Source organism: Vipera ursinii, assembly GCF_947247035.1.
Source record: "Vipera ursinii genome assembly, chromosome: 1".
In the NCBI taxonomy this organism is placed as follows: Eukaryota; Metazoa; Chordata; class Lepidosauria; order Squamata; family Viperidae; genus Vipera; species Vipera ursinii.
Window position 1 is genome coordinate 304,032,668 of NC_139512.1, and position 144,179 is coordinate 304,176,846.

Below are 144,179 nucleotides of genomic sequence, written 5' to 3' on the forward strand. Positions count from 1 at the left end.
TCCCACCGGCGTGTGCTGCCTTTCCCTCTTAGACTTCAGCTCTCATTCAGTGAAGCAGGATCCCACCTTCATCGCCACTGTTAAATAGCGGGTTCTTTGACGCAGGAATGAAGACACAAAACGGAGTACAGGGTAACTCATCGTTTATTTCATGCTGTGACTGTACTGGAGGAAATGGCTGCAACCAGCTGCAATATATAGTCTAGCCCCTAGGCGGGAGTCAATAGGTTTGAATCAACCATTGCCGCCTGGAGATAGCCAATTGCAGCACAGGAGACTTGTAATCTGGGTTGCTGGAGAACCGTTAGCTGCTCCAGCAACCCACATAATATTCCCTCAAAAAGCCCAGTACATAACATGTACCACGTGGGTTTTAAATGCTGGAAGGTTGCTTAAGCAAGTAGCTGGCTAATGGCTCCCAGCTCCTCAGACAACCCATCTCTGGAGCTGCCATTGGCTACCACCTAGAGGCCAGTGTATAAATAGCTGCATCTCAGCCTTGTTTTCTCAGTTCAGTTCTTGTTCTACAGTAAAAGCATGTTCCTGTGTGAACTCATTCGCCTCATCTCTTCATTCGAGCAAAGGACCCAGTACACAGCGGCCTTTTTCTTTAATGCACTGGAATTCCAGAAGTGCAAAATATAAATAACATTAGCATTCCTCCATTTTTAAATCATCAAATCAAGCATTTAATTTTTTTCATGGTCAGCTAAGGCTGGTTAACATGTTAAAGAATTGCCCTGCAACCCGATGGAAACTCTTCCCCAGAGTTCCCTGTTCTCTTCCTCATCCTCACAGAGGCAAACAAGAACTATTTTCAACCCAGTAATGTTCATTTGTCCTGCCCCCAAAAGCCTGTTTTTGTGCTAAAAGAGTTTTTAGAGCAGGAATGAAATGCAGATTTTTTAAATGGCATTTTGCATGTAACTGAAGTGTATGTATGTGCTGTATACTGGCTTAACTTGTAATTTGCTTGTGTTTGCCATACTGTGCTGTGCATGTATTTATTCAACAGCAGCCTTGTTTTTTACAGGGTTTGGTCCTTATGGGTGTGTGCTTTACACTTGACTTATTTTAGAAAAGCTAAGTAGGACCTGCCCAAAATACTAATTAGTATTTAAATTGGAGATTTCCCCCCCCCCCAAGATCCTAGAACTATAGGGTATACCAGGGGTAGGCAACCTCGGCTTTTATGACTCATGGACTTCAACTCCCAGAATTCCTGAGTCAGCATAGCTGACTCAGGAATTCTGGGAGTTGAAGTCCATGAGTCATAAAAGAACCGAGGTTGCCTACCCCTGGGCTATACTGATAATTTTTTAAAAAAAATCCAAGATTTTAATGGCAAATCATTTCCGAGTTGCTCCCTTCCGCCCCCCGCCCCCCCAAAATCAAACAACGCACACGCCTATGTTGAGGCCAAGAGCTTTATTCCAGTGAGACCTTACAGATGTATCCAAACCATTCAGACGTTTCTGATTCCCAAGAAATCAGCGCGCGTTCCTAGCAGCCGGGGAACTCCAGGGGGCTCTGCAAACACATTCCAAGCAAGGCCCGGAGCAGAGGAAAGCCCCCTGAGCACGTGATCCCCGACCGCGTGGTTTTCTCTCAGGCGCCAGGGTTTCCCGTCCCCCTCGCTAGAATCTTGGCTCTTCAGACGAATCCATCGCCCCGGGCTGGCTTCGAAGTGCTCCACAGCGAGGCGAGGCGAGGCGAGGCGAGGCGAGGCTAATCAATCGCTGAAGCTGAGGCGCTTGGACTGGGCTGGATCACGCACTCTGCGTTCGGCGCATTCTTGGCGCCGCCACCGTCGTTGCAACCGCAGAGAGCAGAAATTTGCCGCCTCCTTCTCGAGACTCGGCGGGCAGCTTTCCCTGGGGGCGTCCTGGTAGAGAGGGGTGGCCATGGCGGAGCCCGCGGAGAAGCTTTACCGGGCCGAGTACGCCAAGAGCGGGCGGGCTTCCTGCAAGAAATGCAAGGAAAACATCGCCAAGGACTCGCTCCGCCTGGCCATCATGGTGCAGGTACTCGCGAGGACGGACGCTGCTTCCCCTCTAAGCCTTCAGAGTCTTAAGCCAAGCTCTGCAAGGCTTTCACCCTAGGCCACCCAGGCCCGGGAGCGCCACGTTGCCTGCGGGCAATAATCGTCTTTGTGGTCGCCCCCTCGGTCCATCTGTTTACCCTCTCGCCGCTGCTGCCTTTGCGTCTGATCCACGGAATCGGTTCGATTCCGCTTTTGCTACGTGCCACCGGTGGGTCCCTTGACCGGCTGAAAGATGCGGAGCGCAGCGCAGGAGGAACCGCCCTTTCCGTGCATAGCTTCGTTTCTTGTAAGGATCTTTCAGAGGTGCCAGTTCCAAATAATTTGTCTGGCAGAGCTACCATCTGCCCGCCTTAAGCTGCATGCCTCTTATCTTTTCACTTTGGAGGAAGTTCTTGGGGTTTTGCGTCTGAGTGGGCAAATTTGAGATGACAGTAGTTCGTTCGTCCGTTCCCACGTTGTCCATTACGGCCATTAGGTTCAGCTGCTCGTCCTGCAGTGGGCGGTGGATATCACCCTTTTTTCCCCGCTGGTGGCTGTTCTTCATGTGAGAAATCACAACCAGGTCCAATACCCTGTTTGTTTAGCCAAGCAATACTGCATTCTTCCATTTCTTGGTACTGTTTTTGGCAATAAACTCGTGGATTTTATTCCATTCGACATAATAATGAAACAATGTAATTGGTAATCCTGACAATTTATAACTCGCTAAAGACGGCTTGATTGCAATAGGCTGAAATCAAATAAATGAGATAATAATGATAGTACATGGTGTAATGTCTTAAAATCTCTTGTTGTGGAATGTGTATTGTTTTCCATTCTCTGAGGAGCATGCAAAAGCATTTTGTTCATAACTTCTTACCTAGAAAAGTAGGTCAGGCAGAGAGCAAGCAGCTTTTTAGATGTAATACTGGTAGCAGCGGAACAGGAAGATGATTTAAGTTTCTTATTCTTGGCGTGTAGATAAACTTTGCTACAGAAAACTACTGCTGGATGTAGTTGTGCATGCTGAGTTATTCTATGGGCCCTACCCTCTCAAATACAACCAAAAAACCCTGCCCCAAAATGGAACACCTATTCACTGTTTAATGACATTCCATATTGAAGACTGCATTATGAAAGAAACTGAAATTTGGTAGCAATGGAAGTTCTTTAAAATGGGGGGAAATGGTGATCATGGAACCATTTTGTTGGATTACTTGTACATTTGCCTACTAACTTGTATTATTTATTACAGTACTATTTAATAGATTTTTGTTTAGTGAAGTCTTCAGTCATGTAAATCTGTTAGCAACAACTGCAGGACAAATTCATCTTATTTTTAGCTACCATTCTGCCTTTCATTGATTCATTGTTATGAAATGTCTTCACAACTTGCTTTATCCATTTTTATTTTTAATAAAATGCTTTTGAAAGAGAAAATTGCGACTGCCAAATTAGATTAGGCTTTGATATACTGATATTTATGATTCACAGGCTTCTTCCCCTAAATGCCTTGTACTCTTAATCCGGAAGTTCAGCCTCAAACATCTTTATTGCAATTCAGTGATCCATACACAATAAGATGTAAAAGTACCGGTATATAAAAACAAATATATCAGGTATACACTATTCGATGGTGTGTCCTAACCCTGACCTAGGGAAAGTGAGAGATGTCATATATTTATTTGGCTCTGGGAACTTTGGGATCCAGGTTCTATTGTTATCAAGGTTCCTATTGACCTCCAGTTGATACTGCATGTGCTTCATCCGCTGAAGGAATATATGACTGGTCTAACTGTAATCCAAAGACAGGAGCTATTCCATTGAAAGGCCATAAGAAGCTAGTTTGGATTCTGTAAGATCACTCCAACTTTATTGTTGTTGTTAATAATAATAATAATGTTGGAAGGTCATGCAATGGTTGGGAAGAGATTGGTTAGGAAAAATGAGATTTTTAATCAGTAGCTAATTGTAGCCTAAAATTTTAAACAAGCACTTTAGTTCTGTGTAGGCAGTGTTGCATCTACAAAGTCTTATTAAAGCTGGGGCAGAAGGAAGCAAAAGGAATAGAGGAATTGCAGTTACTTCTGGACATTGTGGAAATCTGAAAAGCAAACCTATTGATAATAACTGCATGTGAGAAGTTATAGAAAAGGAAACAGTACTCATAGATGGGCATAAGTTGTTTATTTATAAAATGTATTATCCATCCATCTTGCCACGCAGTAACTCTGGGTGGCTCACAATATTAAAAAATAAAACTCTAAAATTTATGATAATATAGATGCAATACTATAAAATCATGAGGGGTCCTTGATGCTCTCTGAGCTTGCTTGTTTTCTTGCAGATGTTTTATTACTCAAACTAGGTAACATCATCAATGCTAGTAAGGAGTGCTGTTTGCTGTCAGTCTCTTACCTGTCAGTGTTGGTGTGGGTAGTCTTAAAGATTCTTTGATTAGGCTGTTTGCTGTTGGCTTCTTTGGCAGTTTTCTTGATTGAGGTATTCACTTGATTGGTCTGTTAACCTTGGAGTTAATCTATGCTCATCTGGGTGCTGATTGCATCTGGGTGCTGATTGCTGGTGGAGAGGTGCTTGGATCTTTTTGTTCCTTTTTGGGCTGGGTGATAATCCCTTTTGCATAGTCTATAGGTGTTAATGTCTATGTGTCTATTGATGGCTGATTCGTCAGAGTGCCAGGCTTCTAGAAGTTCACTGGCATTTTTGGACTTGGCTAGGATGGTCGCATTTTCCCAATTGAAAGTATAGTTAAATCTGTCTATATGTTGTGAAATTAAAGAATTTTCATCATGTCTTTGACTGCTAGTTGGTGTTTGTTGATGCATTCTGCCAGTCTTCTGCCTGTTTGTCCTACATAGTGGTAGTTGTAGTTTTTACATTGTATGTTGTAGATGACTTCTGTTTTTTCTTCTGCGGTTATTAGGTCTTTTGGTCTGCTTAGGATGTTTTGAAGGGCTTTAGTTGGCTTGTGTGCTATGCTGATTCCATGTGATTGTAGTAGTCTGTTGATGATTTCTGGGATATTCTTGATATATGGCAGTGTAATTCTTTTTAGGGTTTGTGTTGGTTGTGTTTTATTGTGTTGAGTGGTCAGGGACTTTTTGATAAAGTTGCGTGGATATCCATTTTATTGGAATATCTTGTATAGATGCTCTGCTTTCCTTTTCTGCTGTTCCAGGTTGCTGCAGTGTGTATGGGCTTGTCTAAATAAAGTCCTCACACAGCTTCTCTTGTGGGAGGTTGGGTTGTTACTTTGGTAGTGGAGCACCTGGTTAGTATGTGTGTTTTTTTCTGTAGACTTGTGTTTTTAGTTTGCCATTGTGGTCTCTGCTGATCAGGATGTCCAGGAAGGGTAGCAAGTTGCTGTTTTCTTCTTCTCTAGTAAACTGGATTCCTTTAAAAATCTTTTTGATGGTTCTCTGAATATTGTCTAATTGGTTTTTTTTATTATGCTAAAGGTGTCATTTACGTATCTGATCCATATTTTCCGTTGTTTTTGTGGAAGTGCTATGGCCTCTAGATGTTGCATGACGACCTCCGCTCTAAGTCCTGAAAGGGGAAATCCCATAGGTGTCCCTTTAATTTGTCAGTAAACATATTCATCAAATTGGAAGTATGTAGTTAAGCAGAGGTTTATGAGATCCATAATCCTGGCTGTTTTGATTCATTCTTTTCAGTCCCCTATGTTTGATGGCAAAGTACCTCACTGGCACCACTATTCTTGTTTCTGGAAACGAACTCAGCTGCTCTCCCACGCTGATCTGGATGGCTTCTCAGAACTGCGTTGGGAAGACCAGGAAAAAATAAAAAAACACATAGAAAGTGGAGGAGCTGCAGCAGGTAAGATACTCCTCACTAGTGATAAAAAGAGAAATAGTTATTAGGTGAACCACTAACTTGAGCAGGTTAAGAAGCCTGTCATATCTATGTTGGGAACAGACTTTTATCAGTGGAGAAATGTTAGAAGGTCTCCAAAATATAATTGCTTAAGAAATTATTTGGAAGCAATTCAGTGAATTACTATTGCTGTCGCCCTCCAGGATCATTGTTGCATGTTCTAGAAAACATTAATTGCAACCAAGGATTTCTCTTTCGTAGACTGGTTCTCAGAAACTCTTAATGTTTATTACTGAGCAAAAGTAACTGATTTATTTATCTTATTTCTGTTGTCCCAGGGGATTCATTAAAGCAGAAATTATTCCTTTCTCTTTTTTTAGGCAAAGGTGGTGGCCAAGAGGAAGGTGGCAAACGTGAAAAAAGTTTACATGATTTTGCAGCAGAATATGCAAAGTCCAATAGAAGTACTTGCAAAGATTGTGAACGAAAGATAGAAAAGGTAGACGTATGTACAGCTCTGTGTGTAAAGATGTAGACATTCACACAAAGATACACAAACACTGTTTTTAATGGCAGAAATGTTTTCTACAGCAGGGGTCCCACCCCCAGACCATCGTCCACTACAGTGCTGTGAGCTGTTCAAAACCAGGGCACCCGAAGTGTTTAGAATGGGGACTCATTCCATTTTTATTTCAGAAACAAAGTTCCTATTAATGTGTCTTTTGGAAACGCTGACTTTAACTTTCAGAAACAGCGAAGAAAACCCAAAATGCATTATTCTGAATTGAAATATTAAAGTCCTGTCTTGTAACCTTAGCAGGCAATTGCCTAGTTTTGTTTGTTTGTGAGTTTGTTCCTAATTTCTCTTTCTCTTTACCCAGGGTCAGATCAGAATCTCAAAGAAAATGGTGCTCGCTGAAAAGCCACAGCTGGGGATGATAGACAATTGGTACCATCTTGAATGTTTCAGTAGCCGCAGAACAAATCTGGGTTTTCTTCCTACTTTTAATGCCTCTCAGATCCAGGGCTTTGAGCTCCTGAAGGCAGAAGACAAAGAAACTCTAAAGAAGCAGCTACCATCTGTCAAGAATGAAGGGTATGTAGACGATGCCGAAAAAGGTGCATGCCATGCTGCTGAGCCCTGATTTTAATCGTTTTATGACAGATTCTTCTAAAACACCAGTGTGGCTGGTCTTTTCTTACGTTGGCTATGGAAGATCTCCAGTTGTGACCTATTGTGGAGGGGATAGCTGCAGATTAGCTAGTAAATGCATTAAGCTTTTAAAGATGTTACGCTTTCAAAGATGAAGATATTTTCTAATGTTTTTGCAAGAGGATTTTTTAAAAATAATCTTCGACAAGCCTACTTAACACACTATTTGTATATGTTGCTTTCTACAAGATGGTAGGAAATAACAACTTTCTCAATTACTAAACCACAGCAGCATCATTACAGTGGCTTCTGAAGCCATAGGTAAGGAGTTTGTGGGCCACAAGTTGCTTATTCCATCTTACTGCTTGAAACATGAGAATATTTGTTTGTTAAATTTATATGCTGCCCATCTCGCTACCCAAAGTGACTCTAAATGCAGAAGCACGGTTTCTTTGGTGTAAATAATCTATACCCTTTTGCCTAGATAGCTGATGTAGATATTTATTTGTTTTCTGTTTAGCTTAAATTCTTCTTATTTTTTTTCCTTCTCTTTCTCATTTTTTACTATTCTAAACAACCAGGTCATATTGTACCTGGGTATACCCTGGAGGTTTGTCCATAATCAGCAGGAAGTGCAAAACATTGAGGCTAGGTTGCTAAAGAGGACAAAAATGGGTCACATCTATTCTGAAGATATTGCACCAGATGCCAGTTTGTGCAAAGTTCTTAGAATGACATACAAAATGTATATATTTTAGGACCTAGGTACATGATGGAGCATTTGAATTTGCTTGTCACCCAGGATCTTGTGAGGGTGCTGTATAATGCAGCAACATAAGAGGGGGCATTCCTCATACATAGTTGTGGAATTCAGTCTCAGTTTGGGTATGGTTGGCACTGAATTTTACTAACTTTCAGCATAACTATAGGACAGACCTGTTTATCTGGACTTTTTAAATCTCTGTTGCTATCCGTCTATTCCATTTGTTGTTAATGTATTAATATTGTTTTATGATACAACAGCTTTCAAATTATTTTTACCTTATTTCCAATTGTCCATTTATCTGTGCTTTGGGATATGTTTTCATAAAATGCTCTATGTAACTTTTTTTAAGCAAAAAAATCAGCCAGTCTTCTATAGCTGCATGAGAAGTAGGAGTTACAATCGATTACAGTGTTTGACTGTCTTTTTAACAAAGTTCCCAGATCCTTTTGGATTTTCCCCATCTACATGCTATATTCTTTTTTGCCTTCTATTTCTATTCCTCCTGTTTTTAAGGAGACTGCAATAGAAAGCGAATTCCTTAATTCTAACCCTAACTCCTCAGTGAATGCGCTGGGATCATGCCCAAATTTAAGAGACAGAAGATTATTTACCAATTTTTACAGAGAATTGAAAAGTGAAAATAATGGCACAGAGCAAAAAGTAGAATGAAGAAGATTCTGAAATAGGTTACTAAGTGAATGTTTTTCTTAGGACCATTTAATTCCAAATCCCCCTACTATCAAATTTCCCATTTTGCTTTTTTCAAAATGACTTCATGCAGTAGATTTAACAGCAGTTGTTTGAGTTATTTCAGGGTTGCTGCTATAAAAATAAAATGTTAACACAAATACACAGACATACACCAACACACACACAGACACACCAAATAAGTGTCAAGAGATATAGTCTTTCTGACGGGAACAGTAAAAGAAGGAAGCATTTTAACGTAGCAAATGCCCTATACATTATCATTCTCAAAACTTCCTTCTTAAGAACCTAATACTGTGTTTCCCTAAAAAGCCGCAGTATGAGTCGTAATATAAACCTCACCCCCAAAATAAGCCCCAGTTAAGATCATCAGTCAGAAGGAAAAATTTAGTACAGTATTTCCCCGAAAATAACCCCTAATGCGTCTTTTGGAGCAAAAATTAATAAAAGAGCCTTATTTTCGGGGAAGCACGGTAGTAATTCCAATGCCTCAATTCTTGCTTCTTGCAAACATAAAAATTTTCTGAAAGCTCAAATGACTACTTTCAGAATATAAACCTGAAATTATTGTGAATCACATAATTCTGTCAAGTCTAAGTCCACTGCTTACTCTGAAGGATCATTGTCTATTCAAAACTCAAAGCTCCACAGAAAGTTGCATTACCTGACAAATGTACCCAATGGTTATATAGTTTTAGTGAAAGTTGACTGATGATCAGTCATTATTTCACGTAAGGATGGATTTCCCATTAATGATTTCAGGAAAAAACAAAGAAATATGGATTTAGAACCCAAAAAAGCATCAAAGTTATTATCTGTAACCACAGGTTATTATCACTTCAATACTAGTTAAAATGTTGATTGTTTTAGATGCAAAATCTGGACCCAGACTCAAATCTAGATCTCGTTAGTTTTTTTGTAAAATTAAAAACTTATGTTTTCAGTATCGACAGTATCGACTCTAAACATTTTGATCAGGATGGAAATTTGCTACTGTAACAGTTGAAACACTGGAAGATAGATGCCACTTTCTGGACCACGTTTTCACTACTTTTACACAAGGGATGTTGCCTAACAGAAGAAGAAAAAGTGTAAAAAAAATTCCCTTATTAGAAATGAAACATGGTGGTTACTTTGTGCTTAGCTGAATTTCTTAACCTTTTAAACCCATAAAACATTGTTTTACAAACCACAGTGTGGTTTAATTTGCTGAGGCCTCTTTCCTTTTGCTGGTGTTCAGGGTTGCTGCAGTGCATTGGTACCAGTCAACCTTTCTGTGTAATCTCTATTCTTTAGTGAAATGCTAATACTTGTATTGAACATAAGCTGAGAGCCAATGTAGTGTAGGTTCTGGTTCAGAATTGGGAAAAGCGAGAAGAAGGGATACATCATCTTAAGCTTCTAAAAGAAAGGTAGGTAGGAGTCTTTGTGTTATGCATATTTTTGTGTGTGTGTGTGTGTATACTATATAAACTCACTGTATACACTTGCTCAATTGTATACCGAATTAATCTTATCCATCTTAAAAGAAATTGGGGAAATTCCTTTAAATAACTCTCCTTAGCAGACTGTATGTATTATTTCTTTTCAGAAAGAGAAAGGGAGATGAGGTGGATGCAAATGTGATCTCAAAAAAGAGATCCAAGAAGGAGAAAGAAAAATCATTGAAACAGGAAAAGCTGTTAAAGGTTTGTTTTGCTATGACTAATTAGTTTCATTTAAAGTATCTTTTGATGAGGTTGAATACCCTAAGACGGGTAGGCAACCTCGGCTCTTTTATGACTCATGGACTTCTGGGAGTTGAAGTCCATGAGTCATAAAAGAGCTGAGGTTGCCTACCCCTGCCCTAAGAGTAAAATCGACTGCTATGTTCTGCATTGTCACTGATCTGAATATGGTTTAACCCTGAAGGATGCTTGAAGTAAGTGGAATGTGATACTGAAGGAGCTGACAGTGTTGCCAACTTTTATTTAGAACTAGTCTCATATTTTGGTAGCTTGACTTAACTGCAAGTCATGTCTCAATGAGAAGATGCTAGCCTGAAATATCCTGGTTATTCTAAGTATCTAGGAGTAATCTCTTACATCTTGTTTCTTGAACCATCATCCAAATAATATTTCATGTAGAAATACAAACAACGGCACAATCTGACCGATTGCAAATAAGATCTTTCACTAGGTCTTATCTCGCGGCGATGAGGACAGCGAAGTCTAATTACTTCGCCGCCCTCATCACGTCCGCAGATAATCGCCCGGCCGCCCTGTTTAGGGTAACTCGTTCCCTCCTTTCTCAGGAGGTGATGGAGGAGCTCTTGCAGGGGCAGGCCGAAGAAGTTAGCCAGCATCTGGCAGACAAAATTGCTCAGATTCGGACCGGTTTAGACTCTGACTGGGCAGAGTTTGATGGGGAAGAATTGAGCGGTCTTGAGAGTATTATCTGGACTGAGTTTGATCCTGTGACTCCCGAGGAAGTGGACAGGATTATGGGGAGGCTGAGCTCTACCACCTGTTTATTGGACCCGTGCCCTTCCTGGCTGGTTTATTCAGCTTGGGAGGAGACACGAGGCTGGTTCCAGGCAGTGATATCTGCTTCTTTGAGTGAGGGTGTCCTTCCCACCGCTTTGAAGGAAGCGGTGGTGAGACCCCTTCTCAAGAAGCCTGCCCTGGATCCAGCTATTTTGAATAACTATCGTACGGTCTCCAACCTTCACTTTTTAGCGAAGGTTGTTGAGAATGTGGTGGCGCATCAGCTTCCTCTGTTCCTGGAGGAAACTGATTATCTTGACCCGTACCAATCGGGTTTCAGGCCCGGGTACAGCACGGAGACGGCATTGGTCGCGCTGATGAATGATCTCTGGTGGGCTCGGGACAGGGGTTGTTCCTCTATCCTAGTCTTATTAGATCTCTCAGCAGCTTTTGATACCATCGACCATGGTATCCTGCTGTGACGTCTCAGGGGGTTGGGAGTGGGGGGCACTCTTTTACAGTGGTTCTCCTCCTACCTCTTGGGCCGTTCGCAGTCGGTGTTGACGGGAGGGCAGAGGTCTGCCCCGAGGTCTCTCGTTTGTGGAGTTCCTCAGGGGTCGGTCCTCTCTCCCCTCCTGTTCAATATCTATATGAAGCCACTGGGTGAGATCATCCGTGGTTTTGGGGTGGGGTATCATCAGTACGCCGATGATACCCAACTTTTTCTTTCCACCCCAAAGCAACTCAGTGATGCCCTCGACATGATGTCCCGTTGCGTGGAGGCGGTTCGGGTTTGAATGGGGAGAAACAGGCTCCGACTCAATCCTGCCAAGATTGAGTGGCTGTGCGTACAGGCATCTCGAGTGAATCATTCTATTCCATCTTTAATGATGGGGGGTGAGGTGTTACCCCCCGTCGATAGGGCTCGCAACTTGGGTGTCCTCCTGGACTCGCGGCTCAGTTTTGAAGATCATATAGGAGCCGTGACCAGGGGGGCTTTTGCCCAGGTTCGCCTGGTGCACCAGTTGTGGCCCTATCTGGACCGAGATGCCTTGCGCACAGTCACTCATGCGCTCGTGACCTCCCGGTTAGACTACTGCAATGCTCTCTACATGGGGCTGCCCTTGAGGACCACTCAGAGGCTTCAGCTGGTGCAGAATGCAGCTGCGCGAGTTGTGATGGGAGCTTCTCGATACTCCCATGTAACACCTCTGCTCCGCGAGCTGCATTGGCTTCCGGTTGCCCTCTGGGTGAGATTCAAGGTGCTGGTGATGACCTATAAAGCCCTAAATGGCTTGGGTCCAGGATATCTGAGGGAACACCTGCTGCTGGCATCAAGTTCCCTTCGTCCAGTGCGCTCCCACAGGGAGGGCCTTCTCAGGGTGCTGCCGGCAAAGGATTGCCGGCGGGCGACACCCAGGGGGAGGGCCTTCTCTGTGGGCGCGCCTGCCCTTTGGAACCAGCTACCCGTAGAGCTCAGGACTGCCCCTGATTTTCGTTCGTTCCGCCGGGACCTGAAGATCTGGCTCTTTGAGCTTTCCGGCCAGGACTGAGAATTTTTAATTTTTAACTTATTGTAATTGGGTTTTTAATCAGAGTTATAGGGGTTTTAGATTTTCAGTCAAGGATAATTGAATCTATTTTAATTGTTATTAACTTTTGTATTGTAATATTGTTTTAATTGCCTTGTGAACCGCCCTGGGTCCTACGGGAGAAGGGCAGTATATAAGTTCAATAAATAAATAAATAAAAATAAATAAATAAATTATATAAACTTAGTCTGCTCTATAAACCTGTTACTCATGCCTCTTACTATTCTTAGTAGAATGGTGTTGGAAAGAGCTTAAATGTGATAGTTTGCACATTTTTTTACTTACAGGATCAGACAGAACTGATTTGGAATATGAAAGATGAGTTGAAGACAGCCTGTTCTACCAATGACTTAAAGGAGCTGCTGATAGCCAACAAGCAAGAAGTTCCTTCTGGGGAAGCTGCTGTGAGTTGAGCTCCATTTTATTTGACATATTGTGTGGAAGTGAGGGAAGTGAAAGAAGAAGAATATTTTGTATTTATCTATTTGAGCATGCATATACAAAGACACTGAGCTTTTTCTAAACATTACTGCTCATGCAAATTTAATTGAAGTGAGATGAATGTCTGCAGCACCCAAAGATCTACATGGATCTAAACTTGTCTCCGTCAAAAGATGCTTAAAAATATTTTGGCCTAGCCTTTGGCCTAGGGTGGGTAGCAAACCTCTCATAGGACTATGTTATATCCCCTTAGCTTGTTATCCTCTTCTGTTGATTTGGCTATTTTATTCTATTTTGAATATGCATCATTCATCTTCCTTTGTTTTAGTGTTGCACGCTGCCCATCTTGGTTATGGAGTCGGGTGGTGGCCTTATATACATTTCATTAATAAGATAAAAGCACTCAGGTAGACATGGCTTTGGCATATTAACACAAGTGGTATTTAACATTCACTCATTCAGCAATTATTCAAAGTTATAGCAGCACTGAATGAGAATGACTGATAATGGGCCCTCATAGTTGCAGCTGTCACAGCATCCTCATGGTTACCTGATTGCCTTTTGGGACCTTCACTGCCAGCTTCTGACAAGCAAAGTCAGTAGGAAAGCTGGCAGGAATTGCAAATGGCAATCATGTGATTGTGAGATGTTGCAACTCCACAGGATTCACCTAATAATGGCAACAAGGGCTGCCAGAACTGCTGTCCTGAGTCAGCATGGTCACATGATATTGTACCCAAGCATCACTTACCAATTTTGTTCCTAGCGTCAGTTACCATTGGTAAGTAAGGACTACTTATAATGAAATTTAACTTTCTAGGGTGGCTTTAATGGTTTTGATAAAAGGGTATGGAATTAGGAAGCAAGGGTGCCATCTAAAGGCAGTCTGTTGCCAATATAGGTAGTTCTTATCCTACAATTAATGACTGTTCAAAGTTATGACTTGACACTCTAAAGAATTTCTAATTATTGTAAAATGTTATGTTCCATCGCCCTTAGCAGCCTGTTTGCACTTGGGAACAGTTGCCAAGATCATCATGATGACTTTGTTTGCATCAAGGTGTTCGCTGATTTGTTGTTGATTATCTTTTCCAGAATCTTCCCAGGTATTGAGGTCAGGCTGATAGGTCTGTAGTTTCCTGGATCTATTTTTTTCCCTTTTTTGAATATGGGAACTACATCAGCTCTCTTCCAGTCCTCTGGTAGTTCCCCAGTGCTCCAGGATCTTTGAAAAATATAGTTCAGTGGTTCTGAGATCACGTCTGCCAGTTCCTTGAGAACTTTGGGGTGTAATCCATTTGGTCCTGGTGATTTGAACATGTCTAGGCTGGACAGGTGTTCACTTACCATTTTTTTTGCCTATCTTAACTTGCGTTTCTATTCTGTTTTTTATGGCACTGGTTTGGGTAGGTTGGACTGTTTTTTCCCTTTGTGTAAAGACAGATGCAAAAAACGAATTAAATAGTTCTGCTTTCTCCCTATTGCTTGTCACCTTCTTGCCACTTTCCCCCACTAATGGACCAATCATTTCCTTAACTTTTTTCTTGTTTTTTATATGTTGAAAGAAGCATTTTTTGTTATTTTTGACTTTGGTTGCAAGCCTTAGTTTATTTTGAGCCTTAGCTTTCCTCACTTCATCTTTGCAGGCACGGGCTATTTGCTGATATTCTGACATAGTTATGTGCCCCTCTTTCCAATTCTTATACTTGTCCTTTTTATCTTTCAATTTATCAGAGAGTTCTTTATGCAGCCATGCTGGTTTCTTTTGAGAGCTGTTATTTTTCTTCTTTGTTGGTATTGTACTAGACTGGGCCTTTATTATCTCACTTTTCAAAATTTCCCAAGCTTCTTGAGTTGTTTTCCCCTTTAGGATTCTCATCCATGGAATTCTTCCCATGGTCTCTCTAAGTTTATTGAAATTAGCTCTTTTAAAGTCCAAGACTCTAGTTTGGCTGTGTTCTATTGCTTGTGTCTCCAGAATGTTGAATTCCAATATTGCATGATCACTTCCCCCCAAAGTTCCTGTGGCTTCGACATTTTCTATCGTTTCATCTCTGTTTGTGAGAATTAAATCCAATATGGCTAATCCCCTAGTTCCCTTCTCTACTTTTTGGGAGACAAAGTTGTCTGCTAGGTTTGTCAGGAATCTCTTTGATCTTCCACTTGGTGCAGAGTTTGTCTCCCAGTTGATATCAGGGTAATTAAAATCCCCCATTACTATTGTGATGTGCTTCTTACATACCTTAGTTAGCTGACTAGCAAAAAGTTCATCTATTTCCTCTGTTTGGTTGGGCGGCCTATAGTATACACCTATGGCAATGTCATTTCCCCCCCTTTTATATTGACCCAAATGCATTCAGGTTTACAGTTTTCGTCATTGTTGTGCTCTATTTCTGTAGAGATAAAGTTATTTCTTATATAGAGAGCAACTCCACCTCCTCTTTTGTTTAGTCTGTTTCTTTTAAATAGTTTAAATCCCTCTAGCTATGTGTTCCATTTGTAGTTTTCATCCCACCATGTTTCCGTAATGGCAACAATATCATATCCACCCTCATTTACCTGAATTTCTAGTTCACCCTGCTCACTGTTCATACTCTGTTCATTAGTGTATAGACATTTGAGTCCTTTATGACTGACCCTATGTTTACTTGCTGCATAACTTGTGTGGTGCCTGGCTTCCCCTATTTTCTTAGATTGCCGGGACAGTGATGTTCTGTATCAACTCACTGTCCCCATTGTTTAGTTTAAATGTTCCTCCAGAAAAGCTGTGATTTTATTGCCAAGTAAGTCAGTCCCTTTCTTGGATGGATGGAGACCATCTCTTTTATACATTTTTTCATTGGACCAGCTACAGACATCGTGACTAATATAACCAAAGCCTTCTCCTTTACACCACTCCTTTAGCCACATATTAAATTCTGCTATACGCTGGCCTTTTCCATTTTGCTACCTGTAAGTATATCTTAAATAATTGTGGGAAAGACCTGGTATCAGAAATAGAGTAGAATTAAAGAGTCAGAAAGGGTTATGAAACAGTTCAATGCTTCTGCTAAGTTCTTATAATATGGAAGGTCCTGATGCAATTGAGAATAATGCTGCATTTTGTCATATAGTTCTGATGATAAACAGATTAGGGGTAGTATTAGCATGTGACCCTTGAGGCTCAGACAATCTCAATGTATACATGGTTGTACTTTGACAATTAAAAAGGTTCATTTCTGTGACCATAGATTGCTGTAACCTGAAGCACAGGTTCGTGCTCTTTGTGAGCAGTGACTGTCAGAATTATACCAAAGGCCAGTTTAATTCAGATTCTGTTCTAGCACTAGTTAGTGCAATGCCTGTAAGAAACACACAAGCAAACCATTGTGTAGTATCCTTGCCCTTATATTTTCCAACAAACAATATTGAGATGCATAGAGCCTTCGGTATTGGGAAGAACACATAAGCTATTTATGCCATTCCCCCATTAATAGATGTAATTCCTTCATAAAGTTGTTGAAGTGAGTGGCACTTTGTGGTTCAGGATTTTGTTGTTACTGATGCATAAAAGAAAAAAAAACTTTTGTATTTTTTCTTTGCCATAAATATCTCACCATTTGGCTTAATTTGAGTGACTTAGGATCTAGAATTATGAAAAGAGAAAAACAGTTATAAGGCAATTATTTCAGCAGCCTCCCCAAATTTTAATTTTTGTTACTTTTCCTGCACTTTAAAATAACCGCAGCAATTTTCCAAAACCATTTTTTTCCATAGAGTAGCCAGAATTGAACAATGTATCTCAAGTGTGCATCTTCATAGATGTGCTGACAGTTTTATATTGGGTTCTTTTCTTAAGATGTGCATCTTTCATAGGGATTGTGTGCATGAAATGTGTGCATTTTTCATAGGGATTCTTTTATGCCTATGTTGATAGAGGTTATAGTGCTATACTTGTAATGCAACACTTGCAGAAGCCACCAAAGTGAGTCAGCTGCTTTACTTCTGTATATTTTAACTCTAAAAGATAGTTTTGTACATCATCTTGCTAAAGCAAGCTGGGAGAAACTTCAGTTTGACATCTAAATGAGCCTCTCACTTTTCTTCGCCCAGTTCCAGGGCTGTCCTTCCTAGTCAGAAGAGAAACTAAGACTCAATAAGGTAAGGGACTCCTGGGAACCGTTCTGTAGTTTATTGCTGGCTTCTTGGCCACTGCAACTTTTCAGTGAGTAGAGGTTGGATGAAGAGGAGGGACTCCTATAATTTTAGGAGAGAGCTCTGTTTGAAATTTGTTTGACATCCTATACTCCAAATAAGGCTTCTGTGGCACTGGACACGACTCATTTCCTGTACTTTTATTATTATTTTTTCATTGCTTCAGATCTTGGACCGTGTTGCAGATGGGATGGCTTTTGGAGCTCTGCTTCCCTGTGAAGAGTGCAAAGGGCAGTTTGTGTTCAAGAGCAATGCGTATTACTGCACAGGGTATATCACAGGTTGGACCAAATGTGTTTCCAAGACACAAACACCCAGCAGGAAAGAATGGAAAATCCCAAAGGTAGGTTGTGAGTCCTGCTAACCCCCTTGCTGTTATCATGTTGTATAAGGGAGAAAACACATTCATTCTGAGAAACATCACTCTTCTGTTCTGTTTTTTTTTTCCGTTTCTCGCTCTGAAGTCCTTCTGCCAAAACTCTGGGACACTTACTCTCTCTCAGCCCTTTCTCCTTTTCTAAAGAAAAGGTGGATATGGACCTGGAAAGATTAGGCCACCTCTTCTCACTCTCTCGCACGCTCCTACCCCCAGTTACAGCAAGAAAGGGAAGTCAAGGAAGTGAAGGCAGCTTTTGCACATTTATCACCCAAGGTTGCCTTCCATTGTTGACAAAGAACATGGCTTGCTAAGTCTGAGCCTAATGTGATGAGCCTAACCCAGGGGTAGGCAGCCTTGGCTCTTTTATGACTCATGGACTTCAACTCCCAGAATTCCGCTGGCTCAGGAATTCTGGGAGTTGAAGTCCATGAGTCATAAAAGAGCCAAGGTTGCCTACCCCTGGCCTACCCTTCCTCAAATTTAATGAACAAATAAAATGATTTTGCCTCTGAACTCTAGCCAAGAAGCTGTTGGTTAAAGAGGATTGGTGGGGGATAAAGTCATACGATGAGATTGTTGGAGAACTGTCCGTGTGCCCTGCAAATGAAGTGTACTATGCAGTATTGCTTAATTGGTTTACGGGCCTTGTTTAGTTTGTGACTTAATACTCTTGAGATCTGTCAGTTGGTATCACTCTAATAGATGTAAATTTAAAACGAAAGATTTGAGATGCATATTATTAATACCTATGGAAGCAGCAACTTCGCCAAAATCAGTGACCTCCAGATTTATTGGACCACAGCTTTCATCATTCCTAGCAACCATTTTTGCAGCGCTCATAACATCCCCAGATTGCTTCATGATTTGGGGCATGTTTTTTTCACTTGCCTCCCCCTTTCCCAAAATAAAAGGCAAAATAATAATAATAACAACAACAACAACAACAATAAAAATGTTGGAAGGGATCTTGGAGGTCATCTAGTCCAACCCCCTGCTCAGGCAGGAAACCCTATACCATTTCAGACATGCCTCATGCTGTGAAAGTAAAGCACTGTTTTAACATTGCTGCCCTTGAAGTTTGTTCTGTCTTCTTTTAAAGCACAGTCTGTAACTGGTTGAAAGCTGCCTACTATCAATTTAGAGATCCTCCAACTAGGGATATATTCAAAATAGTGAAATGGTGAAGCAGAATCATAGTTTCAGATAGGAAGAGTAGTTATGTATGCCCTCTTTACACTGATATAAAATAATACATTGCTACTACTGGGTGTTTTAGTTCAGAATGGCTGGAACCCAAGTGTTTTCCATCCCTAATGTAAAAGAATAAAACTTACAAGAGACAATCATTTGATAAAACAATATAGCTTCAGGATATTGAAACCAAGGCCAACTTGGCAATGGATAGAGTTTGGATAATCTCACTCCACTTTAATTTTTTATTAATTGCACAAAACTGGGAGTTGGGGCAGGCAATTAGTTCTCCCCAGCTGCTTTTTTTAAAAAAAAAACCACTTACACTTTCAAGTCTACAGGATCATTTTTGATTCCGTACCACCCTCCACTGCTGGAAACATAAGGGCCATATTTTCTAGAAAAGAGGATGAAGAGAAAAGAAGGGGACTCCTCCTCTCTCTTCGTTGTGATTTGCATTTATCTCAGTCTAGTTTGTTCCTGTGAGAGATGTTTAATATAAGGTGAGCCATTGCAAGGTTATTGTTGCTTCTTTTTTAGAATTTTATTTGAAATATTAAACTAGAGATGCAATTGAAATTATTCAGAGATTTGTAAATTGCAATTTATGGTTTGCCCTTTCTGATGCGAATAGAGTTTGTGAACAATAAACCTTACCTGAATTTGCCTGCCTATTTTTTTTTCCCATTGCATTAGCTTAAGAGAGCTCTTTTCTTATTACTGTTTTTAAATTTTTTATCCTTCCGCACAACAGAAACTCCGGGAGATCCCTTACCTAAAGAAATTCAAATTTAAAAAGCAAGACAGAGCATTCTTGCCAGAGGCTGCTTCTACAAATCCTGTACCTCCTTCGGCAGTTTCTGATCCTATTACAGAGAATTCGGCTGCACCAGCAGGTATGTTATCTGGAGGCCATTGTGGGAAATTGTTTTGATTAAAAAACATGAGATGTTAGTTTTCGTTAAAAGATCGTTATTCCCACAGGGGAGAAAAAGTTTACCTACTGAAAAATGCTATTTACCATTAGAATGAATAAATTATAATTTAATTTTCTTTATCCTTTTGCTATGTTATACTATGCATACTTTTGTATAGTATACTAAATATGCTTCTCTTTATTTTAGATCTGCCTATCCCTAACAAGTGACTCTGGGCAGCGTACAACAAAGCTAAAAGAAATAGTACTTAAAGTCGTTATCATTAAAAACACTGCGTATCGTAATTATATCCTGGAGATCACATATTAATTTCCAAACACGTTCTCCAAATCTTTTTAAACACAAAGAAGTTTGCTTCTTAAAGGTGCTTTTTCACGAGCCAACTGGACTTTCTTGGGGTTTTTTGTTTTTTTTGGAAGACGTTTCGCTTCTCATCCAAGAAGCAAAACGTCTTCAGAGAAAAACAAGAAAATCCAGTTGCCTCGTGAAAAAACACCTTTGGGATAACTATTACCTGGATGGCTGAGAATCTCCATAGACAAAGACGTTTACTGTCTTTTCTACAACAGCCACGTTTTTGTTCCAAAATATATTTTTAGTAGAATGGTACTTTCAGACAAACACTTCATGCATGAAATTATTCCTTAGTGTTCTCCACAGATGGCAAGTCACAGGTATGCTAATCCATAAAATCTTTAGACTTTTAGTAAGATGGGGATGGTGGGATTTGTAATTTAAAAGTTTGTTGAAGGTGACCATTTGTGAAAAGCAATTTGAAGTGGAAAAAAACAAACTTGCATTATCTGATGTTTGCCTTTCCCCACTTTTGTAGTTTTAACCCTTTGCAGTACTGAATTAGCTGCTTATTTGTAAACATTTTCACTGTTGTATACTTTTCTGTAACTGTGATACGAAGGACTTTGAAGGATGAACCAATCCATTTTCTATGCTTTAACTAACTCAGTAGAAACCTATCTCTTCCTCCCACCCTCTTCCACAAAAAGCATTTGATGTGTTCAAACGTCAGGGTAGCTGAGGTACGTATGAATGCTAGAGCTAAGATAACATTCTCAGGAAAGGAAAGATACAGGCATAGAGTCAGTCCACCCTTGTGAAAAAAGCAATGAGTCAAAAAGATTCTGAGCAAGGTGGAGAGAAATAAAAGAAGAAAGTCAGAAAGTGATTCAGTGGCATTCTTGTCCTGGATAAGAAAAATTGGGAAGCTGCAATTACAGGTTGTCTTGAAGAGAGACAAGAGAGTCATCCTAAATAAAGTTGATGTTTGGCAATTGCATGAATAGCGGATTCTGTTGGAAGAAAATGGAAGGCTTTTTCTGACAATGTCTGGTGTGGCTTATTATGGTATAACAACTGAATTACTCATTTTCTCTTGAAGGAAGACATTGAACATCTCCCCCCCCCCAGCTTTCCATCAAACACTAAGAATAAAATCCCATCTATTATGCATAAAAATGTATTTAAATTGCACTGTCATATTCATGGAGTCAAAAAAAATCTCATCACACTATGCAATGGAAAAAATGACACTGGCTCAAGAATTTAAAGTGACACATTAAAAAGTCAGCATAGTGTGTAAGGTAAAGGTGTAAAGTTTTATATCTTCACATTTCCTTCTTTCTTTGAATAATATATTCATATGCTTTGTGGTTTCACTTGACCAGATAAACCATTAAACAACATGAAGATATTAGTCCTTGGAAAATTGTCAAAGACCAAGGATGAAATTAAATCTGCTGTTGAAGAACTCGGGGGAAAGGTGACAGCGACTGTGAATAAAGCTGACTTGTGCATCAGCTCTCAAAGTGAGTAGATGGTGGTATCATTAGGAAGCAGGGGCAGGCCTAAAAGAGAAGTATATTGTATTCAATTTAGCAGCTATACAAGGAACTCGGGGCACTGAAGCCATTCATCAGTGTCTTAAATATAATCTGGTTATGACTGCTTTAACTTGATACAATTACAGCATACCTTAGTTTGCTTCTATGTCTGTTGTTTAATCAAAATATTTCTGCCCCTATAAATACTCTTACTAATAATCTTTTTAACTATCTTGGTTTAGTCTTTTGTTTTTACTTCATTTTTGTTAGCTTACTGCTTCTTTACTTCATTCTCCTTTTTCAGTTGTAAAGCTCTGTAGTGGTTCAAGGCCGGGCTTGTAGGGTAAAAGATTGGAGGTCTCCTCTGAAAATGCCCACCTTCTTGCTGTAGTGTAGCAAGCTGATAGTCCTTTTGGTATTAATCTCAATATAATTTGATATTAATAAGAACAAAGGAAATACAGAAATCCTTTTGTAACTTTGAGTCAGTGGAAAAAAATTAAAGGATAAAACGTGGAACTGTAAAACTACAAAACTTAAGTTTTTAGAAAGAGGAGAGATTAAGGAGATCTCTGTGGTTTAAGTATTGGTAAGTATTAACTCTCCTGCCTGACAAAGGATGTTGATTTCATGCACAAGAAATAGCTGTTCTGTGAATGCCAGCTTGTATCACAGCAAACATTTACATTTATTTATTTATTTTATTTATTTATTTTTGGGACTTATATGCCACCCTATCTCCCGAAGGACTCAGGGCGGCTAACAACAATAAAAACAACAATACAAAAGTTTAAAAAAAATTAAATAAACAGCCCCAAAATAAATTAACTAAACAATTACATATTAAAACATTTTAAAAACCCGTCGTCAATCCAGGTCAGCCTGATGGAAAAGGAAAGTTTTGAGGTCGCGGCGAAAGGACCGGAGATCCGGGGCCATCCGGAGCTCAAAGGGGAGTTGGTTCCACAGGGCTGGCGCTCCCACAGAGAAGGCCCTCCCCTTGGGAGGTCGCCAGCCGACATTGTCTAGCCGACGGCACCCTGAGGAGGCCCTCTCTGTGTGAGCGCACTGGGCGATGGGAAGTCGTCCCCGGCAACAGACGGTCCTGCAAATATCTCGGGCCTAGGCCATGTAGGGCTTTAAAGGTAAGTACCAGCACCTTAAATCTCACCCGGAAGACAACCGGTAACCAATGCAGCTCACGCAGGAGGGGTGTAATATGGGAGTATCGGGATGCTCCCATCACAACCCGCGCGGCCACATTCTGCACCAGCTGGAGCCTCCGGGTGGTCTTCAAGGGCAGCCCCATGTAGAGAGCATTGCAGTAATCTATCCGAGAGGTAACGAGTGCATGAGTGACCGTACGTAGGGCATCTTGGTCCAGATAGGGGCGCACCAGGCAAACCTGGGCAAATGCCCCCCTGGCCACGACTCCAATATGATCTTCAAAACTGAGTCGTGAGTCCAGGAAGATGCCTAAATTGCGTGCCCTATCAACGGGAGGCAACACCTCTCCTCCCATCACCAAAGATGGAACCTCTTGGACAAGTCGAGATGCCGGTACGTAAAGCCATTCAGTCTTGGCCGGGTTGAGCTGGATCCTGTTCTTCCCCATCCAAATCCGTACCACTTCCAGGCAAAGGGGCATCACATCGAGGGCATCACTGGGTTGGTTCGGGGTGGAGATAAGAAGCTGGGTATCATCAGCATATTGATGATACCTCACCCCGAAACCACGAATGATCTCACCCAGCGGCTTCATATAGATGTTGAACAGGAGGGGCGAGAGTACCGACCCCTGAGGCACCCCACAACTAAGGGGCCTAGGGGTTATTATTTATTTATTTATTAATTTAATTTATATACCGCCCTTCTCCCAGGGGACTCAGGGCGGTGAACAGGGCAATACATAAAAACTAGGTACCTCTGCCCTCCTGCCAACACCGTCTGCGAACGGCCCGAGAGGTAGGAGGAGAACCACTGCCAGGAGCCAGCCTCGTGTAACCTCCCGAGCCGCATAAACCAGCCAGGAGGGACACGGGTCCAACAAACACGTGGCGGCACTTAATTTCCCCATGATCCTGTCTACTTCATCCGGAATCACAGGATCAAACTCTTCCCAAATATCGGCCAAACCCATCGTTTCCCCTTCGTCAGATTCCTTTTTAAAAATTGAGTTTGGGACTAATACATGAAATAAAGTACTTTTTTAGACAGTTTGTGAGTGTCCTCTAAGTGCTACCAGCCAACTATACAGTATCATCCTCCAGGAAATCTAATCTACTCTTACGTAGTTTTAAATTTACCCTCTAAACTCACAATATATGACAATTTCAGTTTAGTAGAGAAATTTTTCCTTGTGCATCTGTTCCCATAAGTCTAAACACTTGAATATTGATGTTATTCTTATGGCTACACACCTAATAAATTTGTTACCTGAACATAGGATTTAATAAAATTCTGGAGATATTATAGCATTAGAAGCTCTGAGTTCATACTTAATACAGTTAATACAGTGTATGATCATGGTAATTGACCTCAGTGTCAGGTATCTGTGTGAGGGTAGAGGGCTGTATTAGAAAAATAAAAGGTAGGGCTGCTACAACTGAGCAGATGAAGCTCTATCCTTTGGGAACACAATATTAGATTAACAAAAGGGGAGTGTGGTCCAGCAGAGCCCCTGAATTCTTCTCATCAAGTACCCTTTGGGTAGCTTTGTAGGTGCTTCTCACATGAAAACAGACATCTGCAAGTTTCTGTACCTTGCAAGTCAGTGTGTTTTGCTGCTCCAGTTAAAGAAGGATAACATACTATGCCTTGACTTTTCTATTCTCTCTCCCTCCCCCATCTCTCAAATGCAAATCTTACAGAGGAAGTTGACAAAATGAACAAAAAAATGGAAGAAGTAAAGAAAGCCCACTTGTGTGTGGTGTCGGAGGACTTCCTTCAGGATATAAAAAGCTCCAGCAAGGGTTTTCAGGAGCTAAAGTCACTTCATGCGGTGTCTCCCTGGGGTGCAGAAGTAAAGCAGGAACACAAAGAAGTGCCTGTGAGTGGAAAATCCAGCGGACACCCAAACGTGAAAAATTCTGGGAAGAACAAGGAAGAACAAGGTAAAAGCCTAAATAGTAAAGGTAAAGGTTCCCCCGCACATGCGTGCTAGTCGTTTCCAACTCTAGGGGCTGGTGCTCATCTCCGTTTCAAAGCCGAAGAGCCAGCGCTTGTCCGAGGACGTCTCCATGGTCATGTGGCCGACATGACTAGACACCAAAGGCGCACGGAGCGCTGTTACCTTCCCACCGTAGTGGTCCCTATTTTTCTACTTGTATTTTTACGTGCTTTCGAACTGCTAGGTTGGCAGAAGCTGGGACGAGTAACAGGCGCTCACTCTGTTACGCGGCACTCGGGATTCGACCCGCCAAACTGCCGACCTTCTGATCGACAAGCTCAGCGTCCTAACCCACTGAGCCACCACGCCCCTTCAAAAGCCTAAATAGTAGATGTTATTTTCACCTAAGGCTGCTATTTTCTTACTAAGAACACTTATTAACATTTAGAATAGGATCCTTAATGGCCATTTCAGGATTTGTCCTAAATAGAGGCTATTCAAGAATGAAAGGTACATTTTTGTTAAAAAAAAAAAAAAAGAAAATATTAGAAAAGCTGCCCAACAACATCAGTTGGGACTGCCAGAATTGCCATTGCTAAGTGAAATGGTCATGTGACTTCGCATATTACTTCGCACAACAACTTAGTGTTAGGAATTGTAATCCCAATTGCTGTCATGAAACAAGGACTACCTGTAAACAATTGCTGCATCCTTGTTTTGTTACAAACAGAAACCCATAGTTCTATTTATAGTATTTGGTTGAGGGACCTAAGTGTTTTAGAATTCTTCCTTTATAATCTCAGGAAAACATAAAGGCACCATTGACAAAACTACATATATCCAAAAAAAAGAGTTGTATGCCTTCTCTGTCTCAAATAAAATTTTTAGGTAACCTATTTATTTGGATTTTAAAGGCTAGGTTCTAAAGATTTCTGTAAACTAGGTGATTGGATTTAGCAGGGATTAAACAAAATACAAATGTTTCTTTTGATTTATAAACTTTATAATCTGCATTGTGTTCAGTTCTGTTTTTCTCAATTGTAGTCTGAACTGCAAGGTATTACAACTAACTTTACAAATTTTATTGAGCATCATTATTGTTCGTGTTAACTGTTGTTATTCCTACATATTGTCCTGCTTTTTCATTGGTTAAAATACTCCCAAAGGCAAATAAAAATCATTTAAAAATTAAACCAATGTTAAAATAATTTAAAGAAAACAAAAATGTTTAGTAAAAATATATTAAAACCCTACAAAGCTTAAAAATAATCCCAGAGACAATTAAAAATATTATTCAACTACTAAATTACATTATCAAGTTATTAGAAATATAGAGACTGCCATAAAGTTAGCAGAATAACTCAACAAATGATCAGTTTGCATTACAGGTTGAGTTCTTGCAAGGCATAAGGAGCATTTTATAATCGCCTAATTATACTTTTTAAATTGTTGAATGAATTCTATCTACAGAGAGAAAAATAATTACTGTTCTGTTTCCCATCATCATTTTCTAGGAACAAGTAAGTCTGAGAAGAAAATGAAGTTAACAGTTAAAGGAGGGGCTGCTGTCGACCCTGATTCAGGTATTTTCATAAATAATAATTCTAAAATAATTCTAAAACTTCTAAAAATAAAAACTTACTTTGGGCAGCCAGGGAATATTCTTACACCCTTGCTTTCATTTACTGGTCTGGTTTTCTAAAGTATTTCTAATGCATGAATGGCATGAATGTCTCTATCTTATTGATACCACAATTTACCCAACGTACGTGTGGTTATACTTTATGATGAGTTAAACAATAATAGTAAGACTTCTGATTTTTTCACCTAGCCTCTTTTGTGTGATGTTTCCTAGTGCAAAGCAAGGAAGTTGGCACTCTGGGAGCTGAGACAAGGCTTTTGTGTTAGTCATTCAGGATAGGACTCTCTGAGCATGGTTACTTGGAAAAATAAGCCCATAAATCAGTTACGGGCATTTACAATTGTCCTTTGAATCATCTTTGTGCCAGGAAAAATCAAAACTCCACCTTTTTCAATCTTATGCTCAATTTAATAATCCGAATAGAACAAAATGTGTTTCAGAATAGACAGAATTAACATTTATTATATATGTAAATAGGTCTGGAAGATTCTGCGCATGTTTTTGAAAAAAGTGGTAAAATCTTCAGTGCCACTTTAGGTCTGGTTGATATTGTCCAAGGAACAAATTCTTACTACAAACTTCAGCTGCTAGAGGATGACCGAGAGACCAGGTGAGAGTTCTCCTTTTCTAACCAGGTACCACATTGCAAATTTCTCCTTAGTTTGGTTCAGGTAATAATAACTGATGCTGTTTTATTTGTTTCTCATAAGGATTGTTTGATTCAGATAATCACTTGTTGCCCCTAAACAGGCTATATAAGAATCCAATACTAAAACAATTTGTACCCCTACATAAAACCAATCTTCAGGCTGCAGTTCTCTGGGAATGACTTCAGCTGAACCTGGTTCTGTTCGTTTGTTTTTTTAATTTTGCTTTAGTTAAAACTCAACTATATAGTAGCCTACAATGCAAATATATAAGGCAATTTTATCCAGAACATGTTTACACAACTACAGATGAGAAACAAGCAGAGGGAAGCTAAATAAAGCATTGCTTTATGTATTGATTTTGCCTTCCTTTTGTCCCTCATATGGAATTCCAAAGTTAGTTCACAAGTTAAAAAGCATACCACTTAAATGAAATAAGATTAAGAAAATCACAGCCAACTTAAACGTATCTTAATGGAAGCAGAAAATACCTAATTTATATTAGCTTTGAGATATATCACAGAAAAAACCTCTAGTGTTCTTACTACACAGCAGTTTAGTTAATTTCCCTTTTATTCAAGTTCACATTTCTTATACATGTTCAGAAGTTCAGAATTTATATTTCAAAGAAACACTTTTACTTTAGAAATCTTTCCCAGGTTTATCTAATTTGGGGGGTGGGTAAATATTATGGATTTATAGTTAAAAGCAAAAGATGGTTAAACTAGTCAAGGGTTTCTCATGACCTAATCAGCCATCCCAGAGGAGCTTCTTAATTATTGCAGTGGAGTAGTTTAGTCAGCTGAGGATTTTTAAATAACAAATCACCAGTCTTGTAGGTGATTCAAATAATGGCATAATCTTTTGCAAGTGCGCACACACACACACGCACACACACGGGACTAATTCTCACTTTGAATTAGCATATGGAGTTCTAAGTAAGCAGATAAGGTATTTTCTGCTCTCTTGGGGGGGACTCAGTGGGGTTGGATGTCATTAACTGGGGCAATACTAATTGTTGCTGCCAATTCTAGATGACAGGTATCTTATTAGTAAACAGCCTGATCTTAAGGAATTTGGGGGGGTTGAGGGGTCCACCTTTCTGTAATCATGACATCCTTAGTCAGACTGCAGCCTGAAGGTTGCCAAGGATAATAATAGAATAATAATAACTTTTATTGTCACTTTGAATGTACACTAATCGGCATACATTAAAATGACATTTTGTTGCATTAAGCTCTCAAAGGATCATATGCTTTTCACTTCATCCTGGCCGTTACAAGAAAAGGATGTTAGGTTTTCTATTTTTTATTATAGTCTGGTAAAAAAAGGTTAGTTACAGAGAATTAGGCAGCTCTGTGGTTTAATGCCAGCCTAGTTTCAAAACTAGTATCAACAGTTATTGTAGTTGATGGCATAAAAGACCTTTGAGAGATCCAATACACCAGAAACTTCATGTCTGTTTATGCCTTCTATATTTATTCTTCTCAATAATCACAACCATGGTCCCCCTCCCAAGCTCAGAGAAGCTTCTCAGCAACATGAGAAGGAATAAAGCGGCCATACACATTTTCACCTAGTTACATGCTATTCCCCTTTCAGAACAATTGCATATTGATTTCCAGCTGAATTAGACTAGGTTCACTGTTAACACTTGTGCTCCTGCAAACGTTTGTTGTAAAAAAGATGTTTTATTTTATATTTGATATTTTAAAACTCAGATTTGCTTATATTCAACCTACTGAAGATGTGTAAACTCAAGTTAATGTTTAAATGATGCCGAATTAGTTAATGTCCCTGGGGAGGGAGAGGGGCTATCCCCTATATATATAAATGTCTTCTTTGTAGATTGAATTAACATTTAGGCAGAGCTTTCCCACCAGTTGTCCTTGTTTCCCAAGAAAGTCTACTGTTACCAAATGCAGCACAGGAGGCTGTTCTATGCTAATATTTAACTGATGTCACCCTTCTTTTGCATTTTATTATCAAATTATGTAATAAGGAATACCGTTAAGTGTACTGGCACATGTGCTACAAAGAGCTAGGTTTTATATCTTTTCTCTTAGAACAGCTTGCTAGATTATTTCATATTTTTCTTTAACTTATTTTTGTGTTTAGGTACTGGGTTTTTCGCTCATGGGGTCGTGTTGGAACCTCAATTGGAAGTAACAAACTAGAGAAGATGCCTTCTAAAGAAGAAGCCATTGAACATTTCCTAGATCTATATGAAGAGAAAACAGGCAATTCCTGGCATTCCAAAAATTTCACTAAATATCCCAAAAAATTCTACCCTTTGGAGATAGACTATGGGCAGGTAACTTTTTTCAAAAAGATACACTCTACTTTGTCAAGATTGCACATAACAGAACATGCTTTAGAGTAATCAGGAAAAACGTCAGTGTCAGGCAAAGATTTCACTATAGTGAACACTTGCTAGCTCCATTCATTCATTCATTCATTCATTCATTCATTCATTCATTCATTCAGAGTTATATTTAGGATTGGTATGAAATGAAAAGGTGGTTTGACTGGGACAAACCTAACATTATTTACTGCAACATTGTGTAGCCAACTATTCAATACCTGAAACCAGTCACCTGCTGCTTATTCAAACCTTGCTTAAGTAAATTAAGTTCTGACTTAACAATCAGTGGAACAGCTTACCTCTAGAAATTATGAGTGTTCCATCACTGGGGTTTTCAAGAAGAAACTGGGTAGCTATTTGTCTGGAGTAGCATGAGGTGTCTTGCTTAAGTTGGGGGTGGACTAGTCACTAGGAAGACCTCCAAGGTCCCTTCCAATCCTATTGTTCTATGTTCCAAACTGGTGTTTTGCATCATATCCTGCCTTTTATTATTTTCACAAATAATTCAAGGCAGCAAACAATATCTAACACATTTTCCTCTTATTTTCTCCACAACAACAGCCTATGAGGCGAGAGGCTGAAAGAGAGTGATTGGCACAAGGCCACCCAGCTGACTTTCATGGCTAAGGCAGGACTTGAACGCACTGTCTCTTGCTTATTAGCCTCAATCCTTGCATATGAAAGTGTTTAGCTTTAAAGAGGTGCCATCTTTCCCCCCCCCAAAAAAAAGTGATTTTGTTGATTCTGTAATATTTGATAGTGTTTAATCTTCCTTCCCATAGTCTTGCAATGTGGATCTGCTGAAGACCAGTAATACATTAAAAGATTGGCCTACAGTTTTTAACCTTTACCCCTTTTAAAAAAGCAAGACTATTCTGTCACCTAGGTCCTTCAGATATTTTTAGTTAGGATTCCTTCAGTCCTCTTGGCCATGCTGGCTGGGATTGCTTAGAGTCATCCAAAACTGACAGCATGAGAGGTTGCTTATCTTTGAACTAGATCCTCTTAAAGTCCAGTAAAGGACTAGATAATGGACAACGCCAAGAAGTCCCATGAGTGATATAGACTATTTAGTGCTGGATTATCTTCCAGCCATCATCATCCCAAATGATCAGAGTTGGTATTGTCGAAGTCAGCGGCTCCCAACCTTTTCTATACCCTGCACCCCTAGAATGCTTCTGATATATTCTCGCACCCCTTACAAAAGTTCAAAATAACGGTAACAAATTATAGACTATAATTTTGAAAACCCAAGTTTGCACCCCCTGGAATATCATCTCGCACCCCCGGTTGGGAACCCCTGACCTAAGTACTAGAATCTCTAAAGTTAGAAATCAGTTTTTATTTCTTTGAGGGCTGGAGGAGGGGAATGCAAACAACGTGCTCAATTTGTTGTTTCTCTTGTAGCTGTGGATATAAAATGTCTAGATTTTTGAAAATTCTAGTAGGTATGGGTAGCAATACTTTAGAATAAGGGTCTTCAAACTTGGCCCTTTTATGACTTGTGGACTTCAACTCCCAGAGTTCCTAAGCCAGGCACGCTTGCTGAGGAATTCTGGGAGTTGAAGTCTACAAGTCATAAAAGGGCCAGGTTTGAAGACCCTTGCTTTAGAAGATCAATTGAGTAGTTTAATTTGTGCATGTATGTTGCTCTAACAAAAGTTCCTTCCATTCAACTCCCAACCCTCTCCCAATAGGATGAAGAAGCGGTCAAGAAACTGACAGTGAGCGCAGGAACCAAGTCAAAGCTTCCTAAGGCTGTCCAAGATCTTATTAAGATGATTTTTGATGTAGAAAGTATGAAGAAAGCCATGGTGGAGTTTGAGGTTATTATTCATCCTTTGCTTAACTATTTGGTGTTATTAGTTTGATACTCTCAGAATGATTTGGAAAAAGGCAATATTCCTTTGATTCCAGAAGTAATTTGCGGTCTTCAAGAATAGTAACCATCAACAAAGTTAGGTAGTTCCCTTTTAAATTTACCTAACCTTTCCACACCTGGTAGCAACCAAGTCCAGACTTTAATTATGTATTTTGTAAAGAAGTAGTTCATTCATTCTTTATCTCTCAAGAATGTCACAATGGCTTTTCTTTGGCAGAAGAAAGGTGTGTCTTAATGTATATTTTTTTAACCTGTTTCCCATTATGTGAACATAATCTGGAAATAAGTGCGGATAAACCATTTATCTCATTTTTTAAACTTACAGTATTTTATTTAACTGGGCTGATCTAAAGAGAACAATTTTTAAACTAAATTATTTCAAACAAATTGATAGGCTGAAGTAAAGTTGCATCCTACACTTTCTTTGTATTTCTATTCTTTGGGCTAAGAATTTTGCTATTTCTTCCATATTCTTTTTTGCCACCAGTCTTCCAATATTTTCCCATGATGAAGTTCTACTTTAATGGGAACCATTTATTTTCTTGTTAGATTGATCTCCAAAAGATGCCTTTGGGGAAGTTAAGCGAGAGGCAGATCCAGAGCGCATACTCCATTCTGAATGAAGTGCAGCAGGTAAGTAAAAAAGAACAATTCCTTTTTCAACTATTTAAAGCAATATTCCTTTGATTACAGAAGTAATTTGTGGTCTTCAAGAATAGTAACCATCAACAAAGTTAGGTAGTTCCCTTTTAAATTTACCTAACCTTTCCACACCTGGTAGCAACCAAGTCCAGACTTTAATTATGTATTTTGTAAAGAAGTAGTTCATTGATTCATTCAAATTCCTTAGCTGTCCAACTCAAACCAAGTAACGCTGGGTGGCTTTTGTTACGTCTGAGTCTTTTCACTTCTATTTTCAGTGCATGACCTAGAATTCTAATATATAAAATGGGGAAAAAATATCCTTCTGTCTTTAACTTAAAAATATGTCTGATTTTAGATCTCAATTGTTTAGTCCTTCCTTGTACAGGAACCGCTCTAATCTGTTAATCATTTTGGTAGGCTTTTTCTGCAATCCCTTTAAAGAAATGGGTAGATTTTTGTTTTAATGGAAGAACTTTTTTTTGTTTTAGTGGAAAGCAAGTACAGGACCATGTGGGCATGTCTTTAAAAGGTACACAGGAAAGCTAATTGGAAAGTTAAGAGAACAGGACAAGGAAAAAGAGGAGAGAAGCAGGGTAATTAAAACAAAAGTTTAGGAAAGATAATAGTAACACTCAGGAAGAGTTTTGTTGATGTACTTAAAACCTGAAACAGCATGGACCCTGTTCTAGCTCTATTATTGCAGTGTTTGCTTTTGTTAACATTTAACATCCTGGATGCTCACCTGCCGTTCCATGATGTCATATTTTAGTTGTCTTGCTATTGATGATGATTGGGAAGGCACCATACTGGGAAAAGTTAGAGAAGCATTTCAAAATGGTGCCTTTAACTAATGTTTAAGTTTAAACTAACGTTTTATTAAGGCAAGTAACTCAAATACAGTATATACATTTGTTGCTGCTGAAGATTATTATAGTTTCATTTCTTTTTCTCTTCATGTAGGCAGTTTCTGATGGTGGCACAGATTCACAGATACTGGATCTCTCCAATCGCTTCTACACTCTAATTCCCCATGACTTCGGGATGAAGAAGCCTCCACTTCTAAACAACCTTGACTACATTAAGGTACTTAGATACAGAACTCTGCATTTAACTCTGGCACTTAAATACAGAAATAATGTAAATCATATTTTAATAGATGTAATTTTAAGGCAGTTATATCAGGCTAACAGTAAACTTTCTAATCTAGTTTGAATGGTTGATACACTGTTGGACATGGCCAGAATTTCCAGGTTCAGGACATGTCTCGCCTATAATATTTCTTAGGTAATCTTGTGGCCAATCACTTTCAGTTTAATTAAATACTGTATTACTTCATGCTTAAAAGGAGGGGGCATTTGGGGTGGTTAAAAGAATCAAATCCATCATCCTTCAGTTCCTTACATAAAGTGTAACACAAAAAATAGGGGAATTTTCATTTTTGTCAGAAGAGATAACTATTCCTATTTTTTGGAAAATAGCAATTAGAGAATCCTAAGCTCTCTCTTAGGATAATAAACACAAAGACTATGAAATGCATGTATTGTTATGAATAATTGCATCTTTCATTTATCAAGACTAAAGTGGAAATGCTGGATAATCTGCTTGACATAGAAGTCGCTTATAGCCTTCTAAGAAGTGGCGGTCAGGATGGGGATAAGGATCCAATAGATGTGAACTATGAGAAGCTCAAAACCAATATCCAGGTAAAAATGGCAGGGATGTATGTTATCCTCTTTTGACTCCATATTTTACAATTTTTCAAGTTTAATTTAGGTGAGTAGATACAAACAGTGGTGGGATTCAGCCGGTTCGCACCACTTCGGCAGAACCAGTAGCTAATTTTTTGTTGCCCAGGCCCAGAATGGACGTCCGGAAGCGGCATACACACAGAGAACCAGTTGTTCACATATATGAATCCCACCACTGGATACAAGATACACATTTTGGTGCTTCAGTGATAACTGCTTGTCTATAGCAATTAGGTTTTGATGTCTAGAAGCTCATATACATTTGGGTGTTTTTTTTTCTTTTAATGTACAAGAGAAAGAAAAAGGCTCTAAAACATAAAAAAGAGAACAAAACAGGGAAATACATACGAAACACATATTACATGTATATGTTGCAATGCCCAGATTTTAAAAATATATAATGACTCATTTTCAGTATTCAACTTGACCACACACACAACAGATTATTGATCTATCTTTTCTTTATGTTGATATAAAATCCATTCATAGAGGAGAATAGACATGTATCATCAATCCCTTTAAAGTATAGTATTTTCTTTCAAATTACCAATATTAGGTTGTAAATTAGAATTGTCCTTGGAAATTGCCATGTCTATAAATATGATTGATAAATATATAATATTCAGTAATCTGTAAAAATAATCTATTATTATCTTTCCAAATATAGCAACATTTTAAGAGTACTGCTAACAAAATTGCTCCAAAATTATGTAAGCAGAAGATGTGGAAATTGAATAAATTTGCTATCAGCCATTTTAATGAGTTCAAATTGTACCTGCAGTACTACAGAAACTTTAGAAGAGTGATTGAGCAAAAGCTTACAAAGGTTTTGGTTTTTATTGTTCATGAGCTTCGAAAAGCTTTGTGTGCCATTCTCAAGCAGGGATTGTAACCCAGTATCATTTTCTCATAGGAATAAGGATCAAGTATAAGCTTCTCTTCCAACACAACCCAAATACATATTGCGTTATTTAATGTAAAAATAGCAACTGATTTTTTTTATTAAAGTCCCTGCCAAAATACCACTTTAAAATTATGGCTGTAAAGATTTGAAAATAGTTACTTAAATTCAAACATTTCATTTCATTTATCATTCATTGATCAATCTTAAAATCTGTACAATTAAAGCCCTCTTTTTTTAATAAAGCAATTTTGAGGGGGGGGGAAACCTGTCAAAGGGACTGTCTTACTATCTTAAGATACTAATTTTAATTTATTCTTTCCATTGATTCAGAGACATTTTCACTATAATGTTTGGTGTTTTCCCAACAACTGTCTTGACATGACTTTTAGGTTGGGGATTGTACTTTTGCTATCACCCAGACTTGATTAGATAACAACATAAAAGGAAGAGAGCTTAGACATCAGCCTACTCTTCCTTCTCCCAAGTTGCAGCTTCCCATCATATTTCCTCTTGCCTCTTACCCGTGTAGTGTTTGCTCCCAGGTGTAAATTCTCCATAGTTCCATCATCTCAAGCACCTCTGACACCAATATGGTGACCCCTTTAGCAATACTTCTGCCTCAGGACAGTATTTCTTTTAGCCCAGGGAATGTCTAAAGGTCCCAGTTGGTCAGTTCTTTTCCTATCTCACCCTGCAAGGACAATTGGCAAACCGGATACTATCTTCAGCAGCTTCTCTCTCATATTATGATGCTTTAAAAAAATTAATGACATTCAAGTTTCTTAGATCAGTGAGATCAGGATTGCAGGAGTAGATTGCGTACATCATTTTAATGGCCAAATATTTACAGCTTCCTCTTTTTTACATTATTAAATTTATAACAGTCAATTTCTTGTCAACTTCTTGACAGGTGGTAGATAAAGATTCAGAAGAAGCCAAGATTATAAAACAATATGTTAAGAACACTCATGCAAGTACCCACAATGCATATGATTTGAAAGTTATGGAGGTGAGTTCATGGTTGGAGATAAGGTGTTTTAATTGTGGAATTGGTCTATATTTAACTTGACTTTCCTGTATGTGTCGCCGAAGTATCTAAATACTGTAATATTGCTAAATGATATTTTTGTGGAACTATAATCAAGGCTCTTGATTATCTCACTTCTGTTAACTTAATCTGTTCTCATTTAGTCTTGTAAGTTGGAGTTAATACAAAATGTTTATGGAGCAGACATTGTAAGCTCCTCCTCAAATGTGAGGCTTGTGGGCATGGAAAGGAAGTCATAAAATGAATGTTTTTCCATGCTATAGATCAGGTCCCCAAACCCTGTACATTACTTTTTCAATAGAAGTTTTCTTAAATGAGGTATCTGGATTTAAGTTTGACACATGGTGTATGTTACTATGAGACTTGTCAAGGATTAGCTTTACAAAATAAAGATACAAAAAAGAATATACAGTACCTAAGAATTCAGGGTGGTTTTCCACATATTGAATTATTTTTCAGTGTACTCTGCTCTATCAGTCATCGTATCTTTTTCTTCCTCTGTCCCAGATTTTCAAGATTGAACGTGAAGGAGAACATCAACGTTATGAGCCATTCCGAGACCTACATAATCGCCAATTGCTCTGGCATGGTTCTCGCACTACCAATTTTGCTGGTATCTTGTCACAGGGTCTCCGAATAGCTCCACCTGAAGCCCCGGTGGTTCGTATTATAATAATTTTCTAATGTAGAGTTAGTGACCCTCAGATGCTGAACTCCCAGCAGGCTTCAGTCAACAATGGTATGAAGGATGCTTGGAGTTAAAATTCAGCAATCTGAGACACGTCATTCTTAGAGGATCTAATAATACATTCTGTGCCAATAATCTTGCAGTTTTGGGGATGGAATTGAATGCTGTTTTAGTGGAGTTTCCGTTTCAGTTAGCTTGACTTTCTTCTGTGTTCTCTCTGGAGAGGACATAGAGGGAAATTACAGTCACAATTCTAGATGATGTTCTATACATCTAAATTAATCGCTGCATTTTTGTAGAATTGCAGACAGAGTAAAAGTCATCTCTCCACCTCTTAGCAATTAGACAATAATCTCGTAACAAATTATTTTATGCTGTCTAACCATGCACGGCAGAAATACAGTTTATTTAACCTAGTATATCGAGATGCAGGCCCAGAGCTGAAGGTGAAAATAAATAAATAAAATACAGATTTGCTGTCTGTTCTAATCTGAGAGGGGAAAAATACCTTGTCCTCCAGTGTGAAAATTTATCAAACTACCATTCCTTCCCAAGAAAAAGAAAACACATCTGAAGATCAGGAAAAAAATGTTTCTTTTTGTTGTTTTATATCACAGCCATATATTTAGAGACGAAATTTTCTCTAGACAGGGAGTTGCAATCCCTTTCTTTCACATAAGGACTTCTCTGGTCAAATGACTTTTGGGAAGCTCAGCATAACTTCATTTTTCTTTTAGACTGGCTATATGTTTGGCAAAGGTATCTACTTCGCAGATATGGTGTCCAAAAGTGCGAACTATTGTCACACCTCTCAAATTGATCCTATTGGCCTAATCATGCTGGGAGAAGTTGCTCTTGGAAACATGTGAGTGATATCTTCTTACAGTGATAGCATGTAGAGCAGACATGTCAAACACAGGGCCCGGGGGCCAGATCCGGCCCGTGAAGTGGTTTCATGCGGCTCGCAAAGCCATCCTGGAAACAGTGAGGGAACGGCCCCCACTGCCTTGGCCCTGGCCCAGAGATCCACCTCCTGCCAGAGACCCTCAGATATGTCCCATTCCTGCCCAGGCCCCCATAGGCACCCTTGATGCAAACGATGTAGAGCTGGCCAGGCCCACCCAGTAGGCCATACGCACTTTAGCCATGCCCACCCAGTAGGCCACACCCACCCAGGCCACACCCACCCGGCCCCCCGAGGGCAACCGCAATGTTGATGCGGCCCTCAATGAAATTGAGTTTGACATCCCTGATGTAGAGTATCAATTTAGATTTGAAAAGGTGTTTACTCTAAACAAAAATGTTCTTTCTGTGTCTCACAGCAAATGAGAAGCTATAGGAATTTGTACTGAAATATCTTACTCTGTTTTACTGGGGGGGGAATATAAAGGAGGAGGCATTTTTTAAAAATTTGTGAAATATTGTTTCTTAAATGGTCATCCTCTCTGCTTGATAGGCTTGAATTGAAAAATGCTTCCCATATAACCAAGCTACCAAAAGGCAAACACAGTGTGAAAGGTAAGTGCCTGCTGGAAATGGTGTTGCTAACTTCAAGAACTTGGCCCAGATTTTTTTTTATCAGGACACTGGAAAAATGCTTTACTGTTCAGTAATCTCTATAATCAGATTAATGTAATGTTAAGATGTCACCATCACCCTTCAAAAGGCATTCAGATGATAATTTTAGTTGAACCAAACTGATGAAATGACAGAAATTGAAAAATAGTATTAATCTATCACAGCTTGTGTAGCATGGATGCTATATATTTTAGGCAGAAAAATAAAATGAGTTGATCCAAGGTAAGGCTAGATTCCAATAAATAATAGAACTTCATTAAGATTGCTATACTAAACTTGCTAAGAAGCAAGTCCTCTAGTTTGCAAAACTACTTTAAAAAAAAAGATAGAATTGCACTGTCCATTTAAAAATATTTCTTTTTCCTAATCTGTCCTAAATAACTCGTGCTAAGTGAAGATAATCTTAAAACCGATCTATACCCATCAGCTTGCATTATAAGTGAATAGTTCCTCTCCAAATGTACAAGGCATCTTTGCCCAACCTGATGTCCTTCTGCAATGTCAGATTGAAGAAGATGGGAGCTTACAGGCCCAACTCATTTGCAAGTCATCAAGCTGGAAAAAGGGACAGATGGAAATCTTGGCCATTTATACACAATTTATTTATTTATTTATTTAATTAGTTTTCTATACCACCCTATTCCTGAAGGACTCAGGGCGGTTTACAGGGCAATATTTAAAAGCCAATATAAATTAAGATAAAAATAGAATTAAAAGAATTAAATTAATAATAGCCCAACAATAAAACAATGTTAAAACTTAAAACTAAAAAACCCCTCAGTCCAGGCCAGATAGATCGAAAAGCCAGGTTTTCAGGTCCCGGCGAAACAAGCGCAGGTCGGGGGCAGTCCGGAGTTCCACAGGTAAATCATTCCAAAGGGCAGGCACTTACCTAGGAAGTGCAAATAGAATTTTACAAAGGCTTGGATATATTGGCTGAATTGATTAGATTTCAAAATTGTGAGCAAAACTACAGAGCCTTTTCCAAGGCATTTAAATATACTATAAAGTGGTTGACCAGATATATCTTTGCAGTTCATAAGCAGGAGGTGAGATTGATAGCACTTCTGCTTCCTAACAGTTTATTTTTAAAACACTAGTTTTGATGCTACAGATAGTATGATACCATCAAGATAGTATGAGACCTGTAAACCTTAATCTTCTATGTACAATATTTGCCTAAGCCTTCTTTAAAACCATCTGCATTTGTCACCATCGGTATTTTATGGGAACAAATTCCATAGTTTAGCTATGTGATATTTTATCAATCCTTAAACTCCCCGTTTTTAACTTCACTTGTTAGCCCCTAAATTCTAATGTTGGGTATAGGAAGGGAAAAGTCTGTTCATATTTCTATATTATGAATAATTGCATATAAATGTATGATATCTCTATTTGTCACCTTTTAGGGGAACTATTCTATCCCCATAATTATTTTGCATGCTATATATTAACTGATCTCGTAATTCAGATCTGATGAGTTCCACTGTTTTTCAATATACATGTGAATGCATTAGATTTAATTACATATGTTTGTTTCCTATTTAGGTTTGGGCAAAACAGCCCCAGATCCCTCAGCCACTGTTTCTCTTGAAGGTGCAGATGTTCCTTTAGGAAAAGGAATTGCTTCTGGAATTAGCAATACTAGTCTTATGTATAATGAGTATCCTTTGATCAATATTAGAATAGAATATAAATAGCCATTGGGGTGACTGAAAGTGGTTGCTTCCAGGCAGGTGAATACTGTCAGCCTTAATGAATTTGGACTCTGGGCATTAGTATGTAACTTACTTCTGCAGTTCTAGAATAAATATCCTTGACAATTAGAAGAAACTGAAAAAAATGTAGGCTCTGCTGAAGTTTTAAAACCTGTACTTTTTATTTATTTATCCATGTATGCGCATGCTCCTTATTGCTAAAATTCTAAATATCTTAAGATATAAGTATCTTATATCTAAAAGCAATGAAAACTTATCAAAACATGATAAAACAGAACGATGCCGTAGGTCATGCAGTCAAAGGAAATTAATACTGTTCTCTCTTATTAGTTGCCTTCAGTTAAGTGGCATATGAGCTCACTAAGCAAGTTCTGGATTTGAGTGTACTCCACGCTTCTCAAGTGGTAACTGGAGGACAGGAGAGAGCCTTTTTTCCAGTTGGTACGATTCTGGTTCTGGAGGACAGAGGAATTTTTGCTGTTCTTGTACCTTGATACTCTCAAGTTGACCACTGCATCATGCCACATAGAATTACGTTTAGTGGTAATTCAGAGGCCATACTTTGGTTTAAAATACAGTATCAGTTAGGAACTTTAGCAAGTGCTTTATTAAGACTATCATGCCGCTAATTTGTCAGTATGCTGCCTTTCAGAAACATAGGGCTAAAATCCTAGAATTCCCATCCATCTGAAGACATTTTAGAAATTGAGAGGGCTTGGAGGGATGGCCTTTATGTCTTCCTATTTTATTTGGCAATACAGAAGAACACAGCAAAAATGACTTGTTTTTTTCCTTCATTCGTTCATTTCTTCAGATACATTGTCTATGATATTGCTCAGGTAAAACTGAAGTATCTGCTGAAATTAAAGTTCAACTATAAGTATACAACTCTTTGGTGAAGATCAGCTTCTTGGAATTAATAATACAAATGTTTTTGAACCCCTCCTTTATTTTATCTTTTTGATAAATATGCAAGATTAGATGAAAAATGTTATGAGCAATATTTGTGCTTCCTCCCCACCTTTTCTTCTCCTTCTGCCACTGGGCTTATTCTAGTTTGGACATACTGTACATCTTTAACTAACAACAACCCCCACTCCCCCAAAAGGGAGGGGAAGTCAATAACCCTTGAATTAAACTTTTAGTAAAAGAGACAAGGAAGACAAATTTAGAATCATTTACACACTGCTTTTCTTCTTTTTCAAATCTTCCTTAATTTGTATTCTGAATAAATGTTAATGTGTTTATTTTGAAGTAAAAATAAAAGCTACTTTCATACTAATGTTTTCTTGTATGCAAAATACAGTACTTCTGTATAAGGGTAAGAAGTCAAGTGTAATGTTTATGGAACCAATCCTAACCTATTGCTTAGTAAACAACTGTGTTAGATGATTGTGTATAGAAGGAGCAGCAATCTTTTTGGAGTTGGCAACTTTGCTTTTATGCTGCATGCTGGGAAAAGTGAGTGTGCTCAGGCATGTGTGGAATCTAGCATGTTTCAAAAAAAGTGCTACAGACCTAGCACAAGCATAGCACCTCTCTACCATTCATTAAAATAATTGTCTTATTGCAGGCTTTTGTGTGACCCTGAAAAAAAGATGATAGTATCACCAAAACTACATTAACTTTAATGTTTTGACTCTGCCATAATGCTTTCACGCTTGTGCAGAAGCCTAAATTAGAAGAGCTGTTTTATGAATGATAGCTGTGGTTGTTTGCATGAGGTTTGAAGTATTTTTCAAATTATTTTTGAAAGATGCAAAGCCCTAATATGCATATCCCCCTCATGTACTCATAGATGCCATTCATTCTTACATATGTACACCTCCTTCCTTTCCCGTTATCTTTAGCAGACTTGTTGATGAGGAGGAAGAAATAATTTTCATTTCTACACCCACAACTTAGCAATCTGTTTCTCTATTGCTATATTTCTTCATTAAAAAACAAGTACTTTGCATGCTGCATCATGTGAGGAGTAAGGCACCTACTGTACTGCTTTGCACACTACTACCATTCTCTGACATTGGGTTGCATGTTTCTTACAGATCATGCCCAGCTGCAATATCAAACTCCAGAATAATTATGTTGCCCTTTTATTTATTTAACAAATAATTATAGCTGCCCAGCTCTCACAGATTGCGTAATGTACATTAAAAATTCACAATTTAACCATGGTGGCAACAGAATCAATCAAGACACATGATTCATTCCAAATGGGGTCCCCAAGCCCACAGGCACAACCATATCTTCAAGATCTTGCAGAAAAACAGTGTGTGGGCCAATCTTATCTCTGGGGTAATGATGTGCCAAAGCGAGAGAACTACCATAGAGAAAACCCTTTTCCTAAGTACCACCAAATGTACTTGCTCGATAGTTGGACCTGCAAAATACTCTGCCTTCCTGCTCTGGTGGGCTGGGTAGATATTGGGAGAGGCGGTCTGTCAAATAACCTGGCCCCAAGTTGTAGGCTTGTAAAACAATTGTAGGCATGTGTTACAGCCATAGATACAGATGTTTTGGTTCCTTCCAGTCTTTGTGCACAATTTTACCTTGCATTAAGTTTTATAATAACACACAGAGTTGGACCTGTTTTTACTATGGCTTTGCATCCCAAACATGATATTTAGTCACCAACTGTCAAAAGGAAGTACACTTAATGGCTAGTCAGAGTGAATGGCAAATCAATGATAACACTGAAGAAGCTGATACTTCTTTGCCAAACCCATGTAGCCACATAATGCCCACACATCATTTTAATTCACTACAAGAAAGTAATTCCTCATGTTCGACCTTGCTTTTTTCCATTTTATGGCTCAACTGCAGCTTTGTCTTGTAACAATCAGAATAGAAATGAAATGAACTTTGCTGCAAAGGTAAACTGCACACTAAATAAAATAATAAATGGTGAACTAGTTGTACACATGTGAAAGTTTTAACTAACTTGAATTTTCAGACCTCTATGCTTTGAAATAAAAATAAAAGATCAATATCTCTGTGCAATAGAAAGGCAGTTATGTACTGTAATAGATTATTTAGGACCAGTTATGTCCTAAAATTTCTGCTCTAAGAACCACCTTTTTATCTATGATCTGTATAAAACATGTAAGTATTTTTCTTATACATGATTTATTCTGGTAACGTGTACTTAATTTTGTCACTTCACATGATTAACAGACAAAACAGGACCTAATAGGAAGAGAAGTATATAGAGATTAATGCTCAGCTATCTATAAATGTTATAAGGCAAGGATTCCAGGATCTTACTTAGATTGCCCAGGCATTATTATACACAGGGCTTTTTTTCTCATAGAACGCTCAGAACGGCGTTCCGGAACCTTTTTTTGGATGGAACCTTGTAGGGTAGGCAAGGCGGGTTGTATGACACGTGTGAGTTCCGGCACCTTTTTCTTTCACAAAAAAAGCACTAATTATACATATAGTTTAAAAGGGTAATTGGGATGTAAATTGCAAATTACTTTTGAGCAGGGGGTCCTCTGGAAGATCATAGTGCGATCCTGACATGGATGATTACATTTTATTGATCTTGAACAGAAGAGTTCACTGTGTGTAGCTACATTTCCAATTGTTTGTTGGGATATATAGCTAAGCAGTTACACCTCAGCAGCTGGCATAGCTAGGAGGTTTCACCCTGATTAGATGTTGACAGACAAGGGAATCTTTGAAAAGTCCCAGAAGATGGCAAACTTTCTGGTAATGCTGACAGAAAAGACCATATGGGTTGTTAATTATTAAATTTATATCTTGGCTTTCCTCTAAACATTCAAGGAAGCACATTCTTTCCATTTTTTCTTCCTATTTGAGGATTTATTTTTTTAAAATACAGATTTTTTTTCAACTGTCCTTGTAGAAATATGTGGGAGATAAATCTTTTTATAGCTTCATAGGACAAAAAGAGTTGTCTGTGGTCAGAAGTTAACCCGTGGCAACAAAAAATCTGCACCTCTTTGGAAAGATAATTGGCTTCATGCTGCATTTGCCAAATGGTAATTTCTTGCAAGTCCATGCAAAATCCATATTAATCTAGCTTCAATAATGAGAATGAGAATGTAGGCATTGCTATCAGTAGCTCTGAATTATAATCAGTATTCATGACACCCAAATAAACCTCAGAAAGATTGCTTAATGTCTGTATACATCCTATCCTTTAAAACAGGCATGTCAAACTTGTGACGTTGCACGACTTTTTTCCCATTGCCAGCAATGGGGTGGGCGCGGTTTCAGTATGATGGGCCGGCAGTTTGCCTGCTTTTAAATCAATTTATGCTCTTTAAATACAAGAAAGATAATTTAGGACATTTTCATTTATAGAGGACAACATGGATGGCCATAGCACTTAAGACTTATATACCGCTTCACAGTGTTTTACAGCCCTCTCTAAGCAGTTTACAGAGCCAGCATATTGCCCCCAACAATCTGGGTCCTCATTTTACCAATCTCAGAAGGATGGAAGGCTGAGTCAACTTTGAGCCAGTGAGAATCAAACTGCCAGAAGTCAGCAGAAGTAGCCTGCAGTACTGCATTCTAACCATCGCGCCACAAGCCAAGCTTGAGGTGACAGGTTTGTCAACAATAACTCCTAGTTTGGGAATAGCTGCAATTGGCACATAAAGTGAAGCTGTGCAGGTCCTTTTGACCACATCTTTACCTGTTCCTCCTAAAAGAGCTATGAATCCAGGAAAAAATCCAGATTGCAGAACTGATTTACATGCAGGAGTGCAACTCCATCCAAGGGATGATTTTCCCCAGTAGCTTCATGTAGATCAGGGGTGTCAAACTGCCAGCCCGCCACATCATGGGTAAATAGTTCCGATATGTCGTGCGACATCACGTGACATTGCGAGTTTGACACATCTGATGTAGATGTTGAACAGCAGAGGAGAGACCCCAAGACATCCTACACTACACAGCCTGAGAGCAGTGGCGTAGCGTGGGGGGTGCAGGGGGGGCCGGCCGTACCGGGCGCAACATCTAGGGGGGCGCGCTCGGCGACGAATTCCTAATTTGCATTTAGAGGTGCAGATTGGCACACGCAACTTTCCTTTTCAATCTGGATCCTAGTTTTTGGTCTTGGGGCTTTGCATGAAGGGTGACGGTCCTTTGCTGTTTCCGCTTGGAGCACTTTAGCATTGCTCGGCGGCGCCCCAGTCGCCCCCTCCCCGCAGCGCTTCAGCGGAGGAGTTAAGCGCAGAGTTTTTGCACCTAGAGAGGAGAAGGGGGCTGGGAATCCAGCTTCCTGCCCCTCCATCTCCCCTTCCTGGTCTCTCGACGCCTCTTACGCCAGGGCTGCAGAGGTTCCCCTGGTGGGGGAGGGGCGCCAGGTGGGCAAGGAGGCTCCGAGAGGGGGAGGGCAATCAGGAGGGGGGAATCCCCGGGGGGGGAAAGGGGAGGAGGGATTCCTGTGGCGGGGGAGGGGCGCCAGGTGGGCAAGGATGCCGCGAGAGGGGGAGGGAATAGGAGGGGCGGGAAGGGGAGGAGGGATTCCTGGGAGAGCCAGGTGGGTTTCCCCCAGTTGCGCCCCCTCCCCTTCCGAGTCTCCGCCTTTCCTCGCGAGTTTTTCTGCTCCGTGGGAAGCGCTGCGCCTTCGCTTCTCCTCCTCCTGGGTTGCGGCTTCCACGAACGGCTCTCCGATCCCCTTCAGATCCTTCCCCCAAGACCCCCTCCTGCCCCGCAGCCCCACCTCTTGGCGCAGCCCGGCTCCCCGCCTGGGAGATCCTGGTGTTTCCCGGAAGGTTGGGCACCCCCGTTCCCATGTTCGGAGGAAATAAAATAATTTTAGGTCAAGTGACAGGTCTGGGAGCTCTAATTGCCTCCACTTCTCTGAGATCGTTCTCAAAACAACTCAAATGCAACTGATTGATGTTGAAAGGACAGTGGGAGATCCAGGGAAGAAAGGAGGAATTTGTTTTATGACTTTTACAAGCAAAATGTTAGAACTGGATTTCCCACTTCTGTACCCACATGGCTTTTCAGTACCGTATTCTCTTGGAGGAAAAAATAAACCCAGGAGTTTCTCTTGTTGACTATCAGAGTGGGGCAGTTGACAGATACAGAAATGAGCAGGCAGTGTAACTTACTGTAAATAAGAAGCTGTTTGAGGCTTTATAGAAGTAAAATAGAATATAGATTATTAACAAAGTGCTTTGACATTTTAACTTTGCTGTTGGTTCACCTGTTAACTACTTTGCCTCTCTATCTACCAAGTAGATTAAGGTCAAATTGGTTGTAAATAGAAGTAGAACTTCATAAATTTTGGGCCTACTTCGTAAGGGAAGGAAAGTAATATTGCTCCAATATATTTATGAATGTTCAAGTGGAGGGGAATAATATATGTAAATCTGGTTTTGTCTTATTGATGCACATATTTTCCTTCTATTTGAATGTTCTGTATATCCTCCGCTGCGCCGCCCGCCTCCTGGCACGGCCTCGGGTCCCGGCGCTTCTGCCGCACGTGAGGGAGGGGATGCCGGACCTTCCCCCTTTTCCCGGGGGAGGCGTGGGTGGGGGGTGCGGCGGACGCCCAGGATGCGGGGCTCCCTGCGGCAGACTTGAGTGCTAAAATCCAAGGGTTAGGGGGCGCAAATTACTTGCCTTGCCCCGGGTGCTGACAACCCACGCTACGCCACTGCCTGAGAGCTTGACCTCTTCACCGACTGGAACTGCCCATTCAGGAGAAAAGCGCACACTTCCAATATTTGCAGGTATCCCAAGTTATTATGGTCACTCTCACTACTATATCTCAACCCAAGGTCAACAAAAATCAATGCAGTCTTAAGTCCTATAACCAGGCCTAAAGCTAGACAAAAAAGAATTGAGATAATATGCTTTTCATGATGTCTTCTTCACTTGCTCTCCTGTCATTTCTTCAGCAACCTTCCATAAGGGGAAGTTGGAAAAAAAATGTAATTAAGACAACTAGGATGAATGATTGAGGAGGGGGCACACAACATGTCCTTTCAAAGTAGGTGGCATTATCTCCTCTCACAAAGTCATATTAACCGCCATCTGCATCCAGCCTCCTCTCATGCTGGCAGCTTTTGCTAGCCAAATGGAGTAGGAATCTAATCAACATGTTGGGGAGTTTACATATCCTAGAACCCCATCTACTTCCTTGGGATCAACAAGTTCACACATATTCCAGATCCTTCCCAGATGATATTCTATCTTATCAATACAATTTGTCCAGTAGCCAGTGCCAGGTTACACCATATAACCCAAAGGGGTATGTGAAATATACAGGGCTTTTTTTCTCATAGAACGCTCAGAATGGAATTCCGGCACCTTTTTTGGATGGAACCTTGTAGGGTAGGCAAGGCAGGTTGTATGACAGGTGTGAGTTCCGGCACCTTTTTCTTTTACAAAAAAAGCACTGGAAATATATGAATTTATGTGACACAATGTCCTACATATGTTCTTGCACATAGCTGTAATTGAAACAGTAAGATCAGTGATTTTTATATTTCAATCTGTAGTGATTTTTAATCTGATTATGGCCAGATCTCATCTAAAAATCATGATATAATATATAATATATAGTGTATAGTGTTTAAATATGTGTTGTTACACTTGAGAGCAAGCAACTAAATTTCATTTTTAATGTGTGCCATTGTGCCTACAGTAAAAAAATGACAATAAAGATTATCTAATCTAATAAAAGCATTTTTATCACTTATAAAAATCATACAAAATCCAAATGCCCCAATTTTATTGCTAATTAGACCTGTGCCATATCTAGCAATGTTGAGTGACACCAAGACATTGCAATTGTCATAAATATGAATCAATTGCCAAGTGTCTGATTTTTGATCATGTTGCCTTGGTGATGCTGCAACAGTCAGAAGCTTGAAAACCAGTCATAAGTAACTTTTTAGTGCCATTTTAACTTTGAACAGTCACTAAACAAACTGTTGTAAATCGAGGACTGCCTGTACAATCTGCTGTCCAGAATACAGAATAACAGAGTTGGAAGGGGCCCTAGAGGTCTTCTAGTCCAACCCACTGCCTGAGCAGGAGACCCCGTACCATGCCAGACAAATTAAGTGTCCAATCTCTTAAAAACCTCCTGTGATGGAGCACCCACCGATGAAGCCAGCGACCAGATGCGGCCACTGCATGCCGCCGTCCATTTTTCCCCAACTCGTTTCCTCGCCTTATGGCAAAATAACAGTCAAACTGTCCTGAAACTGTAACAACTTTTTTCGCCGAGCCCGAAGAGCAGCACGAGACAGTCGAGTTCCCGCCTGGTTCTTCGTAGAGCCCGGGCAAATCGAGCGACTCGCTCACGTCCCGCCTTCTCCCACCAGTCAGGCAAGCGAGAGAGAGGACTCCGTCTCCTCCCCCACAATGCACCGCGACAGGCAGCCTTTGAAAAAGCGGCGCGGCTCCTTCAAGATGGCGGAGTTGGATCAGCTGCCTGACGAGAGTGAGTAGCGATCGCTGCCCCTCGCTCTGCCCCCTCCGCCAGTCCTTCCGGCTCACCTACTCCTGAAATACAGGTTCTAGCTACCGGACCCTTCGTCTGCTCCCTGGTCCTGAGTCATAGTCTGGGTCTTGCTCCTGCGCCGGTGCTTGCGACTTCTTTTGTTGCTCCTGCTGCTGCTGCTGCTGTAGTAGTAGCAGTAGTAGTAGTAGTTAGGAGCCAGAGCTGCGCGGGGCCGGCGTCACAATCTTCTCTCTCGGTGCCTGGCCCAGCTGTTTCCTGACGACCTCCCCTCTGGCCTCTCTCGAGTTTGGAAGGGGGGTTGAGGGGGAGAGGCCAACCGAGCAGGGCCGGAAGCCGCTATTATATAAGCTGCCCTTCTCCTGGTGGGACTGAGCCGCACCCAGAACCCCGAGACTTGGAGCAGGCCGAAACCGGGATTGGCTCCGTCCTTCGCAGGGAAGAATGCACGCTTTTACAAATCGAGCAGAGAAGCCTTGTGTAGGGCAGTGAGAGGCATTACGCCTCTCTGGGGTAGGCAGGGACAGCGAGTACAGCTTCATCCCTTAAACAAAGTAAGGGTGATATTTGTCTTACTTACTGTGAGCATCCTTCTAAGTAGTTGTCATGACTTTAGCCTCCAGTATGCTTGGAGATATTTGTCTGTTTGACTTTTACTCTGAGGAGAAGTGCGCTGGTTCGTAGGAAACTGTAGCGTATTAAGTACCAGTTTATGCCTACCTCTTCTCTTGTATATACCAATCTTCTATATATCAAAATGATAGTGTTGTTTATATAGGTGAGAAATCTTTTAATGGTCTGTAAATAGAAAAGCAAGTCACACGTAGTCCTGTTTCGATGGTTGTCTAGATTTGTTGTTAATTGCGAGGTCATGTCCAACCCATCGTGACCCCAAGGACAACGTTCCTCCAGGCCTTCCTGTCCTCTACCATCTTCTGGAGTCCATTTAAGCTCATGCCTACTGCTTCAGTGACTCCATCCAGCCACCTCATTCTCTGTCGTCCCCTTCTTCTATTGCCCTCAATCTTTCCCAGCATTAGGCTCTTCTCCAGTGAGTCCTTCCTTCTCATTAGGTGGCCAAAGTATTTGAGTTTCAACTTCAAGTTCTGGCCTTCTAAAGAGCAGTCAGGGTTGATCTCCTCTAGGACTGATCAGTTTGATCTCCTTGCAGTCCAAGGGACTCACAGGAGTCTTCTCCAGCACCATAGCTCAAAGGCCTCAATTCTTTGGTGCTCAGCCTTTCTTATGGTCCAGGTTGTCTACATACTATATATTTAAACAATTTGTGTATTATATCTGGGAAATTATGCTACTATATTGTGAGTGGCCCCATATGTATGGTGAAATTAGTAGACTAGCAAAATTATTGAAAGCAAAGTCAAATGTTTTAAACTGAAAATCGAAGGTACACCTCTGAAAGTACTGACTGAACAATTGGGGATAGAGCAGCAATGAACAAATATCAGATATGAAGAACTAATTTTGTTTTATATAGAATCCTGACATTCAACTGTCAGACCTTGTTGGAAATCATTTCCCGGAATTAAATTAAAATCAGGACTTGAATGCATGGCGTACTTCTTCCTTATATAAATATAAATCTGCATCACTCCATGCTTCTTATATTCAGCGCTGTAATTTAAGAAGATTGAATTCTTCATTACTAGTATTGCAGAAGAAATTCTGATCCCCTGCAAATCACTTCAATATAGACTGCTTAAGTGAAATGCTGAGAGCATGACTATCACATTTTGTTGATACTTCGATGTACTAGAAACATTCTTCTACATGGGGAATAAATTATGTTTTAGATAAGATTAAGTTTTATTCACATCTAAATTATTATTGTAATCTCATGCCATTCCAAATATACCACCTAAGGCACATAACCTTAGGTTTCTGTAAATATTGCTGGAGTTTAGCTTTCATAAGCTCCAGACAAAATTGACAGCCAGAATCTAACATCTGGTTAGAAAAGCCTGTTTCTGATATTGATTTAATTCAAATGCTGAGGTTTTCTAGTTCAGAAGTTTAATTTGTAGGCTGGGATTCATGTGATTATATATTTCTTATACAAGAGGTCACAGCTGTGGAAAAACTAGATATTAGAGTCTACTTTAAGTTCTACATCTGGCTATGAAGATTCTCAGAGGACAGAGATTTAGAATAATATTTGAGGAATTTCTGATTCTACCAAGCAAGCCTTTTTAGAGCTGTCACCTGCATAAATACATGCCCATATACTGAGAAGACAGTTTAAATTAACATGCATATAATTAAAGTTCATTTTTAGAAAATTAGATACCGTAATTCTCAAACAATCTGCTATCTAAATTCCCCAATTTAAAGTAAAATCCTAAATATATTTTTGAGGAAAACAAGTTGAAGTACGTTGGATGCCAGAATAGGGCTGCAAAGCATAGTACTGTATAGACTGTATTAGACATGTTTATCAATTTCTTATTGCTGAGTAAATAAGCCTTATGATTAGCCAATCTGGTTGAGAAAACTTGCATTGCTTTATGACATAGAGAAACATCTTATTAGCTTAATACAACAATGTATGAATTGGTGATTATAAAATAGAAATAACTTATAATAAATACATTATTTGTTGGTATGGAATCATTTGGCAGTATGAACATGGCAGGTTATTAATTTAACAAATTTCTCCAATCTATAGAACATTCTATTAAGGTTAGCCACCTGAAGAAATAATTTCAGGTTTAGCATTGTAACTGTCCATGTTTGTAAGTTTCTGGAATGCATCTGACAGAATACTGGACTAGATAGGACAGTGGCTTGATTCAACAGACTGTTGCATCTTCCTACATCTTATCTTTGCTGTTATTGAGCTAAAACTCTGTTGGTGAAGATATAATCCTTCATCAAAGGAGAATTATTAAAATATATTAAAATAAACTTCCTCTTCTTAAAGAAAAACCTGATCTGGTGCATAGATATATAAACCCAACAATTGTAGGTTATATTATTTCATCTTGAACTATTTCAGTTCCTTAATGTAAAATTTTATAAGCCATGTGTAAGATTTACTATTTCAGTGTGATCTACACACTCAAATAATATAACAGTATTATAGTAAAACTAAAGAGATACTAAAGCATCTTCTGTAATGTTGAATAAACAATATACATTCAAACTCCACTGAAAGTTTCCTTTGTGGTCATCCTCTGTTATACCTTGTATGAAATTGCAATAAATGTATGGTAATAAAACAGATTATCCATTGATGACTTTGATCCTGATTTGCAGGGAAGTAAAATTTATGGTGTGACCATTTGAATGTAACAAGTTTATTATAATTTGAGAAATAAGCAAGCACAAAGCCCTATAGCATCAAACTGTGATTTAATATACATTAATTTATACTACTATGCTGCTGGTGTTTTGTTTTACATTTTAATTTTGTTTTACATTTTAATGTTGCTTTTTTGCAACATTAAAATATTTTTTATAAAGCTGTAGATTTCCAGAGTTATATTTATTTGTATACAATACGAGTCTGTAAATGTTCTAAAATCAGTTTACATCTATATATATATGACTTAAATGCTGTCTTTTTAACATCAAAATACGAAGTCAATATATTAACAGTGAGTACAGAAAAGTGGAATAGCAAATCTACCATTTCATCCTTAATTTTGCTGTGCCATGCTGACTAAGCAGAAGTTGTGTAAATTTGGGGAAATGATAAATTAGCAGTGCTAACTTCAGTGCTAGCCTACTTGAAAGGCTTGGATTGGATCCATCTAGAATAATATAATGTCTTTGAACCTGTTCTCAACTAATGAATTTAAAGACTGAGCTCTTAAATTTGTCAGATGTAAATGCAGCAAGACTAATAACTTTATTATTAGAAATAACATGACTTTATTGAGTTTTGTTATTTGTTTCAGGTTCATCAGCAAAAGCCTTGGTTAGTTTGAAAGGTAGGACAACCAGATTATTTCTTCATATACAGTGTTCGTGAATTTTACAAAATTCTTGTTTAAGGAGTATTATGACTGAATGTATACATTGCACAAGCTGCAGTATTTTTAACCATAGTTTGTTGGACAAGATACAGTAGCTTTGTTCACATAGCATCAATCATAAAACCATAATTTGCAAGTGAAGTGCCTGGGTTTATGCATCATAGTGAGCCCAAGCAAGTCATGATTTAATGAGTTGTATGAACCCATTTTATAAGTTGCCTACTCATTTGTAGCAGCAATTGGTTAGCCTTGTACAAAGCAAAATTGGCACCAACTAGTATTTGAATGAGAGAGAAGTTGTAGGATAAATGTGCATAAAGTGACTATATATAAATATGGAGTCAAGTGATTATATTTATTGAATCAAGCTCAACTCAAAACGTTTAACTTCAGATGACATCAGATTAGCTGGAATGTATTTACAGAGGATGGCATTTGTGGAGAAATTGAGTATGTGCATCTGTGTGTAAGCATGTGTGTAATGAACTTCAATTTATTATGCTGTGTTTATTTTATTTTTGTATATGCTGCTTTTCTGTTAAACATCCAGTGATCAAGCAGACATATTCAGTATTTCTGTGAAAACAGCCAATAAATAATAAACGAAGGCAAATAAATTAATGGGTAAAACAACAATAGTTAAAATTTTCATTCTGGAAAGTTTTGTGGAACAACTATGCAAGAAAAATATGAAATGAATTTATCTGAATAATAAATATGTATTTATTCTGCAATACATTTCTAGATAGTTTTCCTGTATAGAAATAAGAATGTGAAGATAAATAAATTGAGAAGAGTTTCCAATTTTGCTTTCATAGGCATGAAATGGAAAATTTGGGGTCCATTTAAATATCAAAATTATTTTTTCTTTGAATATTGTATCTTAAGAAATTTGAAACTTTAACTCAATATTTTTTTAAATTCTGCATTAAAAATCAAATGTATCATTTTAAACTCTACTTTAAAAAGTACTGTAATCCATCATTTTGAAATGAATATTATATTTTTCCCCTAAAATGCTCAGGATTCCCCCTCAGACTGGAAAGAGAAAACATTTAAACACACACACACACACACACACACACACCTCTTCCTTTTTGGGGTAAGCAATATTATGCCACATCCTAAAAAAGTAAGCCAAAGTAATGCAAGGCATGAGGTAAGAAAAGAATTTCATTAACTCCTCCAGCTGATTTTCTGGATTTTTTCCGTTGTCATATTTAGTATATTTTATGAGTCATTCCTTTTATTTGATCAAACCATCTCAGCATGCTTCTTTTGTACTGATTTGTATTCAACCCACTATTCATTCTTGATACTATTTAGTATCTTAGTATTTTATTCTCATTGCATTCAGCTTTTATATTTCTTCTGGCATACCGAACTCTCTTTCCTATATAATAAAGTACACAGCTAACATGCATAGCTGTTTTCACTTCTTTCAACAAACATTCATTCTTTGTACAGACTACATACTGCTCACAACCATTCTATCAACATTTGTATATTATAAATTTTTCCATCCACTTTCCCATATTTTACAAAAGCAAAATACATAATCCTATGTTGTTTTCAATATTTATAAAAAACATTTATGTAAACACTATTTCTCTGCTATGGCCTTTGAAAAATTAATTTTTATAATCCTATAAAAATTATATGACTATAATTGATTTGTTGTATCATACAACCTAATACTGCTTAGAGAATGCTGTAAAGCACTATGAAGCAGTATTTAAATCTAAGTGTGATTGCTATTTGTGCTACAATCATTTGGGTCCTTGACCAACAATACAGCATTACATGGATATAAAACTGAATACGCATTCACATCCCAGATAAATACACTTCTAATTTCAACACAAATGTTCCATATTCATTCATAATTACATTAAGCATGAGTAAACATGAGACATCTCTTCCTTACCCCCATCCAATGTTGAGCCATTTATTAAGCATTCAGTTCTCACATACAGTCTATTTCTATCATGTAACATTTTTGTGCATTCAGTAATTAACATTCAAGTCTGTATTCACACAAAAATTCCACAAATCAAGGTATTCACTTTATCATACACTTCCTATGAATCAACTAGTATATAATATTCTTTTGTATATGTTTTTAATGAGCTGAAGAAGAACGAATCAAGTCTGTACATCTCCTGCCAAACAGAAAGCACAGTGCACGTTCCAGATTTTGTTCATTATCATCTAACATTCCCTTTCAATCAGAATTCTGCCAAAACCTTCCAGATACAATTAACTGAATAGTCCATGTACAATACAGGTAGTCCTCAACTTACAACAGTTCATTTACGGTAGTGACCATTCAAAGCTACAATGGCACTGGAAAAGTGACTTATGATCATATTTCACACTTAAGACAGTTGTAGCATCTCCTTGGACATATGATCAAAATTCAGACGCTTGGCGATTGACTCATATTTATAACAATTACAGTGTCCTGGGGTCATGTGATCACCTTAAACGAGTCACACAGTCACTTCTCAAGCATTTAAATTTATTTCTCTAGTACATCATCAACGCCTAGCTTTACCATATTCAAGACTCCTACACAGGGTTCACCATTGCTTTTTTTCTTCCATGCTATCATTTACAGCATTTGTTTAAATTCCACTTTTCAATATGTCACTATTATTCCGATACAAATGTTTAAAATACTCACACCAGAATTCGTCATTTCAGTTTCATCCTTCATCATTTTATGGAGTGCTGGAGACTCCTTATTTATCTCTCTTCATGCAATTAATTTCAAAACAACTTTTTATTTCCATCAAAATTACTTTGCACTTTTTTGCCTCTTTCAGTCTTGATAATTTCTTTCTTCTGCCTATAGCCACAGTACTTTCCTTGCAGTTAAATATATTTTCTTTCTCAATATACAGTGGATATAGAAAGTCTATACACCCCCGTTAAAATGGCAGGTTTTTGAGATGCAAAAAAAATCACACTCAGATAAATCACATCAGAATTTTTTCCATCTTTCATATAAGATATAAGGTGTACAATTCATTTGAAAAACAAACTGAAGAGAAAATAACAATAAAAAACTTATAATAACATGGTTGCATAAAGGTGCACACCCTTAAACTAATGCTTGATTGAAGCATCTTTTGATTTATGACAGCATTCAGTCAGTGTGATACATCAGCCTTGGGGAATCTTTGCCTACTTTTCCTTGCACAAGCGCTCCAAATCTGTTAGATTGCAAGGGCATCTCTTGTGCACAGCCTTCTTCGGGTCACCCCCACAGATTTTTAGTTAGGTTCAGGTCCAGGCTTTAGTTGGCTCCAAAACTTTGATCTTCTGGTGAAGCTATTATTTTGTTGATTTGGAGGTAAGTTTTGGGTCACCGAGATGTGAAATTCCTCTTCATCTTCAGTATTTTAGCAGAGGCTTGAACATCTTGTGCCAAAATTGACTGAAATTTGGAACTGTCATAATTCTTGTTCCAAAAGTACAAAGCATAATGCTGCCACCACCATGCTTCACTGTGGGTATGGTGTACTTTTGCTGATGTGCACTCTTGTTTTTGCACCAAACATACACTTTAGAATTATGGCCATAAAAGTTCAACCTTGGTCTCATCAGCCAATAACACATTTTTCCATGTGCTTTTGTCAGACTTGATATACGTTTTTGTAAATCCAGCCAGGCTTGGATGTTTTTCTTTGTAAGAAAAGACTTCCATCTTGCCTTCCTTCCCCATAGCCCAGACATATGAAGAATCCCTTAAATTATTGTCACATGTAGTACGTACCCAGTACTTGCCAGAAATTCCTTCAGCTCCTGGCAGGTGTGTACTGACTACTATTTAACATCAGTTTGAATGTGATTGTTTAATTCTGAACACAGCCACATCCCTACCTATAAGTGTGCAGACTTAATGCTACCACATTATGTAAGTTTTTTTATTAGAGCTTGTTTTTCAATTGAATTGTATCTCTTATATGTTATTAAGGGTGGAAAAATATCTAAAGTAATTTAACTTGGTCTCCTTTTTTCATCTCAAAAACCTGACATTTTAAGAATGTGTAGACTTTTATATCCACTATACATTCTATGCATTTTAGCCTTTTCAGTTAAACCAAACGTTCACTTCCACTTAGTTGATGAACTTTATTTCATAAGATTAATTCAGATCTATTACGTATTTCCCATTTCTTTTCTATTCTGCCATATGCTATAATTTTCATCATAGGTTTTTCTCCACAGGCCATCAGAGTTTTGGTTAACTAGGCTTTCACATAAGTTGTTAGTTAAAAAACGGGTTGCACAAAATTACCAGCCCAAGTTACACTATGCCACACAGCACTTCCGGCTGATAAGTTCTAACTTTGTGAATTAAAATCAATGTTTATACAAAGTTGATGCCAGTTGCAGCAGTATCACCCAGCTTTTCATCTCGACCCCAAACCACATCAGTGATGCCCTCGACGTGATGTCCCGTTGCCTGGAAGCGGTCTGGGAATGGATGGGGAGGAACAGGCTTCAACTCAACCCGGACAAGACTGAATGGCTGTACATACCGGCATGTCAGGATATTCAGATTATTCCATCTCTTAATATCGGGGGCGAGTTATTACCCCCCGTAGATAAGGCTCGCAATCTGGGTGTCCTCTTAGATTCACAGCTCTCCTTAGAAGATCATATAGGAGCTGTGACTAGAGGGGCCTTCGCCCAGGTTCGCCTGGTGCGCCAGCTGCGACCCTATCTGGACCTGGATGCCTTGCGTACAGTCACCCATGCACTTGTGACCTCTCGTCTTAACTACTGCAACACTCTTTACATGGGGCTGCCCTTGAGAACCACTCGGAAGCTTCAGCTGGTGCAGAGTGCAGCTGCACGAGTGCTTTTGGGGGTCTCCCGATACTCCCATATTACACCTCTGCTCCGTGAGCTGCACTGGCTTCCAGTTGCCTTCCGGGTGAAATTCAAGGTGCTAGTGATGACATACAAAGCCCTACATGGCGTGGGTCCAGATTACCTACGGGAGCACCTACTGCCGGCATCAACATCCCTCCGTCCTGTGCGCTCCCACAGAGAGGGCCTCCTCAGGGTGCCACCGGTCAGAGAATGTCGGCTGGTGACCCCCAGGGGGAGAGCATTCTCGGTGGGTGCGCCAATCCTTTGGAACCGCTTACCAGCTGAAATCCGGATGGCCCCCGACCTTTGCTCCTTCCGGCGTGATCTAAAAACTTATCTATTCCAACAAGCCGGCCTGGCCTGATGGATTTGGGTTTTAAAATTTTCTCACTTTATTGCTTTATTGTATTCTTACTTTATTGCTCTGTACACCGCCCTGAGTCCTCCGGGAGAAGGGCGGTATATAAAACAAATAAATAAATAAATATCAGATGGGGGGGTTTCAAGATGATGGTTGCAATGCGACAATCAATGTTTCACCCTTTTGTGCATGTTTGCAACGTTGATACACATACCAAAGATGTAGGGTTTCTATTGCCACAATTACAGTCTTGCTTTATTTTCCACACATCCTGCAGATACCACTGTCCAATTTGGTCCGGGGCATATTAGCAAGTTTGCCCCTGATGGATCATTGTGAAGCAAATGCTACTCCCCCCCTCCCTTTATGGGGGAGGGAGGAATAATTTAATCTGAAAATAAAAATCAGGTGTAAGAATACAAATATAATTGATTGGGTTTAAGAGCAAAGAAAGCTGAAAAATTGTTTCTGAAAATATACTGCTAGGGTTGAAATGAAATCATATAACTTGAAATTTATTTAATGTAAATGCCCAGAATAAGAATGTAATTGACATAATTCATATTTTAATATTAAGAATATGTATAATTTGTAAAAGGAATTATATTTAAACCATATAACTTATTCATAACAGAGGGAAGTTTATCAAATACATGGAATGAAAAATTCAGTTCTTTGCAGAAAACGCCCATCTGGAAAGGCAAAAATGTAGGGGTTACTGTAGAAATGGTAAGAAGCAACTTTTATCTTTATAAGTTGATTTAATACATGTTTGTCCATCATTCTTCCAAAACACTGTGTTCTTGTCTGGTCTAGTCTACAAAGCTAGTTAAACCTATTTCTTTTCTTTTCCCTTCCATTGTAAGATATGAAGGGTGCAAATTATTTTTGCTTGATTATAAAACAGGAAAGTTAACATTTTTGATGAAAACGGAAAGAAAAATCCTGTGCACACTTTTTAAAAAAGTATCTTGCTTCTAAGTACAGGCAGGCATTCACCAAGAGGGCTTGTTGTAGTCATTCTAATTTGAGAAATCTCTCAGGAAGCAAGCCGTAAGGGTGACAGATTCTGAAGTTATTGTAGGTCTCTCCAAGTCTACCTGTTCAGGTGCCTTGAACAATTGGGTTTTTAAATCTTTTTTTGGTTTGGTTTGTGTCTTCAGTGTTGACTCTTGGCAACTGTTTGGACAAGTCCGTGCGCTTTTCTTGGCAAGATTTCAGAAGTGGTTTGTCATTGCCTGCTTCTGAGAGAGAGTGACTGACCCAAGGTCACCCCTCTGACTTTGTGCTTAAAGTGAGACTAGGCATCACAGTCTCCCAATTTCTAAGCTAGTACTTTAACTACTATAGCAAACTGACTTTGTTTTGCGATAGAAGTTAATCCATCAGATATACAGTACCTCAAAGGTATGAAGTTAGTCTCTACAATGAACTTGGCTGCAGCCATCTTGCTCGTTCTAGGTTGCCACTAAGTTTCATACAAAAGAAAATTATGTGGAAGACTGTTTGGAAGAAGAATTTTCCCTCCTTGTCCATGGGTAGAATTCAATGCTGATCATGGAAATTTGACTGTGATGCTTCTACTGTAACAGAGTTAGGCGTTAATGTTGGAGTAAGGAACAGCATCCCTTATTGCAGGGGTGTCAAACTGCCAGCCCATTGCTGGCAATGGGGAAAAAAAGTCACAACACGTCATGTGACATTGCGAGTTTAACACCCCTGCCTTATTCCATTCCTATTTTAGCTACAAAGAACAAGTGGCAAATTATTTAGATTTGTCATATAGTAGCGATTTGTTTTGCCAAACCTGAATTAAATATGGCTTATTGTGTTGCAGCGTTTTTCATCACCCTATGTTGCCATCCCACATTGAATATTCAAGATTAAAAGTCTTTCATTTGATGAGAACAGATTATTCGGCACTAAGTGTTAATGATATTATGGATGGAATTCAAATGGTTTATATTGCATAGATGGAACTGCAGCAACCCTTCTTCATTCCCTTCTATTTCCATCAATAGTCTACTAGAGAAATACTATTCTCTCAAGTGGAAAGAGCATGAGCCCAGGGTTTCTCGTTAGATAATTGGTATCAACTATGCATCTAACAAGGGACACGGTGGCTCAGTGGGTTAGGACGCTGAGCTTGTCGATCAGAAGGTCGGCAGTTTGGCGGGTCGAATCCCAAGTGCCGCGTAGCAGAGTGAGTGCCTGTTACTCGTCCCAGCTTCTGCCCACCTAGCAGTTCGAAAGCACGTAAAAATGCAAGTAGAAAAATAGGGACCACTACGGTGGGAAGGTAACAGCATTCCGTGCGCCTTTGGCATCTAGTCATGCCGCCCACATGATCACGGAGATGTCCTCGGACAAACGCTGGCTCTTCGGCTTTGAAACGGAGATGAGCTCCAGCCCCTAGAGTCGAAAACAACTAGCACGCGGGGGAACCTTTACCTTTACCTTTATGCATCTAACACAGGGGTCTTCAAACTTGGACCTTTTATGATTTGTGGACTTCAACTCTCAGAATTCCTCAGCCAGGCACGCTGGCTAAGGAATTCTGGGAGTTGAAGTCCACAAGTCATAAAAGGGCCAAGTTTGAAGACCCCTGATCTAACACAACAGACCCATAGGTATCAGTCTCAAGACTAATAATACTCCTTGATTCTAGATTTTCTTCTGGATTACTCCTCTATTGGTATTATGTCAGATAGCCAGATGGGCTTAATTCTCCTTCTTACCAACACTATAGATTGAAACTTGATTGCCAACGAGAGATAATCTTTAGAGAAGCTGTTGTCTCTTCAATTGCTTTTTGAGGACTAAGTCCTCCTGCAAGTAAGAAGCTTTTTACTGATTTATGTATGTGAATATCAGAGAGTTTCATTAGAAATTTGGCTACATGTACTTATAATTAGATCTCTGGATGTTCATCAGTGAATTCACCCATCCTGCCCTTTTTTCTCCTTTGATCTCAAATTATGTCCCTGTTGCTTTACATTAAGTTAGAGAAGGCTTTTTTTCTCTAGTAAAAAAATTATAAGGATCTTGCTATGCTGTAGGAACTGGTACTATGAAATCTCACAGTCTGCAAATCAAGTTTTTGTTTGGTTGTATTTTTTTGGTTGCAGCCTTTCAGAAATTCCAAACGAACTCGTTCCTTTTGTGAAGAAGATGAAAGACAAATGAATACAAGATCACCAAAAAGAAATCAGAGAGTTGGAATGGCGCCACAGGTATTCTTATATATGAAGCCATTCATATATAAGTAGGTTGCTTATTAACAAGTTTGTGAAACATAGAGCATACTTATATTAAAAACCTAGCAGCGTCACTTTTTGCCAGTAGAAAAGGAATTTGCTGGTTCTACCTGTAATCCATTCCTTCTGTTAAAAGTATGTTCTAAGATAATGATGGTGAACCTCTTAGGCTCAGAGTGTCAAAACTTTGGAAAATGCTTAACTTGACTCTGCTGACATGTCACACACACGCAACCCAAACAAAAGAGAAAGAATTCCTTACATACAGTATTCACTCTTTAATTAAAAAAATGCAGTCTAATTGTGTATGATCCCCAGAATCTGTTGGATCTGCAGCATGCTCTTACCCTCAAGCAATGTCCTCTTTCTCTTGACAGGTCCCTGTGACCCATCAGCCAAGGCAGCTCCAGGTCACACAAGACCGACCTTCTTGAAATGGCTTTGGAGAATATGCTCTTTTGCTATCTCTGCAGCCTTCAAAAACAGTGCAAAAGGATTCCTTGTTCTCACTGATTTTTTGTACGCTGTGCAATTTCTGGAGGCTGCGCAAGAGCACACCCCGTTCTTGTGCAGCCTCAGGAGCTTTGGAAAATTATGTGAGAATGGGGCAGGTTATTGGATGTTGGTGAATAATAGTCTGTCACCCAAAATGGTGTGGCGTGTCACTTTTCATGCGCATGACATAGGTTCGGCTTCACTGTTCTAAGGGGATGATACTCATTCCAAAGCAAGAGCATAGGGAGATTGGAAGAAGCTTTTCACTTTCCTTTCCTGATTGAGCCATCATTATATAACAATCTTCTATGGATAGATGAGCCTGTCCTTTTGTGGAAGTTACTAATTGGAGCTAACACTACATTGAGGTGTTAAAAAATATGTAAAAAAGCTATACATTTGCAGATTATTGTATTTTATATGGTAGATAAAATCCAAAAAATGCAAACCTCTATTGATTATTAATATTTCACTTTAAATGCTTAAATGTCATATATTAATAAGCCTCTGTTTATCTTTGTTACTTAGAAATTTACTGTAACAGTACCAACACCAGACAAAAAAGCATCACAAAAGATTGGTTTGCGGCTACGTAATTTACTCAAACTTCCTAAGGCCCACAAATGGTGTATATATGAATGGTTCTATTCAAATATAGATAAGTATGTATGACTTTTCATTTACTACTCAAAATTTAACTCATAGAAATATAGCAAAATATATTTGATGGTATTTAATATTGTTAAAACAACTTTGCTGGTAAACTTTAAATATTGTCAAAATAAAAAATAAATAATAGAGAAAACTCTTATCAACCTCAATTTCTTGTGACTTCATAGTCATGTATATGTTTCTTTCTTGACAGCAATCTGGAAATGTTTTTTCCCAGATCTAGAGGATACATTTTTGGCTTCTCAATCTAGCTGAATCTCTAGTATTCCCTGAACATGTGCCATCAAAGTACCGTTCAGACCCATATCTGCTTAGCTTCATAGCATAAGCAATTATATATTGTACCTTGAATTGATTTCTAACAGATAACAGCATGTACTGCATACAGTATCTAGTACAGTATATACAGAGAGAGAGAGAGAGAGAGAGAGTAAAAATATATGCATATAGGGGAAAATATAGTAAAATATTTTAACATTTTGTATCTAGTTATGAGTAATAATTATAAATTAAAGCTGTTAAATATTACATTAAATTGGTAACTGTTCATTCCTCACAGATTTAGGAATCAAAATTTACTTTTAAGTTACACTTAATTTACATTTGCCTGAACATATTATTACATAATTCCCAAAAACATTTGTGCCTATAGTGACAGAATATCACTTGTGTTTAATAGGCCATTGTTTGAAGGAGATAACGACTTTTGTGTTTGCCTGAAAGAATCTTTTCCAAATCTGAAAACAAGGAAATTAACCAGAGTGGAATGGGGAAAAATTAGACGATTAATGGGAAAGCCCCGAAGGTAAAACCTTACTGTGTTTTGAAGAATTAGGTCTTTTAGGCTATGTTGTGTGTATGGTTGGTGACATTTACTTTTCCTTGATCTTTTCCTTTTAAAAAGTGCTGGATTGTTTTTAAAATACAGATTATGTTACGTAAATTTAGTTGAGAATGAAAAAATATGATTTATTAGGATTTTTATTTAAAAAAACCCTGATTCATTTTTTGTATCTAATAGAAAATTATATGATTTACAGCTGTTGCTATGTAAATGAGTCCAACAAAATTGGGTAATAAATTTTTAAAATTGGCCCATTGTGTCTTAAATTTAATATAATATACTGTATCCTTATCACAAAGCAGCATATACAATGCATTTCTTACCATAATCCCCTAGTTTCTCTGGGGCATAAAAATTATGCAGGTGAAAAATGCAATTCCTGATTAACACAATAACAAGTTATCCTACTTTGATTTTCCAAAATGGTAAAGTCATTTATTACTTGATGTCAGAGCACTTTGAGAATCAAAATAAAGAGCTCCTTCAGTGGATCTATTCTTAACCCTTGATCTTCTCAAAACTGTTTAGTAAGAGCATTCTGTATTTTGGAGTAGGTATCATTAACATGCTGATGACACCAGCTCTGTCATATAAAATACTTGAGTTGCAATCATGTGTACATTTGCATAAGAATAAATCTCACTGAAGGCAGTAGGCAGTAAAGAAAATGTTTTTTCCAAAAAAAACTTTCAGTGCATAAAATTGATTTGTTAATTACTGAAATGAAAACATGATTCTCATAGCCTGTCAATAGTACTTTAGAAGCAAGCAACATGCAGCTGACTTCACCCTATGCTGTAGTCATGAGAATAGAATTACAGAAAAGTCTAGAGAGCAACATGTTGCCTAGCCCTGATGCACTGTTATATAGCTATTACTGTAGTTTCTTTAATGCAGGGGTTTTCAACCTTGGCCCTTTTATGACTTGTGGACTTCAACTCTCAGAATTCCTCAGCCAGGCACCCTGGCTGAGGAATTCTGAGAGTTGAATTCCATAAGTCATAAAAGGGCCAACGTTGAAGATCCCTGCTTTAATGGGTGAATTTGTTTTTGGCGGGCTTGGATTTTCCTTTTTCCCATTGCTTAATATAAATATTTGGCTCTTGTCCTTCAGGAAACAGTTCATGCTGCTTTACTTAGAGAGTATTTCCACATGTAAATATTTCATAAAAACATTTTACCGCATTTCTAGAGCAGGGGTGTCAAACTGCTGGCCCACAGGCCAGACGTGTCACAAGGAAACCGCGCCCTCCCCCTTGCCGGTAATGGGGGGAAAGTTCCGATATGTCACGCAACATCACATGATGTCACAAGTTTGACATGTCTGTTCAAGAGGACCAACTGCAGGATTTGACATACTTGTGCATCAGCACAGATGAAGAAAATCAGAATATTTTCACTTTCTGTTTGCAGATGTTCTTCTGCATTCTTTGAAGAGGAAAGGTCAGCATTAAAACAGAAACGGCAAAAAATTAGATTACTGCAACAACGAAAGGTGGCAGATATATCTCAATTTAAAGATCTTCCAGAAGAAATTCCATTGCCATTAGTAATAGGCACAAAAGTTACAGGTAATTTTATTGCTTTTACATGAAGCCTTTTTTTTTTACTAATGTTGAGTTTTACTGATCTAGCATAGTTTGAAAATAACCTTCCTTTTTGCATATACTGCACTAGTTGCATCCATCCATAATAAGATATTCTAGCTGATTTAAATATTTCAAGTCTAAAACAATTCAGCTTATTGTAAAATACATGAAAATAGTACTTTAAAATTTTCCATCATTGACAGGAACCCTATCTTGAAATCAGATGCTTATGTCCGCAGTATGTTTATTATTTTTGTATTTGGTGTCTTTCATTGTTTTATTTTTCTGAGCAGCCAAACTGTATTTAATCTGTTTCTAATAGTTAATACAATTTGACTGATTGTCATGATGATCATCCTGGGTGCATCCATCCCCACTGATACCCAGTGCTATTGCAATCAGCTTTCTAGAATGAAGTTATCTCAACATCATCCAGCATTATCGAGCAGCATTAGTACCATTTTGTTTTAACTGCTTACCATTTTGAGTTTTGACTTCTTTTTACAGTATGTACCATGAATAGGCATTGTTCTGAAAATCTAACCTAACTTTTTATAATTTTGTGAGGATAGGCATTCACATCATGCGAGCAATGCTAAATAAAATCACAGGCTTCAGATATGCTCTCTGAAATTAGAGATACCTTTCTGAATCCTCTCACTTGGAAATAAGTTAAATTACTATTTTTAAATAGACAAATGCTATAAAAAATGAAGCCTACTTAGTTTTATTACTATAGTGATAACAGAATTCAGATCTCCTAGCACAGAATTTGGAAAGCTAAATTGACCCTGGAATTTAAATTTCGTCATTGCCTAGCAGCCTTACTGTAATTTTCTCCAATTAATAATGTGATATTGATCATAGCGCGGTTACGTGGTTCCCATGATGGACTCTTCACTGGACAGATTGATGCTGTTGACACTCTTAATGCTACTTACAGAGTAACCTTTGAGAGGACAGGACTTGGGACACACACAATCCCAGATTATGAAGTCCTCGTAAGTATTGTATTTTCATTTTTAAAGAGCTAGAATATGAAAAAATATTCATGCAAGATAATTCAGGAATGAAAAGATACAGTACCAATACTGTCAACTTTATCAAAGTTTCTAAAATATGCTTGGTACTCTCAAAACACTACTAAAACTTCATCATTCCATTAGCTACAGGTAGTCCTTAACTTACAGCATTCCTTTAGGGACCAAAATTACAATGGCACTGGAAAAATAACCCATGACCTTTTTTGCACTTACAACTGTTGCAGTATCTCCATGGTCATGTGATCAAAATTCGGATGTTTGGCAACTGACATATATTTCTGACAGTTGCAGTATCTTGGAGTCATGTGATCACTTTTGGAGATCTGACAAAGTCAATGGAGAAACCAGAATCACAACCATATTACTAACTTAACAACTGCAGTTATTCATTTAACAACTGTAACAAGAAAAGTCATAAAATGGGGCAAAACTCACTTAACTGTGCTGCTGAGCAACAGGAATTTTTGGCTCAATTGTGGTCATAGGTAGAGAACTACCTGTATATAAAATCATTTTTAATTTATTTTTACCTTCATAACTTCAGAGTAACGAACCTCATGATACCATGCCAATTGCTGCCTTTGGACAAAAGCAACGACCTTCTAGATATATTATGACACCTCCCCAATTACATTATACACCTTCCCTTCAGTCACCAATTACAGTAAGTGATGTAAATTTAAATTTTGCTTCATTTACTAATTAGCTGCATTTTTAAAGACAAAATTAATAGTTCAAAACATTCTAAAGTTTAAAGTGATTTTTTTTAAAAAAAAAGGCAAATTATTAAATGCAAACTTTTTTCTTTTGTAGGACAGTGATCCTTTATTAGGATCTTCTTGGAAAAACAAAATTTCAGGTTCAGATAGTGAAACATTAGGTGGCTTTCCAATAGAATTCCTTATCCAAGTGGTAAGTCTCAATGTTTTTCAGTTTTACCTGTATTGATGGACTGAAACTTTTTGTTCAGGGATGATAAACGTCTGCTATTAAAAGTAATCGATCCTTCTTATGTATAATATTGGAGAGCGATGTTTGTGAGAAATCATTATTTTGTCCAAAATATAAAACAAACATCCAGATATTTGGTCTGTATTATGAAAAGTAAAAATAAATATTTATAAAAATAAGTTTCAATTTTAAGTCAAATTTTCAATTGTATGTTTATAATATTTGTACTAATAAAAATGTTCAAATCAAAGGTTGCATGGACTTTCACAAGGATTTGTTGCAGGTCAAAGGAACTGTTGATTCCTAATAGCTCTTTCTCCTAAAAGGTTAGTTTACTATTCTGCAATCAGTTGTGAAAGTTCTGTCTATTTCAAAAAAAGCAAGTCATAAAGCATGAGATGTGCTTTTAAGAACTACTTTCACAGTCTGAATTGTGGCCAGTAGAAAGCCTAGGGACTTTAGTTCATCAAATTAAGTCACAATTAAGATTTGTAAGTATGGTTTATTTTATATTTGAATTGATTAACCATAATTTGAAGTCACCTGTTCAATCTGTAGCCTCTATACATAGTTTAAAGAGCATTGTTTAATATGATGTAAAATCAAGGAGATTCTATATCAGAGGTTCAAGACCACTTTTAGTCATGGAAATTCAGTGGGTGACTTACTCTCTGCTCAAGAAGCTATCATGCATAGTATCTCCTGTTGCTGGGGGAAAATGGAGCTGAGAAGTTATGTTTACTGTCTTGAGCTCCTAGAAGAAATGTACTTCTAAAAATACTCCACAATCTAAAAGGAAAATCAAATGAAGTGAGACGTTTTTGTTTCATACTGCTTAAATCTTCATATTTCATTTCCACCCATTTTGATAAATTACATGAAGGGGACTCAACCATCAGCAGAGATACTCTTCTTCATATGGATCTTCCTCTTAACATGGATAACACAAGAGATTTTTACGTGTCTTGTCTATCCATTCTTTGTGCATTTGAGACAGATTGAAATCTCTGTGGAGAGAAATAATATCACATTTGTGTCTAGATCGCCATATTGTGGCTAAACATTTCTCTCAGTGCCAATTTTCTAGAGCAGATAGAATGGAAATATATATTATTTTATTTTACAGCTTCCATTATACAGTGTAAATCATAGTCAGGAGGAAGAAAACAATGGTCAAGTTTCTACTTCCTACTGCTCAAGGCTCAATCCATCCTCTACCTTGTTAGTTAATATAATTAATAATGTCCTTATTAATTCATTCTGGTACCATCTAGATTAGAGGTCACCAACCTTTTTGGTTGGCGGACCAGAGGGGAAGGGAGGAGCAAGCATTTTACACACGCACATGCAGGGAGCTGCAAGCACGTGTGTGACACAAACAGGACCGGCCTAGTCCCTGCGTGATACTCCCTAGTCCTGCCCCGTTCTTGCACAGTGCCCACTTTTATGCCCCGCAGCACGGCAGCAACCTGTTTTCCTGCCCTACGGTGTGGCAGCATCCCATTTTCACGCCCCGAGGTGCAGCGGTGAGCCGTTTTCACACACCCCAGCACAGTGGCGACCTGTTTTTGCGCCCAAGGCACAGCGGTAGCCCATTTTCACGCCCTGCAGCACAGCAGCCTGTTTTTGCACCCTGGCCCGTGGCCCACAGGTTGGGGACCCCTGATCTAGATGTTTTGAAGTATAAATCATGTAATTCAGAGTCAGCATGCAAGCTGTTTTGCTGGTTGGAGAATAAAAGTTATCCTTACACATTTGAAGAATATGAACGTATATTATGCAATAGTACGTAAAGCCATCCTTAGTATGTAACTCAAAGGGTGATTTCACAGAGTATGCTAGATTCTGCTAAAATGAAGTTGGGTAGATTGCAGTTTAGTTTATTGTAGGAGCCCAGCCATTCTCTTAGCATGTTATGGGAACTAGGTGATTATATTAAGCTATTGGAATTGGCAGTTCTGCTGTTAAGCAAAGCAGTCATTAACTGGGAGATTGCCTGTCTGCAACTGTGTTTTCCTTTCCCCCAACTCCCTCTGTTTAGAGTTCTCATCTTGGTACTGGGATAATTAAGAAGAAGGGAATTTATGTTTGTATTTACATTAATTAGAGAGGAAGGGATCACAGAGTAAGCAAGCATACAATGGGAAGTACAGGTTGAAAGGAATGCACTGGTGCCAACAGCCCCGAGTATGAGGTTGGGAGCCATGAGAGTGCTCATCACACAGCCAATATATTATCCATTGTGTGCCTTGTTATTCTCTTGTAACTCCCTTGTTCTCCAATCTCTCTGCTCTGCAACAGTGGGGAGAAAAAAAAATAATGTTCTGGAGAATGCACACTCACTTTAATGGTGATCATGTGACTAAGAGAGTGCAAAGGTCATAAATGTGGGCATTGGTTGCAAAGTTATTTTTTTAGCACCATTGTAACAAGGCAATTGGTAACCAAAGTGTCCCTATAAAACAAACTTAAGGTTGCTAATCAAGCAAATGTTATTATGTGGGTAGATTCAATATACAGCATTCTTGGATGATCTAAAGCAGACATGTCAAACTCACGATGTCACATGATGTCGCGCAACGTATAAGGACAGTTTTGCCATTGCCAGCAATGGGGTGGGTGCGGCTTCTGGATGACGCATCCGGCCCATGGGCCAGCAGTTTGACACCCCTGATCTAAAGAGATGTCAAAAAACAAAATGAAAAATAATGTTTGCTACATTTGGCACAGAGGTAAGATCTTCCAGGCAGAGAGATTCAACCAATCACTAAATTGCACTTATTTGGAGATGTGTTAATAAAATTGGCTGTAGCAGACTTAATGCATCAAGCTTCAAATGGTATATTTGTGCTATGAATTTTAAATATTTAATATATTATCTAGTATTGGTTTTTAATACAGACCTATCTAGACTAACATTAGATTACTAACTTCCAATTTCTATGATATATGGAAAATATATTATACTCTTTTCTCTGTTTTCCTCAGACCAGATTATCAAAAATTCTTATGATCAAGAAAGAACATATCAAGCAGTTAAGGGAGATGAATACAGAAGCAGAAAAATTGGTAAATATATGCCCTTGTTTCAGTGGTCATTATTATATCAATTTGTGATCCCACTACGTACTAGTCTTTTTTTTTCACATGTTGCAGACATGCTCTAAGGCTGCAGGGATAGTAACCATTTGTTCCATTAGTGCAGTGTTTCTTAAAATGTGGTCCTAGAACTCCTGGATTTCTGAAGACCCTTTTAGGGGACTGCAAAATCACAAGTTATTTATCAGTCCAAGTTGAAAAATAATACAATATTGGATTTCTGGGGAAGAAATTGTGAACTGAAGCAGATCCAATGATCGTGGTGGAATGAAGAGTCAGCATGTAGACCGGCTGTTTGTACTTCCCCTCCAAATAAGGAGCAAGAGATCACTCAAAAGGCACCATACACTTGCTGTCCACAAGCAGACTGCAAAACAAAATTCTCCAACAGGGTTAGAGCACTGGGAAACGAGGGAATACCCAATTTGTTAAACCACAGTCAGCAAATTCGAAAGTACATCATTTTTTAATCATGTCTGGAAGTTGCTTGTTCGCTAGTTTTCAGTTATTAGGAATATTTGAGTTGAGTTGAGTCATTTAATCCTTAATAAAATAAAGTTTCAAATACAAGTTTAAAGACTTAAAAAAATTAATAAGCAGCAAAAAAATCCTTTGAATTTGGAAAGTTACAAACAAACTAAGAGTCCAAATATATTTGAAATAATATTTTGAAATTACAAGAATCCTTGCTATGGAAAATTCTGCTGCTTTGAATTCTCTTTTTAAAAAATACATGATAGAATGAGATTTTGAAAGGTAGACATTAAAGGGAACCAGAAGGAACTAAAGATTATAATTAAATGTGAACATTTAAATTTGACTTACTAATACAGAATAAAGCAAACTATTTTAACATTGAACATATTGAAGCATATTTTGAACAATGGACCCAGAAATTAATTTAAGGGTGTCTGTCTTTATAAATGGACTTTGTTTCCAAGATGTTACGAAAAAACAAAATTGACAAAATTGAGACTGACCTCATAGTGGATTTAAAAATGATAGGCTACAAGAATGATAGGGGAAAAGATCTATACTGGACATGCGAAAGAAATTGGCTGATGTCCTAATAATTAAAAGTGTACAAATAACAAACCAAGAGAGTGACTTGGATATGTTGGATTCATAAAAGGCTTTGAAGAATTTTGTCAAAGGGTACAAAGAAAAAAATGAAAAGAAATAAAGTTCTAGAACATTACTTAAAGGGACTACGGATTGAGATTGTTAAAAAAAAAAGGAAGGAATAAATAGTTTGTTTATTTGATCAAGGCTAAAATAGGTTTCTTGTTATCTCTGGTAAACCTTAAAGATTTTGCTGAAACACTAAGGCCTTAAAGATATTTATTAACAAGAGATGGGAAGAAAAGATCATTTGTTGTGTTTTAAGAGAAAATAAAAATGGTTTTACTTGTCATAAAGGGGAAGTCTTTATATATATATATATATATTCCTATATTTTTTCTTTTCTATTTTTCTATTTTCTTTCCTGCATGTTTCATTTTTTATTTTTATTCTTTAAAATAAATATAATTCTTATTTTATCCATAATTTATAAAATTGGAAAGGGGTCTCAAGAGAAACAAGTTTAAGAAACAGTGCACTAGTGGCTGCCATCCTGGCGGCAGAGAAATATAACTCGATACAGCTTACATAATAAATATTTGCTTATCATAAAAATACTTTCAGGTCAAAAAGGTAACTTGTCACTTGCAGATTTAAGAACCCATGAGTCTATGTTCCTTCCTCTATAAGCCTTTAAAGTTCATTCTCTTTTTTTCCAACACTTTAAAGCAATAAATTGCTTAATATTTTCATATTCGGAATAAATTTGTATTAGTTTTCACTACTATCAAAGTAGTAGGAAATTTGTTTCAAGCAAGAGTGGAAATATTAACTTTAATAAAGTGATTAATATTTATGACTGAACTTGTTCAGTAGGCAGCAAAATATACACAGGCTTCATTGGTTTTTATTAAAAGAGTGGCAGTTTGCTGTACAATATACAATGCAATATCAAATGGAAATAATATTAGTGTAAAGTTTAGAAAACAATGGGTTTCAGGAATTGTATCATTTTAAAATATAGTTTAAGAAAGTACATGGTAAACCTAAGGAAGTCATGTGAAAAAATTTCTAGTCTAATGCATCTTGAATAAGGTGCACTTCCTTGATTATAACTCTTTACTGCCAATTAGATTTTTGCATATTATTTATTTAGTCAGTTAACTTAGCCTCCGCTTTACAGATGATTCAGGGTAGTATACAATTAAAACAACAGTAACAGTAGAAAAATATAAACAACCATAAAATATAATAAGCCTCATTATATGTTCTGGAGTTTACAGATGCACGCATAGGATTGCAACCTTAGTTAGTTTGAACTTAAACATACTTGAATTGGTTACTAGCCTAATTGGTACACAAAAGAATATCAGCTATTTAAAACTATGTTCAAATAATTTAGGGATTAACTATTAGCAATAATTTTATTATTATTATTATTAATTTAATTTGTATACCGCCCTTCTCCCAAGGGACTCAGGGCGGTGAACAGGGCAATACATAAAAATTAGATACAAAAATTAAAATTATTAAAACATGATTAAACAATGCCCATAAATTAATACAAATTTAAAATTAAAGTCATTTATAAAAATCCCACCCCGTCCCATCAGGCCAGGCCAGCTTGTTTAAAGAGATGGGTTTTAAGATCGTGCCGGAAGGAGCGGAGATCGGGCGCCATCCGGAGCTCAACCGGAAGATGGTTCCATAAATCCAGTGCACCCACAGAGAACGCTCTCCCCCTGGGGGCCACCAGTCGGCATTCTTTGACCGGTGGCACCCTGAGGAGGCCCTCTCTGTGGGAGCGTACTGGGCGGAGGGAAGTTGACGCCGGCTGCAGGTGCTCCCCAAGGTATTCTGGACCCATGCCATGAAGGGCTTTGTAGGTCATTACCAACACCTTGAACCTCACCCGGAAGACAACTGGTAACCAATGCAGCTCGCGGAGCAAAGGTGTGACATGGGAGTATCAGGAGACTCCCAGTACAACTCTCGCGGCTGCATTCTGTACCAGTTGGAGCCTCCGAGTGGTCTTCAAGGGTAGCCCCATGTAGAGAGCGTTGCAGTAATCAAGACGAGAGGTCACGAGCGCATGAGTGACTGTGCGTAAGGCATCCCGGTCTAGATAGGGCCGCAACTGGCGCACCAGGCGAACCTGGGCGAAGGCCCCCCTAGTCACAGCTACGATATGGTCTTCTAAGGAGAGTTGTGAATCTAGGAGGACTCCCAAGTTGCGAGCCCTTTAATAAGAGGATTCTTAGTTCATCAAATAAGTTTAAAATAAATTTGCATATTTTTTACAAGAGATAGATAAAGCAGAAATATACTTAGAAGAACTATTTGCTCACGTTTAAATGTTAGGAAACAAAAATTATAGACTGATTTGTGTTTTAAAAATCTGAACATTGTACAGATCATGCTCTTAATGTCTTTAACATTTTATTTTATATATTTTCTAGAAATCCTATTCTATGCCTATTGGTATTGAATTTCAGAGAAGATATGCAACTATTGTTTTAGATCTTGAACAGCTGAATAAGGATCTAAATAAAGTTTTACATAAAGTTCAGCAGTATTGTTATGAGGTAAGTGTTTTGCTAGTTTCATGTTTCAGTAACTAGGAGAAGCTACAGGTTCTTTTGAATATCTTCAGAATGATATGCATTACCAATATTTATGCATTACTGATATTTCTTCTATGCTGCCACATAAACATAGAAGTCATTTTTCATTTCTGTTTGATGTAGCTTGATAAAATAATTAACTGGTACCTGCAGGTGACTGAAGAAATAGGATAAGCTACTCACAAATAAAAAGCTGATAAGATACAATGCTGTAGTTTTGAAATGTCAGTGTCTGTCCTAGAAAATATAGTGTAAATGAGCATTTGGAAAACTGGCTCTTAAAATTGACTCAGTTCTCAATTCCTTATTTTGTTCCAGCTTGCTCCAGAACAAGGTCTCCAGCCCTCAGACCATCCCACAGATCTGAGGCGAAGATGTGAGGAAGAAGCTCAGGAGATTGTCAGACAATCAAATACATCAACAACTGGACAACCTTGTGTTCAAAATGAAAATCTGACAGAACTGATTGCTAGACTCACAGCAATATTACTGCAGATTAAGGTAAATTCATTAAGGAAAATGAGAACACTTAATTAGCCTTCAGTGTACAACCATTTGTTTAATAACTATTTGTATTTGCAGTGGTCTTGGAAAAAGTGACTTATGACCTGTACTCACACTTATGACAATCATACCACTCCTGTGGTCACATGATCACAATTTGGGTACTTGGCAATTGACACATATGTCAGCTGGTTGCAGCATCTTAGTCACATAATCATGATTTGTGACTTTTTGTGCCAATTTCTGATTAAAAAAATGCCCATTGGGAAGTTGGATTTGCTTAACAACTGCATGATTTTCTTAACACTATAAAAAATATAAGATTGGATCCAACTTACCTTATGACTGCAATGAGTTACAACGGAAATTTCAGTCCCAATTGTGGTTATAAGTCAAGGACTACCTTTAATTTGAGAAATACATTCTGCCACTTTGGTATAGGAAGCTTGTTGTGACCAATTCACCTGCTTGAATCTGGCCTCATAAATAAGCAATTATTAGATGTAGAAAGTAACCTCCTTATATAATCTTCAATCATCTTGTATTCATTTTCTTAACAAAACCTAGTCTACAGTGATTCCCCATTGTTTATACTTGATGAATATTGGCGTATTTATAGTTTATTTCCCAGCTTTTGCAGGATGCAATGAGATTAAAGTCATATTACAACTGGAATGGGATGGCTTCCTCCACCCTGTCCACATGTCTCTGTTTTGTGTGTGTGATTTAAGTACACACATATTTAAGCAGCACACAACAGAAAATTTATAATTTCATTCTATTCTAATTATTTTGATGAAATTTCTTCCAGTGTCTAGCAGAAGGAGGCGATCTAAATTCCTTTGAGTTTAAATCATTAACAGATTCATTGAATGACATCAAGAATTCAATAGATTCTACCAATATCAGGTAAAAAATTGAAGTCAAACTTGTATCATATATCCTTATATGTATATCTAGTAATCTTTTCAAAGGATTCACCTATTGTATGCCAATGTAGACCATGTAGTAGATGGAAGAAGAATAGTAGCAGCATGTCAGTCTATTTCATGATGAGGCATATTTCTCAATTTATATACTGCATCATAAAGTGACTCTAAATTAGGTACAATACATTATATAAATTATGTACACTATATAAAAACAAAATTAAAAGAATAATAACCCAAACCTTGTTAAACAACCATATCAGTGAAGCAAAATACCATAGCACGAAGAGTTAATAGCAATTCCTCCCAATATCAGTTCCTTCCAAGTCCAGGTGTCCTTCAGGAAGGCTATGAAGACTGGACTCTGTGATTTTGTGAACTCGGTAATATGTATCTATGATTATTTCAATTTTTGCCTTCCCTGGACAAATGCTTGCTATTTGGTTCTCTGTATTCTCATATTGTAGTCTTGTCTTGTATATCTCCTTATGTTTTTGAATAATTAGCCAACCTTATAAATCCAATAAATATATATTAGTGAGGAGTCACAAATTGCTCTGCCCCAGAACATGCTGAAAAGCCACATAAGCAGGGTCAAGGTTGTATAAACTTGGAAGGATTGTTCCAATGAAAAGCCATGGAAGAAGCAAATTTCTATTTATTTATTTATTTATTTATTATTTATTTTATTTATTTATTTTATTAAATTTATATACCGCCCTTTCCCGAAGGACTCAGGGCGGTTTACAGGGCATCTAAAATAACCAATACAAAAGTTAAAAACAAATAAAAAAAGACTAAATCATCCCTAGAATTAAAAAACCCAGTTAAAAATTCTCAGCCTGGGCCGGAGAGCTCAAAGAGCCAGGTTTTCAGGTCCCGGCGAAATGTGCGGAGGTCGGGGGCAGTCCTAAGCTCCACGGGCAGCTGGTTCCAGAGGGCAGGTGCACCCACAGAGAAGGCCCTTCCCCTGGGTGTTATCCGCCGACAATCTTTTATCAGCGGCACCCTGAGAAGACCCTCCCTGTGGGAGCGAACTGGACAAAGGGAGCTTGATGCCGGCAGCAGGTGTTCCCTCAGATATCCCGGACCCAAGCCATTCAGGGCTTTATAGGTCATCACCAGCACCTTGAATCTCACCTGGAGGGCAACCGGAAGCCAATGCAGCTCGCGGAGTAGAGGTGTTACATGGGAGTATCGGGAAACCCCCATCACAACTTGCGCGGCTGAATTCTGCACCAGCTGAAGCCTCCGAGTGGTCCTTAAGGGCAGTCCCATGTAGAGAGCGTTGCAGTAGTCTAGGCGGGAGGTTATGATCCCACAAGATGATATAATTTTATCAATAATGCCTGGAGCCTGCTCACCTTTATTAAATCTAATAGAGCAGTTAGCAATAATAGGAGAAAGATAGTTTTGTGGATATCTATGCCATGAGATATGCTTTATACATGACAACTAACACCTGGAAACAACTGACAACCAGTGTAGCTCATAGAGTAGAGATGTTATTTGGGTGAACCAAGGTTCCTTGTACATTCTGGATCAGTTGACGCTTCCTAGTAGTCATGAAGGGCAACCCCATAATAATAATAATAATAATAATAATAATAATAATAATAATAATAATAATAATAATAATAATAGGTTGGAAGGGACCTTGGAGGTCATCTAGTCCAACCCCCTGCTCAGGCAGGAAACCCTATGCCATTTCAGGTAAATGGCTGTCCAGTCTCTTCTTAAAAACTTCCAGTGTTGGAGCATTCACCACTTCTAGAGGCAGGTTGTTCCACTAGTTAATTGTTCTAACTGTCAGGAAGTTTCTCCTTAGTTCTAGGTTGCTTCTCTCCTTGACTAGTTTCCATCCATTGCTTCTTGTCCTGCTTTCAGGTGCTTTGGAGAATAGCTTGGCTCCCTCTGCTTTGTGGCAGCCCCTGAGATATTGGGTCACTGCTATCATGTCACCCCTCACCCTTCTCTTTGTTAAACTACACATACCCAATTCCAGCAACCGTTCCCTATATGTTTTAGCCTCCAGTCCCCCAATCATCTTTGTTGCTCTTCTCTGTACCCTTTCTGGAGTCTCAACATCTTTTTTTACATCGTAGTGACCAAAACTGGATGCAGTATTCCAGGTGTGGCCTTATCAAGGCATTGTAAAGTGGTATTAGTCCTTCACGTGATCTTGATTCTATCCCTCTGTTAATGCAGCCTAGCACTGTGTTGGCTTTTTGGGCAGCTGCAGCACACTGCTGGCTCATATTGAAGTGATTGTCTACTAGGACTCCAAGATCCCTCTCACAGTTACTACTATGTAGAGCTTATTAGTATAGTTCAAACACAAGCTGAATGACTGAGAATAAAACCTCCAAATGTAGCAAAAGTTGTAATTGTTTAGAGGCCCTCCTAGTCAAAACTGTTCACCTATTTTGAGCATGAGCTATAAGTCCAGGAGGACCCCTAAACTATGTGCCAGTTCTGTTTGAGAAAATGCTATCCCACTTAGTACCAAAGTTGAAAAGCCATTCATAATAGACATCTCATGAATCCACAGACACTCAGTCTTGCTGGTTTGAGCCTAAACCTCTTCCTCATTCCTCATTCAAATCCTAACTGTCCAGAACTTGGTATTACCACAAGAGAATCAGTTGTCAGAGGTCTTGATATATCACTGGGTGTTATGTAAATATTGATAACTGTCCCCATGGTAGTGGATGACTTCACCCAGTAGCTTCAGAAGCTGGGAAAGTATTACACTTCAAAGAATCTGCAAAACAGGTGTTTTAAGTCTCACCCTTTTCCCTTCACCAATACCTACAGGATGAAATTAGTTCTATTACAGTGCATTGCTCTCTGGTCTAATCCTCAGACATTTTAGAAGGATACCATTATGTTAGCATCAAAGAACACCAAAAGATCAAATAGGGCAGGAGAGTTGCACTACCCCTACCCTGGTCCTGCCAAAGATCATTTACAAAAATAAATGCCACCTCTCAAGCCCAAGATCCCACTGGAAAGGATCTCAATAATCTGCTTCTTCCAGGACTCTCGAAAGCTGCAATCCCACTGCTTTTCCCAAAAGGGGAAGATTAGAGATCAGTTGGAAATTATCCAGCCTCATGGAACATACCAGCTGCCTTCACTTCAGTAGACCACCTTCTTCCTCAATACCGTAGTTTCCGGCGTATAAGACGACTTTTTAACCCATGAAAATCTTCTCAAAAGTCAGGGGTCGTCTTATATGCCGGGTGCTGAAAATTTAGGGACAGGGCTGGCTCGAAAACCTGGAGTGGATCTCCCATTTAGTCTGCGCAGGGAAAGCGGGACCAATTGGAGAAGAAGCTGCAGTCTGTGATTTTTTACAGGCTGGGGTCTGGGAGTCTTTCTTTCTAAAGTTGAAGAGCAGCTGTAGTATATCCCAACTTGAAAGGCAGGTGGGGAAGGCAGTAGCCAGAGCATCGGCTTAGCTCTAAGGACACATTTGACTCAGGAACTGGGCGGGCTGGCTGGAAAACCTGGAGCGGATCTCCCATTTAGTCTTTTTTTTTTTTAAATCCCATTTATATCCTGCCCCTCTCCGAAGACTCAGGGTGGCTTACAATTTAAAGCACAAATCAATGTGCTTAGCAATAGCCTTCATTAGGGCTTTCACACACAACCCAAGCAGCATTATTACAAAGTCAGCTTATTGCCCCCAACAATCTGGGTCCTCATTTTACCTACCTTGGAAGGACGGAAAGCTGAGTCAACCTTGAGCCTGGTGGGATGCGAACCTAGACTAATTGCAGGCAGCTGGTTTTACGTAAGACTCTGCGCAGGGAAACCTTTAGAGTGAATTAGGAAAAGTGAAAAAGTGAATTAGGAAAATAGGGAACGGTTGCTGGAATTGGGTATGTGTAGTTTAACGAAGAGAAGGGTGAGGGGTGACATGATAGCAGTGACCCAATATCTCAGGGGCTGCCACAAAGCAGAGGGAGCCAAGCTATTCTCCAAAGCACCTGAAAGCAGGACAAGAAGCAATGGATGGAAACTAGTCAAGGAGAGAAGCAACCTAGAACTAAGGAGAAACTTCCTGACAGTTAGAACAATTAACCAGTGGAACAACCTGCCTCCAGAAGTGGTGAATGCTCCAACACTGGAAGTTTTTAAGAAGTGACTGGACAGCCATTTGTCTGAAATGGTATAGGGTTTCCTGCCTGAGCAGGAGGTTGGACTAGATGACCTCCAAGGTCCCCTCCAACTTATTGTTGTTGTTGTTGTTGTTGTTGTTGTTATTATTATTATTATTATTATTATTATTATTATTATTATTATTATTATTATATTATTTAATCCACTTGCACTGTTTTATGTTTACATGTTTGATGACAAACAGCCTTATGTTTATAAGTGACAGTTTTCCTACTAAGCACCTGCATGTCATAAGCATTTGAATTAAAATTACCATATTAAAATCAAATCTGATGTTTTTTAATTTTTATTTGGTGTGCGTTGGAAGAGGGGTAGTCTTATACGGCGAGTATAGCCCAAACCCTATAATTTAACAGGAAATGTAGGGGGTCGTCTTATACGCCCAGTCTTATACGCCGGAAAATACGGTACATGGAAATATGGTTCCCTTTTCTTGAAATTGCCTGAAATTATGCCAAAAAAGGCAAATAGCTTGATATTATGAAAATATTGTTGTATGTAAACTTAGAACATGTATCTAAGCACATTAATACATCTGCATATGAACTGTTTGAAAAAGAACTGTTTTTCTTTCTTTAGCTGTTTCCAGAATAATGTAGAGATCCATGTTGCACATATCCAGAGTGGCCTCAGCCAAATGGGAAATTTACATGCTTTTGCTGCAAACAACACTAACAGAGACTGAGAGAAACATTTATACTCCCAAGTGTACAGAATATAGTAGAAGAAAATGCTTGGTGTGTGTGCTTTACCAAATATTCTACCAATTGGAAGACAAAGGAAAAAAAGGATATTTTGAGACTGTTTGTACTACTTCTGAAGACACCAGCATAAAATTAGCAGCATCGCTATGGACTTCATCACTTGCTATGCACATAATATCTTGTTTTAACAGCTAAACTTTAGTTGTAATATGTGTGTGTGTTTGTTGTTTTAAAACGTTATGCAGACACGTTTTCATAACAAGGGGAAAACTAAATGTTGCAGCAAATACTGGCAACTATATTAGAAGTTTTTGAAAACAGTAAAACTAATATGACACAGTTGAGGGATCATATTAGTAATTTCTTCTTATTGGAAACCACAATCACTCATACTGTGACTTAATTGCTTTTTGATTTTAGCCTCTGAACAGTGTGCTGATTGATAAAGCACTATGTATATTCCTGTGTTTGAGAAATAGCAGGATAATGGAATACCTGAAGGAGTAATAGCAAATAGATGACTGTTGTACATTTATGGATACTGAGAATCCCTGTAAATCAGTTAATACCTTTGGAATATTTAATTTATTATAACTTATAAAAGTAATTGAATGAAGGAATAGAAAAGACTAAAAAAGTTTTTTTTAGTTAAGATAGTTCACACAAATAACTGGTAATACTTTCCACTGATTGGTTTGCACAATGTAAGCTAAACACCTGGTTATCAAGCAATTCATATACTTTTATGATGCATTTGGATAGCCAGTCCTCCAAACTGCCTTAAAAACTAAAGACCTGAGGAGTGTAGAGAAATGTTGATTTTGTAAAAAGGATGTATTGAGTTGTTATATTTAGTATAACCTTGTAAAGCTTCAGTGTAATAAATTGTTTTCAGATTAGAATTTTCAGATAGCTGTAGCAATGTTTTGATTCCTTAGTACCTCTAAAATGAGGTCTTTTGTATGTTGATGTATAAAGAAAATGTAAACAATTATTTTCAATTTAAAATTTTGTATAGTTTTAAAAATGAATCTATATTCTGTGTCTGCACTTATGCTGCTTCAGAATTTAACTGCAGAGTCTATATTTAGCAAAGCCTGTTCTTTTAAGAAATGCATAAATTTTATTCTCATTGACTGATGAGAAGGCTGCAATGTTTTACAAAAGTTGGAAACAATTTTAAATATGAAAAGTAGGTTGAAATAATTTTCAGAAATGGAATAACTGTTTTTTAGAAATGCATTCTTACCTGATATGGAGATGTAAGGCAAAAAAATACTTAGACTGGGAAAAATGTATTTAGTGAGAACTTTGCAAGCCTTATCAGGAAGGCATTACATTAAACCAAAAGGAAGAGACAGAAACACAGACTCAATAGAGAAGTTCTTTGCATTGAGAATCTTTATTTACAAAGATGTTAAACTCATATTTATTTATTTATTTTATTTTATTTTAATTCCATTTATATCCCGCCCTTCTCCGAAGACTCAGGGCGGCTTACAAGCTTAGCAGTTATTTATCTATTGAAGAAAAATTATATTTTGTGATGGTATCAACCAACCTGTTGATAAGGGTGATCTAATAGCTTTGGTGTATCTTTTGTCTCTCAGCAAAGTCTTTGCAGCAAACTCAGCTTCCACAGATAAAAAGAATAAAGAGGACATATGCTATTATGGATTAACAACTGGCAAAAAAGAAAAAGAAAACTTAGTACTGTAGAGTTAAATGGGCAATTCCCATTCTTATAAATGTGCGCTATAATTTTCTGGGAATAACTTGTTAAGGTTAGTTGTCCGTATTTGCTGACGATACTGAATTCTTCGGGGTAATAAAGTCAAGGAATTGTGAAGAGCCTGAAAAGGATTTCTTCAGGCTGAGTGAATGGTTTACAGATTGGCAAATGTAACCAAGAAAGTCATGCATGTTTACACACAAACATTTCCTATATGTTAAGAGGATTTCAGTTCAACTCGGCATAGGGAATCTGAAAGTGTCAATGGACAGCTCAGTGAAAATTTCAGGCTATACAGCTGCTGTTTAAAAAGGAAATCCTATGTTTTGAGTACTGGGGAATGGAATTGAAATAGAATTTTCAAATATGATAAGGCCTTACTATATTGTGTGCAGTTCAGGTTGTCACATCTTAAAAGATATTACAAAGCTAAAATAGGTGCAAAGAAGGGTAACTAAAAAGATTAAGGAGGGAGTAATTTTACTATAAGGAAAGGATATAGCACTTTAGAACAAAGAGTAAAGGAAGATGTGGTAGAGAGATGTAAACCATATTCAGTATAGATAATGTACAGAAACATTTTTCTTCATTTGCTGTTGTCAGAACTTATTTTAGAAGTTAAATGCAAAGCAGCTTAGGTTGGAAATACTTATTCCATATAGCACCTATTTAAGCTATGAAATAATGTTGAATGCTATGCCTTCTGAATCATGGGCAGCATGTAGTAAATACAGATAGTCCTCAATTTAAAACTATTGGATTAGTCAATGGTTACAACCAGGGGTATTGTTTGAAGTTACAACAGCATTGAAAAAGTGCTTTATGATCATTTTTCACACTCTCAAACAGTTGCAGCATCCCCACAGTCATGTGATTACAATTTGGACACTTGGCAACTGGTTCATATTTATGAGGGTTGCAATGTCCCATGTGATCACTTTTTGCGACCCTTTGACAAGCGAAGTCAATGGGGAAACCAGATTCACTTAACAACTGTGCTACTAAACTGCAGTGATTCACTTAACAACTGTGGCAATAAAATGGAGCAAAGCTCACTAAAAACTGTTCACTTAGCAACAGAAACTTTGGGCTCAGTTTTGGTTGTAAGTCAAGAACTACTTGTACTGGGTTTTGGGTAGTGACGAAGCGGGTTATAAGCCAGATCCAGGTTTGTGAATTTCTCAAATGCCTCTTATCTGGCCATTGTATGAGGTTGGCATGGATGGGTTTAGGGCTGTTAGGTTTTAAGAGTGCAGTCAGTGGGTTAGGACGCTGAGCTTGTCGATCAGAAGGTCAGCAGTTTGGCGGGTCGAATCCCGACTGCCGCGTAACAGAGTGAGCGCCTGTTACACGTCCCAGCTTCTGCCAACCTAGCAGTTCGAAAGCACGTAAAAATGCAAGTAGAAAAATAGGGACCACTACGGTGGGAAGGTAACAGCGTTCCGTGCACCTTTGGCGTCTAGTCATGCTGGCCACATGACCACGGAGATGTCCTCGGACAAGCGCTGGCTCTTCAGCTTTGAAACAGAGATGAGCACCGGCCCCTAGAGTTGGAAACGACTAGCATGCATGTGCAGGGGAACCTTTACCTTTTAGATCATATCCCGCACATCTTAATTTAGATGCTTAGCCCCAATGCACAAAATTAAACAGTAAGTACCAACATTTTACCTTCATTACTCCTCTCCAAAAGGCAAAACTGGTAAATTGAGAAACTGCAGAGAAAAGTTATGCGAGGAGAGTGCAACTTACATTAAAAGCATTGCCTGCTTGCAAAAACAGGCACCTTTCAAAGAAATTGTTGGAGAAAGTACCTTCTAAATGCTTATATGCTCCAGGAATGGTGTCTGAATTCAGACGATTTATTCTTTTAACGCACACAGTGAAGAGCTGCGAAAGGCCAGCATGTTGGAGAGATGGGGACTCGCATGTACAGTATTTGTTCCCAGCTATCCTCGCCTTTCTGGATTTCGACATTCCCCACTCCTGGAATCGCTTCCTGTCAACTGTTTATTGTTCCCGAGCCGAAGGAAAGGTCTCTTCAGCCAATTGCTGCCCAACTAAGAAACGCCGAAGGGAAGGAGGAACCTTGGCCTTTCTTTGCAGCTCAGCCTGAGCTTCCAATGTTTTGAACAGGACCTGTAGTTTCGTTTCAGACGGATGGGGAGGAATGCAGTCATAGGGAGATGACTTCTGCTTTTACCAGGGGAAAAAAGTATCTAGAGGGACAATAAAAAAGGACCTAAAAATGGACTCACTCTCCTTGAAGACATTTTTTTTAACCCAGGATAGCAAAAAGAGCCGAAGTCTGTTCCAGTCTCTGCGAGAAATACCTTTTTGTTGGGCCAGCTTTATATTAGACCACCACCAATTTTTCCAAAAGCATGAGAACACCAAGAATTCATTCCAGGGACTCTTACTTCTCCTTGTTCCATCCCAATCACACTGCCTTATAACTGAAAGCAGGAGAGCAGGAAGTTCTCTTGTTCTATTGGTGCACTGGGACTTCTTTTTGCAGTAGATCCACTATAAAGACATCATAAGGAAGACATCTGGCATATTTGCTTTATACTTCTCTGATCTTTTTTATGATACTTTTCCTGCCAAATTTTATGCTTCTTAAGACAGGTTTTCTATTTCCTGAAGAAAGACACTTTAAATTTTACAAATTGTAAAAAAAAATCTCAACCTTCCTCTGTATTTACCTTTGTATATATCCCGTCTGAATCCCAGTCTACTGCATTATTTTAAATAACTTCAGGAATTATGAAGTTTTGTCCTCTTGACTTTTCCTTTCAATCTTTTTCATCAATTCCTTTATTTTTGAGAAGTTTCTCCTTTTGTAATGAAATGTGACCATCTTGGACCTAGCTTGTCTAAAAGTATGCTAAATGTACCGGTATTAGCATTATGGTCACTGTTTTAAATCATTCCACAATACTACTTTGCACTAAATCTCAGACATCACTTAAAATTAAATCTACAATAACCTCGACTCCTATCAGTTCCAAAGGCCAACTGTTCTGAAGTCGTAATAATGTCATAATATCTAGAAATCTGTTTTTCTCAGTCTGAACATGAACAGATTAGATTGAGGTTAAGTGAAGTCCACCACTATTACGGTAGATTTTTGTGTGTGTGCCTCTTTAATTTCTTTCTCCATCACAAGATTACCTTCAATATTTTGATGAGGTAGATTTAGCATATAACAATCTAATTTATATTTGTGGCCAGAGATTGTCACCTGTTGTAGAGGGACCTAGTCTTCTGATATTTCTATTGTCTTATACTTATTTTAAGAACAGTTTCCCATATATCCTTCCTCATGTTTCAGTAAACTGCCTTCATTCTTTGAGGGTTAAATACACTGGAGATGGCATGCTGTTATGTGCCAAGTTAAATCATATCCTATGGTTTATTCTGACAGTGTGAATGAGATTATCTCAATAGGGGATCAGCTATTTTCCCTTCCCTTTGAACACAAGCAGAGGAAAATTCCTTCACCCAAGCCAAGTGCAAAGTTGTAGCACCAACAGGAGCATGCCTGCTGTCGAGAAATCTAGAATATGTGCATTCTTTTATTTTAGCCTTTGTACAAGCATAATTGGATTGGGGGAGCAGTTCTATAGATGGAAAGCAAAATACAGTTATCAAAATAGTACAACACTGGACTGGCAGAAATAAGTAACCAGATGCCTTCCAAATAGCATGAATTAAAACACTGACCATTTTTCATTGGCCAGAGGCTATGACCGATAGGAGTTGAAGATCGAATCACCTGCAGGGCCCCCATTTGCCTTTCTTGCTATCAGAATTTTTTGTAATCTTGTAATTCCTTGGTTGGGCAACCCTTGTAATTGTACCCATCATCTTTTTCTAACATTTGAAAATGATATATTTTTCAAATATGTATACTTTTTATTTGCACATATATAGCTTAAAGGTAAAGGCTCCTCAAGCTGAACCCTTGAAGAGTACAAATTTCTTACTGGCAGCAATGTGGAAGTGGTTTACCATTCCATTCTTCTAATTATTTCAGTATTGTTTTAAAAAGAGGGTTTTTTTCTCAAAAATGTTCTTCTGAAAATGTTTCTGTTAACTATGTAGTTAGCCTTTAAAATGGTAATACACGATTTTGAGCAAGAAAAAAAGAATCCGCTTTCCAAAATTCATTATATAGTCCACCAGATGACAGTTGAGTTTCAATTGTTCAGTGTTCTTTTTCTAGATTTTTGCTATATTTGTATTTAAAAAGCCAGCTTTGAAAAAGATGCCATCATAGAAATACTTTATAACACACTAATTTTTTGATCTAATTAATGATAGAACTTCATCAGCAGAGTTACATTAAGCATAATGTAGATTGTAGAACATAAACAAATTGTGACAGGCTTAACTAAAACAGAACAGCTATTCTCTCTGAAAATCAGTTTTGAACTCTGATATTGAATTATTAGTTGTGAATTCTGGGAGTGCCAGTCCCTGTGGAAGTTTGAAGAAAGCTGGATTATAACAAATGTCCTGACAGAAGCAGAAGTGAAAAATTAAGATACGGGATATTTCTGGAAAAAAAAAGAATAAAAAGACCTCTTTTCTTTTCTCATTATTCAATTCTCTATGGAGTGAGATAAAATACTGCAGTTTCGGCCTGGCAGCTAACTCAGAACTAAATGCTGTAGTATCCTACAGCAGAGCAGGGAAGGGGCATGGAAGAGAAAAGAATTTCTAAATGTCACTGTAAATCTAGTTCCAGATTGCCAGGTACAGTTGTTAAGCTATGAACAACAATATCCCTTGGGCATTTGTTCTAAACTTAACATGCAAGTAGTTAGTGAACAGCATGAAGCCAAAGAAGTTGATCGCAGAACGAGAAATTAGTAAAGCTTATTCTGGACCAACTGTCTCTCTGCCCAGTTTGCTGCCAACTGGTTCATTTGCCCTGCCTGCACAAACATTATTTTTAAGGGCTGCCAGTTTCTTAACAGTGCAAAAACTTTTAAGAAAAGCTACTGTTCAGTGGTTGTTTGTAATTTGCATAAGGAACAGCAAATGTCTTTCATATTCATAGAAGGAAAGAGCTCAGCCTAAGGCTCTAAAGAGAGCACTGCTGTCTACGGCAGGGGTCCCCAATCCTGAACCCCTGGTCCATGGACTAGTACTGGGCCGCAGCATGCCAGCAACCGGTCCGCACAAACAAGCCCATCCGTGAGATGCAGGCAGCACACAAAACCACGCACACACTGGTCCACGGAAAAATCTCTCTCCACAGAACCAGTCCCTGGTGCCCGAAAGGTTGGGGACCTCTGATCTAGGGGATCTCTGGTCTAGGCCCAATGATGAAATTGCAAAGGTTTCTCAAAGGCTGCCTTTTTCCGTCAGAAGGGAGATTTTAGAAAGCCAGTGTAAACATTTTTTGACTGAAACAGCTGCACTATGCCTTTCTTCTTTTTCTTTGCTTTCTTACAGATGGTCTAGGATTAATGGCATGAGATTTGAAAAGACCATTTTCTGACTCATAAAGCTGATACGGTGCATAAGATTTAATATGCTGTCCCAGAGGAGGTGAAGATAGCATTGCATCATTTCCATAAGTTTGAAGGTTGCTTTTGTACAAAACGGAAAACAAGTTTTAAAAGTCCTTTAGCATTCCCTTCACAAGATTATTTGAAACTCTGTTCGTTGTCTTCAGAATATAGAAAAAGTGTTAAAGAGAGACGTTATTACTTGCTCAAAATTAATTTCAACTGTCATATTTAACAATTAGACCAGATGGGATTGCTCAAATAGCGATTCATCTGGAGGGTCACAGGTCCACCACCCGTTATTGCATAATCTGGAGACTACTTTACGGAGCCGTTACGACTGACGTCGTGAGCAAAATTAAAGTTGATTGTGAACAGACCGAAGGACGCGTGTTGATTGTCCTTTTGACTTGAGTGTTGTTGTGTTTTTTTGGGTTTTTTTTTTTTGTGTGTGTGTGGCGCATCTACTCAAGGGGTTCAGACTTGCTGGAAATCCCGGTGTGGACATCACGTTCTGGATCAAGGCTGCTCCGCCTTTCGACAAATCGTGTGAATTCGCCGGCAGTCTGAACGGCAGCCCGACACGAATCGGTGGCTGTCGTGCAGACGTCGAAGAGATTTCTATCCGGAAACGAAGAAGATGGCAACTTCGCTTGCGTTTACTCGGAATTAAATCGCCCTAAAAACTCCACGTGCTTGGCTGCCCCAGGACTGCGTTCAGGAAAGGTCCACAATATGCCCGCGACAAAGGCAGGCACCTTGGCGGCGGCGGCAGCAGCAGCAGCAGCAGGTAAACAACCCACGACGGCCTCTAGCGCAGCGTTTCCCAACCTTAGGAACTTGAAGATGCGTGGACTTCAACTCCCAGAATTCCCCAGCCAGCATAGCTGGCTGGGGAATTCTGGGAGTTGAAGTCCACGCATCTTCAAGTTCCTAAAGCAGGGGTCTTCAAACTTGGCCCTTTTATGACTTGTGGACTTCAACTCCCAGAATTCCTCAGCCAGCATGCCTGACTGAGGAATTCTGGGAGTTGAAGTCCACAAGTCATAAAAAGGCCAAGTTTGAAGACCCCTGTCCTAAAGGTTGGGAAACGCTGCTCTAGCGGGACCACCCTTTCTCCTCTTCCTCTCCTCCTCCCTCCAGCTGCTGCCGCTGCTGGCAGACTTGCCTGCCTCGCCGGAAGATCCGGGTCGTGAGGCGGGAGCAGGAAGTCGGGACGTGGCCGCCCAGCTGAGCAGCAGGGAACGAGGCAGGCGATGGCGGCCGCGGCAGCGCTCAGTTCGGAGCGGCTGGAGGTTTCCATCGATGGCCTGACCCTGAGCCCGGACTCGGAAGACGCTAGGCCTGGCCAGGCGGAGGTTAGGCCGCTGCCGCTGGCTGGCAACCGAGGCGGCCGAGTGGGGACTTCTGGTCAGCCGGGGCAGGTGAGAGACGAGGCCGGCGGAGACGGCGACGGCGACGGCGGCGGAGCGCTGAATCTGGAGCGGCGCTGGGGCTTCGACCTGGAGGAGTTGTACGGCCTGGCGCTGCGCTTCTTCAAAGGTGACCGACCGCCTTGGCCTCTTTTCCAAGCCGGGAAAGTGACTGAAACGTCCCGGCTCCCTCTGCTTCCCGGCCTCTCAATCGTAAGAGGGTCTTGTGGGGAGAAAGCTTGGTAGCCTCCGGCCCCGGCTTACCTCCGTAGAGCCCCGGAAATCTTAAACTAAATATACGTTTATTTATTTGGTTTGTGTCTGTGGAGAGAGACCGCCGTCACCCTCAGAAGCTTGTTGAGAAAGAAGAGAAATATTCAATGAACTGCACTATTCAGTTTGCAGGGGAATGTATTAGTTGCAGGCGTGACATTAAGTAGACTTCAAATGTGCAGGCCAAAGCGAAATTGCTAAATGAAGTATATTAATGTTTTAAAACAGGGGTCTTCAAACTTGGCCCTTTTATGACTTGTGGACTTCAACTCCCAGAATTCCTCAGCCAGGCACGCTGGCAGAAGAATTCTGGGAAATGAAGTCCACAAGTCATAAAAAGGGCCAAGTTTGAAGACCCCTGTTTTAAAATAAACCTGAGGGTATGTAGACCACTTTTTTCTTCAACAGATTATGTGGCCTTATAGAAACAGGGGAGCCTAGAGATCTATAAAATGATATTGTGCTTGTTCTTCTTTTAATACTGGAACTATTGTTCATTTGGATGTATACAGTACTGAACACCATCCCCAGAATATTTTAATATTTTAGACTTTGAATAAAGTCACAGACGGTAATATAAAAGCAAATATAAACAAGCACTTAGGAACATACTTGTTAATTTTTAAATCAAAAGCAGGCCGAAAATACAGTGTATGCTGCAGCAAATTATGTTATAAATCCATTTTTGTTCCTCATATCTGTTTACAAGTACATGGCAGTTCTGCAATACAACTGCAGAATTGACACTTGGCATTTTTTTTATTATGAGTTGGAATCGATCTGTGAATTATAAGAGTATTCAAGGAATACTCTTTTCAAATGAGGAAGAGTTAGGTCTTATGAAATCAAATTTTATAGAAATTCCCAATGTGTAATATCTTTGAATAATAGAGAAACATACAAAAATCCACATTTGGAATGACTAGATAGTAAGTTTATACCCATGAAATGTGACCTTTTGCTCCCATATCTTTGCTGTTGCTTTCAATATTATATATCATGTAGTGCAGTCATATTCATTTTTTTTCAAAGCATGAAAAAGTAAAGATTTAATATCAGATGTAAGAAGGATTACACTTCGGAGCAAAATAATGTGATGTGTTTAACTTACATCAGACATCAGATCACAGAAACTGGTTGAAATACTTAAGATCTTGTCACAACTGTGCATTGAGACTTAGTACAGTCTCAATATGTCTTTGTTGCTGTTTCTCCTCCAGGAGGAAAATATTTATATATATTTTGGGCCCAAAATGAGCCTGAACTGCCCTTTTAAAAACTTTGAGGTAATATACAATATTCTACTATCATAAATATGCATTTCTTGAAATATACTGTCACCTTTGAAGGTCAGCTAAACAATAATCTTTGTAAGAAATAGTTGCTTTGTTATAATTTATTTATTTATTTTATTGTATTGTAAGTTGGAAAGGACCTTGGAAGTCATCTAGTCTAACCCCCTGCTCAGGCAGGAAACCCTATACCATTTCAGACAAATGGCTGCCCAGTCTCTTCTTAAAAACGTTCAATGTTGGAGCCTCACAGCTTCTGCAGGCAGGTTGTTCCACTGATTAATTGTTCTGTCAGGAAATTTTTCCTTAGTTTTAGATTGCTTCTCTCTTTGGTTAGTTTCCATCTGCCTTCAGATGCTTTGGAGAATAGCTTGACTCCGTGTTCTTTGTGGCAGCCCCTGAGATATTGGAGCACTACTATCATGTCCCCCCTTGTCCTTCTCTTCATTAAACTAGACATACCCAATTCCAGCAACCGTTCCTTATATGTTTTAGCCTCCATTCCTTGATCATCTTTGTTGCTTTTCTCTGTACTCTTTCTAGAGTCTCAACATCTTTTTTACATTGTGGTTACCAAAACTGGATGCAGTATTCTAGGTGTGGCCTTACCACCCTTAATCTCGTTCTTCCTCTTTTTTCTTGGTATGTGAAAGGATTGGGGATCTACATGTACCTAAGTTATTAGACCATCTAATAAAACAGAAAAATGCAAGTTTTCTCTGAAAAATATTGGAGTTTCTAAATCAAATGCTACTTCCCATATCGTTGTCCATTTTAAATCTCCTTTATAAACTCAGGAGAAAGTACAATACAAACATACAGCAAACAGCCATGCTATAGATTGTGGTTATTCCCACTAGATTCAAGAAATATGGTCACTGTTACTGTTCTAAAAAATGTTGTATATAAGTGTTACTGAGCTGTGCTTGGAATACAAAGCAAAAAGAATAAAAGTAATGTTAAGTAGAAAGAAAAATTATGGTAAACTGAATTTTCCAAAAGTTGAAAGTTTTAAGTTGGTAGGCTATGTTGCAGTGTTACAGAATAGATTATCTTTCTTTGGCAACTGTGTGCAGTTAACCTTTGGGTGATTGATTTATTAAGACAAATAGGTGCATGAATGCAGACAGAATCCTGGGGCCAAAAGATTGTGATGCAACGGGTCCAATATGCCTACTGTATTCTTTTAAAAGAGCCCAGATAATATCCCTGTTGATATTTTTGTCTGAAATATTGCTATGTGGAAAAGGGGAGGGAGGGAGAAAGGGAAAGTCCCCATCATTCTAGTCCCAAATAAATCCAATCAAGTTTTAGGTAGGATGATTGGATTTTACTATCAGATATGGGCTGCAAAAATCCTGATGATTGCTAGATGGCAGCAAAAAGAGTTCTGTGTCTTCTTGCTTTCATTTAGTGTAGGGGTAGGCAACCTTGGCTCTTTTATGACTCATGGACTTCAACAGGCAAACTCCAAGAGATAGTGGAGGACAGCGAGGTCTGCCATGCTGTGGTCCTTGGGATTGTGAAGTGTCGGACGTGATTTAGTGACTGAACAATCAAGACCCTCTCGGGTTCAGGGAGTCCAATTTTTTTGCCAGCCTATGTTGAAAATAATCAAACGATCATGAGAAGTAGTAGTGGCAGTAAATGCATCAATGTTTAATATAGTAAATACTGGTAAATATAATCTATATAAAAAGTCCTTTTGAGATCTTCCATCATTATTAAAAGTTGAGATTGTGAGAAAAAGGAGTTAAGAAACATTGTTATAGATAATTCCTAAATAATTTATTAATGGAGGTATATTATATGAAAATTAGTCCCTCATTAGTGTTTGTGAATGATCCAGGAAATAATAAGTTGAGATAAATATACTAGGTAAGTACCTTGAAATGGCAATCCAGGCTTGTTTTATTATAGTACTTGTACATCTTTTTAAAATCCAAGTATAAGATATAATGCAAATGCATTATAAAAAACTTGGGAGGCTAGTTTTATTATAAGAAGAATAATTATTCATCCAACTTCAAGCATATTCAGACCGATAAGTAAAATGGTTTTGCAGAAGATATGGTTAAAGAATGAACAGGAATCCCTCCTATGCTGTCTAGCTTGAAATTAGTGTGGCCAGTATTTGAGACCTAACGTTGGTGTCAACAAAAACATGTTTTTTGCAAGTTTCAGTGGACATTCATATGGATTCTAGTATGATAATATAGTGTAACAGAAATAAAGCCTTTATTTTGATTTATTGTATAACAAAATAATTCTTGTATTTGCATCTTTGTTTCATGTTTCATCAGTCAGCATTTTTCCAAGCAATAGCTTTTGCTCTTTTGTGTGTTTTGTGAATTCACTGAATGTACTATAATTGGCTAATGCTCACAAAACCTAAATATGTGCTCTTTTTAAAAAAACAAACTTACGTTGACTTGGGTTACAATTTAAAATATACTAAATTATTGTGTTATCTTTGTTGTGTAAGTACAGTTATATTTGAAGCTTATTTCAGATGAACAGTTTGAAGCCAGATCAATGTTTATGGGACATAAATTTAAAATGAATGATATTTCTTTTGTGGTAAATGTTTAAAAAACAACCTAGATTAAATTTGTGAAATGATTCATTATTTATTTGTTGTAATTTTTAATAAGGTTCTTTCAGTCTTTAGTTCCTTTTTCAGTCATATATGTAAATAATTCATTAACCTTCTCTTTAATAATTAAAAGTAAAATTTGTTTTCACTAATTTTTTGTAATTTTATTATGGAATTTATATTACAATAATTTACAATATTTAAATTATATTTTAGAATACACAAAATAACATGAATACTTTCTAGGCATATTTTTATCCTAGCTGTATAGTTAAAAATAGGATTTATGTATTGCAAATAAATAAAAGAACAGCACCTTGTTTTTGTAAAATCAAAACCACCTTGTTATAGATCATGCTGCATGTATATAGATTTTTGACTTTGTTTGTTGCTACGCATTGTTTTTTCTACTTTTCCGAAGTGTGTTAGGGAGCTTATAGCATTTATACCTTCACCATACCTGCAGAGTGAGTAAGGCAGGCCTCTGAAGCCACCCGTTGAGGTTCATTACTAAGTTGAGACTTAATCCAGATCTTTGATCCCAGTTCAATATGCTAAGTTGTCTCACTATGTCTTTTTTCAATAAAGTTCCTTGCCACATAAGAGGCTGTTAAGTGAAACTACCATTCTTGATGGCTGTCCATGTAAACATGTCCTGGGATAAGGTTGTACCCTTGTTCTGAGTGCTTGCGTGGACTTAGGTCTTTGTAACTCTGTACATTTTCCCTGAAAATGTAAATAAGTCTTGGTTTATTACCTTTTTTAAAAAAATTCCATTTATATCGCGCCCTTCTCCGAAGACTCAGGGCGGCTTACAAGCTTTCTTGGAGGTAGCCTTGAAAAAAAACACAATATTCACTCTTCAGCTTTTTGCACTGGGCAACCAAATCAGCTAGCATGATTGGTACCACTTTGAGAGACCATTATAGAAGATAGGACGTTCCATTGTGTTCTTAACTATGGAATACATCGCATGGTAACATTATTTGTACCTTGAAATTTACTGAATCTTTTTCTTTCAGAAAAAGATGGCAAAGCGTTTCATCCCACCTATGAAGAAAAACTCAAACTGGTAGCCCTGCATAAACAGGTTCTGCTGGGACCTTACAATCCAGACATCTGCCCTGAAGTTGGATTCTTCGATGTACTTGGGAATGACAGAAGGTAAAAAAAATACTTATAAATAGAACAAATGCACTGTTTTATTTGACCAAGGCATTTTAACCTAAGATTGGACTGTGGGTTGAAATGTCAATAGTATGGTGATATCTTATACATTCAGCACCCGAGCATGTTTTAAAATTCCTGGAGGCCTGAAAAGTGGTTATTTATTGACAGAAGATTTGAATTTAGTAGTTAAACCAAACTACATACATTTAGTCTTGTTCTCAAGACAGAAATATGAATAAAAATTTTAATCACTAGTACATTTGTTTTCTTGGTGGGTCATCTGACGAGATTTTTGTGTGTGTATATGCCTTGTCATGTGAAATTCCTGGTGTTCTGGGCAGAGGTATACTGCTTTCAAAAGGATTCATGTTCAGAGCTGTTTTCTGGGAACATTTTCCTGCCTGGTTGTCTAGCATCAACTTAAGCATCAACTGTTGTGTTTATACTTAAAACTTGATAGAAAGTATTTCCTTTTTATCCCAACTCATTTTATCTCATCATTGCAGGAAAGAATGGGCTGCACTTGGTAGTATGGCAAAGCAAGAAGCTATGACAGAGTTTGTAAAGCTCCTGAATAGATGTTGTCATCTCTTTTCAACATATGTTACATCCCATAAAATAGAGAAAGAAGAGCAGGAGAAGAAAAGGTATGCTTTTGTACTTGTTTGGAACCAAATTCTAGTTCACAGATATTCCCATGGCCTTTCCTAATGATCTCTTAGTTCAGGGGTCGGCAACCTCGGCTCTTTTATGACTCGTGGACTTCAACTCCCAGAATTCCTGAGCCAGCTATGCTGGCTCAGGAATTCTGGGAGTTGAAGTCCACGAGTCATAAAAGAGCCGAGGTTGCCGACCCCTGTCTTAGTTCTTATTATTTTGTAACAGTCTTGATGATGAAGTTATTTGCTTGCCTGCAGTTTTTGTTTCCTTATATTACAAATATGAGGATTATTAGTAATATTTTAAATGTTGCCTAAATATATAACTGGTCATTAGTGCATAAGAATCTTTGTAAATATGTAATGTGGTTTATAGTAGAATCAGTTCAAAACTCCATGTTCATTTACTGTGGTTAGAGAAATAGCATATAATCTAGTATCTTGCCCAATATTTTGATTGATATCAAAAAGTTAAATGTATTTGCTTTTAACAGAATTTTTGTTGCTTATTGATGGTATTCGTTACAAAAAATTCATCTTGTGAAGGAACATGTTTTGTTCTGTTTTTCATTGCATCAGAATTAGATTCGTTGCATTTTCCTGGGTTTCTTGGGTTATTCTGATGCATAATAAGAAATTACAATTTACAATTTTCTTTCTGAGAAGAGGTATTTAAGCCTTCTGTGTTACCTTTGAGTTGTTTTGTAATCTTATTATGCAGTCATCATTGTGAGTGATTCCAGGGTAAGTTTCCCTAAGATTATAGTTAGAGAAATTGCACTACAGTAAAACCATGATTTAAAAGAATATTTGAAAAAAGGTGTTCCTTTAAATCCAAATATCTGTTAAAATCTAAATTGACATAATTGACATTTTGCATCAATTGACGCAAATGATGTCAATTACTTAAATATATAAATTATGTGAAATGCCTACACAGCTTTGGAAACAACAGATTTTACTGTCATTGGGGGTGAAGTCCAAAGTAAAAAAAAACAATCTCTCGAGAGCAATTTCATAGTCTACTGATTAGGGATAACTGCAAAATCAAGGTTTTGGTGTATGTTCCCACAAATAATCTAATCAAGTAGGACATTAGATTGCTAATAGATTAAATCATAGGTCTTTTCATCCAACATTCTCAACTGGTTCAAAAAAGTATCTTGCGGGACAGCATCTGCTTTCTTGTGCTCCCCCACAGCGGATAGTGGAGCTGTATGCCCTTGACTAGTGGAGAAAATAGAACTCTTCTGATACTAGCCATTGATAGTTTTATGGAGATAAATTTTATATGAGTTCTTTATTGTTAAATTCAGTGACGGATTGGAGATTGAAACTTCATTCTTCATACTGCAGCATGAGAAGCTGCACAGAATTACAGAATAATTGATAGATACAAATATTACAGGAGAGAAGAGGAGGAACGTAGGCAACGTGAAGAAGAAGAACGAGAGCGTTTACAAAAAGAGGAAGAGAAACGCAGGCAAGAAGAGGAAGAGAGACTCAGACGGGAAGAAGAGGAAAGACGGAGAATAGAAGAAGAGAGATTCCGAATGGAACAGCAAAAGTAGGACTCAGTAACACATGATTTGTCATATCATATTTGTGTCTTTTTTTAAAAAAATGAACGTGGGATTATCCCTTTTATTCTTACATTAATGGAAATGCCAACTTGCCCAAGGCCATACAAATAATTTTTATAAATGGCTAAATATTTTTAAAATTATGTTTTGGGACCTCAAGTGATATACAGAAGGAGTAAGCTGAAGTTTACAAGAAATAATTTTTGTAGAGAACAGACTTGTAGATTCAACCTGTTATTTACATTCAACCTTTTATTATTGACAGATAAATCATTTTTGAGATCACTTAAAATACTGAAGGCAAATCTTTGAGGGAGATGGGAAGTTTTCTAAATTTGATAAAAGTTATTCAAAGGTGTATCTAAATTCATGTACTGATGGGACTAGGAACAAGCCCATTGGAAGAGAGTTTTGCTAGAAAGTTTCAGAACTACAGAGCTTCAAGGAGCACTAAACCATCAAATCCAACAATACGGAAATTTAAATTACTGCAGTGTTATCTAGCTTCTGCTTGAAGTATAAAAGAATCTATCATTTCTTCACGTAATTGGTTTTACTGTTAAACTGTTAGAAAGTGTTTTTTCTTAATGTTCAGTTAGAATATTATTTTCTGGTATCTTGATTGCAACAGGCTTTACCCTTGTGTGACATCTTTCCAGGTATTTGAAATCACATTCATCCTCAGTTTTTTATTCTTTAAGACTATAAACAGTTTAATTTCCTTAAAACTCTTTTCATACAACTTAGTTTCTAGTCTCTTGCTTGCTACTCTTCTTTGAACCTGTACTACTGTGTCTGAATTTTAGTATTGGGATTAGAATTTACCATTTACACTGAAAAGTTACATTTAGCATGAACTCTTAGATTAACCTGAAAGATACAAAATTCTTCTCTGAATGCTTAAAGGTGAAATTGCAATTGGGAGATGCTGTTAGGTTCTTGCGGATGCATCATCAGAATTTCAAAGGCAAGCCTGAGACAGCCAACATTTATGTGGCTTTTACTCTGGCAGGAACTGAGTTCATTAAATAGGTTTTAAATAGAGAAGATAAAATTTAGAGAGTTTTCTTAAAAATAAGATTTGGGGATTACTGCTGTTGGGAAATTGAATGAAAGCTCTTTATGTCTTTTTTATTCTGGAATCTGATCCTGAGATAATATGGACACTGCAGATTGTAAGGCTTTCCCCCAATCAATTTGGTGTTTGTTCTTGATACAAAAAAGGATATGATTTATTTATTGGATACAGTTTTTTGAGGCATTCATTGGTTGTCTAATGTGTATTGTAGAATAAATGTAATTCATCTTTTGAAGGAATTGTTGAGAAGCGAACTATATTTTTAGACATTGTGAAAAGCAAATATCCCATATTCATTATTTCTATATATACTGTGTATATTAGAAGCGATTATTTCTCATATTTTGTGTGAGTGGAGCCAAGTGAGCACAAATGTCTTTTTGAGAAAGTGAGAAATACCATGTTTTCCTGAAAATAAAGACCTACCCTGAAAGTAAGCCCTAGCCTAATTTTGTGGGAAAAGCCAGCCACAGAGGCACTCGACCGAGTTGTACCCATGCAGCCCTTGACCCGGTGCAGATCCCAATGGGCTCCATGGTTTTCTATGGAGCTCCGGGAGATGAAGCGTCGGAGACGGGGCCTAGAGAGCTGTTGGAGGTCCAGCCGATCTTAATCCGACCAGTTGCGACTAAGGTCGTTCACGAGATCTTATCTCGCGGCGATGAGGATGGCAAGGTCTAACCACTTTGCTACACTCATCGCGTCCGCAGATAATCGCCCAGCCGCCCTGTTTAGGGAGACTCACTCCCTCCTTAATCAGGAGGTGAGGGAGGAGCCCTTGCAGGGTCGTGCCGAGGAGTTTAGCCGATATCTGTCGGACAAAATCGCTCGGATTCGGACCGATTTGGACTCCGACTGGGCAGAGACTGACGATGAGGACACGGGCAGTTTTGTCGATGTTATCTGGGAGGAGTTCGATCCTGTGACTCCTGAAGACGTGGACAGGATCATGGGGAAGCTGAGCTCCACCACGTGTTTATTGGACCCGTGCCCCTCCTGGCTGGTTTATGCGGCCTGGGATGGGACACGAGGCTGGCTCCAGGCAGTGATAACTGCTTCCTTGAGTGAGGGTAGTTTTCCCGCCGCCTTGAAGGAGGCGGTGGTGAGACCCCTCCTCAAGAAGCCTGCTCTGGACCCAGGTGTATTAAACAACTTTCGTCCGGTCTCCAACCTTCGCTTTCTTGCGAAGGTTGTTGAGAGCGTGGTGGCGCATCAGCTCCCTTTGTTCTTGGAGGAAGCTGATTATCTGGACCCGTACCAATCGGGTTTCAGGCCCGGGTACAGCATGGAGACGGCATTGGTCGCGCTGGTGAATGATCTCTGGCGGGCTCGGGACAGGGGTTGTTCCTCTGTCCTAGTCCTGTTAGACCTCTCAGCGGCTTTCGATACCATCGACCATGGTATCCTGCTGCGGCGTCTCAGAGGGTTGGGAGTGGGAGGCACAGTTTTTCAGTGGTTCTCCTCCTACCTTCTGGGACGTTCGCAGTCGGTGTTGGCAGGGGGGCAGAGGTCGACCTTGAGGCCTCTCATTTGTGGAGTTCCCCAGGGATCGGTCCTCTCGCCTCTCCTGTTCAACATCTATATGAAGCCTCTAGGTGAGATCATTCGTGGTTTTGGAGTTGGGTACCAACAGTATGCTGATGATACCCAGCTTTTCATTTCAACCCCAAACCACCCCAGTGATGCCCTCGACGTGATGTCCCGTTGCCTGGAGGCGGTCCGGATCTGGATGGGGAGGAACAGGCTTCGGCTCAACCCTGACAAGACTGAGTGGCTGTTCGTGCCGGCATCCCGGGAAATTCAGATTATTCCATCTCTTACTATGGGGGGTGAGTTATTGCCCCCCGTAGATAGGATGCGCAACTTGGGGGTCCTCCTAGATTCACAGCTCTCTTTAGAAGATCATATAGGAGCTGTGACTAGGGGGGCCTTTGCCCAGGTTCGCCTGGTGCGCCAGTTGCGGCCCTATCTGGACCGGGATGCCTTACGTACAGTCACTCATGAGCTCGTGACCTCTCGTTTGGACTACTGTAATGCTCTCTACATGGGGCTGCCCTTGAAGACCACTCGGAGGCTTCAACTGGTGCAGAATGCAGCTGCGTGAGTTGTGCTGGGGGTCTCCCGATACTCCCATGTTACACCTTTGCTCCGCGAGCTGCATTGGCTGCCGGTTGCCCTCCGGGTGAGATTCAAGGTGCTGGTAATGACCTACAAAGCCCTACATGGCATGGGTCTGGATTACCTGCGGCCAGCGTCAACTTCCCTCCGCCCAGTGCGCTCCCACAGAGAGGGCCTCCTCAGGGTGCCTCCAATCAGAGAATGTTGACTGGTGGCCCCCAGGGGGAGGGCGTTCTCTGTGGGCGCGCCAGACCTGTGGAACTGCTTGCCGGTTGAGCTCTGGATGGCCCCCAACCTTCGCTGCTTCCGGCGGGATCTAAAAACCTATTTATTTGAGCAAGCCGGCCTGGTCTGATGGGTTTGGGGGTGGGTTTTAATATGGTTTTAACTATTGTATATATTGGGCATAATTATTTAATTGTTTTTTAACTTTTGTATTTTGTATTTTAATATTTATTGCCCTGTACACCGCCCTGAGTCCTTCGGGAGAAGGGCGGTATAAAAATTCAATAAATATAAATATAATATAATATAATATATATATAAGCCCTGCCCCGAAAATAAGCCCCAGCTATGGTAGGATCGTCAGCCAGACGGAGGGTGTAGCCAGCTGACATTGCTCGCGTTGGGAGTGCCTATGGGGGGAGGAAGATTTCTTCCCCTCCCCCTTCTCCCCAAGCAATTGCCGCTTGGCTCTTGTAAGGGACTAGAAAAGGGGCTGAAAGGACCCCAAAAACAAGACCTAGTGCCTTTTTTGGAGACCAAAAATAAAAAAAAATAAAAAAGACCAGGTCTTATTTTCAGGGAAATGAGGTATTTGTAATTCAATCTTTTGATTACTACATTTGACTTAAGGGTTCATATTCCACTTGTATTCTCCTGCAAACCTTACTAATATGTTTTAGAAATAAAACATTCTGTGTCCTAGTTACGGAAACCAATTTGCTCTTAGTATGAAGAAAAGTTAATTTACTGTGTTTGAATCGAGTTAAGTAGCTGCTCTTCCTACGTCTGCCGAGTTATTCACTGGAGCAATCTGTTCTTAATTCAGGCAACAGATAATGGCCGCATTGAACTCTCAGACTGCTGTCCAGTTCCAACAGTATGCAGCCCAACAGTACCCAGGCAACTATGAGCAGCAACAAATCCTAATTCGTCAGCTCCAGGAGCAGCATTATCAACAGTATATGCAGCAACTTTATCAGGTCCAGCTCGCACAGCAGCAGGTATAGTACACCATGGTAGCAATGCGACAGAATAGCAGCTTTTTAATTTTCTACTGAAACTGAAACTCCTTATACTGTAGGTACTTCTGAAGCTAGAATAAATTCTAATAAGAATAAATCTTTATAAAGCTAGAATAAATTCCAATAATATGTCTTACAGCCAAGTGGCAGCACCTAGGCAACCAATGGTGATCTTGAAAAACTGAACAAGTTCCAGACTAACTAGTGTTTGGATGGGACTCTATCGGGAAATCCAAGGGCTATAAACTAAGTTGGGAATTTGAAAGAACATTTTGAAAAAAAGATGGTGGTAAATCACTGTTGTATAATTACTGGGAAAACAATATGGATATATTAATAACACCAGGAGAGCTTGGTATTTTATGTATTGTAACATGAATATGTTCATGCAGTCACCGGGAGACCGAAATATAATGATTTATGTGTGTGTGCATGTTGTTACAGTTTTTAAAATTCTGTTTAAATTGATACGTACATTAGGTGACTCCTGTCAAATACATTGCACACTTTTGTGGACTTTGCAATAAGTGCTCTTTTTTTAAATTTCTAGGCAGCTTTACAGAAACAGCAAGAAGCAGCTGCTACAGCTTTAGTTACATCAGTATCAAAGGCAAATTCAGCCACTGCAGGGGAAATCTCATCAGTCAATGGACAGGCTAGTGCACATGCAGGCAGCCCTGAAAAAGATCTGGAAATAGATGCTTTAGAAGAAGCACTAGAGAATGGACCAAAAGGTATGACTGATGTTTATTGGACTCTTTGAAACACAATAAATAGTTTGAGTATTTAATATCGTATTTAGTACAGAATATAGATACCCGCTTTTGTTGTTTTTGACTAAAGCCTGTATGTGCCCCCTTTTCTAATGATTGGAACTAATGGCCTGCAGATCAGTGGCTTACTGCCTTGTAACTATGCAGAGTGCAGAATCCTATTCATAGACAAAAATTGGATAAGTAAAAATTGGTGGAGGAAAAATGCAGTTTCTTGTGGTCTTTCATTTGGGGTTTTAAGGTAGCATCGTGTTGTTGTTAGTTGCGAAGTCGTGTCTGACCCATCGCGACCCCACGGACAACGTTCCTCCAGGCCTTCCTTCCTCTACCATCTAAGAAACTGCTTTATTACTGGACTATTGCTGCTGATTAGCCCAATATTGTTTACACTGACCTTGGCTCCTCATCTGTACCAAGACAGGACATGGCATATAATTGGAAATTTAACCCTTGCTTACAGACAAGCCTTTAGGTGATTCAAACCTGCTATGAGGTTTTGGCAGAGTGAGACTGCTTTACATCTAGGCCTACTAAATAATTTGGAAAGTGTAGCCCTGTAGTGTAGTTATTCTCTGTACTGTGGTTCTTAATCTATTGATATACCATCCCAAGACAATTATGTTGAAAAATGTAAATTTCCTTAGCTTTGTTGCACTTTCTTTTATCCCTCCTCCTTTTTAGAATCAATTCCAGTCATAGCAGCACCCTCCATGTGGACACGGCCCCAAATTGCTGATTTCAAAGAGAAGATTCGCCAGGATGCAGATTCTGTAATCACAGTGGGCAGAGGAGAAGTAGTGACAGTTCGAGTTCCAACACATGAAGAGGGCTCTTATCTTTTCTGGGAGTTTGCTACAGACAATTATGACATTGGTTTTGGGGTATATTTTGAATGGACAGACTCCCCTAACACAGCTGTCAGTGTTCATGTTAGCGAATCCAGTGAAGATGAGGAAGAAGAAGAAGGTATCTTATTTATATACTTAGCAAAGATTTAAATGTCTTGGAGATACACTCAGTTTATCACATCTTTGTTCTACATTATTTGTTAGTAAAAAAAACAACCCAAATCTTATAGCTACCTTATTTGAAATTTGCGAAGTTGATTCTAATATTTGAATGCAGGTGGGAAATAATAAATGCTGAAATAATCTTCTTTTATCCTGGGTAATTCCAAAGATGTTAGGACTGTGATTCTCAGAATGCCCAGCTAACCATTGGGTTAAGTCATTGTAAGCTGAAAGTTATCAATTGGGAAGCATGTTTAATAAGTTAATATTCCTTTCACAATTATTGTTGTAAATGACTACCGACTCCCTTGATATTACAAGGTTCTTCAGTATAGTATTGTGATTTTCCGAATTCTCTTTTGCTGTACAGTAACCTTCATTTATAAGGGACGCGGTGGCTCAGTGGGTTAGGACGCTGAGCTTGTCGATCAGAAGGTCGGCAGTTTGGCGGGTCGAATCCCGAGTGCCGCATAACAGAGTGAGCGCCTGTTACTCGTCCCAGCTTCTGCCAACCTAGCAGTTCGAAAGCACGTAAAAATGCAATTAGAAATATAGGGACCACTACGGTGGGAAGGTAACAGCGTTCCATGCGCCTTTGGCATCTAGTCATGCCGGCCACATGACCACGGAGACGTCCTCGGACAAACGCTGGCTCTTTGGCTTTGAAATGGAGATGAGCACCGGCCCCTAGAGTCGGAAACGACTAGCATGCATGTGCGGGGGAACCTTTACCTTTACCTTTAACCCTCATTTACTGAACGGTCTGTATGATATTTTCTTCATAATTGGATTGGTGAGCAATTGTCCTAACCATTGTGTGATAAAAACAGGTAGTCCTCGGGTTACAGTGGCAATTAGACTGGGGTTGTATCAGGTGACCATGCTTTACAGTTGACATCATAATCCAAGAACATTGTTAAACGGGTAATCAAGCAGAGCCATGCAAATGCAGGAAGCCAAGAAAAAGAAAGGCGCACTGCAAGTGCAGAAAGGCAAGGGGAGGAGGGAGTGAGCCCAGGAAAGAGGGTGTGGTGTGCATGTGAGTGTAGCCGCAGGAGGACTTAACCCGGGTGACTTGTCACCTTCGCTGCTGACTTCCCCATTGACTTTGTGAAAAGCTGGCAGGGAAGGTGGCAAATGACAATCACATGACCGTGGGGGTGCTGTAACCAGTCATTTAGTGCCAGCTGGTTATCAAGTACCTGAATTGTGATTGCATGTCCACAAGCGTGCTGTGATGGCCAGAACTTCTTGGACTGATCTTAAGAATTAGTTGTTTAATACTGTCACAACTTTGAACAGTTACTGAATCAGTCAGTAAGTGAGGACTAGCTGTAGTTTCATAGCATCCAGTTTCCTAAGTTTTGGCAACTTCAAAGAGCAAGAAGAATGACTTTGTGGGTGCCTGGTAAATGTATATGTATTCTTTGCTAGTTGCATGTTTAAGTTAGAATCTTAATTTACATGGAACTCGTAGTACAAGCTGGCAGGACAATTAACTCAAATTATTTCATTTGCACTAATTTAATTTTGAATTGAATTTAATCAATTCAATTCATTTATTAATGAAATAAGTATTGACATTTATGGAGCCCATCCTTTCACTATTCCTTCGTGGAAGACAACCTTTTAGCAACTTTGATTATATTAACAAATAGCCTTACACTTCCATTTACCAAAACTGTAGGAAAACAGTGCTATTACAACTAGGCCATTTTGCTCCATTATCATGAGGATAATAATTCTGCTGCACTTTATTGTCCTAAAAAATTGGATCAAGATTTTACTGAGAAATCACATAAACATTTTTTTAATTGTCTATTAACATCATCCATCCACATATATCTTCCAGGAGATAACTGAAGAAAGTTTCAAAACTATGATCTTCATTTTATTAGGCTCTAATAATGGTAGAAATGGAATTGTCTAAAAGTATAAATCAACTCTAAAATAATGGAATTAAATGTAACACTTGTTATTCTGTATTTACATTGACCAAAAGCATTCATTCATTAGTTAAGAAGATTGCCCCAGATCGCAGTGAGTGAATTAATTTCAGTTGCTTCTTTGCAAATCGTGGTATCGAAATGTCATGCTTTCTTACCCACACTGTAAATTGTTTAAGGTTGTGCAGTTGGATTATTTGTATTGATCATTATCTATAAATAATTGATTGCGGGACTTATTTTGCATTAAGCATTATGCAGTAATTAATACTTTATTTTTGTCTCTTTCTCAGAACATGCTAGTAGTGAAGAGAAAGCCAAAAAGAATGTGAACAAGCCTCAGCTAGATGAAATAGTGCCTGTGTACAGAAGAGACTGTCATGAAGAAGTGTATGCTGGCAGCCATCAGTATCCAGGGAAAGGAGTCTACCTTCTTAAATTTGACAACTCTTATTCACTATGGAGGTCAAAAACAGTTTACTACAGAGTGTATTATACTAGATAAAGCTCTTATGTTGTTGGAGGTTGGGGTGGTGCGGAAGACATCATGTTATTTGGAATGTACATCGATCATACTGGACTATTTGACTTCGTTATCCCGTTTAATGTATCTGTGTTGTGTGTGCGAATGTGTGTGCTTATTAATTTTGATACCAGGAATGAGGCTATTATCTATAGATCATTCTAATGAGATGGGTGGGGCTAGGATCTCCCATCTTTTCTGGTGATGGTTCTTTGTCAGAAGTCAAGACAAAAGTGAACTGAATTGACTTTCAAAATGCTTTCAGTTCCAAGGCACGCATGCACGCACACACACACACAAACACACACCGGGAGATGTTTCATTAGTGGCAGTCTTGATGTTGCCTGATGTATAAACTTTGAACTTTTAAAACAAATCTGTTAGCTGTCATTTGATGGTACCAGCCTTACTTGTGGAGAGCAGGGGAGTTGGATGCCATCTGCACTGTAGCAAGCAAGTTTCTTAATACTGTGTTTGAATGTCAGATTTTTACACCATTAAACTTGAAACCTTAGTGGATGCAGTTTAGAAAAGTATTTGCTGTCTGTTCTCATTGAAAAAAAATACTTGGAGCCTAGTATAATATGATTTTGGATGAGATAAAGAAATGTGTGTGTGTGATGTGCACGCATGCAAGCAAGTGTCCTTGTCAAAAGGTGTGCACGCCCATGAGTGTACATATACACAAATACATGCATATGCTTACCTATATACATCAGGGATGTTTTATTTTGATCACAGACTTATAAAGAATTGATTTTGGGCATCAAGAAAATAACAGATATCTATCTTTCCCTTGTACCCGTTGCTATTCCTAGGATTGGTTTGTGTATTATTTTTAAACAAAGACATAACAGTTGGATAAAACTCTAGATTTGTCTCACCTAAAATTAATGAGATCCACTCTTGCTTTTGAAATTTGTGACAAAACAGGTATATATATATCAGACATTCCTTTTGGAGTACATGTCTTTTGGAACTGTATAGGTAAATGTCCTTATACATAATACATTTGTCTGCACTGGTTTTATAATCTAGGGATCTTTTCCTTTTTTGTAAACTGAAGCTTCCACTTCCACTTTATGTATTATCAGAGAAGTTTGCATTATTGCAGAATAAATATTGCACTAACGTTCTTAAAATCACTGCCAGGCTCAACCCTATCTTAATTTTAGGTTACTTTTCATTTTCCAACACATGCCCTCTTATTCTTTCACAATAAGAATATTCCAACGTTCATATCAAGACTAGACCAAAACTAAAATTACATATTTGCTCAACAATGATTAAAAGTGGATTTTTGTTCTTCATTTCCAGTTATATAACAATTCTTGTATGGACTATGCTTCCCAAAAGCAAGGTAGGAGTGCAGATGTTAAAAAATCAGTTTGTAGAGGTGTGTTATGCTTGACATCCACATCACCATTTTTTCTTTGTGGAATAATTCTTTGGAATGGCTGACATATTTGTTCTACTGCAAATAAATATGTTGGTATTTTGGACATTCTGTTTGAATATTTGTATATACATGATGTTTTTTCTTTCTTATATCTTACAAAGAGTTATCTTATTTGATTTAGCGTTTTAAGCTTCTGTCCAACTAATGCTGTCAGGACAGCTCTGCTCTAACATGTTGTTTCCTCATGTGTACATAATACTGTATAAGCAATGGAATTGAAAAATAATTTGCTTTTTCAAAGCTGTTATTTTAAAAGGAAATTAGAGGCAGGCATTTATTCTGTTCCATTTGTTTTCATCCATACAAATTATGATCTAAAACTACAAATATGTTGGAGAGCAATACTTGTAAACAACAGCATTTTTTTGCTGTCAGGCTTTGTGGATATCCAAACTCCAAAAGTTGCCTCTTACTGTTAAATAGTGCAGATAAGTGCGCTTTCAAAATATCTTGGAATAATATATTTAATCTGAATTAAAAATGATTATATGTATCTTCTGTCTTTTTCTTAAGTTCTATCAACATTACCTGAGTGAGGGAAAGTACAGATATAATACTAGAAATGTCCCTTTAATGAACACTTTTTAAACTATATTTTTAACTCAGAGATTAAGTCAAACTATGTTTCATTAGCATGTATTTATTTTTATATATTTCTTTGCCTAATAACATAAGTTTAATTTGCATGATTTGCCCATGGCTTCAGAAATGTTTCTGCCTCCAGAATTCAGATTAATTAGGCAATATTGCAAGAGTTAAATTGAAGGTTGATACTGAAGAGATGCTAAAAGAAAAAGAAAAAAAAGTAAAAGCTACTATGTGGATTGGTAATATGAGGCCACAGTTGGGGGAGGAGGGATAATGTAGGTCAGATCCCCCATAGCTATCATTGGAAAAATTCCTCAAAAAGTGCACAGATATTCAAATGAGTTGTATGAAAGCCATATAACAGATCCAGGTCAAAATTTGAGGTCCTAAAATTGAAGCTAATGCTGACTACTTTCCACCAGCCACTCATGTGAATCTACTCAAGCCAGACTGCAAACCAGGAACAATTGTGATCCAAGAAGGTACAGAAAATAATTCCAGACAACTAGACAATTGAACCAAGCCACTAAAATCTGAGTAACGTTGGATATACTTTAAAAATTTTATGTCACTTACTATTCTCATTCTAGTTGCAGAGTTTGAGCTAGCCTGGAACCAATGAGATGTACAAGGAACCAATATTCTAAATCTTCTTTTCTTTGAAGTCAGAACATTTAACAGAATTTAGGAATGTAAGTGCATTGCTACATGTCCCCAATGAATTGTGTGTGTTTATCATACTTGTAATCTCGGTTACCAAAGGTAACATTTCAATGAATATATGTGAAAACAATTTTTCTGGCCAAATGTTTTCTTATCTAAAATTCAGGAATCTTTCTAGTAAACATGATATCTAATATCTGTGAAGAGTCTCAGTCATCCAAGTCATGGTTTTCTCAAAGGTGTTTTTTTTTCCAAAGGCAACTGGACTATGTTTTTAATCTTGAGGAAGAAGACACTTCGCTTGTCATCCAAGAAGCTTCATCAGTTCTGACTGGACGGTGGGGTGATGGAAAGATTAGTTCTGACCATCCTTCCATCCCACCCATCATCCAATCAACTGATGAAGCTCCTTGGATGAGAAGCGAAACATCATCTTCCTCAAGGGAAAAAAGAATTTCTTCCTCAAGGAAAAAACAGAGTACAGTTGCCTTTTGGGAAAAAAGCACCTTAGAGGTGATATCTAACACACCATACTATTTAATCCCCTGTGTAATTTTCAAGCAGTGCTAAAATGTAATTGATTGTATCTTATATTGAGAGCCAGTTTGGTGTAGTGGTTAAAACACCAGGCTAGAAACTGGGAGACTGAGTACTAGTCCCACTTTGCACAAGGAATGAGCTGGCTGGCTTTAGGCAAGTACACTCTCAGCCCTAGGAGGAGGGGCAGTAGCAAACCACTTCCGAAAATGTTGCCAGAAGAAAAACAAAGCCCTGGAGGGGCTAGTCTTCACCATTGCTGAGAGTCAACATGGATTCAAAGGCACAAAAAATAACGCCAAATCTGTGTGTTACTTTAAAATAATGAATGGCTATTTTAAAATCAAATCTATCTCCTTATTGGTATAGATTATATAATTTATGTGGGGAATAAAAAAAATTAGAATTAAAATGTTAAGTTGAAAGTTCAAATGTCTGCAAGAAAAAAAAGGACTGGGGCAGCCACAAATAATATACATGCAAAACAGTAAAAAAAGCATTGATTTTCAATGTGACACAGTTTTTCTATATGATAAATTATAGCTGTGGATGATTTAGTAATATAATTAATGTGAGAGGAGTAATTAGATTTGTGGTAATAAAAAGTATCTTAAGTGATCCTGAACTACTACTAGATAGGAAACAAAAAATACAATCTCTATTAAAGTTGTATCTAGTATTCTAAAACAGATATTAAAAAACAATTAAAAAAGAATCACACAGATTGAGATTTAGCCATGCTTCCTGTTGAGAATGAGGGGGGGGGGTGTGCGCACACGCGCGCATGCTTTTCTATCTAGCTGAAGGAGTAAATATGAATGCTAATGTTGGCTAATTAATTCACATTGCATATCCCTCAACCTTTGGGGTCTTGTATTACACCTGACAAGATGACAAAAAAATGGAACCAGTCAGATAAATTACAGTGACCAGGTCTTTTAGAAAAACATATACCTTTACATTTAAAAAATGGGAAAAATAATTATCATTCAACTTACAACCAAAATAAAAATAGCAAAGTAATACTACAATATAGGATTTCATTCAAAATAAAAAGGTAATGAAGGTAACCCTGTGACAGAAAGTCTGTCTAACGCTAAAGATCACACAGGTAGTCCTCGACTTACATTCATTTGTTTACTGACTGAAGTTAACGGCACTGAAAAGTGACTTATTTCATACTTACAGCATTGCAGCATTCCCGTGCTCATGTGTTCTAAATTCAGACACTTGGTAACTGGTATATATTTATGATGGTTGGAGTGTCCTGGAGTCATGTGATTACCTTTTATGACCTGAGAAGCAAAGTCAATGGGCAGCCAGAGTCACTTAACAGCTGTGTTACTAACTTAACTGCATTGATTCACTTAACGACTGTGACAAGAAAGCTTGTAAAATGGGGCAAAAATCACTTAACTGTCTTGCTCAGCAACAGAAATTTTGGGCTCGTTTGTGATCCTAAGCTGAGGACTTCCTAGATTCTGGTGAAAAATTGTATTAATATTAGATTAAGCTTTCTGATTAAAATCCTGCCTCCCTAACTGGTTTAATTCTCAGAAATTTTTAAAAGCATATAGACATGAACAGAAAAAAAGTCCCTCTCGAAAAGATACTGAAAATACTTTATTTATTTTATTTTATTTTTATTACATTTATATCCCGCCCTTCTCCGAAGACTCAGGGCGGCTTACAAGCTTAGCAGTAGCCTTCATTCTATGTATATGCCTGCTTATTAGGGCTTTCACACACCCCCGCAAGCGGCATTATTACAAAGTCAGCTTAATTGCCCCCAACAATCTGGGTCCTCATTTTACCTACCTCAGAAGGATGGAAGGCTGAGTCAACCTTGAGCCTGGTGGGATGCGAACCTGCACTAATTGCAGGCAGCTGGTGTTACTTAAGGAGGCATTAGCCCACTGCTCCACCAAGGAGCAGTGGGCTAATGCCTCCTTAAGTAACACGCAATTAAGTAACACGCAATTAGTAGGCCAAGGTGAAACTTCCTTGCAAGGTGCATTGGTAGACCAGGTTATTTGAGGGACCTCTCTCCCATGATTTCTGCCTGGCTAGTATATGCCAACACATTTGGTATACTCTAAATTCCTTTGATGAAAATGTGCCAAGACCCATGTGCCTTCTCTGTTGCTGTGCTTGCCCTCTATAGAATGAAATGTGTGGGTGGCTCCTACCCTGCTGGGGTCCCATAAGGCCTTGGGTTAAGATGCAGGAACCCCTTATTTGGATAGGTTTTGTCTGTGTTTTTGTGTGGAGCAACCAAATCCCATCTTGTTTTGTACTATAATGTGTTTTTATAGTTTTATTATATTGAACTGCGTAGAGTTCGTTTAGAGTTGGGCAGTGCCTAAACTGAAATAAATAAATAAGCAGGTCATTCAATTTTCATCTAACTGGTATTTCATTGATTTGTTTAATGTATTTTTAGTTTACTTTCATCTACACCGTGTAGATATATGGCATCTAAAAGATAACACACAAAAAAAGATGAAGGGAAAAACAAATTCAGAAACTAATTCTTAAAGTTTCTGTTACTTAGAAATGAAATCCAGGATAACTTTATATATTGCCCATGGTTTCTTAACCATCATTTTGTTGAACAATCATCTAATACAAACCTTTATTATTCCTAATAGCCCAGGGGTGTCAAACTCACAACATGATGTTTTGTGACATATTGTGTCTTTTTTGCCATTGCCAGCAATGCGGTGGGCACGGTTTTGCTATGATGCATCCGGCCAGCAGGCCGGCAGTTTGACACCCCTACAGTAGCCCCAGACAGCATAGTCAATAGTAATGGATGCTTTGAATTGTAGTTCAGTCACATCTCTAAGGTTATAGGATCCCTTCCCCTGCACTATATAAATGTTGCTAGCTTTAGATAGCTACCTTGGAATAAATGAATAAATAAACAGAAATAATATACTCTGATATTCTACTAATCATGTTATTAAAAGCAATTAAAGTAAAATATATTGATTTTCTTTAGCTGGAGACAATTATCTTCAACTTCAGTGGATGAACCAATGTTACAATTCAGAAGATTGGTTCTTTTCCTCAATCCTACCAGCTCATTGTGGAAGGCTAAAATCTGTTGAGTAAAAAGAAACATTAAACACGTGTAGATTCTCTTGTGTTGCCAAGAGGTTGAGCCCTGTTTTTCTTGGCTCTCAGAACTTAAGTATTGTGCATATCAGAGCCTGCACACAATGCCATCCTGTAGTTAATCCAGGCTCACAATTATCCCTCCATTTCATTTCTCTTTTAAGCGTGTTTGAGGCCTTCGGTGAAAAACAACTCTCTCCTCATCACCCTGCGCAGAACTGCCTCTATGATTGACCTACAGCTGAAAGCTAAAATGAGGTTTCGTTGGCAGCCTATTATTAGAACTGAATTAGTTATTCAAGGCCCTAGCTGAATAGTATCCAGATGGTTAATAACCTTGTGTTACTTATTGGTAGACTTTGAGGAAATTATGCTTTTTAGAACCAATTCATTTTTGGTTGATTTGACAAGTTTATACCCCACCCCACCCCACAAAATGGAAGAAACCCTTGACCTTGGTGTTTCAGGGTAAGTAAGAAAAAAGTATTGCACTGCTAAATCCAAAATACTTTGAACGTTCTGGAGAATAGAAATGCAGTAGTGTGGTATAGTATGGCAGTCCTGAAGAATACATTTTGTTAGATCTGTGAAGGAGTTGGTAAACTAATTCCTTCCAAATAATTCTGGATTGCAATTCTCACAATTCCCACTTAGTGAGAATTTACCATTAGCTTGCAAAACCCTGTCCTAGCTTTTCTTCTCTCAAGGCCTCATCCCCTGTTTCTGGAGTGGCAGACTAAAGTAATGTTGCTTTTGTTATTATGACAATGTTGTATTGCAAGCTCTGCCCCTTTTAGGGAGGGCTGTGCAATGTCACAATGCAGGTAGAAAAGGGGAGTGACTTGCATCGCAACACCACCGAGCTGCTGTCAGTCTGATTCCCTGGGTTCCCTTGCCTGGTGGCTATTACTGGTAAATTCTTATCTCTAATGTACTTCATATTAATTTATTTTACAACTTAAAATTAAGGTAGTTTTCTTTGTGTATTGTAATATGAAAATCCATCCTATATGGCTATCCAAATATAACAGAACTAAAGCCATAGGTGTTAAGATTTGTAGTTCAGCAACATCTCAAATATCACATCACAATCTCTGTGATACATAATTAGAACCCAAATCCCCAGGGCCCTGTAAGATTTTCTGCAGCTCTTAGAACCATCTCCATCAATTAACCAAAAAAACAAACAAAACCCCAGAATAAAATAACATTATGTCTTCCCACCATTGTGAAGTTGGTAACTTGGAAGATGTTATGTCTTATATTGGCTCATCGTAAAGAAAAATCTAAAACTTCTCCACAAATCAGATTGAAAATAAAATGGCCTTAGCCTCCTTGCCTACTCTGAAAAAGATAAAATGTAGTATTTTCTATGCTTGCTGAGTCACATGATGATAGCAATAGCAATATCACTTAGATTTATATACCACTTCATAGTGCTTTACAGCAGGGCTTTTCAACCGGTGGTACATTGGCAGGTGGTACACGGCCATGCCCAGCCTAGCCAAGTGTAGCCGAGGAGGGAACAAGCCAAAGTGGAGCAGTGCAGGACTTCCCATGAGAGAATCCTCGAGAGCTGTGAAGCTGCTGGGGAAAGACAAAGGCCCCAGGATCGAGAAAGGAGGAGGAAGGGGTGGAGGCAGGAAGGGATATAAAAGGAGGCAGTTTGGGCGGGAGAAGGAGAGGGGAAAAAAATATTCAGCCTTGGGGGGGAGGAGGAAGAGTCAGCTGGAGCTGCACCGAAGAGAAAAGGAGGAGGAGGAGGGGTGAGAGAGGAGAGAATAAAAAACAGGCCAGGCACACGCAGGCAAGGTGTGTGCGACAAATAGGCAAGAAATGCAGCTGGGGAAGGGTTGCCCTCTGAGAGGAATGAAGAAAGGCAGCATCCCCTGAAGGAGACCAGCAAATGGCCCTCGCCCACTTCACACACAGGTGGACTCCAGGGGAGGGGACGCCGCAAGTGGAGTGAGAATCCACATTCCTGCGCTACGCTGCCCAGCCCAGCCCCCCGTTCTGCCCAGTTTCGGCAGGCAGCAGCACACTCTCCTCACCACATGGAGAGGCTGGGCCAGGTGAGGCGAACTGGCGAGAAGCCAAACCTGCCTGGGCGCGTGCAGATGCAGTGGCAAGCGCCTGGCACCTGGCGTCCTAGGTAACAGTTTCCCCCCGCAGGCTGACCATTTTCTGAGCACTTCCCTTTCACCCGGGATGCCAGGCCCCGTATGCTTGCTGCTGCCTCTGCGCCTGCCCAGGCAGATTCAGCTTCTCGATGGTTCACCTCACTTGGCCCAGCCTCTCCACCCGGTGAAGAGAGACCGCTGCTGCCTGCCAAAATATCTTCCCACCATTCTGGTCTTAAGGCTGTGCAGCTCTTGTCCAGGAATTTACAGTGGCCTTTCAAGCCATGGCCAGCGGCTGCACAGCCACCAGCTGTGCTGGCGGCCTCTCCTTCTCCCGTTGTCTCTTCCTGGGGAGGGAAAGGAAGGAAGGAAGGAAGGAAGGAAGGAAGGAAGGAAGGAAGGAAGGAAGGAAGGAGGGAGGGAGGGAGGGAGGGAGATTGGAATGAGAGGGAGAGAGGTCTGAGGGAAGTCCTGCTTTAGCCCTTGGCCACCATCAGCCCTGCTGCCCTTTCGCCATACCCATGCCCCCTCCTTTTGGTCTCCCATCCTATCGCTAAGGATGCTTTGGTTACAAAGCTGGGTCTCCTCACATGGAGAGGAAGTGGGCCTCCCTCTGACCCATGCACTTTCCCCCCCTGTGCCCACCATGAGCAACCTGGCCAAGGAGAGTGGGCACATCAGCAGCAGCATCCTTGACGAGCAGGTAAGCACAGCTGGGTGCCCCCTCAGGGAAGTGGGACTGTAATGGGTTGGGCTGCAGGGTCTGGTGTCCCGGGAGCTTGAGGGCTGAGCTGGGCACTTGCCCTCCACTGCCAAAGGCTCCGGGCAGCCTACCCACTGTCTGGTAGTCGCACACATGGCCCAAGAGGGACAGCGAGGCTCCTCCGGTGGACCATGCCCTGGTGTCCACCCCAGTCCCATCCCCCTCCACTGGAGACTCCTGGATCCCCCCACAGCCCCGCCCACACCCCCACAAGTGCCCTACGACCTGAGTGATGTTGAGCTGGTCAAGCCCCCCGGCCATTGACTTCGCTTGTCAAAAAGTTGCAAAAGATGATCACGTGACCCTGGGACACTGTGACCATCATAAATATGAATCAGTTGCCAAGCATCTGAATGTAAATCACATGACCCTGGGATGCTGTAACAGTCATAAGTGTGAAAAATCGTCATAAGTCACTTTTTTCAATGCTATTTTAATTTTGAACATTCACTAAATAAACTGTTGTAAGTCGACGACTACCTGTACTTTATCACTTTTTTCCTTTTTGGGGGGGTCATCAAGTTTTTGATACCTTGCTAGGCGACTGTTGGTACTCAAATACTGACATATCCTAAAAGTGGTACAATCTGTGAAAAGGTTGAAAAGCCCTGCTTTACAGCACTAAGTGATTTACAGCATCAGCATACGGCCCACAACAATCTGAGTCCTTATTTTACCAACCTTGGAAGGATGGAAGCCTGAGTCAACCTTGAGCCCTGTCAGGATTGAACTCCAGGCTCTGGGCAGAAGTTGCCTGCAATATTGCATTCTAACCACTGTGCCACCAGGGCTCCATGATGTTAACTTGTTGGGTGATACAACATCTGCAAGCAAACAATAAAGCTCATTCAGCACTAAGGGTTCCCCAGTTAAACCCTAAGCTACATACTAGAATTCTGAAAAACTTTGATCTGAAGGTATGTGGCCTAAGGGTGTATAATTTAACATATGAAATCTGCCTGAACATTATTTATTATTCTCATAATTTAATCAGAAATATCCGTCTAATACTGATATCTTACAAAAGGTCACCACCATCAGTGAAAAAGAACCAGGGCTTTTTTTGTCATAAAACGCTCAGAACGGAGTTCCGGCACCTTTTTTGGATAGAACCTTGTAGGGTAGGCAAGGCGGGTTGTATGACATGTGTGAGTTCCGGCACCTTTTTCTTTTACAAAAAAAGCACTGAAAAGAACAATGTTGATAAAGGAGCATTCATATGCATTTCTAATGAATAAATTTGGAGCAGTCTCTACTTAGCTGGAATATACATTGAACAAGATGGCACTGTCTTAGTACTGGAGATGTATGATACCTTGGTTTTGCATGCTCTCTTAAATTTTAAAAAATAACTAGACAAGCCTATGATCAAAGTGCTGGCTGGCAGACTGGTTGCATCATGTGGAGGCTGCGCCCACCCCAGCTCCAGCAATGCAAAAAAAGTCATGATACATCACGACAGGTTACGTGAGGTGGCGGGTTTGACACTCATGATCTAAGAAGAGTACATGTCATAATTAGAAAAATAATTGTAGTGGCAAATGAATTTCAATAAGTCATGAGTTTACTTACCTAAAAACAAAAAAAACAGAACGAGGAGGCCTTGGTGCTCTTTGAGCTTGGTTGTTTTCTTGCAGACATTACCCAAACTAGGTAACATCATCAGCGCTAGTGTAAGTTAATTAGCACTAGCTTTGATGATATTAACTAATCTCGGTAATAAAATGACTGCAAGAAAGCAACCAAACTCAGAAAACACCAAGGATTCTTCATTTCACCCCTGAGCTGTGGTACAAATATATTCTCCTTTATTGAAAACACAATGACCACAGGCGGCCAAAAAAGCAATGGGATAAAAATGAGGGGACCAACTTCCAGCTTCCCGCCAGCTTCCCCATAGTTTTTGCTGGTGGGAAGCTAACAGGGAATGTTGGAAATAACAATCACATGACTGCAGGACTCCACAATGGCCACAACTGAAAAAAACTGGTCAGAACATCATAAAAAATTCAATTCTGCAGAGGTAATGGTCCTAGATTTTTATGCATTCTTTAGATTAGTGGATTTTACCTTGATTTGAAGGTGTTGTCAGATATCATACTTGTTTCTATCTCATAGCATGACTACATTGCTTCCATCAAGGGGCATCTTATGTTGCTGTGCTGTGCTTATGGTATTAATTGGTCTTAGTCAGCCTTACAAACAGGAAAATGAAGAAGAACAAAATGAAATCCATGTAGTCCAAGGACTACACAGTTGATAAGACTCTTTGTAGTTTTGTGGTCCCAAACGGTGAACGCCTGCATCTATGTGATGACCTGTTCCATACCAAATCACAAGAGATTCTATTTGCTGGACAAGAGTTGTCCTGCTGGCAACTAGTTTTTTTGGCAGAAATAGTAATTAGAACCTCTACTCTTCTTCATTCCCTTCTATTTGAGTTTATAGCTGTTAAACTAGTGACATCTGGTGGACACGTCACGTAACATTTGTGAGGAGGAGTTTAGACTTACTATTTTGAAAAGTTCATGATACTGAGAAAAGATAATTAGCACAAGATGAATAGACTCAATCACTATGAATTAACTTACCGAACAGGTGATATTGTGGCAGTGCTGGCCAAGTGCCTAGAGTCTGTAAGGATTTGGATGGGGAAGAACCGGTTTCAATTCAACACTAGCAAGATGGAGTGACTATGAGTTTTTGGTCCCCCAGGCTCAGTAAATGTTCCACTTTTGACTCTTTATGGGGGTAGCACTTCCCCAGACCAAGCTGGTTCACAGTTTGGGAGTCCACTTGAATTCATGTTCCTGCTTTAGCAGGTGGCAGAACTGGTGGAATAGAATCATTAAAGAAAGGATTCTAAAGGAGGGACAAAATGAAATGTGAATGCCAAAACTTAAAATAACGTTGAAGAAACTGTTGAAAGAAAAATCTTCATCAGGGTCCAGTCCAAGCTGGGAATAAACAAAATGGAGAGTACTTTAGAAAGAAGGTTGGAGTTTACTGAAGAGGGGAGCCAGACAGGGAGATGGCTCTGGGAAAGCTGACCACATGTTGCTGGGAGTGATGGGTTTTTATACCTTCTGGGGCTCTTGAGGTTGTTTCCTGTTCCTGTTTGAGGCTTTGTATTTCCTGTGTCATGTACTTTGATCTAAGTCTGAGTGTGCCCTTTTGGTATTGGTGGGTTAATCCTATTATGTCCCCAAAGGTCATGTATTTTAGAGTTGGGTCGGGTATGTAGATTTTAGAGGTCTTTATCTTCCTAATCTCATAGCTTCTAGCTTCCTGGCCCCAACCTTCCTGAGTGTATTATTGAATTTGCATTTCTAAAACCTGGCCTCTGCCTAGGGGCAGGGGCTGATTTCTGGGGCCTGGTTTCTGACTTTTTTAAAAAAGATCTTCTCCATTATTCTTTTGGGGAAATATATACTGCCTTTTTAATATTTCCCAAACTATTTCTTTCTCTGGATTCTTCCCACATAATAATGGCAGATAACAGTATGGTTATCTCTCATTGAATTATCCTGTGTTGAATTGTCCTGCAGTGAATTGGCCATGGTGAGTTGAGAGGGGCAAGTCGACCATGGCGAGTCAGCCGTGGCAAGTTTCCTAGACCTGTTTGTTTATTTGTGAAGAATGTGACTTTGGCCTTAGGTACCAAATTGAAAGGGCCTTCCTATAATCCTCTTGGCTTGATATAAGCATAATTTGATGTTCTTTCTCATCATTTTTATCATTTTAAGTATGCCTATATATTGCACATTACTATACATGCTTTTGAATATACACATAGTGGTGAATGTTGCCAAGATTTGTGTGCATGTACATTTATTGTTGCTTCTAAGCTATAGCCATATTCCATGGCTTTTAAAAGCTTGAGGTTTCAGGCTTCACAATTTAAAAAAGGTCAGTGACAAACTGGAGCCAATTCAGAGGAGGGCTACTAAGCTGGGAAGAGTCTTAGAAACTGAGTCCTATGGTTATTAAAGATCTAGGTATGTTCAGCCTACAGAAGATCCGTCTGAAGGTAGGTAGGATGATTCTGGGCCTGGCTACGAGAAAGTAAGTACAGGTTAGACATTAGAAGGTATTTCCTGACTGTAAAGATATCATTGAGTGGAACAGACCTCCAGCAAAAGAAGACATCAGTGACAACCTTTGTGAATAATACGGCTGTTCCCCATTACAGGTATCCTCGACTACAATAGTTCATTTAGTGATTGTTCAAAGTTACAACAGCATTAAAAATGGCTAATGACCGTTTTTCAGACTTATAGCAGTTGTAACATCCCCATGGTCATGTGATCAAAATTCAGAAGCTTGGCAACTGACTCATATTTATGACTGTCACAGTGTAATGGGATATTATACTATTTTTCCTTTTCCTTTTCACTGAACATAGGAGTGGGAAGTATTAAACACCTTGGTATTTTTCAATAAGAATAAATATCTATATAATTTTGCATTAATTCCTAACACTTCTATCCCCTCTTTACACTGATTGCATGTTAAACAAGGCTCATATTTAAAAAGAGCAATGTCACATGCGAAGGGATCTGTGAACCCTCTGGAAGATAGAATATATAGAAGTTCAGCCTGCTGTCACCATGTCCTTTGCACTTTAAATTTGTTTTTTGGCTCCATATAGAAATGAATCCGTGAATGTCATATCTGTGACATGCCGTGAACAACAGACCCTCAGTTCCATGCAGCTGTGAAGTCATTTTTTGCTAGAAGTATATACCTTTATGTTCACTATTGTTGACTGGAGCGGGAGGGAATCTATAGTCAGATTTCTGGATTAGTTTTTCCTCACAAGTTATGGATTTATTTTGTAGCCCGTTTAAAAGCTTTTTCTCTGGCTCAATCGTGTTTTATACAGACTAGTATTACTATTTGTTCATTACTTTTCCATCAGCCACACAAGCTATTGTTGCTGCAGTTTAAAGCATTTTAGGAAAGTTATGCTTTTCTATCCCATTTCAAAATCAGGTTTCTTTTAACAGCCTGAAATAATTCAAATTAAGCAAAATCGCACTGGCTAAATCACACTTGGCTGAAACGCTGGAGATCCAAGGATAGATTTTTAACTCTTGTCACTGATTTTCTTCTCAATTCTTGTTCAAAAATCACCAGGGGGTGAAGGATATTTTTTTTTTGAAATTAATATGAATAAGGATACTTCTATGGATATGGTCTGGGATGCTAGCAAGGCCTATATGAGAGGAGTGTTGATATATATGAATAACAAACATGGACGTACTTTGGAAGCTAGAAGGAAAGAATTGGAGAATGAAATTAAGGAAAAAGAGAATGCTTTGACTTTGAATCCATTGGATGTGAAGACTAAGGAGGCTATTAAGCTATTAAGAGGACAATTTGATAAATTAATGGCTGATCAAGTGGCAACCAATTTGAGGTTTGCCAGGCATAATACTTTTTTGCAATGCTAATAAGCCAGGTAGATGGCTAGCTTATAGACTAAGGAAAAAGCAGAGGGCTTTTAACATAGATAAAATTGAACACAAGGGAAAAATGGTGTTTCAACAGGATTTTATTAAGGAAGCCTTTGTGGATTTTTATTCTAAATTATATGCTAAGGAGAAGATTAATGACAAAGACATTGATGAATATTTGGAGAATGCTAGCATCCCGGTGCTTACACAAGTACAAAAAGAGGAGATTAATCAACTGATTACAGAAGAAGAAATATTTACAGCAATTAAGGAGTTGAAGGTTGATAAAGCGCCAGGTACAGATGGTTGACGGCGGCCTACTACAAAAATTTACAATTAGAGATGGTTAAACCGTTAAAGGAATTGTTCCAGACAATCCAGAGAGGGGGAAAGGTGCCTCCATCTTGGAGAACTGCCTTTATTTCTCTGATTCCGAAGGAAGACCAAGACGTTACTCAAGTAAAAAACTATAGACCGATATCACTATTAAATACAGACTATAAGATATTTGCTAAGGTGTTGGCTAATAGATTGATGAGGGTTCTGCAACGGGTGATTCATGGGGATCAAACTGGGTTTATTAGTGGTAGGCAAATGAAGAATAATGTGAGGCATATAGTAGATGTGTTGGAATTTTTGGAAAGGAACAACCAGATCCCTGCGGCGCTAATTTTTTTAGACGCTGAAAAAGCTTTTGATCAATTGAATTGGCAATTTTTGATGAAAGTTTTAGATAAAATGAATTTTGGGGATAAATTTTTGCAACCAATCAGGGCATTATATCAAAAACAAACAGCCCGGATAATAGTTAACAATAGTCTGACAGAAGTATGTAATATTGAGAAGGGCACAAGGCAAGGGTGTCCGTTATCGCCCTTGTTATTTGTGTTAACATTGGAGATATTATTGGTAAAAATACGAAATTCGGAAAGAATTAAGGGTATACAGATTAGAGATCAGGATTATAGATTGAGAGCGTTCGCAGACGATCTGGTTGTTACAGTGACCCAGCCGGAGAGCTCTGTTGTGGACCTGATGGAGATAATAATGCAATATGGGAAGGTTTCTGGATTTAAAGTTAATGTACAAAAAACTAAAATTTTGGCTAAAAACATGACAGCATCGCAAAAGGCCCTTTTAGAAGGGTTAACTGGATTTGAGATTGTCAAAAGGGTTAAATATTTGGGGGTGTTTTTGTCGCCCTCTAATACAAAATTATATAAAAATAATTATGAAAAATTATGGGGAAAAATCCAAAAAGAAATGGAGAGTTGGGAAAAACTGCAATTGTCTTTGTTGGGGCGAATCGCAGCAGTAAAAATGAATGTCCTGCCTAAATTTTTATTTTTATTTCAAATGATACCGGTTCTTAAGAAAGATTCTAATTTGGAGGAATGGCAGAGAGGTATCAACAAATTTGTTTGGGCAGGGAAAAGGCCACGAGTTAAATTTAAGATTATGCAGGATACTCGTGAAAGAGGCGGTCTTAAAATGCCTAATCTTAAATTATATTATGAAGCTGCTGCGTTAGCAGGTATAAGTGATTGGATTAATTTGACACAAGTGAGATTATTAAATCTTGAGGGCCACGACTTGCTGTTTGGCTGGCATGCATATTTGTTGTATGATAAGAAGGTAGATAATGTGTTTAGAGTGCATATTTTAAGACAGGCATTGCTGAGAGTTTGGAAGAAGTACAGACATAAGCTAGATTGTAAGATACCATTGTGGGCAATTCCAAAACACGCAATAGAAAATATACATGCTGGTTTCAAACATGATGTGACTACATACAAGGAGATTCTAAGCTTGGAAAGAAATGTTTGGTGTTTGAAGCCATATACTCTCTTGCGAGACGAGAAGATTGTTCAAAATTGGTTTCAATATACTCAGCTACGGGCCAGGTGGAAAGAAGATCAGAAAAATGGTTTTACAATGACTGATGAAAATCTGATAATGCAAATTAGAAATCAGGGACCAGCACATATTAAACGGATATATCTTGCATTGATAGAGATTGATTCAGAAACAGAACTTGTTAAGGATTGTATGATAAAATGGGCCCAAAACATCCAGGAAGTTATCACAATGGACACGTGGGAAAAGATTTGGGTGAGGAACGTAAAATTTACACAAGCTCAAAATTTAAGAGAGAACTTTTATAAAATGTTTTATAGATGGCATCTAGATCCTAAAAAGCTTGCAAGTATGTATCCGAATTATCAGCCAAAATGCTGGAGATGTGGTGATGAAGATGCAACATATTTTCATGTATGGTGGACTTGTAAAAAGATTAAGGTTTTCTGGATAAAAATTTGGTGGAATATGCAGAAGATTTTCAAGCAAAGGATAAAGTTTTGTCCGCAACTTTTCTTGTTGGGAATAATCACGGATGCTACGGTTGTGGACACTAAGTTGATGTTAAATTTAATTACGGCAGCAAGACTTTTGATAGGTCAGTATTGGAAGAAAGAGGAACTGCCGACCATAGAAGAATGGACTTTAAAGGTTTCCGATCTGGCAGAGATGGCAAAGATTTCGGCTTATTTGAAAGATCACTCGCAAGAACGTTATATTATGGAATGGAGAAAATGGATTGAGTATATCCAGAACAAGTATAGGATTAAGAAGTTTCATGTAGCATTTGAATAAGTCTTCTTTCTTTTTTTTTCTCTTTTAGCTTCTTTATATATATTTAATATTACTAAGGTTTGTCTTATCCTATATAAGCTAGAGAGTGATGGATTTTAGATTTTATGGTTGTTAGTACATGGTTGTTTACGATTGTTTTTTTTTATATATACCTTGTATTTAGCTCTGGGAAGTTGGGGGGGAGGGGGGAGGGGGGAGGTAGGGGGGGAGGGAGAAGGGAGGGGGAGGGGGGACTGTTAAAGATAAACTGTATGTTAAAACTTTTCAATAAAAAAAATCACCAGGGGGTTACAGCTTCTCTTTATAAATGAGATTAAAATACCTTTTCTCTTGGATGTTCTTTCCCCCTGGAATTTTATGAATGCTGCCTTTTTGTACAAATTCATGCTTTGTGAGGGTATCAAGTCAATTGTTAGGTACAACAGAAAAAAGTCTGCTAAAATTTGCTCAATTGCAAGTATATGTTATTCAAAGATTTATTGAGAAGTTCCATAAAATATTTTCCCAAATAAATCCCCAACTTTTACATGATCTAGCTAATTTAGTGAAGCTAAGCAAGTCTAAATATAGTCCAACTTCTCCTAATGTGACATTTTTCAATAATGGTGTCTCTAACATTCCCATAACGCCATGCAGTTGTAGTCAAACTATATTTAAAAGGAACCAGTTGTTGGAAGCTGTTTGAGTTATTGAGAGGATAGGAGACCACTGGGAATTTTATGCATGTATCCAAGGAACCCCATGATGGAAGAACAACATAATAATAAAGTGTTCGTTGAATTACATTTTTTATTTTTTTATTAATACTTTTTTATCCCAGTTTTATAATTTTTATAAATAACTCAAAGCAGTGAACATACCTAACACCATAGATGGCCTCTTTGACCCCTCTTTCAAACAAGTGCTCAAAGAGGCCATCCGTGACAACACGGATAAACCTCTAGGGCAGGGGTGTCAAATTGCTCAAAGAGGCCATCTATGTCAAAAGTGAACAGCCCTCTCTCAACAGAGGGGGAGGGATACTACATCATCTGTCTCCAGCCTACAACACAGTCCTTTCAACAGTTCCAAGAAGGTTCCACACCCATTTGCATTACTCAGGTGACCGTGACAACACGAATAAACCTCTAGGGCAGGGGTGTCAAATTGCCGGCCCACAGGCCGGACGCGTCACGAGGAAACCGCACCCACCCCATTGCTGGCAATGGGGAAAAAGCTCCGATACATTGTGCAATGTCACATGACATCGCAAGTTTGACATGTCTGCTCTAGGAGCTTCACGGAGTATAAATCCTGCCATTCCCCACCATACAGTTAGAGCTGAAGAAGCTCCTTGGATGAAAGCCAGCTGGGTGACTTTGAGCCAATCACCAGGAGACGGTGAGTTCTAGTCCCGCCATAGGCATGAGAACCAGCTGGGTGACTTTGGGCCAATCACCAGGAGATGGTGAGTTCTAGTCCCACCGTAGGCATGAAAGCCGGCTGGGTGACTTTGGGCCAGTCTCTCTCTCTCTCAGCCCTACTCATTTCCATTGTTGTTGGGAAAATAGGTGGAGGAAGAACTATTAGTTATGTTCACCAGCCTGAGTTATTTTGTAAAAATAGTAAAGCTGGGATACAAATAAATAAATAAAAATAAATTTTTCCCTACTCCTCATGAGGGGCAATAGGAAAAGACTTGTAGGTAACCACCCTCTGCAGGATGCTACTGGCGCAAATGGGGCCAGTAGCCCGGGTGGGTTTAGATGTTAGAAGCCTCCAGAATTTTTTCTAGTTTTCAGATTTGCTTTTTCCATGTGCTATGTAGTCATTAAAAACCACTGCGCCCCCCCATATTCAGATACCATCCATCTAACAGATGAATGTTAATGGAGGGGTTTGGTTTTCTGGCAGGAGGGATTGCAAATGGAATCTTAACCCATAAGGATAGTTTGCTTTTCATTTTAGCACTCAGTGCTTACCTGAGCAGGCAACTGTTATTTGGTGAAATATCAGACCACTAAATCACGACCACCTACAGAATATATATTTTTTTCCTACTCCCCATTCCATTACTTTCAACTCAGCCTCATATCTCGATCTCTCTGCAGCAAGAAGAGTTCCCCTTGTTTTGATTTTGACAAGCATGGCATGTACCTGTCTTTCACTGCATGCCTCACTGCTCCCTCATGTGTCAAGGTACAGCTAATCTACCTCCTCGAATGCCCCTGAATAGAAAGGTGGGATATAAATCAAAGAAATAGTAGTACATCCCCAACTACTCTAAAGTTTTACATCTTCACAGTATTATCACACTGAAAAAACATCCACGCAGCCCTGGCTAGATCGCTCACTTTGTGCATTGTGGCATTATTGTTTCCAGATTAAGAGAAGCATTATTCTACAGTGCCAGACATGGCAATCAGAAAATACACGTTGCTTCTGTCACCTTCTCATTAAAATTAATGCAATTATATTTTATTAGAACAAAAAAATATATATCTGACCAGTCTTCAAATCAGAAATGTAGTTTTTCCTATACGCATAATTTTGCCAACCTAAGCCTGGTCACAAAATCAAGAGTGAATACTTAAAACTTTATTTTTCTACCTAGTTATAGCTTTTCCTTGTAAACCAAGTCCTCTATCAAAACCAGGCCAATGCAAGTTCCTTATTTGTACTGGCCAGGAGGTTAGCAATAGAAATTTTCTGTCTCAAAATAATATGGCCCATTTTGAACTTAATCTCTGATGCCATTAGCAGTACTGAACATGCACAGGGAATAAACAAACATGGAACTTTACTAAGGCAATTCAGTCATATTGGCTTTTAATAAAGTTGCAAGGATAAGAGTCAATTCAGGAACAGAATCAGGAAAAAAACCCTTAAAAACTCAATGGGACATAACGACTCCTTCAAACGTGCATTTCTATAAATTCCAGTTGTTGATGTCTTCATAGCCACCTTGGTAACTATGTATTTTCTTTATAAAGTGTTCCCATCTATATACTGAAAAATTTAATGGGAGCAATTCCAGACAGAAACATCAGAGTATGTCTTGTTCTGGGAAAAATATTGAGGCGCCTGTCATAATTGCTGCACATGAAATTTTCAACCAGCATCTGAACCTTAAGGGTACAACATTTATATATTGCTTTTGATGCAAAACTTGTGCAAAGCTATTTTAAAAATAAAAAAACTGAAAGCACAGCAAATCTGTGGAATTCATCTAATCATGTTTTAGATACAGCTGGGCTTCAGCTCAATAAAACTGAATCTCTATGAATATGTGTGTTGATGTCAATCTAAGTAACACAAGATATCCTCAAATATTTTAATGGGTTCATAATTCTATATTTGAGCTACAATATACATTTTATAAATTTTCATATAAATGCAGCATATTAAGTACATTTTAAACAGGTATCTATTGCTGCTGAATTATAGGTAATAAATACTTAAAAATTAAGACAAAAAACAAATATTATTTCGTGTATTTTAATAGCAAACTTACAGGTACAGCACAGAAGACAGACAACATTAAAAACATATACTTGCATGTAGGACAACTTAGAAAAGTATAATGAGTGGATGGAATCTACTGTATGATACAGACTTCATATAGTTGCCATCAATAAGAAATTTACCTTTTAAAAAAAACCAAAAACCAAATGCTGGCATTGTCCAGAAAAGTCTGACTGGCATATTTATAATTGTTATAAAGTTGAACTGCTGAAATTTGTTCAATGAAATGGGGTTTTTTACAGCAATAATGCTTTATATGTCCCCACGTTTATATTAAAAATCCACACACAAATGAAAATGAAAAATAACTTGCCAATACCCGATTCTGTCCTCTATTTTTCCATCTGCAACCATAGACTTAGGTACCTTTTAACCCCATGGGGAAAAAAAATCTAACGTTCATTACTACCAATAACAGGAAGAAGAGATTTTATTTGTTTTGAAAATGACAAATCCATCTTTGTAGAATTTAAGCACGCTCTCCACGTATGCGACGTGCTAGCTGGATATCTTTTGGCATGATTGTGACACGTTTGGCGTGGATAGCACAAAGGTTGGTGTCTTCAAACAGGCCAACCAGGTAGGCCTCACTTGCCTCCTATTGAGAAAAGAAAATGGTTTAAATATTTAAAATAAAAGCATACAAATCCTCACAAAATACACAACCAAGTGTATTTTCAAGCTAAACAAAAGAAAATGGAAAAACGCTTTTATGTATCTTAACTTTATGTATCTTAATTTTAATCTTGTATCTAACTCTCTTATTGATCATGTGACCATGGGGATGCTATGATGGTCATTAAATTTGAGGGCTGCTTGTAAATCTATTTTTTTTCAATACCACAGTATCATCAAACAATTTTGGATGTGGTTTGTTCTCCAAGCTTGTTTCTGAACGTTTTGTTACCAAGGTAGGAAACATCACCAGCATGATTTTCTTGCCTTTTCTCCTTAGCTTATAAATGCCTTGTGTGGCAGTTGATCATGCAACTGGTTGTTTTGTTTGGAGCTATATTTGAATTCTGAACAGCTGATTGGTTCTCTTGTTGATTGGCAGTCCAAATGGCCTGGTTTCTTACATATTCATATGTTGGATCCATATTGATCTAGATCCAGCATATGAATATGTAAGAAACCAGACCATTCGAACTGCCAATTAACAAGAGAACCAATCAGCTGCTCAGAATTCAAATATAGCTCCAAACAAACAACCAATCGCATGACCAACTGACCACACACTGACACACAAGACATTTATAAGTTTAAGAGAATAGGACAAGAAAATCATGCTAATGATGTTACCTAGTTTGGTAACGAAATGTTCAGAAATTATATTGAAACAAGCTTGGAGAACAAACCACAGCCAAAATCTAAAACCTGAGCTACAAGTATTTTCTATCATCAAACAATTGCTAAACGAATGGCTGTAAGTCGAGGACTAGAGGTAGTTCTCAACTTACAATCACAATTCAGCCCAAAATTTATGTTGCTAAGTGAGAAATTTGTTAAGTGAGTTTTGTCCCATTTTACAACTTTTCTTGTCACATTTATTAAGTGAATCACTGCAGTTATTAAATTATTAACAGAGTTAAGTGAATCTGGCTTCATCATTGACTTTGCTTGTCAGAAGGTTGCAAAAGGGGACCATATGACTCTGGGACACGGCAACCATCATAAATGTGAGTCAGTTGTCAAGCATCCAAATGTAAATCACATGACCCTGGGGATGCTGCAATGGTCATAAATGTGAAAAATGGTCACAGGTCACTTTTTTTCAGTTGTAACTTCAAATGGTCACTAAGTGAACTGCTATGAGAACTACTCACACCTGTACAATATTGATTTGCTATTTTGCACAGCAATGTTGTATGGAGTACCAAGTATGGAGGAACTAAGGAGGAACCTTCAATAGGAGTAGACAATGAAGCCTATATGAGCATATGTAAAATGCATAAAGCAGAAATAGTAATATTTGTTAAGGTAAATCCAGTTTAGAGTTCAATTAAACTGTTGTACTATCTAGTATTAAACCATGGAATACTTGACATATAGTCATAATGTTGATCTCATGACAATTCCGTCTTATTTAGAGACTCATGCAATGACAAGCAGATAACCAGAAATCTCAATTTTCAAAGCAGGTCTAAACAACTGACCTGTTGTGACAAATGGAATCAATTGGCCACACATGACAGCCTACCATAGGTTCAAGTGGATTCCTGTTTTATGTTCATCTATTCTATACTGGATTTTAAACAGAGGTGCCAGATGCCCTGCAATACATAACCAATCGGCTATGTTAACTCTGATGGATCACAACTTCCAGGTTCCTATCTTATATGGCATTGAATGTTTTAATCAGTTTTAGTTGGAATTCTGCAAGTTGCCTCATGGTATTTCTCAAAAATAAACTTTGGCTTATATCTATTTTGATTTTGGTGGAGTAAATATTTGTTTATTTGTTCCCTCAGGCCTGAGAAAAGAAGAGATGCCACTTTATCATGCAGATCAAATGGTATATGCTGCTGAATAGAGGGGCTTGAAAACTGCTGTGTAGGTCATCCAGTATAAGAACACTTATCAAGTACAGACATAAAAAATGAAATATTGCAATCTTAGACTAATGCCCACATGTCAATCTTATCAAGAGAAGTAATATAAAAATAAAAGTTATTATTTTTGGAAAAGTGTAGTAGATTTCCTTAGCTTTGGCAGTACTGTGCAGCAAACATCCACATAAAACACATACATAATATAAACTGCGGGAATAATCAGGATCTGAAAACAGCACTTTTAACTTTATATTTTTAAGACATAACTTATTCACAATTACAAGACAAAACCTCACATTTCACCTGTAAAGTACAAATTATCTAGCTAAGATTTTACCTATATCAGAATTTCTCTCAATCGCTTATAATAGTAGAAAGTTAAAACAATCACATAACATACAACAAGAGTGTACTTTCCACTCTTTTGCAACTTAAAAGACATCGGTATTTTCTCTCCATTAATACTTACATTAAAAAAAAGAACAGTCCCTTTCTCATGTAGTATTATGTGGTGCATATTCCACAAACATTTGCTACTCTAATTAAAATTACTGGTATCATCACATTTCTTTAGAATGTATTTCAAACTCCAACAATATGTTTTAGCTTATGAGATTCTGCTGATTAGATTACTTTTTTTTTTAAAAAAAAAAGGCAGTTATCAGTTCACCTACAACTACATAGATCCTTACTTCTGAAACCCACCAATCATATGAAATTTTGACTGACCATAGAAACAGCTCAACCAATAAGGTGACTGTATGAAAGCAACCAATCACATGCATTCTCACATACCAAAAGCACAGTATTATCAATGGCTGCACTCCAGAAAAGATCCTGGGTATAATTTCTGTTGGCAAATCTACATCCACCTATATAATACAACTAAATATGTTGGATCATTTTAGAGCCAGATACAATGCTGTGATTTCTGAAAGCGAGGTAAAAGACTCACAGAAAAGCTATTTTCTTTAATATAGAATAGATTGAGGAAATTGTAATATTTACTAACAAAAACACAATAACTTATTTCTTAGTGTAAATTAAAACACATCTCATCAATTCAACCGAAGAATAGTTGTGTTTTGGAAGGACAACTTAAAATAACAATTTTTTACCTGCAAAGCACCAATAGCTGCGCTCTGGAAACGCAGATCTGTTTTGAAGTCCTGGGCAATTTCACGCACCAGGCGCTGAAATGGAAGTTTGCGAATCAGAAGTTCAGTCGATTTCTGATAACGTCTGATTTCACGAAGAGCTACAGTACCTGGCCTTTGAATAAAAACAAAAATAATTAAGCATTTCCCTTCCAATCTTAAAAATATATAAAATCCAATGTATATTCACAGAAACACATGCTGTACAAAACTTATTTTATATGAATGAAATAAGCTCGCAAGAAAAACTTAGACTTAAATTAAAAACAGAACATTGTGAAAGAATCCAATTGCAATAATTCATGTGTACTCTATTTTCTCAAACTCCTATGACAATTGGTAAGAAATTAAATAACTTTTTACCACGGAGGTTGCTGATAAAATGAGTGACTTCTAAGGTACCAACAAGTTATGTCAGTTGTATTTATTTTGTTTTAAAAAATCTTTAAATATAAAACCTACAGTATTTACTTCTTATTCTGGATCAGATAACTGCCCTCTAGTGGTACACTGTACAAATTCTACTATTTGTACAATTAGGGTTGAAGAATTAAACTACTGTAATGTTAATACTTTAAATGAAAAATGTCCAATATATTTGAAACAAATAAACCAAATATTAGTTAATCGCTATATCAAGTTTTAGGGCATCCCTCAAATCAACGAACATTTAGGTTAATATTAAAACTGCATTTTCCAGATTCTATTTTAAATTTGATTTCATTGATAAAATGGGCTCATTTTTATTATTACTGGTCATTCCACTGGTTTACAGACATATTTCGTTCAAAATATTTTGAGTCGGGTATAATATATTTTTTTTTGCATTAAAGAAATAGCAACAACGACTTTCCTGAAAATAATCTCGATTCGATCCAGGAAACAGTTATTATTTTTTCCCCCTCAGGCAAAAAAACTGCGTTCCGATAAATATTTCCGATCACATCGTAATACTTTCTTCCGGTCATTTCTATACCTGTAGCGATGAGGTTTTTTGACCCCGCCGGTAGAGGGCGCACTCTTGCGAGCGGCTTTTGTCGCGAGTTGCTTCCTGGGCGCCTTCCCCCCAGTGGATTTGCGGGCAGTTTGCTTGGTACGAGCCATGTTCCCGCGAACTTCTCTTCCTTATACCTATCGGCAAGAAGTCACCCACGCGATCAGCACATTATTCACAAGGCAGCCGCTCGAAAAACATCCGCCGAAAAGGCAATTTATTTGTCTTTTTCCACGCACAAAAAATAACACGCCTCGGATGTAAAGAATCCCCAGAAACCTTCAAACAATTAAAACCCTGCAGATCCACACCTTCCACAATCCAAACAGCAGACTTCTCTGCAGCCTGCCTGACACTCCGGCTATCAGCTTTGCATGTTTAAAAAAAAAAAAAGAAAAAAAAAGCCTTCCCTACAAGTCCTAAATTGGACGATTAAAATGTCGGTGGGAGTTCGCGCTCTAAATTGCATTTAAGCAGCAAATATATCCGGCCTAAGATTTCGGCAGATTACATTAAAAACAGCTCTTGCCCAGCGCTCCAAATTGGAGAGCGATGCAGCCGAAGGTGCCTCCAACCTTATAGCAACACCTCGATTCTCCCCCCCCTCCCCTTCGCGGGGACGAAAAAGTGTCCCCGATTGCAGAAGATATCGGGGGAGGGAGGCCATGCAACCGATAGGTTGAATGGAGCAAAAGAAGGGCAAACGTCCGCATTAAAGCAGGGGCGACAAGAGCGGGGAAAGCCCGGGCTGACACCTCGCAAGGCTTCTGCTTGCAAAGGAGCCATAGCTCGCCTCGGTCGGGCAAAGGGAATCAAACGGAAGGCGCCCGCAAGCCAGAGCTCTGCCACAAAAGGAAAAAGCCAAGTCAAGAGGTTAGGAGCCAGAAAGCATCGAGCGAACTTTTTTGGGGGGCCGCCTCTTCGGTGCTGCCTTCTGCCTGTGTAAGCGCCAGTCCTACCGCTGCCTGGCTCCCAAGCGCCTCTCGCTGGCAAACTCAGCCCCAACAAAATGGAAACAATCGCCAAAGGCAGCCCTACTCCCTTTGCAGGAAGAGAAAGAGACGGGAGGGAGGGAGGGGGGGGGGAGAAATAAAATAAAACAGCAGCATCGCAATACCTTCTTCAAAACCCCGCAAAGGCTTCAAACTAGGTGGGGATCCGGCAAGCTAAGGGTGGGAGGAAAAGTTTGGACAAACCGCCCCCCCCAAAACAAATCTCCTCGGGTGCGAAGGATTTCCTAGGCACATTTCTCCCCTCTTTAGGCAATAGGGAGGGGGAAAAAAATATGGTCGGTGACCAGAGAAAAGAGACAAGATGGTGAAGCTGAGCAACAACTGCGGGGAAGAGGCAAGGAGAGTTTCCCGGGGCTGGCAACGGGCTTCCGTTTGCAGCCGTTTCCCGGCTCCCATCTAGGGCGGCGAGGGGACGAGGTAGTAGGCGAGGGAATGAGGAGAAGGATGGTGAAGGTTTGGGGGAGGGCGAGGGCAAAAGAAGGGGGCAACGACCAAGCAAAGTGGGCCTGGGGGGGGCTAAGGGAAAGGAGCAGCCCGAGCTTCTCTGCCGTGCTCGGGAAGGCGATAAAGGGACTCTCCGGTCCCCCCAACAGCGGTTCCCGCTCCCAGAAGTTTGCCAGGGAAGCCAGGGGCCAGCTCGGAGGGGTCCTCGGCCGAGCCGGGATCTGGGGGGGCTCCTGGAAAAGAGGCTGAAGACTTACCCCCGTCCGCTTACGCTGAGCGCGGCTGCCGAGCAGGGAAGGGAGGAGGAGGAGGAGGAGGAGGAGGCGCTGAAGCTGCTGCGGGCGACGGCGGATGAGAGCACAATTGAAAGATGGCTGACTCGCGAAGGCCGACTCCGCTGCTTAGCTACGCCCCTCGACCGCCCAGGCAACGCCTCCTCCCCCAGAGGCCGCCAATGGCGCACAATGGAGGGAAGGCGAGGCCGCGCCCACCCGCTCTCCTCCCCACCCACTCTCGGTTTCCCGCGGCCGCCTCCGTGTGTACAAACACAAAAGACACGCTGCGCGCGCCCCAGGCACGGAGTGTGAGTAAGTGAGAGAGGAAGAGAGGGATTCCCCTGACCGTCCTCCCTCCGCCTAGCGAGAGCCGGTACAGATGTCGGGAAATCACGCGGCTCCATTCGATGGCCAACAGCCAGCCGCGAGCAGCCCCAACTGTCAGGCCAACGGTCACTTATTACTACCGTTAGTATCTGACCGGGGAGGAGTCCGCTCCGACATCATCCTCCCATGTTTCCCGTTGCTTGGATCCCTTTCAGCACTCTTCGTGTGGTCCCACTTTAAGAGGCCCCTCGTATCCCAGTACAAGTTTGTGAGGGGGTGGTCACGAATATAAACCCAAGTGAATGAGCCGTTATAGATCAAAGACTCATCATCACGATCGTTCATCAGTGGAGGGGGGGACAATAAAATGATTGTGATAGACGTGTTTGATAAACGTGTCGGGCTATTTTTGTTTTTGAAAACTTTGAAATATAGAATAGCATTAAACGAACATTTTAGCGCATCACGGTCACGACATATTTTGTATGCGGTCTATTGACTAAATTCTTTGTTTCTCTCATCTTTAATTTTAGGAATCCACTTGCACTCCATTTGTTTTTGCTATTCAGATATATTCAGTAATGGTGAGTACGAAGCTTGATAGCTTATTTCTGTATGATGATGATAACTTTATTGTCACTTTGAATGTACACCAATCGGCATACATCAAAATGAAATTTCGTTGCATACAGCTCTCAAAGGGTCACCACCTCCGATATATACTCCTTGTTCGGGGCCCGCTCAAATTTCACATTGTCCATTTTAGTCTCTAGGGAGTGAACGATGGCAAACAGGACAGATGGAAATGGGGCTCCATGTGGATTAGCCCTCAAATTCGCTTGTATTCTGACAACCTCGCCTTCTTTCCTTTTTCTGATCCTGACTCTTCCACCTTTTCCTTAAAGAGGCCTTGCTTCTTTTCGCCCCTGGAGCACGCTGCTGCCACCACCAACTCCTCCAAAAGCCTCTCTCTCTTCCTCTGGGCCTGCCGACAGCTCAGTTGCATACATCTGTGTGTGTTGCATACATCACATATGCTTGACTTTCCTAAACTATGATGGCCACATTGATAGTTGGGCTCAGTTCAGTAACAAATGAGAAAGGCAAGGCAATTGCTCTGCCTGTTTTGTAAAGGCAGCTGTGTTGACATTTGTGAAATCTGAATCAAGCCCAGCTCCAGGTTCTGGTGGTGTGTGTGTGCCTCTTTATTACTCTTGCACATATTGCCATTTGGCAGCTGGGAAATAGTACTTAAAGGATAACATTTTGTGAAGAAACAGTTACAAAAAGATAAATTCCTGTATTAACAGTTTGAAACACTTCACTAATTCCATTCCTTGGTTTAGGCCTAACAGTTTCATTTTCTGACCTCCATAATGGCATGTATATTCCATGAGATGACATTTGTGAAAGTTCATGTGTTTCAGATGTGGTACAGTAGCCTCTTATGTCACTGAATCCTAAAACAATCTCTGCTATTTGGCCACAATTTATCATCCGCTGCAAGAAGTGGAATTAGTGAAGTGTTTCTGACCAATAATATAATTGAAATCTATCCATTGGAAAGTCATGTCCCAAAATAATCTAGCTGATCAACTGGTAATCTGGAAAAGCAAGATGCTCCCCTTTATCTCATCTTATGTGCCCTTTCTCTATACTACAGATGTGTCAGCCAGGCTATTTTTGGACATGGGTGTACCACTACTCTTCCAGAAGAGCCCTGTGTTCAAAATTAGGCCCAACTGATATGTCCCAGTCACAGAATACTGTTGGGCCTCCAACTGGTCACTCAGGCTGAAGGAAAGAAGTCCTTTCTATTTTGCCTTGGATCTTTTCACTTGGGCTCTTTTGTGCATTTGAACAGTTGCAAGGTTCTGCAAAGAATGAGAAGACTACTGTATTAATCAGGAGCGATTAATCAGAGGGATTTCAATTACAAGAGGACAACCAGAAATTGATATGACACACATACTCCAGACTGAGAAGTTATGCAAGGATATCTCAGTACTGCCAATGAGTGACTGTGACCAGCATGACCTAGAAGGAACCCAAAGCATATGCAAGGTGGGCCAGGATTAGGGAAAATTGCCACATACAGCCCCACAAAGTAATATAAACAGAAAAAAGGTATGGCTACACAAAATCTTTTTTTTCAGAATGAGCTCCAAATAAAACATGCATTTATTTGGGACAAAACCCGCAAGTTGGCAGATCCTAACTATCTTTCCCAGACTCTCTGAAAGGCAGGACTAGAGCTTTCATCATAGCATGCCACCAGCCCTGTTTTTTAAACACACATCTAACACTCTTTCAAAAATGTGCTAAACTTGTATTTAAAAACAGATGTATCTTTCTGTATGTATCTAATGAATTCATGTTAATATCTGACTGGTCCTCTCCATTTCACTGGTCAAACATTACACATGCACTTTTACAGAAGCCAAAGGTTTGCTCTTTTCTGTAGCTGAAGATGAAATGGTCACAGAAGGAAGATCCCAGTGATCTGAGGGGAAGCAGTCTGCCCACCATAGTCTTAAATGGCTAATGGTTAGTGGCAGATCCCACCATCCTTGGCATGATCATAAAATGTTGGTTGTGTCTACGGCAAAAATGGTACTGAGAGAAGAGGGATTTCAGAATGTTTTTGTTTATTGATTTGTTTGTTAAATTTCTATGTTGTCCAACTCATACTGACCCTGGACGTTTTTTGTCATAAAAAACATGCTCAAAGAAATTGTCAGAAAATTATTGGGATAAATGCAGCACAGTCTTTAAAGTCTGTTGTACTACGTCAGATTCCTAGTAATGGATATTGACTTGTAGCACCTTTATGAATAAGATTGTGTAGAATAAAATGTGCTCCTGAATCTTGCATTCATCCTTGTTTATATGTATTTGTCCAATAGCAAAGTTCCATATTCTACTAATAGGGAGTTATTATCAACTGAGAAATATGGACTATATGCATTACTTCATACAGATTGAACAAACCTGATAATAAAAATAATCCTGACTTTGGGATAACAAATTAATGTGTCATTTTAAAAAAATAAACATTGACTTAAGAGTACAGTATCATAATTTTTATAAGTTACAAGTTATTACATCTCAGTTTGAAACTAAACTGAATAAAAGTAACCCTTCTTGCAACTCCACAAATGAGTTAATATGTATTATATGGTTCTGCTTGCCTAAAACAATGTTGACTATACAGCATGATGCACCCTTTATTGTATGCATGCTTATTGGGAACAAATTCAAATTTTCAAATAAGTTCAAATAAAAAATCTTCAGGTCATTTAAATTTTATGAGTCACACTTAGGAAAGGATCGAAACTGCTACTGGGGCAGATGTCCAAGGCTCCAAACAGCAGAATGAATAATAAAGCTTCCAAATACATGAAATAACACATATTAATAAGTTATAGATCTATAATAAAATTCATGGTTTAAAATTGAACAACTTGGACTTGTCCAAAATGAAAGAACAGGTGAAAATATTAAAATGACTATCTTTTAATATTCTCATCTGGTAGAGCCTCAGAATATTCATAAAATTATCACACTCCCATTTCTTCTACAGCTCAGATCATTATGACTAAATAACAGGGCAGTTTCTATTGCTGGAGATGGGCTAAAAACTATATTGAAAAAGGTTTTAAAAAGCAGAATTTTATCCAAGAAAACATGCAACTGATTTTTTTCGTCTTCAACTTAAATAACTTGGTCAAGAAAATTAGATCTGAAAAAAGCAAGTTATTAAACTGTGTCGTGAGACACTTAAAAATTTTCTTACTATCAATAATTTATAATCTTTACAGTCCAGATTTTCCATCTAACGTAACCAGCTTAGCAAGAAGGTATATGCAACAAATTGCCTCTCGAAGTACCCTGTACATATCTGCATCTTGCACTAACTCCAAAACATCTAACACAACCTGACAAGATGGAAGCCAAGTAACAAACTGGTACTGATTTTGACCTGAATTCTGGTGAAACATCTCCACAAGTAATTTTATCTGTAAAATAGCCGAAAATCAATATTAGGAGGTCTCCAAAAGACTTATGTCATTCTGGCCAGATTGAAATAAGCCTCTGTGTACGTGAAAAAAAGATTTGCTAGATGACACTGAATTAAACATAGTGGCAAAGAAAAAAATACATTTCCTTTCCTATTGTCACCATTAGTAATAATGTTTTTTTCCTTCTTCCTGAAAGAATTTATATACCACATTTTCAGTCCCATGATGTACAGTATAATAAAAATAAAATACTGTAAAGCAACAAGGAATTTAAAAGAAACAAGTTCAAACAGCACGCAAATGTTAATTGCCTGAAAAAATAAACTATATCTCTTCCAGGTATTGCAAGAATAAAATGTAGCTTTTCTGAAGAGAGAATTCCAAAGGTGATGCTACTTCAAAGAAGGTTCCATCTTTAGTCATTGCCTATGTAAATAAACATGTGGGAGTGGCTCTTTGTAAATTAATCCCCCCCATTACTTAGATTACCTTGGAAGTGACATATGGGGCAGGTTCTTTGAAAATTACCTTTTTTTCTCCTATATTAGGTTGGATTTAAGCCAAATCTTCCATTTTTTTTCAATTTAGCAACAATTTCATGCTTTTATTGTTCCTAGCTCCTCAGCAAACTGAGCAGATGGACTAATGCCATAGCAGCTTCTCTTCCATAACAAGGAAAAGCTTTGGGGGTGGAGGGTGGGGGTAAGCTTCATTAGGACTGTATTATATGAAAAGAGCTAGACTATCTTCCAGAAATCACAGTCCCAATCTGGATTTGTATCCTTTTCTCCTAAATCACACATTTTCATATAACACTGTAGGGAGAATCCCCACTTTTAATATAAGAAAGCCCCCATATTAGTAAACAAATGCCCCGCCCCCTGGAAGAGAAAAGGCATCCCTGAAGTAAAACCACTCAAGTGGCCGGCCCCTGTGAATGGATGTTTAGTTTCACAAACTATTTCATTCATAATCAGCTACAGCCTCCACAGAAGGCTGGAACTGATCAGATTAAAAAAGCAGAGAGACAAAGACACCTAAAATCTACATTCCCCACCCAGTTCCAAGGACAGGGCATGACCTCCCAGCCACAATGGGAGTCATGCAACAATAATTAGAACACTAAAAGGACACACTCAAGCACAGATTAAAGTACATTTCACAAGGAACTTAGACATTTAAATCACAAAGCTCTAGAACCACATAAAAACCCATCCACTGATCAGACTATTTTGTCAGCTGTCCCAAAACCCATTGCTGTGTCACTTCACTTCTGATTCCTAAATAAACGGAGATCTCCTTTTCAACTGCAGCTTGCCTCTTGTATCTTTCTCCCAGTTTGAAACCGGACGAGATTTTACTTCCAACAATGCCTAGATATGTTATAATACAATATATAGCTTTGCTCTTCAACTACTTCAGCCAGGTTCTAGCTAAAAAGTCTCCTAGAGGATTGATTACAAATGGCCTACCATTTGTACATTGTTTTCTAAAGTTGCATGATAATACAAATGAAAGCAGGAATTGTTGAAATTTTAAATTAAGTTAAACAACTCTATGGCTCTTAACCTCTGACAATTTGGGGAAACAATCATAATTGGCATCTGATCAACATTCACATCTTTAGAATGGAAAATAATTCAAGTACCGTAATTGACAGAATAATTTCTAAAAAATATAGCTGCTTTTGCTTGGATCCTAAATGCACTCTGGTATTCTTAAAGAAATGCTGTACTTAGAGACTGGAGAGCAGGGACTGATGGAACAAGATTTATGACTGACTATTTACAAGAACACTTTTCAGTAATTGTTGTTTGCTGCTAAAGTTTACATTCCTGTTGATTGGGTTCACACATTGTATTAAGATATGATTTAGTTAATCCTGATTTGCTTAATAAGCCACAATAAGTTGGGGTTACACAACACAAGTCAAAAACAAAACAATCACATGATTGCTCACCATAAGAAATTCATCTATCCCATTATACTTGACTGCCACGATTTTCCCAAATGAAGCTCAATTATTGTTAATCGGTCATTTCAGCCTGGAGATTAAAAATAATGACTGTATTTTATTTTATGTAATTTTTTTAAAATTTCTCAAATCAATTTTGACTTTTGGCAACTGCCTGGATTAGTCCCTGTAGTTTTCTTGGCACTATTTTTGGAAATGGCTTGCCTTTGCTTTCTTACTAGAGCTGGGAGGAAGTGGCTCAAAGTCACCTAGCCGGCTTGGTGTCCAAGCTGGGACTAGAACTCATGGTTTCTGGTTTCTAACCTAGTGCCTCAAGTACTATACAAAACTGGCTTGCTAATGCAGTTACTAATGTGAAAATGAAAGCCTCTCAAAGTCAATTGTTTTTCAAAATGGTATATTAGCCTAGGGAATAATAATAATAATAATAATAATAATAATAATAATAATAATAATAATAATAATAATAATAATAATAATAATAAATAAACCAAAAACAGCATCTAGGAACACTCTTCCAAGCCCAATCTGGCAAAGCAGTGGAAAAGAATCAAATGGCCAGTGATACAGAATGGTGCTAAGGAACTACAGCAGTGATGGCGAACCTTTTGGAGACCGAGTGCCCAAACTGCAACCCAAAACCCACTTATGTATCATCAGGTGCCGAGTGGGTGTGGCCCATTGGGTGGATGTGGCCAATTGGGTGGGCGTGGCTGCGGTGGTAACTAAAGAGTTCAATCAATCAATTCCAACTATTTGTGATCTTTTTTTTTCCCGCAAGAAGTTGAAATTGATTGATCGATTGAACCTCCTTTTTTTTGTTTGCACACGGTGATGAAGGCTTAAAGCGAAAAAGTTTTACAAAACCCAGCTGAAGGTCTAGGACTGGGGCAAGGGCGTGCATGCCCACAGAGAGGGCTCTGCATGCCACCTGTGGCACGCGTGCCATAAGTTCGCCACCACGGAACTATAGGATCCCAAAGAGAGACATGCTTCCTGTCTGGGTCTCAGCTTCATTCAGTGATCAGAGCAAGCAAGAATATTTCAATCCCAGAATCATATCTGAAACAGTTTTGAAATGGATATTCATCCCATAGTCACTTAGAACTAATTCTCATTATTTGCTTGTGGACAAAGAAGAGAAAAAAACAAAAAAACACACACATGTTTTTACCTTTTTTTTAGTTAATAACAAATCCCATTGTCACCTAAATGACAGGTTCAAGCTTCTAAGTCAGACATGTCAAACACAAGGCCCGGGGGCCGGATCCGGCCCGCGAAGTGGTCTCATGCGGCCCGCGAAGCCATCCTGGAAACAGTGAGGGAACGGCCCCCACTGCCTTGGCCCTGGCCCAGAGACCCTCCTTCTGCCAGAGACCCTCAGATCTGTCCCACTCCTTCCCAGGCCCCCATAGGCAACCTTGATGCGAATGATGTAGAGCTGGCCACACCCACCCAGTAGGCCATACACACTTTAGCCACGCCCACCCAGTAGGCCACACCCACCCGGCCCCCTGAGGGCAACCGCAATGCTGATGCGGCCCTCAATAAAATTGAGTTTGACACCCCTGTTCTAAGTGTAAGGCTAGTTTCTTCCAAATGAACAAACTAAAAGGGAAAAGCATAGTCTTCTGATACCTCATCTCAGTAGTTAGCCTTGATTCCAAGTCAGAATGAATAAAAGGAAGTTAATTTGCAAGTCGGAAATGGTGCCAGGGCAGATTTAGTACTCCTGCTTTTCTTCATCATAAGGTTTCAAACAGAATGAGGGATGCTGACTTGGGTTTCTGCTGATCATTTGCCAGATTCCCTTCAAACATACAAGGGGGTTGCCTAGCTGATTAATCAAGATCTACTATGTTGCATATTCAGGGCAAAACTGTTGTCCCTTTCCGATGCTGTGTCTACAAGGCTGCCCACGCCACCATACAAACTGTGTGCTGCCTGGGGGTACCAGTTCTGGGATAAAAAAAATTATTCAAAAACTGCATAGTATGGTTACCACCTGGTCCAGTTATATAGAAAGAGACATCCAAAAAGGAAGAGAAACAGTGTTTCAATAGTGAAGCTGGAGGAAAAAATACATTAAACAAGAATGAATGTAGAGTGACTGGGGGAAGAGAACTCAAAGTCCTGCATAAGTAAGTATTAGAAAGCAGACTTCTGTACCAACAGAACGAGAGAAGTAGGTAAGTAAAAAGATGTGGAATGAAGACATGACAGAGGCTATAGAAGAAAAAGTGTCATGAGGATATTGTTAAAACATAGATGAGAATTATCTATGTGTAAGTTGTATGGAGAAGAATGGATAGTGGCAAAGAATGTCCAAAAAATAATAACGTTGAATAGTTCTGATAAAATGAGGCAGAGAAAATACAGAACACTTTTGATGGAAATAGAAAATTATTTCGGAAGTGGGTGAAGATGGCTAAGCAAGAAACTTCTGAAGTTTGAAGCAGATGTAGCACTGATGATGTTACAGTACCTAGTTCAGTAATGAACTTCAGTTTGCAAGAAAACAACCAAGCTCAGAGAGCACCAAGACCTCCACAGTTCAACTCGGAGCTACAACTATTGTCTTCTGATGGTGTTTCCAAAGTGATCGACATTAAAATAAAAGTGAAGAAATAATATGGGATGAAACTAAAGGGAGACAATGATGGGAGGAGAATTTTAGAGATTGATATAGAAATAATAGTAATATGTTGGAGTGGAACTGAAATGAATGGTGTAAATGTTAAAGGCCCTTCCCCACCTCCACCACCCAAAAAAAGTAGAAAGGAAGTTATAAATGCTGTACCAGCAAGATTACAGGTTAATGAGAGATGATGTAACTAGAGAAATGTTAAAATAGGATGTGGCTTGTTTATGGAGTGACTGTGCAGCTCATTTAATAAATGTGCAAAGACATATCCATGCCTGACGATGGGAAGAATGCTATTATTGTTTCCTTACACAAGTGGAAAGATAGTACAAACAAAAGAGAAAATCTTCAGGAGGACAAGTTTATTAAGCATGCCTGGGAAGGTATTTGGCAAAATTCTGACTAAATGAGCAAAATTTTGGAACTGCAGTGTGGCCTTCTATCAGGCAGGGGCTGTGCCAACCAGATTGTTGCTCTTTACCAGGTCACTAAGAAACATCAATGTAAAAAAGTTAGTTCATTCTATCTGCTGATTTAGAGAGAGTATCAAGTGAATTGGCTTGTATTGTGGAATGATGCATGTATGACAATTGGTTGCTAAACGTGATAAGAACCATTTATGATGTATGCATACGATAAGGTTAGGTGATTCTCATTTGATTGTTTATGGAAAAATGTATAGGGAACATTTGTGGTATCTTGAAATGTGTGTGTTCTTTTGTATACAGATGCTATTTTGTTGGCTGAGAATACAAATGATTTTTTCAGAAAATATTAGATGTGATGAGGAAAGTGAATCTGAAAATCAATATGTCAAACAGCACTGTTTTACTGTTTGAAAGGAAAAATGGAATGAGTAATTGCATATTATAAATGCTGAGAAACCAGAACAAACAGAAGAATTTGTATACCTTCAAAGGAAGTGTATTAGGACTGGGAAATGGATGGAGAAATTTTAAGGCACACAGATACCTTAAGGTAGTGAGTAAAACATCTATTGCAAGGAATGAATGTTTGTCAAGCAAAACTGGCTGTGCATAAGAGTATGTTTTTGTGCAGTTTATCGTATGGAAGTGAGTCCTGGGTGTGTCAGGAGAAACAAAAATTAAATGTAGTGGGAATTGGGCGCTTACAGAATATATGCAGTAAAAGAAGGGGGACAGAATAAATGGTTGCTAACTGAATGTGAATTGAATAAGTGTGTGACCATTGAAAAGAAGTACTTTGTGATAGTTTGAGCATATAAGATAAATTTATAAAATATTATAAATACATGAAAGAAGGTTGGGATTTAGGAAAAGTTCTTGTAATGACGAGATCCTGAAAAAAAAGATTAAAAAAAATACCATTATAGGGTTTTTTGTTTGTTTTATGAACAACTCCATCATAGCCACCACCATCTCAAAACTCCCATATCCTTATTTAAAATCTTCTAATTTCACATCGCCCCCTCTTAAAAGGTAGCTTATGTGAACAATGTGTAGGACAGACAGGGCCTCCTGAACCGAGATGATTTGAGGTGACTGATGATACTAAACATCTGGGAGGCACTATATGAAATGGCACACAGATGTGATAGAAGCAATGGAGAATTTGTAAGGTTTGCAAGATATTATAGTAAAAAGGCATGTCTAGATAATGTTTCCTTTTCTTTTTCCTTCTCAGGCCTTTAGCTTCCTTGGTGCAGAACTCTTTTCTCTATTCTGCACTACTTGTTTAACCCAAAAGGGAATAGTGTGATGGTTTTGTTTTTGTGCATCTGTGCAGTTTTGCGTAGCAACAACAATTATGCTCATGAAACCCTGTTCGTTTGGAATTGAACAAATCAGCAGTTTTCTAAAGGAAGAAGAATTGAATCTACTTTTGCCTATCATTCCTCCCACATGATTAGATTTTGTAATGGGGTTCAGCATTAGCCACCCTTTATGTGCAGAAATCCTATATTTTGGTGATTATTTGCTAAAACCAGTTAAGGGAAATAAACAGCATACAGCCATATTAGTTCTCGGTGGATTCATAACTGCAATTTACATGCGCATACCATTTATAGTAAAACCTATTAACACCTTATAATAAAGACAAAATTCTTTAATAGTACATGATAATGGTAACATATCAATAATATTATTGCAAGATACATAGAGCAATAAGATATTCAGTAAAATTCAAAAGAAAAACCTGCAACATTAACATTTTCATTCCTGCTTTTCAGCTGACAAAAGAACCATTTTAATGGCATCTGTATATAGAATGCTGACCCTTAAAGAAAGAAAAATCTAATGATAAGTTATATTCAGATAGCAGTATTTGGCCAGCCTTGGCTGATCTCAAAAACAAAGAAAGGGCCCGACCTGACTATAATTTTAATGGGGTTAAAGTGTGAAAATTTTACTTATGTATAATTTAAATAAATACATTCCTAGCAGTGACATTATTAGTACACTGTGTCAATTCCTAGGCCATGACAATATTTTTTTGTAAACACTCCAAATGTTCCCAAATAGTTTTTTTAAGTGGTAACAAGTCTCATAATGTGCTTCATCTAAACTCTTGTACAAACCATATATTCATTTTAATCTCACATAAAGAAGTTCTTTGAGAACTGCACTCCTATCTCTGACTTCTAGTGAAACACTTTTGATCTCTGCCCTGCTAGTCAATTACAAACAACAAAGCTGTGTAAAAGATGCATTTTATTGTCCCATCCTTTTCCTGTATTTCCTTGGATGGTACAATATGGAGCCACAGAGAATGGTTCCATCTGCTGGCTTGTTTATATTCTTCCTGTTGTACTAGCTCTACTTAGGTTTGCATACACTACAATTATCATATTTTAGCTATGCCACAATCTTGTGACATATGTTAGGTAGAAAGAATTAACTTGCTTATAATAAGTTTTTAAAAGACATAATTTTTGAACCTAGTTAAGCAATATTCCTAATCCAACAGTTAATAGCTATATGCCAAAAACCTGCTTTTAATTTTTTTTTATGTCCTTCCTTAAAGATTTTTCCTTCTAGATACAGATAGATAGAGAATACAGTATGCCAGCCTAGACGGACATTTCCAGTCTTACAGGTTTTTGGTCTCAGTACATCATTCTCATTTCTTACTGCCCATGTTCTGTATACAAATATTCCAGGTGAGACAATACTGGGGGTGGAGTTTCAGGACCTGGAAATTACAACTTCTGTATTACAAAGGAGGAGTTTACAAACCAGCATTCATAACATTTACAGAACAAGGAAACCCATCTGTTTATTTAGTTTTGTTTTTCTTTAGGCTCTCCAGATGATCATCTCACTCACCACATCATTAATTCTGCTTTGCAAACTTCAAATGGTGTCAAACTTTGTTTCCAGAGACATTTTATAAAGCCATATGATGCTTGTCCTTTCTTTTCCTATGCATTTTAAGATTCAGAGACATGGTCGGCAGATAAGAGAAATGCCCTACAGATATATAGCAGCCTTTATGTTCAGTTTTGCGCTGAGAATGTTGGCAAGGTTGTCAAATACTTAGTTACTAAATGAGGTGAATTAGAATCCAATCCTTGCTTAGAGAGTTAGTAATTCCATACAGAGCCTATTGAATCTAAAATCACATTCAGAGAACCGAACTCTGCAGAAATGAAAGGAGATGGAGATGGAGATCTAATTTGATGATTGTTTTTTTTTTCTTTTTAGATTTACTATGCATATATTGAGTTTGCCAGATTTTCTTACTTTCTTCTTATTGCAATCCAAAGCAATAAAAAAGTCTATCCACCAGAGAAGAAAACTGTTGAATGAGGCA

General features: G+C 38.8%; 4 protein-coding genes across 8 annotated transcripts; 3 read left to right on the plus strand and 1 right to left on the minus strand.

Annotated features, from left to right (window-relative positions):
• The first annotated feature begins 1,722 nt into the window (after positions 1-1,722).
• PARP1 (poly(ADP-ribose) polymerase 1) lies at positions 1,723-40,824 on the plus strand. Its single transcript, XM_083349221.1, has 23 exons — positions 1,723-2,024; positions 5,722-5,884; positions 6,262-6,380; positions 6,763-6,977; positions 10,100-10,196; positions 12,853-12,969; positions 17,367-17,543; positions 19,525-19,666; positions 21,391-21,531; positions 24,417-24,659; positions 26,170-26,238; positions 26,775-26,907; positions 29,063-29,258; positions 31,007-31,135; positions 31,741-31,824; positions 32,797-32,919; positions 33,411-33,539; positions 35,399-35,497; positions 36,044-36,196; positions 36,962-37,089; positions 37,681-37,742; positions 39,351-39,465; positions 40,335-40,824. The coding sequence occupies exons 1-23, from the start codon at positions 1,905-1,907 to the stop codon at positions 40,417-40,419; spliced, it is 3,039 nt and encodes a 1,012-aa protein (XP_083205347.1). The 5' UTR covers positions 1,723-1,904; the 3' UTR covers positions 40,420-40,824.
• A 7,057-nt stretch (positions 40,825-47,881) lies between these two features.
• On the plus strand, positions 47,882-80,318 carry LIN9 (lin-9 DREAM MuvB core complex component; the record flags this gene model as incomplete). Its single annotated transcript, XM_083349222.1, has 15 exons — positions 47,882-47,960; positions 51,896-51,928; positions 57,856-57,950; positions 60,350-60,454; positions 61,502-61,635; positions 62,325-62,450; positions 63,903-64,060; positions 64,946-65,079; positions 65,666-65,785; positions 65,935-66,033; positions 69,061-69,141; positions 72,693-72,818; positions 73,176-73,358; positions 74,173-74,270; positions 79,058-80,318. The coding sequence occupies 15 exons, from the start codon at positions 47,882-47,884 to the stop codon at positions 79,161-79,163; spliced, it is 1,677 nt and encodes a 558-aa protein (XP_083205348.1). The 3' UTR covers positions 79,164-80,318.
• Positions 80,319-87,492: 7,174 nt separating this feature from the next.
• ACBD3 (acyl-CoA binding domain containing 3) lies at positions 87,493-127,711 on the plus strand. 5 transcript variants are annotated; one of them, XR_014494446.1, is made up of 12 exons: positions 87,493-87,978; positions 93,032-93,173; positions 93,686-93,826; positions 95,247-95,405; positions 99,669-99,843; positions 100,415-100,598; positions 101,319-101,603; positions 103,887-104,058; positions 105,434-105,476; positions 106,754-106,855; positions 123,568-123,655; positions 127,453-127,711. XR_014494446.1 is itself a non-coding variant. In XM_083379567.1 (9 exons), exons 1-9 carry the CDS (start codon positions 87,693-87,695, stop codon positions 105,525-105,527), a joined length of 1,638 nt encoding a protein of 545 aa, XP_083235693.1. In that variant the 5' UTR covers positions 87,493-87,692; the 3' UTR covers positions 105,528-106,054. The 5 variants fall into 5 exon arrangements, 2 of the variants coding, with proteins under 2 accessions (XP_083235693.1, XP_083235694.1); XR_014494447.1 differs by lacking the exons at positions 123,568-123,655; positions 127,453-127,711 and adding an exon at positions 110,368-110,521; XR_014494448.1 differs by lacking the exons at positions 105,434-105,476; positions 123,568-123,655; positions 127,453-127,711 and adding an exon at positions 110,368-110,521 and having other exon boundaries at positions 87,495-87,978.
• On the minus strand, positions 124,941-131,534 carry H3-3A (H3.3 histone A). The gene is made up of 4 exons (XM_083379569.1): positions 131,399-131,534; positions 129,667-129,821; positions 128,652-128,805; positions 124,941-125,579 (listed from the first exon to the last, which is right to left on the minus strand). The coding sequence occupies exons 2-4, from the start codon at positions 129,792-129,794 to the stop codon at positions 125,451-125,453; spliced, it is 411 nt and encodes a 136-aa protein (XP_083235695.1). The 5' UTR covers positions 129,795-129,821; positions 131,399-131,534; the 3' UTR covers positions 124,941-125,450.
• Positions 131,535-144,179: the final 12,645 nt, after the last annotated feature.

Coding starts and splice junctions, on each gene's coding strand:
- H3-3A (XM_083379569.1), bottom strand. CDS start 129,794: ATGGCTCGTACCAAGCAAACTGCCCGCAAATCCACTGGGGGGAAGGCG. Junction 128,806..129,666: donor AAAAAACCTCATCGCTACAG/GTATAGAAATGA, acceptor TTTTATTCAAAG/GCCAGGTACTGTAGCTCTTC. Junction 125,580..128,651: donor CAGCTATTGGTGCTTTGCAG/GTAAAAAATTGT, acceptor TTTTCTCAATAG/GAGGCAAGTGAGGCCTACCT.
- ACBD3 (XM_083379567.1), top strand. CDS start 87,693: ATGGCGGCCGCGGCAGCGCTCAGTTCGGAGCGGCTGGAGGTTTCCATC. Junction 95,406..99,668: donor TTCCGAATGGAACAGCAAAA/GTAGGACTCAGT, acceptor TTCTTAATTCAG/GCAACAGATAATGGCCGCAT. Junction 99,844..100,414: donor TCCAGCTCGCACAGCAGCAG/GTATAGTACACC, acceptor TTAAATTTCTAG/GCAGCTTTACAGAAACAGCA.
- PARP1 (XM_083349221.1), top strand. CDS start 1,905: ATGGCGGAGCCCGCGGAGAAGCTTTACCGGGCCGAGTACGCCAAGAGC. Junction 32,920..33,410: donor ACAACCTTGACTACATTAAG/GTACTTAGATAC, acceptor TCATTTATCAAG/ACTAAAGTGGAAATGCTGGA. Junction 37,090..37,680: donor GAAGTTGCTCTTGGAAACAT/GTGAGTGATATC, acceptor TCTGCTTGATAG/GCTTGAATTGAAAAATGCTT.